This window comes from Balaenoptera ricei, chromosome 9 (assembly GCF_028023285.1).
Source record: "Balaenoptera ricei isolate mBalRic1 chromosome 9, mBalRic1.hap2, whole genome shotgun sequence".
NCBI lineage: Eukaryota > Metazoa > Chordata > Mammalia > Artiodactyla > Balaenopteridae > Balaenoptera > Balaenoptera ricei.
The window spans coordinates 16456885-16601063 of NC_082647.1; the positions used below are offsets into that span (position 1 = coordinate 16456885).

General features: G+C 39.0%; 1 protein-coding gene across 2 annotated transcripts; it reads left to right on the top strand.

Annotated features, from left to right (window-relative positions):
• Positions 1-7313: 7313 nt before the first annotated feature.
• Positions 7314-105410, top strand: PTN (pleiotrophin). 2 transcript variants are annotated; one of them, XM_059932635.1, is made up of 5 exons: positions 7314-7614; positions 79917-80032; positions 80934-81107; positions 83278-83439; positions 104666-105410. In XM_059932635.1, the coding sequence occupies exons 2-5, from the start codon at positions 79918-79920 to the stop codon at positions 104716-104718; spliced, it is 504 nt and encodes a 167-aa protein (XP_059788618.1). In that variant the 5' UTR covers positions 7314-7614; position 79917; the 3' UTR covers positions 104719-105410. The 2 variants fall into 2 exon arrangements, with proteins under 2 accessions (XP_059788618.1, XP_059788617.1); XM_059932634.1 differs by having other exon boundaries at positions 7315-7614; positions 104663-105410.
• The last annotated feature ends 38769 nt before the right edge of the window (positions 105411-144179 follow it).

A 144179-nucleotide genomic window follows, 5' to 3' on the forward strand; every position in this document is an offset into this window, starting at 1 on the left:
TTGCCTATTTGATAGACATTTTTCCAAAGAAGATATACAGATGGCCCAGAGGCACATGAAGAAATGCTCAACATCGCTAATTATCAGATAAATGCAAATGAAAACCACAATGAGATATCACCTCACACTTGTCAAAACGTATGTCATCAAAAAGTCTACAAATAACAAATGTTGGTGAGGATATGGAGAAAAGAGACCCCCAGTACACTGTTGGTGGGATTGTAAATTGGTGCAGCCACTGTGGAGAACAGTATGGAGGTTCCCAAAAAACTAAAAATAGAACTACTGTATGATCCAGCAATTCCACTGCTTGGTATATATCCAAAGAAAATGAAAACACTAATTTGAAAAGATACATGCACCCCAATTTTCACAGCAGCATTATTTACAAGATATGGAAGGGACCTAAGAGCCCATTAGCAGATGAATGGATAAAGAAGATGTGGCATACACACACACACACACACACACACACACACACACACAAACAATGGAAAACTACTCAGTCATAAAAAAGAATGAAGTTCTGCTCTTTGGAACAATGTAGGTGGACCTATACTTATTGAACTAATTAAGTCTCTAATTAATTGAACTAATTATTGTATCTATTAAGACAGAGAAAGACAAATACTTTATATTATCACATATGTGGAATCTAAAAAATAAAACAAAAGAACGTATATAACAAAACAGAAACAGACTCACAGATAATAGAGAACAAACTAGTGGTTACCAGTGGAGAGAGTGAGCGAGGGAGGGATGAGATAGGAGTATGGGATTAAGAGATACAAATTACTATGTATAAAATAAATAAGCAACAAGGACATATTGTACAGCATGGGGAAATTTAGCTATTATTTTATAATAACTTTAAAAGGAGTATAATCTTTAAAAATACTGAATCAGTATGTTGTACACCTGAAAATAATATAATATCGTAAATCAACTATACTTCAAGGAAAAAAGTTTTTTAATTAAAAATATTTTTAAAATGTTTTGCCTATTTGAGATCCTTTGCACTGCCATAGGAATTCTGGTATCGCTTTGTCAATTTCTATAAAAAAGCCTCTTGGGATTGGGTTTGGATGACATTTAATCTATAAATAAGTATGGAGAGAATTTCATCCTAACAATTTAAAATTTTCAAATCAATGAACATAATGAATCTCTCCCATTTCTTTAGGTGTTCTATAACTTTTATCAGAAATGTTTGTTGTTTTGCAGTGTATAAGCCTTTGACATGTTTTGTTAAATTTATCCCACAAAGCAGTTCATGCTTTTGATATGTATTTTTTAATATTTCATTTTCCAATTGTTCATTGCTAGAATATAGACATAAAATTGACTTTTATAATTTGTATCCAGCTAAAGACACTTTTTAGTTCTAGAAGCTTTTCTGTGCATTCCTGACAATTTTCTATGTACATACTCATGTCATATGAGAACAAAGGCAGTTGTACTTCTTCCTTTTCATTATTTTTCTTTTATTTTCTGGCTTTATTTTACTGACTAATGTCTCCAATATAATATCGAATAAAAGTGGTAAGAATGGTCATTCCTGCCTTGTTCCTAATCTTAGATGGAAAGCATTCACTTTCACTATTAAGTATCACATTAGCTGGAGGCTTTCTGCAGATATGTCTTATCAGAACAACGATATTCATTTATACTCTTAAGTTGCTGAGAATTGTTATCATGAATGGGTGTTGAATTTTTTCAAATGCTTTTCCTGTATATTTAATGTGTTCCTTTTGTTTCTCTAGTTAATCTGTTAAAATGGTGAATTCTATTGTTTGATTTTCACATGTAAAACCAAACTTGCATTCCAGGGATAATCATCCAATTTATGTACAGTATTATATTTTTTTCTACATTACTAGTATTGATTTGATGATATTCGTTAAGGACTTCTGCAGCCATGCTCATGATGGATATTGGTCTGTAGATTTTATTTTCTTGTAACGTGTGATCAAGCTCCTTTATGTGTTTCAGGCTTGATTTTCTGGATGAGTGTGGGGGAGGTCACTGCCCAAGTCCTTCTCCTCAGCTTTGCCAGTTTAGAACCTTGATTTTTAGCAGTTCCTGACAAGAAAGACAAGATTGAGGGGCTTGAGTCAAGCTACTTAGATTCATAAGAGACTGAGTGATAAAGTGCACATTTATAAAATTTCAGGGAGAAATTCTAGCAGGCATTGTGGGTTGCTTCCCAAATCCTTTCCACCTTTTCCTTTTGTTGGCAGAGTCTATGGCTGTGTGACTAGGGGTCTATTCTCCACTGGGGTTTGGGCTTTATTTTAAGCCACATATGCCTGAAGCTCCCTGACCCCATATTGAAGAGACTTGGTTCACAAATTGGAGATGAGTCAAAAGAGTCAAAAGATGGAAAGACCTGGGTCCTTGAAGACTTTAAAACACTGTCTACCAACCTGTGTTGTTTGTGCGATAAATTCCTGAATTACTTAAGCCCTTCTTAGTTGAGTTTTCTGTTTTCTTATCAAAAAACAGCAAAATCATTTAAAAAATTACCTGAAATTGAAGTAAGTTTTGTAATATAGTTGCAGGGAACAAAAAATAAAAGGTTTTTTAAAAAATTACCTTTCAACTATTCCAGAGAGAGGATGAGAAATGTATTAAAGGGACTTCTGTCAAACTGAGGGCATGATGAATTGTCCTTTTGCATTCTAGCCATATTGAAGAACTCAGGGTGGTAATCAAGAATCTAAACATCCTGCCAAGCAGGCAATCCAGGAGACATGCTGGCCAATTTTTCAGCAGGTTCCTTCACATTTTTTAACTTCATGTTGATCACACTTCTCCTTGTACTTGTCACTGCAGAATCAGCGGCCTCATTTTCAAAACACCCTTAGGACACGTTATAATGTCTATGACTTCAAATCATCTTGCATATAGTTATATTTTAGCCTGGTAACACCCATGCACTGGGCTCATTAATTACCCCTGGAGAGGCTGGGAACTGACACGAGCAAACCAAGGTGACTGCTGACAGGCGCTTTTGGGGGCAGAGAAAGTATGAAAGGGTAAGTTTGGGGTTGGTTATTCTTCACGAGAAACAGGGACACGCGGAAGAAGTCTGGACAGTGGATTACTGCTGTAGCCTCCTAACTGGGATCTCTGCTTCCACCTTTGCCCTCATGTGGTCCATTCAACACAGCAGAGAGACCCTGTTGGACCAGAGTCCCGTTCTGCGCCTCTTCACGGCTTCCCACCTCATTCAGAATAAAAGTGGAATTCCTGTGTCCTTGCGGTGGACACAGGTCTTGCATGATCTGGCTTGTTACTTTCCTCACCTCCATGCACTACGTTCCTGCCCCAGTGACCTCCTCACTGGTCCTCTGTCACATCCGGCAAAGTCAGATCTTTGAATTTGCTGATCTTTGTCTGGAGGTCCTTCTCCCCAGTATTTGCTTAGTCAGCTCCCTCACCTCTTTTAAGTCTTCACTCACATTTCGCCCCTGAAAGTTTTTCCTCCCCCAAATTGATGATTTCATCTTCCTTCACAGTCTTTTTTTCCATGGCACTTATCACATCCTTAAAAAAATTTAATTCCTTAATTAATTTCATTTGCCTGTTTATTTATATAAACAAAAATGTAAGCTGTATGAGAGTAGGGATTTTCATCTGTTTTTGTCCATGGCTCTATTCACTCAAAAACTTAAGTGCTCAGAGAATGTCAGCTAAATAAATGAAATGACTTGAAATCTTAGATCAACAGACCCATGACTGTGACACAGGAAGATGTTGAAGTTGCACATTTTAGAGTGCATTAGAAAACATCTTCTTCTTAAACTTCGGTGTACGTGCTGGGCTAATATCAATCTCATAGACTTCTATTTCTTAAAAAGAAACTCTCGGGCTTCCCTGGTGGCGCAGTGGTTGAGAATCCGCCTGCCAAGGCAGGGGACACAGGTTCGATCCCTGGTCCGGGAAGATCCCACATGCCGTGGAGCGGCTAAGCCCGTGCGCCACAACTACTGAGCCTGTGCTCTCTAGAGCCCATGAGCCACAACTACTGAGCCCACGTGCTGCAACTACTGAAGCCTGCGTGCCCAGAGCCCGTGCTCCACAACGAGAGAAGCCACCGCAATGAGAAGCCCGCACACCGCAATGAACAATAGCCCCCGCTCACCGCAACTAGAGAAAGCCCGCGCCCAGCAACAAAGACCCAACACAGCCAAAAATAAATAAACAAAATAAATAAATTAAAAAAAAAAAAGGAAACTCTCTTTAATCTTCCTTTATATTTTTAAAATACAGTGGTTAAAAATGGTAATTATGGCCCCTTCCAGCCATTATCATCTCTCATTAAGAGCCTGGGAAGCATGGTGGTGATGATCGTAGAACAATGTGAGTGTACATAATGCCAGAGAGCTGTACACTTGAAAATCATTGTATATTTTACCACAATAAAAAAGTAAAAATAAATAAAATTTTTTTAAATTAAAAAAATGCAATGGTTAATAATGTTTGTCAGGGTTTCTCAAGGTCAGCTCTATTAACATTTCAGGCCAAATAATTCTCTGCTGTGGGAGCTGTCTGGTGCATTGTAGGATGTTTAGCGGCATCCCTGGCCTCTACTCACTACATACCAGTAACAACCCCTCCCCTAAGCTGTGACAACCAAAAACGTCTCCAGTCATTGCCAAATGTTCACTTGAAGGCAAAATTGCTCCTGGTTGAGAACCACTCATGTAAATAATTTTCATATGTTCCTATTTGAATAAAGGGTTATATTTTTGATATAACACATGTAATGGAGTGGAAATCGTGGGGATCTCATGCTTATTTTATCAACCCTATAGATAAGCACCATAATAACTGGTAGCAACATGTTACATTTGTAGATGTTAAGATAATATTTAAGAAGGTAGAGAAAATGGATAACTCCTTGTTTAATGGCCTGGAAATTTCACCCCTATGTAGTGAGAGTGAATATGGAGAATTCTCTTTCAGTAAAGGGTCTGGGAAAAATAATAATAAAAAGTGATAATGTCCATTCCTCCACAATTTATACAGGTAAAATCAGATTAAAACAAACATTGCTGTATTTCATTGGGTAAATGGGATCACAAAAGGGAAACAGGCAACAGGAAGTCTGTGTGTAGAAAGAAGATAGTTCCTTAGTCATTTATTTCATTTGAGGATGGTGTGTGGCAGGTGTATGGAGAGTTTGGTTATGGGGATAGACTAGAGGTGTGTAAGTGAATGTCTGATGCCTCTGCTTTTGAAGAAATGGATGGATTGATTGACTGATTCAAAGCACTGCTTGTAGAGACAGCTCTTTGTCCCCACCCAGCTCCACCATGGTACACTTGTCTACATAGCTGTCAGAGTTCCTAAGTCCCTAAGAACTACTTCCCACAAAACAATGCTTCTTATTTTGGGGTTTAGGTTGAGTTCAAAGTACATGTAAATTTTAAGAGTTATATAAGGCACTTAGGCCATCATCAAAAAATCTACAAACAATAAATGCTGGAGAAGGTGTGGAGAAAAGGGAACGCTCCTACACTGTTGGTGGGAATGTAAATTGGTGCAGCCACTATGGAGAACAGTATGGAGGTTCCTCAAAAAACTAAAAATAGAACCACTGTATGACCCTGCAATCCCACTCCTGGGCAAATGCCCAGAGAAAACCATAATCCAAAAAGATACATGCACCCCAGTGTTCATTGCAGCACTATTTACAATAGCCAGGACATGGAAGCAACCTAAATGTCCATCAAAAGGGGAATGGATAAAGAAGATGTGGTACGTATATACAATGGAATATTACTTGGCAATAAAAAGGAACGAAATAGTGCCATTTGCAGAGACGTGGATAGACTTAGAGACTGTCATACAGAGTGAAGTAAGTCAGGAAGAGGAAAACAAATATGGTATACTATCGCTTATATGTGGAATATAGAAAAACGGTACAGGTGAACTTATTTGCAAAGCAGAAATAGAGACACAGATGTAGAGAACAAACTTATGGAAACCAAGCAGGGAGGGGGGTGGAGTGAATTGGGAGATGGGGATTGACATACATACACTACTATGTATAAAATAGATAACTAATGAGAACCTACTGTATAGCACAGGGAACTCCGCTCAATGCTCTGTGGTGACCTAAATGGGAAGGAAATCTAAAAAAGAGGGGGGTTTTATATATATATATATAAAACTAATTCACTTTGCTGTGCAGCAGAAACTAACACAACATTGTAAAGCAATTATACTCCAATAAAAATTAATAAAAAAGTTATATAAGGCACTTAATAGATATTTATCAAACTGAATTAAAAGGATGTTACCTCAGAACTATAGGAAATGGAAGTATATTTTGCAACCACATTTGGGGTGGGCGCCATCAAATGATAAGCTGAAAGGAAGTAAAAGGAGCAAGACGAAGAGCAGGAAAAAACGCATGAGCGGAGGAGAACCTCAAAATTTCCTTTCTGAGAATGTTTGGGTAAATTTGTTTTATACTTAATCATTTTTGCGCAATACTTTCATCTAGATCACAGATACTCATCTATGTGTTACTTAAACAATCCTAGGTATATTACCTTAGCTTCTTTCCTCATTCGAAGAAAAATGTAATTCCAGAAAGACACAGCTGTGTCTGTCTTCCTGTAATTCCAGGAAGCCCAGCCTCTGAGTTTTACAAACCTCGAGGAGTTCGAGCTACGTTCTTTAATCCCCTAAATTCTTGGGTGTCAAAGGCATGTCACTAAATAGGTCACTAAATGCACCAAGGAAGCTAGAAAAGGAAAGAGCCCCCTAAAGGAAAGTGGCATTTAATTGGGAACTTTCAGACATCTGTCACTCTGTGACAGGAGCAAAAAAGTCCTTTGCACACATGGTGACGCGCAGGTGGGATGGGACTGACAGCTAAAGTGACTGAAGCTGTGCGGGGGGAGGGCGATAGGCGTGGGGACAAATGAGAGCTGGTCTTGAAGACTGCTTTTCCACCCTGAATATCATTTAAAAAGAATCTCCGGGGGCCCAAACTGTAGTTTAAGATGCCATGAGTTGTCCATTTAAGATGCGCTACTTGATAAACTGGCGTACGCACCCACCTAAAGAAGAGGTCATGCACAAAGTTTGGGAAAGAGATACTGCATCTGTCTCTGCTAAAAACGAAACAGTGCTTCATCCTCTGGCCTCTGGGTTCAAATCCGCGTGCTGGCGCGGGTGGGAAGATACTGCCCCTGGAGGACCCTGCTTTTAATAAGTTTCCCAATCAGCTCTCGAGGGAAAGGCGCGCTCCCCCCTCGCCCGGCCCTCGTATTCTCCCTGCCAGCTCCTCTCCTCCCTCCCACTCTCCATTTCCCTTCCGTCCCCTCCCCGACAGGGCGTGCTCCACTCCGAGGCAGGATCTGTCTGGTCCCCCGCCTTCCAGTCCGAAAATCCCGCCAAGGGAGCCGCAGAGCAGAGGAAAAGCCAAAGTGGGGAGAGGGGAAGAAAGAGACCAGCGAGTCACCGTGCGTGCCGGAGGCAGGGAGCAGGCGCGGCCGCGAGCAGCAGTGCCTCGGGTACCTGGACTCCGGGCAGAAAACCTCGCCGCGACCAACAAAGGCAGCCTGAGCGCACGCGGCACGTTCGCAACTCCGAGTAAGTGGAAGGGAAGGCGCGGTTCCCCCGAGGGGTCTCCGATCGACTTCCCCTTCATCCTCCGCCACTTTTCTGGGTGCCCGCGGATGATCGTGGTAGGAGTGGGAGAGAGGCTGCTGGTGTCTTTGCTGGTGCGGCTGCTTTCAAAACTGATTTGCTCCAGAGGCATATTTTGGGGGCGTCTGGTCAGGATGGTCAGGGTGCCCATAGATGGGTGGAAGGAAAGAAGCTTTTGTGATGTTTTGTGCGCATTTGGACCGTGTTCCTGCTTCCAGCGGAATGGAGAACATGCAGGGGCTTTGGCTCTTTGTAAAACCTGAGTTAGTAGGTGTGTCTGCGGCTGGGTGGAGAAGAGAGAGAAAGTCAGGCAGCCTGAGCAAGCGGGGTTCATTTTCCCATCCTTCCCCTGCTTCCCGGATTGCCCCAGGGCTTGCCAGCTGATGCGTCTTCGCTGGCGTTTCTAGGTTTCTAGGTACCAAGCGGGGGCTTGTGCCTCCCAGTGCCAGCTGACCTTGCGGGTCCCGCGCAGAGCATCCGGCCACTCCTTGTCCTGCCTGCCAGCCCAGGAATGGTTCTAGAAATGGTTACGTCCAAAGTTTAAAAGACACACCTTGAATCCCATTTCTCATTTGAATAATTTTAAGAACTGCCCTGTACAGAGACACTTGAACTTTTCATTTCACCCACATAAAGCTAGGGTATATTAATTACCAATCTGCTAGATTCTTAGTTTCTGAGTTGATGTTTCTAATAAGTTAAAATATTTTAAAAGAGAGGAATGTATTCAACCCCTTCCCTTCTCTACTTAACACACAGAACATAAAACTTGCTCTCTCTTCAACACACACACACAGACACACAAACACCTTTTTCTTTAACACAACACGCAGGAACACCAGAACACACGCTGAGTTTATTTACACTCCTGTTAACTCACCCCTACCTCTGTTAACAGCTGCTCTACAAGTCTGGGGGATACATTGAAAAAGTAGGAGTGGCATGTGGGGAGGGGGGGGTGAGGTGACGGTTGGGAAGAATGAACAATTCGAGAGAAATCAAAGTTCCAGTCTTTTGGCATCTTTTGTTTTCATCTGGAGGGTTATTTAGGCATTTTGCTTTAACAACTTGAGAAAGGTGACCTACGGGTGTGTGTTGGAGGGAAGGGCCTGGGAGGAGATCCAGGAACTATCAAGAGGAGCTTTCGAACTAATAACGAAGCAATTTCACAATCTCAGGCAAATGTGGAGTTGACGAAACAGCAAAGCCCTTTTTATCCCCGTGATCATCTGGGGATGAACTGATATTTGAAATATTGAAAGGTAATGGGAGTGAAACAAAAGAGGTGTCTCCCAGCGTAGAAAATAAAGCTTCTATTTTCCATCTTCATTATGTTCCTTTTTAAGTAAATTATGCATTCTAAAGACCAAATCATTAAAAAAAAATTTATAGTCCAGTTAAATTCAAAGGAAATTAGAGTGGATATTTTCTTTTTTCTCCCTTTGGGACATGTGTTATTTCAAAGTGGCAATATTTGTACTTTCTCATTTAAATTAGAGGATGGGCTTTTAAAAAATTATGTTGTGAAAAAAACCTCTAATACCATTATTTTGTGCTTTAAGAAACTTTGGTGCTTTTGATTCTCTAATTGTACTTTAAATCTGTAGAAGTTGATCTTTCATCTCCTCCTGTTCCCAGGCCTCTTTTAGGACATTTTTTTTTTATCATTTAAGGAAAGGTCTCTATAAGGAACACCCACCTGAAGCCATACTTAACGCATTAGGTGCTGTGTTCCAGATGTTTGCTTGTCGGTACAAATGTATTATATTTTCAAAGCTAGAGTGTGAGAGAAAAGAAACTACAGTTAATATGTGACTTTTTATTATCTGACTTTTCAATGGGGTATTATATAGAATGAGAATGATAACATATATTTAAAATATTTATAATACAATATATTATGTTTATAATACATAACTTTGTGGTCTCCTAGACCTCTTTTCATGGTATTGGGTATAATAAATTTACTGATTTTTTGAAAATTTCCATGTACCTATTTAGTCTTCACATATAGCAATATGTGGCAGAACCCACATTTTTTAATGAACATTTTTGATGTTTTTACTCTAGAAAAGCTAGTTGGCCTGGTTTGAATTTTCACAGAACCTGATCATTGGAAATAACTTGAGAGAAATAAGGTCCCCAAATAATTTAATCACTTTTATCAATAAAATCAATCTTAGATATTAAGTATTTTGGGTTTAAATATTTTTTTCCTTTTGAAGTTACTCTTGCTTTCTTATTTAAATGACATTCTCATGTGAATTCTGATCATATTCTTATTTGCCATGTGGTATTTTATTACTATTCAAAATTTTCTCAGGAGACTGAGTTTGGGTGGCTTGTTCGAAATGGTGTATGAGTTAATGGTGGATTGAGGGCCAGTAGTTAGAATTCAGATTATATATTCCAGTTCTCCCAACACTTACACTTTTTAATATGGGACATAGTGAATAGGATGGCTGACCTTGACTTCCCTCCTAAAAGTAATGCCTAAACCGAGACAACCCGGGGTGATCAGGGAGCAAGCTGGTTTACACCTGAGTGCAGGTCAGTCCCGTTTAAAGAGATGCTCATCTTTAAGCATCAGGTGAGTCAGGCCTCCCAACAGCCCTTGTTTGAATGCTGAGTGGAGCTTCTCTAAGGGTGGCGAATGTTGTCTCTTTTGGCTGCAGTTCTAATGAATAATCAGAGAACTTTTGTTTCCTTTTGACACAAAACCATGTCATTGCCCTGGGGTAAAATAATATTCAGATATGGAGCTTCTCTTTACAAGCTGGGCCAGCTTTTTTCCTTCCAGAGTCAATTGGCTTGAGTGGAATTTGGACCACAGCCGCACTTTGGAAAGTTCTCCATTCTTGATGTTTATGGCCCATTCAATTTTCCATCCACTGGGTCATTTTTCCATGCACTTCTTGCCAGTCTTGTATGTGGCATAGTTTTCCACATGGCATAGGTGTCATACGATCTTTCTAGATTGTCAAATATAACAAGCCTTTTGTTCCTCCTTATTTTAGTATTTGGTAAATGACAAGTTAAGATTTCTGTGGTTTAGAAGGATAACTATAATGTAACGTTATCAGAGGGCATTATAATTATGGTAATATTGCAGATTTGATTATGTAGATCACATTCACCACAAATCCCTATTTCTTCAAAGTAAGCAGGGAATACAGTGAATAGTTCATGCTTAAGATATTTTGAGAAATCATTTAATTTTTTCTACTGGGCTTTATTTTGGAGCCATTTCTTCGTAGTAGGTTTAGATAAAGTGACATTTCAAATAAAGACATCATAATGAGTTTCCTAAAAGCAGAGTTCTTAGATTCTGAAACTTCATAGTTAGTGAAAAAAATCTATTGTTACATATTAATCTTGAATGAAGTAAGTCATAGTAACTGACACTTGGGCTCTTAATTCTAAGAATTGTGCCTAATAAAAACTGAAACATCATTGTAAGGCACAAATTGCATTCTGTTCCTCTCACCTCTTATTCCCACTTCTTCCACTTTTTATACTGAGATATGAGATGACTGTCCTTCGATGAAATCACAGACATGGAGGGAACAATAGCAAGTCCTCTACCTTCAGCTGTGGAATTTGGGTGAAACAGAATGAACCTGAGATTAACGGCGCCAAGGGAGGGTTTTCCCAGGCAAATCCTCCCTCTAGGTGGCGCTCTAATTCTCCCCTCCACCCACCCTTCCGGCGACTTCAGTTCCTCCTTTCCCAGCAGCGCCAAAACTGGAAAAGCACATCGTTTACCTCTTGGAATTACTCACTTTTACCACCAGCTCCACCCCACCCAGACCATGCACCCCTAGAAGGCAGGGCCTCTCTCATTCCTCTCCAGGACCCTAGAATATCTAGAGTGAGACCATTGAAATGCCCAATAAATATCTGATGAATGAGTGAAAAAATAAGTAAATGACTCTGAATACCATTTTCTCTGCTCTTCCTCATGTTCCAATGACCTTGACTGCCTTCTCTACTCAATCCCTCTATACATCACCTGGTACCAATTTCCTGTTTAAACCCAAGCACCCCATTCTCAACCTTGAACCTCTAGAAGAAGGCTCTCCTGTCTTTTCCTCTACCTCCTTTATTGCAAACATCATATAGGTCTGCCAGTTCTCTGGAGTGTCTTCCTAATCATATTTCACCTTGTTCATTTTAAGCCTCTCGACCTTGCATGGTCTCTGACTCACCTCCATAATGGAGAAGGAAACCCTACCTCTTCTTTAACAAACTGTGTTCTTCAAAGCCTTAAGACCGAACACTTGGGACATTATTTTCATCATAACTTCATTGTGGCTATAGGCCTTTGCTTTTCAGAACTAATAACATTTATTTTCTCATCATATTTTCATAACAATTCTACTTACGTAGGCTGAACAGGATTTTTTTTTAATTGATAAGGATACAAATTTAAAGAGGTTAAGATGACCCCATTATTTAATACAAGAATCTTGACGATCTTAAAAGATCTTAAAATTCCTAGTTTGGATATTTTTTTCTCCTCTATAATATAATGCCATATCTTCCTCTGACTAATTAATTTTCTTTCTCAGTTGCCTCTCATGTCAAACCTAAACTCCAGTGTATGTGCAGTAAGTGGCCAAATCACCCAGCGTAGTGGTTTCCTTTCTTCGGTGTTTATCAGAATAACTGGAGTCATGTCTTAGCATCCAGATGCCTGGAGCCCATCCCCAGAGATTCTGATTTGAGAGGTGGAGTCAAGGAAGATGGACATGTGACAGGGCACCTGGATGCAGGTGATGTATTAGAAACATTAGCTGTAATGCTCCAATATTTGAGCTCTGAGTTTAAAGAAATCAAGGTAACCACAGCTACGCTTCTTACTAGCTGTGTGACCATTAGCAAATATTGTAGTCTTTCTTGCTTCAATTTCCTTATTCCTAAGATGACAGCACTAATACCTCCTAGGATTGACATGAATATTAACCTAGAAAATGAGTGTGAAGGACAGAACCCAGAGTCTGACTGCTACGGAGTATATGATGAGGATAATGGAAATGCTGATTGTGGGGATGCAGACCTGCCCCCACCATGAAAGTCCACCCTTGCTTTCCCTCCCCCACTGCTTTATTTCTCATGTCCAGCTGGCATGAGAAAACAAACAGAAACCTAGGTGAGACTTTCTTCTTCTTGAAATGCTTCTGCCCTCTATAGTCTCAGACTGTTTTCTCTAAATGCAGATCCAAAACCCCTTCTGAAAACAAACACACGGAACATGTGATCGTGCTCCAGGCCCCAGGGAATTTGACATGTAAGGTCCCCACATCAGACTGTTGACCTTGGCCTTTCCTATAGCGTCTAGGAGAGCATTTTGCATACAGGGCACTCCCAAGCCAAGGTGCAGCCATCTCATTGCTGATGTTGGTGACACCCATAGCCACGTGCTCTGGCCCTGCTGCCATCATGGAGCCCTCAGCTCAGAGGAAAGAGTTCAGGTTTGGATTCAGGAGCCTGCATTTATCTCATCGCAGTTCTGCCTGATGCTGAGTACGTCCCTGTATCTCCTGGAACCTCAGGGTTTTCATCTGTAAGATGGTGATGATGTTGATGATGATGGTGATGATAGACGCTTTGCCTACCTCATGGGCTGGTGGTAAAGGTAAATCGTAACAATGCACTGTTTATAAACTGTAAACTGCTACACTAAACATAAGCTACTGTTAATAAAATCAGTGGGGCCAGTTCTGCCTGTCTCTTTCCCCAGTTCTGCTGCTTGTCATTATCATTTTCTCAGCACCCCTAGAGATTGCCTAAGATGCTGAAAGGTAAGTTTGACCAGTTGAAGTGAGTAGGAGGAAAGATGTGTGACAGGTGTGAAGAAAAGGAAGTCGGAGTCAGAGTGAAAAAAAAGTGAGTAGACAATTCTAAAAAAGATTAAACTAAAATGGTTATGAACTGTTTTACTAAATATTATGTTATAGGGCTTCCTAAGAGTTGTAAAGGATGCATACCAAAAATTTCAATCGGTTATTCTCACTAAATTTAGGTTTTTACAATTGATTAGCAACACTTTGTTTATACTAAAGCTGTGCTTCTCACACTTCAATGTGCATATCAGTCACCTAGAGATCTTGCTAAAATGCGATTCTGATTCAGTAGGTCTCTGGTGGACTCTCAGGGTCTGCCTTTCTAACAAGCTCCCTGGAGATAGCAGCTGCTGGCCTGGGGACCTCACTTTGAGTGACCAGTCACTAATGTTCAGTTCTATAAATTGGGAGAGCAGGCGAGAAATCAGAACTGTCTAATCATGACATGCATAGCTTGAAACACACAACGAAGGTCATTGACAATAACACTTCCTACTATGTGCAAAAGCTGATCACTCCTGTAGCTTCATGTGCAAGTCATATTTACACTGTTGGATTATTTATAAAAGAAATTTGCAGTCACCATCCAAATTGCTATTGACTTGACTGAGCCCCTTAAGAATACAAGGCCCGGGCTTCCCTGGTGGCGCAGTGGTTGAGAATCTGCCTGCCAATGCAGGAGACACGGGTTCGAGCCCTGGTCTGGGAAGATCCCACATGCCGTGGAGCAACTAGGCCCGTGAGCCACAACTACTGAGCCTGCGCATCTGGAGCCTGTGCTCCGCAACAAGAGAGGCCGCGATAGTGAGAGGCCCGTGCACCGTGATGAAGAGTGGCCCCCGCTCGCCGCAACTAGAGAAAGCCCTCACACAGAAACGAAGACCCAACACAGCCAAAAATAAATAAATTAAAAAAAAAAAAAAGAATACAAGGCCCTTTGCCAGGTGTGATCTCAGGCCTCTTACCGGTGTTTCTTCTGGAGCCTTCCCCTGCGAGGGTGTAAGTGAGCCAAACACTGCCGTCGTAATAGTGTTTAGGAAACTTCATTCTTACGATGAGAAGGATGGAATGTAATACGCTTTCTGAATGCTAGAGTATTCTCTTATTTAAGGTTTGAACATCTGTTTTTCCCTTGGATGTGCCCTTCCACACCATAAGGGAAGTAGAGCAGGGACCATCCATCTGTGTGGCTTCCTGGGAGACGCTGGGCTGCCTGAGGAAGGAGCCAAGGACTCTTGCCTCAGAGTCCAGATTCGATCAATAAGGAACATATCTCAGTGACAATCTTAGGTAACAGAGAAAGTCTTCACTCAGGATAAAACAAATGGAGACCATGTAAAACTTTAAAATAATGTTTTCATAATGGCCTTCCTTATTTGCTAATAATATGGCCTGTTCTAAACCTGCCCATGGGATTATTGCTCCCCATAGCAGAGAATCATCGCTCAAGTTGTAACACCTAGTGGCCTTCATTTCTGAGCATTAGAACATCCGAAGGCTTCCACTGGGCATCTTCCAGTTGGCCAGATGGGGTGTCCACGTTAAGTCAGAAGTTGGAACTTTGGCTTAAAAAAATATCCTGCAGCTTTGGAGAATCTTATGCAAGGGCCAATTTAGTTCTTCAAAAAATATTTTCTATAAAATAATGTTGCCTTCTGGGTACAGTATATTTCTTTAGATATGGTCCATGATGATCAAATGAGGAAGCCTGAAGCTGCTATAGGAAAGAAAGCAAGGAGTTTATTACGTTATTTTAACTGGTGGAGGTACTTAAGTTTTGAAACAATAATATAAAGCCTTTCTTCTCATCCTCTTTTCTTGATTACAATATATAGTTAACTGTTCAATTCAATGCCTCTGGCAAAATGCAGAATCTTACATACAGCTCAATTCATTTCAAACTTGTGAAAAGTTTGATTAATTTTAATGATGTGAAAAACAATAAGGGTTTTTTCATTATTATGTTTGTTATTAGGAAAACACAAATATATACCTGGAGAAACACATTATTTTTTCTCATTCTAGAAAAATGTCCATGCTACAAGATATTAAAATTTTTAAAGTTATGAAGAAGGAAAAAAAATGACTTATAATCCTGCTCAAAATGGACACCACTATTAACACTCTGATACACTTTTATAGTTTTTCTGATTTAACCTTTGAAAATAGTTGTACAAATAATTGTGTGTCCTGCTTTTTAGATCAACATAGTAATCGATGTATGCTATATGTTTATAGCTTTCCACACATTAACATGTGCATTTGTTTCTACTAAGTGGGCCAATTAAGATGGAAATTCAATTTATTTAGCTTGACATGGGTAAATTTGAATCATAAAAAAAGCTTAGTAAATTAATCTGATGGACTCTCATTAAAAAATTGGAAATAGAAAAATGCAAACAAACAAACATAATCCCATGAAGCAAACAAAAAATCTTTCTCCCAGCAAAGGATGTGCTGTTTAGATGCAACAGATAATCTTGTGGACCTTAGTGTGTACAAATTAAAGGTCAAGCTGAGTAAACATTATCTTCCATTCTTAACCTTGAGGACCCTTCCAGATACATATCCAGGGGTAAAAGTCTCCCCAGGGAAGCCACAGCTGCCTGATCCCACCCAGGTCCAATCTCACCCCCTTAGCAGGTCCCAGAAGCCTGGGGAACTTCTGAGCTGCTCTGGGCTAAGAAGAGAGGGCCTAATGCACTGCACGTGGGTAAACTTGCAGGGGCAGCAAACCTCTTTGATGCACGTCACTCCAGGGCTTGACACCCTTTGGGGAATTATTTATTTGCTCTATTATTATTTGGAATGAATAGTGTACAGATTGGCTGTAGTTTAAAGTGAGTCAGATCAAATTTGGGTTTGTCAACCGCACTCTTGTTTGTAGAGGAGGGGTGGAAAGCTTTTATTGTCTATGCCAGTATTGGGATTCCCACCAACTTGAGCCTGAAATGATTTCTAGCCTTTTAAAACAGTGGTTTGAGTCTGATGGTTAGGGATCACAGAGTTTGCCCTCTGATATATGATATCTGGGGATTTGAAGATGTACTTCAAGGCTGTCATAAATGAATTTGGTTTGGAGAAACAGATCAAAAGCAATTTAGCAGGAATAAGTGGGTAGAGGTGGATTTCTACCAACTTCTCTCTAACTAGATCCACATTTCCTAAAAGCAAGCTTAACTGTGGGTTTCCAACATCTCATCCAGTGATGTTCTCTTGCAAGAGGTTAAAATGAGAGCAGTTAACTTCAAAGGCAGCAGAACCAAGAAGACAAAAGAAATAGAAGTGGACTTGAACTGAGACCTTAGGGAAAACATCCAAAAATCTGATAGACAGAAGCCAAGCATGAGCTTGGGGAGAGGAGCTTCAGACCTCACAGAAAACTCTACTAGATAGCGCTGAGGTTTCCTCCACTCCAGATGAACTGCTCGGCAACTCTCTTTGGGCCCTTTTGGCCCATCTGGCTCCGGTGGGGTTCGTTAGGAGATTTCTCTCCAGTGGATTTGTCTTGTTTGCTTTCTAAATCTCCTAAACTCTACATGCCTCTTAGTATAAAAATGCCATGAGGTCATTCCAGGACAGGGACCAGCCTGTCCCCTCCTTGTTCCTCTCAGAGGAAGTATTTGAAGGCAAAACAGAATCAGTTGTTCTAGTGAAGAGTTGCTGCCTCAAATAGGACTTGAGCAATCTTGGATTCAGGGCCATGACTTAGACAGCCTGGTCACTGGAGTCAACTCATCCATAAAGTTTACACTCTCCACCCCATTGTTTCCATTCATATCTCCCCCACTCTTGCGGGGGCATCATGAAAGGAGACCAAGGAAAAGACCCAGAGGCTCCCTTTCATGGGCACAACAGGATCCCTCCAGGCCCAGGGCTTAGCTACACACACACTAGTTAGCTTCCTGGGTTAGTTTTCTACCCTGACTTCCATTTGCCACCTCTAATGTGTAACGTTAAATATCTTGTTGAAGTCAGAAAAAAAGTTTAGACTTTGGCATTTCTATTAAAAATTGTTTAATTTTATTTTGAAGAACAAATATTATTTCCTTGCCTCCTTCCCATCTCAAATTGACCCCTTTCCTTGTCTAACTTCCAAGTCCATACCAAGGTATAGCCAGATTTATCATCATCTATTGGAACTTGAGCAACTATTGAAAATAAGTACAGAACAGAGGAAGGTGTGACCACTCTTCTTAAGGTGATTTTAATGTTTCTTTGGTGAGGAAGATCAGCCTAAGTATTAGGAGCTGTTTTCCTCAAAAGGGAATAGATTTCACTACTCATCTAATGTGACATGGGATTGCTTATCTCTATTCTTGGTGGAATTTAAGCAAAATCACACGTTGTCCCTTGAGAATGTTCAAATATTTGTATCTACTATGACTCCTAATGCTGCAGTGAGATTGGAGTTCCTGTGGGGAGGCCAGGAACCTCTGAATTGGAAGAGGTGAGAAATGTGACAGTTGAGTGCAGGACAGTTAGTAAGGCTTTAAGGAGCAAGTAAAAAAATTCTCTCCCAGAAGGTGGAAATGGAGAAATTATGGGACTGTGGCTTATCTGATAAATTTGACTTTTACTGAAATGAGGATGTGGACATACCCAATGAGGAGCGCCATGTGCAATTGAGAGACATTTAAGGTACATCCTAGAAAGGATAAGACATGGAAATATTGACTGGTGTTTCCTGAAGTAAATCTGCAGATCTTATAATAGATTCCTCAAGATAGCATCTAACTGATTTTATTTCCATTTGTAGGTCTCCATATGAAGATGCTTCAATTATTAAATCATTTTGGATTGTCTACCCTTTGTATTTAAAGGAAGTCACTATATTAATTCTGAGTTTCAGTGGTCCTGCATCTTCTCACTGAACCTCTCTGTTCTATACCGTACTGCTAGACAGTTGTTTCTAGTTCTTTCACGTTACCACTACCCAAATAACAAATGGCACATAGTAGGTACTCAGTTCATGTTTATCATTGCATAGAATTAAGATAACCTTTCACCTAGTTCCTACTCAATTTCCCCTCTCTCCTGCAATCTCCACCAACCCTGGCAAGATTTAACGTTAACTGGCTGCCCTAACCAAAAACTGTGATGTGAGCAATCGTTTTCTTTGGCATCTCTAGCTTTTCTGCTCCGTCTTTCATACTCAGGGATGTTTCCATTATCAATGTGCAGGAGTCCCAGCTCCTGCTGTTGTATGAAGACATCTTGTATCCATGCTTCATGCTGGCCATGGGCATCCCTAGTGTCCCTTGATGTGCTCTGGGGACACATGGCAGTAGGTCAAAGTTCAGAAGCTGCCAGTGCCTCTGAGGCTCTGTTCCTAGGAACTGCCAGGGCCAGGGAGGAGCCGTCATCCTCTACCACTAGCTACTTCTGGAAGCTGAAGACCTTGCTTTCTTTTCTTAGCATTTCCCTCCTTTTTCCTTTCTGAGCACAATTCCCCAACATCACTAACAATAGCAACCGAGTCTCTGAATGGTTAAGTAACTTGTCCAAGGTCACGAGGTAGTAAGAGGCAGAACTGAGATTGTAGATCAAATATATCTAACCACAAACTCCTAAACATCACACTCTTCCACTTCCACCCCACTGTTCTATGACAAGGGCCCAGTGAGTATCTGAAGATATTCTGGTCCAATCCCTTCCTTCTCCCTCTTTCCTGTGTCCAGGAATATGCTCTCATGCTATGTATTTTATTTCTACCTCACTATGATCTAGGGAATACACTCTCTTGGACAAAGAATCCTGTTATCAGACCAGACCTTTTTGACTGCATATTGTTTTATTCTCCATTGCTTTCTCAAGCATCGGTTTGCCTGGCCTCGTGGTTCCACTGGCTCGTGCTGAGGAAGGGGAGCGGGAGAGTGAAGACAGGAGGATGTCTGGGCAATGCTCTGTCTGTTCCTCCAGGCTGCTATCACCTGACCAAATTGTTTGTTGGATTGCTGTGTTCCAGCCCCAGGGGAGGCCACAATGCCGTGTTTGTTTGTGTATGAGAGTCTCTGGCTTTGATTAGCAGCTAGCTTCAGTGCAGCTGAACATACAATAGGGACCAAAGGATGGGAAAAAAATCCTGCTACAGTTTCCCATTGGAAAGCATTCACTGTCAAGCTTGGATATCCAACAGTGGGGCACAGATGGATAGAGGCTGGGAAAGGTTAGGTGACGGATTCTCCATGCCCTGCAGCCTGTTGTGTGTGATGAAGTTGCTCCTTTACGTGAAGTATTGAGCCTTTATCCCTCTAGATGCCATTTACGGTTAAGGTTTGAGACTGATATTGATGTGGTTTGACGAGGGGCAAAGCCTGGAAGGCTGAAAAGCATGAAGGAGCCCTACGATGACAAGGGCAAGGGTAAAAACAGTGAAAAAGACGCACCTATCTTAAAGGGCTAGTCACACAGTTAAAAAAAATGTCATTACTTTGGCTGCATGGAAGAGGTAAAAATAACATAATTCTATCAATGAAGGAGGAAAGTAGCAAGTTTTTATATCATAACATAGGCAAAGTTAGTGATTTCATAACGTAGAAACACTGATAATAGATAATTTATTTCTTCTCATTAAATTAAATATGATATCTAGGGTAAGCACCCCCATCTGCTGAATAATAAGATGTCTGCCTAAAGGAAAGACTCCTCATACATCCTTAGAGGAGTGCGTAAGTTATCAAGAATTTTTCATCAATAGACTATTTGTCTGGAACACTGTGCATGTTACAAAAAGCCACCATCCATTATCCTAGCTTGTAGGTACCTTATTTCGTCCTCATAAGGGGGACAAAGCAGGCTTATAGTTAGAAAACCATACAATGATTAAATGGTAAACGAGTGGTTATCAAATTGTCTAGAAGAAGAAGGTATTCCAATCTGGAGTGGAAAAGGGAGGCTGCATGAAGGGGGTAGGGTTTTCAAAGACAGAGTGGTATTGTCTATGGCAAGAAGGCACAGGGAAGGCATTGTAGGTGAGGGATGGAGAAAGAGGAACACCAAAGAGATGATAAAAAGCAAGATACTGGGGGACAGAGAGCAGAAGGGCCTGATTTGTGCAGACAGTGAGTGGCCAAGGAATGAAAGTTAAGATTAGAAAAAAGTTTTGGGTAACAATAGCAAGACCCTTGAAGGGCAAGCTGACCTGCTCGGATTCTATCCTGATAGACAGTAAGGCATCACCGAAGGTTCTCCACAAGCAAGGAAGGAAAAAAAAAACTTTGCTAGAGTATAAGAAAGATTATTTTCAGAGAAGTAACAGATTAGAGGTAGAGAGAATCCGTTAGGTTTTAAAAAGTAATCCTCTGTGTACCACCCCTCCCCCCAAGCCCTTGATCTTTTCAAATTCTGGAAATCCTGTTCACGCTTCAGCGCTTTGCTTAAATACCATCTCCTCCATGAAAATTGTCTTCATTCCTGTAGTTAAAAATGAATACTTATTCCTTATTCTGTTTCACAACTTTCTATGATTTTTCTTTCATAGTTTTTATCCATTCATTCATTCATTCATTCAAAAATATGCAATGAGCACAGTCTACTGGGCTCTATGTTAAGTACTAGGAATGCAGAGATGAATACAACACAGTCTCTGTCTTTAAAGCTCACAGTCTATTTGGGGGCCAGGCACATCAACAGCAAATGGATGCAATATCAGTGCAATGATCTAGATAGGCACTTTTGAAAGCCCATAAGAGAGACACCTAATTCAGCTGGGGGTGGATTCAGGGCAGGCTTCCAGGAGGAAGTGTCTCCTGACTTGTGTTTAAAGAGTGAATAAGATAAGGGAGAAAGTGGGAGTTCTCGGTAGAGACAATAGTGTGAATCCTGACTTCATTCTTATCATATAGCAGTTATTTTAAATGACTGTCTCTCCCCTACTTAACTAGCCCAATGCTTTGCATGATACCAAATGTCTGAAAGAATGAATAAATGAATGGATGGATGGATTTCTGATGGCTTGACATAAGTAGGTACTTAGGAGGAATTCTTTCTGGAGACACTATGAAGGAAAATAAAAGCTATCTGACATTAGGATGGAAGTCTAGATATTAGGATGGAAGGTAGGAGCATGAAGTCGTAGTGAAAAATGAGATGTTGATCAATTTGAAAGAATTCCGGTGCCACTGATGGAAGAAATCTAGAGAAAGAGCTGATATGGGGGGAAGAGGGGAGTGTTCTGTGCTTGAAGGAATTGTGGAGAGTGGATTATCCTCGGAACGGAGTGTGAGCCGGACTCAGGCTTCTCAGGTCTCTGACCTTCATGGGCACCCTCAACGTCTAGGAGACCTTTTCATGAGAAGGAGCCTCAGGCATGTGGTGGACGGTGGTGACCAGGGTCCCATCTAACTCAAATCCCCGAGCTCAGTACTATACCTTCCTCCTCAAGAGATCTTGCGACATACTTTTGCTAGAATGAGGCAAGACCGTGTTAAGAGTTTTATTTTCTGGGGAATATATGTTATTACTTTGCTCCTTATTTTAAGGTTTCCTTGGATGCATCAGCTTTCAGGAAAACTCTGTAATGAGGTCTAGGCATTTCACATGCACATGGAATGGTTTGAAGCCACATCTTCCAAAAGAGATCAGTTGGCCTGTGGGTTGGTTTCTGTACTTTGAGTTTACATTTTAGATGTGGGCTGATCACCACACTGAGATGCCCGCACTTCCCTTGAAACTGCTGATTTTGATTTGCTCAAAGGAATGATCTTCTGCCAGCCGTGTACAGACTCATTACTTCTGCAGCCAGTGGAAAAAGTAGTTACTCATGAAACTCAACACCAGAGTGACCGTGGAAGCCAGATTGTTACGGCTCAATGAATATTGATTAAAATATGTGGAGAAAAACAAGTGATGGGCCCTCAAAGGGAGAAAGTGTCTTATGTTCAACAGTCTGTGGGGAAGGCAGACTCTTTCTCCCTTTCTGATATTTTCTTTCTCCAGTTCCAGGATCCTCCTTCATAGTGAGGGCAGAGTCGAGGTAAATGGATCACTTTCATTTTCCTTCCTTAAAAATTATTCTTTCAGCTTTGCTAAAAGAAAAGAAAGCTCAGGAAGTCAAAATTGTCTGGTTTCCAATCCCCAGTTCACTGGAGAGTCAGAAGAGGCAGGAAATGTCTTGGGGACAGAGATTAGACAAGATGTTTTCTAAGAAAACCATTGAGCCTAGGATATATTTTTTATTGTTCCAGATTAGGATTTAGTCTCCAAGTCCTGTTCCAGGTAATTTTGGGCCTTTGAAGGTGAAGTCTTGTGATTTTACGGAGGTTTTACCTCTTCTGGTTCCTTTGACCAATAAGTAAGCTTCTGCCAGGATGAGCCTATTGTAATACAATTAAGAATCTTTTTTCTGCAGATTCCCCACTTGATATTAAAAAAAATCATATCCTGTTGAGGCTTCTCTATAATGAAGCTAACAAGTAACACCCATGTAATATTTTTCCCTCACTAATTGCCTTCATATATTTTATCTCACTTAATCCTCAGAACAATTGTATGAGATCAGCTTTAATAATTTTACCCCTACACAGATGAGGAAAAGGAAGCTTCGAGAATGGAGGAGGCTTGGCCAAGGTTTCTCCAAGAAGGTGCCTCATCCACCTCATAGGAGAGTTTGGGGAGTGTTCATAGTCTGTAAAAGTATTTTGTAAAAATAATTCAAAAAAAAGTTGGCATTCTGTTCTCTCCTGTGTATAGATTCTGTGCTTTAAAACATTGGCTTACACAATTCTAAAGCAGTTGTTTAAAGAACAGTTCACATGCATTTGGATCTCATGGGGTTGCACCCTCCACCTCTGAAATCAGAACCTTAATTAATCAGAGTATTAATTTTTAACCAGGCCATTTCATATACAGCAAAGTTTGAGAAACTCTTTGTGTGTGTTTGTGTGTGTGTCATAGTTTCACCTTATAGCTATTGAGAATAGGGTCTCTTATGGTGCTAGCTATCTTCCAGAAAGTATTGGTTATAGATTCTAGGTTTTAGACCAGACTCTAAGTCTGGTTAATTTTGTATTTGAATTAAATAATTTGAATTTTGCAGGCTTCCACTTCCTTAATTGTAAAACTAGAAGCCTAAAATAAAAGATCTCTAAGATACCCAAGGCACTTTGATTTAGCTTCTGTGCTCTTGCCAGATTTTGGTCTCCCGATTCTTTTCTTTCTCCTCATGGTTCCGAATGTGCTTAAGTCAGTGGTTCCTGATCTGCAGCATCACTTTCACCTGGGAACTCATTAGAAAGGCAGATTCCCAGGTACCACTCCAAACCTATTAAATCAGAAACTCTGAGGGCAGGGTCAGCAATCTGTGTTTTAATAATCCATTTAGGTGATTCTAACACATGATGAAGTTTGAAAACCACTGATTTATGCATTTCTGATCCTGGCTAATACATGCAAATATGTAGCAGTACAATTACAACATCTTGTTTTCTTTGACCTATGCAATAACCAAAAATCTACAGCTGTCTATTTCTCAGCGAAAGGCACTAAGGAAAGTATGATCCCTCTGTTTTTAATACATGACTTCTGAGGGTAAAAACCCGATTTTGCACGTTTCTAAAGTAGCTTCTCCCATACATAGAGATAGAGGTCATATGAAAGTTTGGGAGAGAAATGGTACTTTCAATTACAGGCAGTTTTTGCTTTGCATGGTTCCAATGTGCATGAATTTTTGTTACTACAGTTTAGTTAATTAGCACCTCTTCCCCAGCAGCATGGTTCAAATTTGAGTATATTAACTATAAATAATTGCATAAAGTACAAATTAAACTGCTAGCTCCTCAGTCCACAAATCACTCCATAATTAGCAGATTTGCTTTCTAATCAGTGACCAGTCACATCACTTCCTTCTTCCTTTGCCCATCATTGGTCCCTCTGCATCTGTTATTCATTTTATGCACAGACAGTGAAGCATGGAGTATTGTTGCCTCCTTGTCTCCCAGTATAAACCCAATGACATTTTTCAAAAACAGACAATTTAAAGAAGAAATTGGCCAACAGAAATGCATGTGCAGGCAAGAAATGAGAGGTGATTTAACACTGGAAGTGAAATTCAAATGAAACATAAATGGAGTTAGGGAAGAAATATCTGTAGGTGGGAACGTTGACACTGCTGCCAGTTGAGAGGCTCTGCATTACGCAGCCTAAGACACTTGGTGGAGCCACGCTTGTCTGTATAAATGAGGAAGACAGACAAAGCAAAGAGGATGAAGATGTCCCAAAGGGACTGATGCTGGCAAGAAACTCACTTTAATGGAGTTCTCAAGTATATTTTAAGATGTTGAAAGCATGAAGAATAAAACGTCGGAGGCCAATCCAGACCTAGAAAGGCATATGACAATTGGCCAAGGCATAGAAAAGATGCTCACTCTGTATTGTAATTTACACAGTGAGAAAAAGAAAGCAAGCTGTTCAAAGTAGTCTTGATCAGTATTTTACCAAAAAAACGAAACACTTTAAATCTGAACATTTCTAATGTTGTAAGTTACCGTATACTAAATAAGTATGCGCTTTGCTATATTTCTTTATTTCCCTATATTTTTACCTCTGATAGTAAGATTTTTTAATGATTTGGCAAAAGATTTTTGAAGTTCAAGGAACAATCATAACTATTCCCAATGATTATTAAGGTTGCTTTCCATGGTTTCACTTTACGTGACCATTTTTATTGTCTCACGCTTCTGTGTAAAGCAGTGACTGCCTGTATATATCTGTCTATACGTCACTTCTGAGAAATAACTATATGAGATTATATATTTTGTATTTTTAAAATAGAGTATAGATGAAAACATCTACCCATTTATTCACTCATCAAATATTTATAGGATGCCCACATACTATACTATACGGCAACACAAGGGTGAAAATGTAGAGGGTACATGCTTTGATTCTTGATGAATGAAGAACCAAATAAGTAGACACAATTTCAGTTAGTGGTAAGTTATGAGGAAAATAAAACAGGGTAGTTAGATGGAGAATGATTGTGTTTGTCAAGGGAAGGAGGGATGGTTTAGGGAGGAGAGTATCAGGAAAGGCCTACTGAGTTTCCACCAAATTCTTTTCTGTCCCTGGGCAGGGATAAAAACAACTGTTAAGGGCTTCCCTGGTGGCGCAGTGGTTGAGAATCTGCCTGCCAATGCAGGGGACACGGGTTCGAGCCCTGGTCTGGGAGGATCCCACATGCCGCGGAGCAACTAAGCCCGTGAGCCACAATTGCTGAGCCTGGGCGTCTGGAGCCTGTGCTCCGCAACAAGAGAGGCCACGATAGTGAGAGGCCTGCGCACAGCGATGAAGAGTGGCCCCCGCTTGCCACAACTAGAGAAAGCCCTCGCACAGAAACGAAGACCCAACACAGCCATAAATAAATTTAAAAAAAAAAAAAAAAAAAAAAAAACACAACTGTTAAAATGTTATCTCATACAATTTCAATGACTAAGTCTAAGCTTCTTATTCTGTAGCTTGAAGTACAATATATTTATGAAAATTAAATAGTTATTAATGTTAAACATACTGTTTTACTTAGTCACGTATGGTCTGTTTTAAATAAAACAAATAAAAACTCTAATAATAAATTTATGAATAGAACCTTAACTCAAGACTTAAGCATTAAACAATATTTTATGTTTACTGATTACATGTATTTAAATCTGGGATCACATGTTTGAATTCCAAAGGCTGTGGCTGTATCTCAACTGAGAAATGAATATTAAATAGGGTTTAGACAAGGAGAGGGAACCATATGCTAATGTTCATTTAAAAAGTTGCTCAAGCTTTAGTAAATATCTAGCAAAAATAATATTGCTATAGAGAAATTATAAATCCACATGTAAAACATTTTTTATCATCTATCATCTAAGAACTTGGCATCAGTGATAAGCACTGTTAATGACAAGAGAAATATTGCCATTATTGCCATATGAATTTTGTAGTTAGCACATGGGCATATACAAAGACATTGGGTTATCTTTTTAGGTGGTGAAATATGAAACTGTGAATATATATGTATATTCATTTCTTTCTTATTCATAATATATGAATAGGAATAAAATATATATGTGTATATATACATGTATATGTGTATATATATGTGTGTATATATATATACAGGGAGAGGGAGAGAGAGAGAGAATAGTTTAAAAACTATTTTAAAGCCAAACAACTTCAAACCATATTTGGTTTAAAGGATTATCTTCTTGCAAAGCAAACATTTCTTTGATTCTTAGTCAAGCTGTGAGCAGGTAGAAGGCTGCCCGAAGCCAGTTTGATAAGTGGTACTAACCTTAGAGTTCGGAGGGGCAGAGAGTGGTGGACGTGGGGCTTCTGTGCTAGTTTTGCTGCGCATAATTCAGCACCGCCTGGAGCATGAAAACAATATTGGCAACAGCAGGGGAGGCCTGCCAGCTGTTGGGTCATTTCCTTAACCGTCCATTAGCTTGGATGCTCTGAATGGGACACCTGTGGACACAAAGCACATTGTTGAATGCTCATTGCAGAGCCACCGCACATACAGTCCACCTCAGAGCTGACTTTGAGTCTGCAGGAAATCAAGCCAGAAGTTCTAACACAGAGGGTTCCCCTGATCCCAGCTTGCTCTGCGAGATGAATCACCATCACACCCAGACCTCTAAAGAGGAATAACAAGGTCTCCTGTGGGGTAGGTTGACAATGAGCTGCAGGACCCGAGAGGCCAGAGTGCTGGTTCGTGTAAGGCTACTGCTGTTAGGAATGAAATTCAATTGACAAGCTAATGTCAGAAAATCAAGAGAAAATGGATGATGCAAACTTGGGGAAAAACCCACGATGTTATAAAAGTTCACTTACTTTTCTCTACTCAGTGTCCAGTGTCATATTTTTTTTCTACAGTACTCCTGATTCCTGTTTTAGCTCTCTTTCTCCTATCTAAACACTTTCCAGAAGTTTTTTCCCTTTTTAAAAAAATCTCTCCCAGCCATAGCTTTAAGTTGTATACGGAGTAAAAGTGTTCATAATCTTATAATGAATATATATTTATTAATGCAAGGGCAAGGTATTAAACTCTAAGAGGAAAACAGCAGAATAGAATAGCTAGAAAATACAGTTTGCATTTTAAATTGGACACTAAAATGTTCTGCTTTAAAAAGAGATTTTAGACCCCACGTGTGGCTTTTATTTTTTCTATCAGGTGAGGGAGGATTGAGTGTGAGCATGGGGGAAAAGGGCTGTGTGTGAGTGTGTGGGTGAATTATGATGAAAGGTGAATAGGAAAAGAAATAATAAGACTATTTTATTCACCCATGGCATAAAATAATAATAATTAATAATAATAATAAAAACAAAATTGAGGATGCCCAGTGGTTGTCATTTAGATACGAATGCATGAGTTTGTATTTTCCAAGCGCATATCGAGCATATGTATATATGTGTGCAAGGGCATTTCAGAGCTAGAAGAAGGGAGGGATTTGTTTTCTGCCTTTTAGAATGTCATGGGAACTCGTCCATGCGGATTCTTAATCAGTGGACTATGTATCCGGGGGGGTATCAAAGAGGGCAGTAGTATTGAGTATGGATTGAAACAGTGACCTAGGCCATCTTAACATTCCCTCTGACCCTTTGATGTCACTTAAACCCTAACCTCAATGTAGAAAAATATAGAGTCAGTGAGTCCTAGCAAAGCTGTGAGAGGCTGGAGACCACGCAGCAGGTGCTGCCCACATCAGCAAGATAACCCAGGCCTTGCGCCCAGCCTCCGAGGCCTGAGATCTCGGCAGTTTGTCCTTCTCCTCTTCTGGGCAGGTTTGAATACCCTTTGCGGATGCCCAGAAACAGTCTGAGATCTCAGATTCTGATAAAATGGAAAACAAAACCGTACAGGGGAGAAATCCTGAGTTTTCAGTGATTACAGAGGAAGCTGAACAGCCAAAAAAGGACATGGGCTCTGTGAGGAGAGCGGCTGTCTCAGTGAAATGACAGAGATGTTTGCTTTCAGTCCCTGGGAGTGCTTTGCTTCAATGTCAAGTTTTAAGGAAATACTCAAAAAAGAACTCTCAGGTTATGGGTATTCAGGTCATGCCCTCTAGAGACTTAAGCTTCCTGAGAGGAAATAGAAGGGAGAAAAAGCTAACCTTTGCAATAGCTAACGTTTTTTGAGCTGGGATCTCTGATAAATCCTTTATGTAAATAACTTCAATTAATTCTTACAATAATTCTGTAAACAATGGAAACTAATGAATCCCATTTTACAGATGAGAACACTGAGGCTGAGAGTTGTTAAGTAAATTGTTAAGTTGTTAAGTAAAGCACAAGGTCTTTGGGTTAGTAGGCGAGATCTGAAAGCTAGTGTGTGTGTTACTCCAGAACTCACATAGCTTAAATATTAGTGGGGTGGATGGATATATAGAGAAATAGATAGGCGGGTAGATAGATAGGGGGATTAGAAGCTTCTCCCTTTAGTAAGGTAAAAGGGAAAGACAATGACACTAGTCACTAAAATGCCAGAGAACAAAGAAACTTGGGTGCTGATGGAGGGGAAGTTAATTCTATGTATTGAGGGCTATGCTTACTGCTTTCAAATACCTTATTTCACTTGAAGGGTTATTATCCCATTTTGCAAATGAGGAAACCGAGGTCTTAGGAAGGTTAAGTAGATTTCTGAAAGTCATCAGCCAAGTGATTAGCAAAGGCTGGATTTGAACTCTGGTTGTCTGACTCCAAAATCCATGCCGTTTATAAACTCACAGTGAATGAAATGAACGCCCTGAAAGATAAGGGAGAGGAAGCACTCCACTCAGAGATGTCTGTGGGCGCTGCTCACTCACGTGTTCACTCAATCGTAGCACACACGTTTGTGAGTCAGGCCTCTGAAACGGAACACAAGGTTAAATGACACTTAGAGCTTACCATTTGTTGTCTAAAAATTATGTATGATGAGCCCAAAATATAAAATATATGTAACACAGAATATATGTTATATTAAAATACATGTAACATAAAATATATGTAACATAAAATACAAGTATAAAATATATTTTTATAACAAAAAACATAAAAATATATGTAAAATATATAAAAGTTAATAGTTAATGTGGAGCCACATGTGATAAAATGCTGTATGAAAGAACCAAATGTAAAATAGATAGCTAGTGGGAAGCAGCCGCATAGCACAGGGAGATCAGCTCAGTGCTTTGTGACCACCTAGAGGGGTGGGATAGGGAGGGTGGGAGGGAGAGGCAAGAGGGAGGAGATATGGGGATATATGTATACGTATAGCTGATTCACTTGGTTATACAGCAGAAGCTAACAACATTGTAAAGCAATTATACTCCAATAAAGATGTTTAAAAAAAAAAGAACTCATTTCTATGCTTTAAAGCCTCTGGAATTGCTGGAATTACTATCATGGGAAATGTGAGGTGCTGAAATTCTTGGTCCATTTCAAACCTTCATCTCCAGTGAGCTCTCTGCACTAGACTGCTTCTTGTGAAGAAAGGCTCAAGTCCATTTTATCCAGGAAATCTTCTTTAAACCTTCTGGCCAAGCTCAACATCCACTCCTTGAGCTACTAGGGTACTTACTCATGTCAGCCCTTATTCGCAGGTCCTATGCCACTCAGTGTGTGTTGATGCATCTTCTTTCTGCAAAGACAGGAAGGGACTCTGTCTATCTTTTTAAATATAGCACAGTACCCTGCAAGCCATCACTGCTTACATATTGAGTGTTCTACATATAATTATTGTACTGTATTTAGTTAAGGTATTCTCTCAGTAAGGCACTATAAAATCCAGAGACAGAAAGAAAAGACACACATGGTTATCTGTTACTGCATTTGTTGGTGTGGGACAGGAACAGTTTGAAGTTTCTGGTGGATGGAAAGGAAGTCAGTGAAGTTTCAAGGCTACAGGATTTCCCAAAGTTGAGACTCCTGCGTATGTGGTCAGGAGTTTTGGGCCACCGGGATCGCCACATTGGGGACCTGTGGGATTCCTCTCATACTCTTTACCCACATTTTCACACCCACTGCTCTGTTAGAAAGTTTAAAGAAGAAAGTATGATGCTGGAGGTACTTCGACGTTTATAAAATTCTTGCTATTCAAACATATATGATATTCTCCATAACCACATGGGAAGAAATCTAAAAATCACATTCTGATCCCTGAGCTGAGGATACCAGAGGCCAGGATGGTGAAAGCACTTCAGATCCGAAGGCCAGAACCAGGAGGAGAGCACCCGGAGCCTGCATCCACATTCCCAGCTCTCTGCTCTCTCCCCACTCACCCAGGGCTTCTTTTCATCAAGCCTGACATCCTAAGTGATGGATTCGCTAAAATAGTCTCAGAAAAGCTCTAGGGGACTGATGTGATTTCTGATTAAGATTGCTATGCATGTGTGGAAATAAGAAAGAGAGAGAGGGAGACAGAGAGAGAGAGACCACCAACCTGAGAGGAACCCCATGTCCAACAGAGAGGCGGGCTTGGTGACAGACAAAGCAGTTAATTGTGAGCAGTTCCACTAAGGGGCCTGGGAAACTTGTGCCCAGAGGGGCGGCTGTGACCCATTTGGCACACAGGCAGGGCTGGCCTTGCATATTCCAACATCCTCCATGGCCACACACCTGGGTTACCTCATGAGTGCAGCCGTGTTCTTAGAGATTTACGATGTTTACCAAATCTGGCAGCTGGCTAATTTGTAGGAAAGGTGATGCTTTGGGAACCCACTCTGAGACCCCATGCCCTCCCATAGGGCTTTAGTCCCCCTGCTTACCGTTCTTGATGAATTGCCAGCCAGTTTCTACAGCAAAGTGCTTTCCACTCTCTTTTGGGCCCTCTTGATCCTTTGGTATCTGCCATTGGTCATTTTGGAAATCAGCTCCCTCCTCTTTGGAAGACGTGAGACCTCTCTTATTAACGTGAGGTGAACTTGGCCTGTCGTTATAAAGTTTTCTCCCATGCGGTCACTTGACATATGTAGTTATGGAAAGTGCCTCACTCTGAATTTCTCAGGAACGTGACTTGTTTGTCCTCCCAAGGGATTTTCTTATGTTATTTGAGTTCCCTCCTTCCTACGAAGGGCCCTCCGGGTGGAAATTCCAGGCGTGGAAATGAAGGCAGAGGGTAAGCTCCTTGCTCCCAGGGTGCACAGCGAGTGAGTGGGGAGACTGAGATGTGAGCCCAGGCAGTCTGAATTCAGCGCCTTGACAATTTTAATTTCTGCCAAGTCTCCAGTGATATGATGCTGCTGGTCAGAGACTGCAGTTTAAGAACAAGGTACGTTAGACATGAAGAATCTCAGAATCAGGTACCTTTAGAATAAGAAGGATCTTGAGAGATTAGCCTATTGAGAGGTTTACTGACTGTATTCAGTAGAGCCTTAGGGTCCTGAAGAGGTACCTCAGGGTGGGTGCAGTGGGCAAGGGGAGGTCCCCCGGTTGGGTACCAAATATAATCAGAGCAGCTTATTTTTATATGTTTTGTATATTAGAGTTTTATACATGGTTTTATTTGATAAGAGGTTTTTGCTACTCAAAACAAAAGTGGAACTAAACTACCAATCTAGTCCAATATTTTCTTTTCAATATGCAAATGCAGAAACGAAGGCAGAGACTTACTTAAGATCACAGAACGGCATAACTAGGTCTTTCTGGTACGTCATGCTACCTCTCACACTATACAGTTGAGCTGCACATTTGTGCCAGACTCTTGTCTCTCAGCTCCAAACCTACCCTTCTACGGTCTACCCTGTGGTGCTGGAGTCACGATCCTGCAGACAGATTTCTGTTTTGCTAGTTGGCTCCAGGTTAGGCTGTCAGTAATGAGTATTAGAGGGAAATTCAGAGTAACTCAGGGGTTTAAGTGTCTGGGTTTTGTCTGAGTCCAGCTAGATCTCTCCTTTTCAAATATCAGGAACTCTACTTCCCAATGTCCTGACTTGAACATTAGAGACCTGGTGAAGTTGTGACTTCAACATAGTTTGTAATTCTGTAACACACACCATTAAATGTTGCGTTTGATTTTCAGAGATGTCAGCCCAGAGGTTACAAGAGATAAGAGATTCTTTTAGGGCTGCCACATAACTTCTCTTTTGTGATTTGTGATTGATAAGAATTTAGACTTGAGCTTGCCACTTCTTCCTCTAATCGCTGCAGAGCACTCAGAAGAATCCAGCCCACACCGCGGTCCTCACAGTTACCATGGCTGCCGCAGTGGTCAAGAACATCAGCCATCCGGGCTCTCAAGGCACTTTCTTCAGTAGGCACTTTATCACAATCAACCACAGGTGTTCATTTGATTAACTGTGATGCCATTGCATTGCATAATTATTAGCATCCTATTTTCCACTGGCATGTTGCCCATCACTGTGTTCAAACCTAAGGACACAACCAAACCAATTCCTAAATACCATCTATGAGGCTCTGATTCCCGGTTTCATACCTGTCAATTTCTGTATCAGTCAGGACCAGCCATGAGAAAAACCACACTGATTATTTCAACAGAGAGAATGAATATAAATATTGGTTAACTATATATAAAGTTATTAAATAGGTAACTGTAAATAAAACACTAAGGAATCATGAAGTATCCCAAAGCAGCATATAGAAGGATGGGTTTGGACCTAAGAGAACATAAAAATAGGTATAATGTATGCTGCACATTCATGTATATATAATTTTCCTTGACTTCTAAGCCTATCAAATCTCCTGAGACTGAGTCTGTATTCTCATAGCACTTTTTACTTACTTCTACAATGCCATCTTTGCATTGTGCTACTAATATCTCTATACATGTGTGTCTTCTGTTCACAGTAGATTCCTCAATGGTGACTCTCATCTCTGCTATATGCCCTAAAACATGGAACAGAGTAGGTCAATAAATATAGAAGAGAATAAAAAGTCATGATAATGCTGAACATGCTTTAATTAATACAGTACTCAGAGTAGAACCTATTCTAGAGAGTGGGCCTGTCTTGGGATTCTATCTCTAGGGTATCATGTAGCCTTCTGAAAATTTTGGCTCTGTTGTATAGCTTAATGCTCTGCTTAAATGACTCCAAAATAGATACTTTCTTCTGCCTTCCTAATGTGATTTCTCAGCAGCTCAATTAAAGAGGCTGAATAAGAAACCTACGTCTCTGCCAGTCCAGTAAGACTGTGCATGACGAGCATCCAATGCTAAGAAGAGGTTATGTTCCAAGAGGATATGAGTTCTTGTTGGGTTCCTAAGTGGATTAAATGAATCTTCTCAATCCAAACAAATAGGATATCTGAGGTACACTAGATTTCAATCTTTTTGGAGATAGATAGAGGCAAGATTTATACTTGCCTTGCAAATTTTCAGAATAGTTCTTGCGTGTGAATTGAAATAAAAAATCTTAGTGAGAGTTTATTTCATCCTTTGACAGTTATGGAAGGGTTGGCTGAGAGCAGAATTTGACAAGGGAAAGAGTGAGTTTAGGTCAATTTTTTTTTTTTTTTTTTTAGTTGCAAACAACAAAATCCCATCTGGGTAGTTTAAGCAGTGAGAGATTGATTAAGGGGTAGAGATAGTGCCCACAATTATTGAGAGAGCGGAAGAAATAGATTCTAGGTTGAACTCCTGGGAATGACTCTTAAAAACACACTGCAGAGCTGGGTCACGATAGGAGTTGCTGCCTTTGCTATAATCAAAAAACTAAGATTCAGGAAGCTGCTACTCAGGAATCACACCATTTCTGTCACAAACAGGAAGGAAGGGAATCAGGATTTCTGGCTAAACCACTAGGCAAATAACAGAGCTACTGTCTCCAGAATCAAGTTGTCCTGCCATAATCCTCACCCACAAACCAGATACCACACCCTTTACCTTTGTCCCCTCATGACTTAATTCCCAAAGTCTCTTATGAGTGCATTGGACTGGCAATTCCCTAAACCACTTGCAAAACAGCTCTAAGGTGGGCTGGGAAATATAATTTTCTTTTAAAAAAAATTGTTTGGTTTCGTTACTCTTTCTGCTTTTTGCTTTTCATTTTCTGCTTCTTGGAAGAGGGTTGGGGTGGGTGTGGAACAAGACAACACGTGATGTGGACTGGGAGATAGACAAGTCAGGTGACTCTTGAAGAAGTCTGTTTGGAGACCTAAGTGGGGAGTGAGGGTGACCAGGAGGATTATTGGCTTCTGCAGGATGAGTGAGGGATGGGGAACCAAAAGGGGGAAAAAGAGAGAGTGTGACTAAAATACCTGAGGTAAAATACCTAGAAGCATTCTGTAACAATATCATAGTACAAATAACATGTACCATAGTATAAAATTATTTCAGCGTTTTTATTATGCTCAGTCTTTGATTTTTCATTTGATTCTCAGAACAATCTTGTGAGGTAGGTAAAAAGTAAGTGAATTAGTTTTAATATCAACTAATTCCTTTACTCCATAATTTATGTTTTACACATTTGTTTTACAGTAAGTTAGAGTATGACTCTACTCAAAATTCAATATTTTAAAATTTTTATTAAAAAACAAATAGAATTTTCTAGCTCTCTTTTTACCTTACGTTTTTGTCTGCCCTTGGACCAGATTTTAAAAATCTCCCCTGTTAACAGCTTCTGTTTTTCATTAAATATGAGGGAGGGATGGGGAAGTAGATAAAAAAATAAATTAAATAGCAACAATCTTTCAGAAGGTAGGTATTTACACTGAATTTGAAAGCTGAGATAAAGAGTATGTCTCAGAAACTGTAGAGATTGCAGCTAAGCCTCAGGCAAAGAAAGCAAACGGGCAGAACGAACCACCCAGACAAGATGTCAAGCCAGGCAAAGTGTATCCTCAAGCATCTTCCATTTCTCACTTCAGTAGGCATCACACTGTCTGGTTTCCTGTCCCATTTACCCTTCTCTCTTTCATTGGTAGAAAAGCAAGTAAAACTGTCCTAAGAAATGTACACTGCAGAGACTCCTCAAAGAGAAATGGATGGATTCATTTGTCTGCCTCATTGCTGCACACCCTAATTTATATTCATTTTTCACTGTAGAATGATTAAAACTGTATAATTTTAAAATTGGCTTTGAAAACTACTGGCACCAAAATAGACAATAATTAATATCCTGTCCTTCAAACCGGAAAACATCACACTTCTCCCATGTTGCCAATGTCTGGTAGTTTTAATAGATTTCTTAGAGCTTCAGAATTGCCACCTGTCTCTTAAAATCAGGTCTATCTACCTTTGTATGACACGGCTAATGGATGGCATAAACCCATATCCTCGGGCATCCCAATCACCCAGTTCACAGAGAAATTGTATCCAACTTACCCTCTTTGCTTTCAGATCCATTTCAGTGTCTATTTTAGATCCCATCCTCTTTATCTTTCAGTCCCAACTTCATTGGGCCGTTTGAATTAACAGAAAAAGTCATCCTCTCAGGTTTACAGGTAACAATTTCCACTTGAGCCTGTTAGGTGGCAAAATATCAATCTCAGACAATTCAGGGTAATCCAGTAAATTTAGAGTTAGCCAGTTGATTCAAACCTTCTTGTTCTTCCCTAATCCCTATAGTTCCTAGAATAGTGTCTAAGTTCCATGGAACTTGGAGAATGTCCTAGAGAGAGATGGCGAGATGGAGTTTGGGTCAGGAGCATCTTATCCTTGGTCATTCTGTTTTCTGCAAAGATTTTAATCCTCTCTTATCTTAGGATATAAACTGTGATCATGACCAGATCACCCCAGTGAAGTCCCTTTTGTGATATCGTCAACAAAAATGTGCCTTACCAAGCTCTGAACCCCAAACTCATCAGCAGTTTGGCATAACCTACCATGAAAAGGAAATAAGGCAGATGGTTAATCCTTCCAGTGGTTTCAATAGGTTTTGGTCAATTGATTTGAGAATCTGATCACCACTGGTAAGATGTATGACTGTGCATAAGAATGCATGTATTTCTATGAAGTAATGATGTGAAATAGAAGAATTAGTTCTGTGCCGATTTTTTTTTCCTACTGGTAAATCCAGTTTCCCTATATCCCTTCTTCATTTGAGTTGCTAGACAAAACCATAACGCAACCCTCAAGAGAGAACGCATATAGTAGATGATAGGAAAAGAGAACAAAATTTATGACTTTTGAATAGTAATCAATTTTGGGGCCTCCAAAGCCATGTGGGACTCAGGGGATAAAGGTTATAATGATAAACAATGAATTGGTTCAGTAAGAGATGGTTTTTCCTCCGCCTGGACTAAAGATTTTACAGGCTATAAGAAAAGCAAGTCAGAGGGAGTAGGATTGCTAAGATCTAAGTATGTCCTCAGTAGGGATTTTGTAACTCTTCCCTTTGGGGAAAAGAGGACAGAAAACATAATCCTAGATAGTTTAGAGGTTCCATGAACAGGTGAAGCTCTTTCTCACTTATGAAGAACAGAGTATATCTTACATATATACATATATTAAGTATATATACATTTTATATTGTGTTTGTTTGCATTCAAATAAGAGAAACTTTTAGTAGAATCAGGATGTGACATGATAGAAAGACCATTGGCTTAGGTATCCTAAAATATGGGTCCTGGTTTCAGCTCCACCACAGTCATATTATGATTACATGATTTTGAGCAAGACATTTCATCTCATCTCTCTTAGCCTCTTACCTCTGAAAACTAAAAGGAGAAAGACCAGATGGCCTCAATAATCTGTTCCATCTCTGCATAACTATGATTTTGACAATTTATGCCTGTATGTTTAGTCTGAGTTCTTAATCAGGCAAGAGTGAATTTTAATGCATTGGTCTGGTCAGAAATAAAAATTATAAAAAATGGATTGTTTGAAAAGAAAAATCAGTATGAGTAAGTCAGCTCTCCATCCAGTTAGAAGCATTCTTTAAAATATTTAAGTGGCCTTTCCATTCATACATTTATGTAATGATTTATTCTAACAGACATATATTGAGTAATTTCCAGGTACCAGGTTTGGGAATCCTGGTACCTTTCCTGTCCTGCCCTAAAAAGGAACTTACATTGTCAGGAATTAAATAGCTCTCAGATGCTGTACTTCAGTGGATCCAGCAGGATGCAATATCAGTGAGTTGGGACAGGAAAAGGAATGAACTTTCATGGAAGCCAAGACTAACCATAGGGAAATGTCAACATCCACCAAAGCCCAAACTTTAACTCTTATGTTCAAAGTAACTGACATGTCCACCATTGATAGCTGGTGAATTTTAGCTGTTCCTCTGAGTATTGACTACTTGTGACATGTGCGACATCATAGACCAAATGGTGCTAGTGTACATCAATCCAGTTATTTTCGTATGAGGAGTCTGAAGCCTTGAAAAGTGAAGTGATTGTCCAAGATTGCGTGTTCGCAAGTGGTAAAGCCAGAACTAAACGTCTAGATCCCTGTTTCTCACTGCTATGATTTTTCCCACCTTATTTAGCTCTGCTACTTGAACAATGGCTTTTTATCATGGCATCCTAACACAAATGTGATCTTCCTAAAACAAAAGTCAGCTATTATTTTGAGGATGAATTTAGATATCTGAACATCTCAGGAGTTGTCACATTTAGCGACGCAAAGTAAAGTACATACTAGCAAGGAGGTAAATAAATTCAGAGTACATTTCCAAATCTGCTGGAAGATGAAAACTCAGCTATTTTTGTTATCCTTGGTCCAGATTTTTCTGTTTCTATAAAAAATTTGTGAGTTAAGCTGTATAACCATTGGTTTTGGCATTTTTTCAAAGGGTTTCTTTTATTTTGCAGAAGACCTCATTTATTCCTAGCTCTCCCTGCTCCCAGGGGGTTGGAAACTCAGCCAGGGCATCTGATTTATATAATTAGCCTTTCGTGAGTATGGATGGCCTCTCACTCCAGCATGAAGTGAGGTGAATTTGAGGAAAAACACTCTTCCTTTATCCTCCTCCTTTACCCTCCCTCCCATTCTAGTTCTCATTTGTAACCCGAATTACCAGGGAAAGCAACGATTCTACAATCCATTTTGAGCTCACCCCATCAGAGCTTTCAGCCAGAAAGACTTAGCAGCCATCAATTTCATAATAATGAGTGTATAATGATGGTCCCCTTGGTATTGCTCTCACCCAAATCCCCATTTAGAGATGGTGACTGGGAGGACAAAGGCTAGTGTTTCAGGAAGGGCAGATTTAGGGTAGATCAGCCATGGAAATCAGCATTGGCTCACATGTCCAGGACCTAATGAGAATCTGGCAGAGGCCCAAAAGGAGCTGAATCCACTCTGCCTCTGCATTCTAGTCCCCATTTCAGGGCTTTTCATGAGAAGCTATAGAATTGTAAAGGAGGAGGTAAGGAAGCCATGCAGGGAGGGGGTCTTCACAAGAGTATTAGCTGCAGGTTAGTCTCTGTCCTGCTTAGAACACTGACAATAGAGCCTCTGATTGTTTCTTCTATGAGGGATTCTTCCACACTCATCTCTAGTCTTATTTTGTGTGAGATGCTCAAGGGCCTTGCCCTTGACAGTGGTAAGTATGTATGTTTGAAGTTCACAAGATTTCCACTCGATGATTTGAGCTCGTGTGAATTTGCCAGTGTTACTATCGGCCTCATCTTTATTTTTCCCCAATCACAATACATCACCTCCTTCAAGCGTATTCTTATGCTCAAAACCTAAGTGCTAGAAAATGTAGATGGTCAGAAAAGTATCATTGACAGATGGAAAAACTAGGGAACATGCAACAGTTATTTAGGACTAATGCCAAATTTTCTGGGAAAATGGTTTTAGATGTCTATTTGAAAGTAGCTGGAATATGTCAGCAAGTAGGGGACTTTGCTTCCTGCAAATACAATTCTTATCAAGCTACAGGGGTGCAGGTGATGTCCCATTGGTGGGAGAGAAATGGATCACAAGGTGGCAGAAACATTTTCTTGCCCTAACTTTTTTTTATCTGGATGCATGTGGCGTTGCCTTGGATTCACATAAAATGAAAACTTTTTACTTTGGAGTGCTAATCTCAGAGATGGCACTCATGGAAAAAACCAAACAGGTGTTCAGATAGATGATTAATAAATTATTAAATGTTTACATCTTGTGAGGGAGGAGGAAATATGGCGAATGCTGCAGAATCATTGAACTCTATCTAGTTTTGATCTGAATTTAATGCTGATTTTTCTTCACACCTAACATTCTTAGATTGAGAGGAAATACTCTTTGTTTTCTGGCCTCAGTGCTGTTACCATGTTGGTTGACTGTGAGGCCATTGGCCAGTCGGAGTTGAGCCACTTTCTTAGGTTGCAGTTTGATCTTGGGGACGTCAGATTGCTCAGCCAAGATAGTTGAAATAAAAATTGACTCTATGTGTAACAAATAATATATCTGCTGTCACTTGCTTTCTGACACATAAAAACATTTCCTCTGGATGAGTGTAGATTTTAGGGTCTCAGTTCTCAACTCTGTGAGCAGGTGTCCCAGCTGCTGTATCTCCCGGCTCCCAACGGTGCCATCAAGATGTTTAAAGAAAGAACAATCCCAGAGGCTCAGGGCTTCTCCCTTTGGTTCTCCTTTAGCTGCATTCTTATTTTAAGAAGGTGTGACACAAGTAAAAGGCGTTCATTTTTTTATTCTAATAAATTTATTTATTTATTTATTTTTGGCTGTGTCGGGTCTTCGTTGCTGTGCGTGGGCTTTTCTCTAGTTGTGGCGAGTAGGGGTTACTCTTTGTTGCAGTGCACGGGCTTCTCACTGTGGTGGCTTCTCTTGTTGCAGAGCATGGGCTCTAGGCGCACAGGCTTCAGTAGTTGTGGTGCGTGGGCTCAGTAGTTGTGGCTCGCGGGCTCTAGAGCGCAGGCTCAGTAGTTGTGGTGCATGGGCTTAGTTGTTGGCGGCATGTGGAATCTTCCTGGACCAGGGCTCGAACCCGTGTCCCCTGCATTGGCAGGCGGATTCTTAACCACTGCGCCACCAGAGAAGGCCCTAGGCATTCATTTTTGAAACAGTTGGCCCCTTACAGATAACTCGATTTGGGAAATGTGCAATGCTTCTTTTCAGCCCCTGGGTTTTTATTTTCGTGAACTCACAACTTTGTCCTCCATACCAGCTCCTTACTCCTCTCCTTTTCTTTCCTGGCAGTCCTCCTCTTTTGCCCTCTCTGCTTCTTAGCTTGCTTTTCAGCCAGTAGGGCTTTCTTCTTCATCTCCTGCTTATTGATGAATGACTTTCATTCATCTTTCTCTTTCTCTTTTTGGGGGGGGCAGCAAAGGGGAGTGGGGTGGTCTATGAATAGCTATAGGCTCTGCCTGCTCCCATTTTTCCACTTGACTACTCAGTTCCATGGAGACAGAAAATGGAGGGGAGCAGCAGGGTAGGAGGCACCAGGGTCGGAGGTCAAGAGTGGCCACCTTTTGAATTAAAGCTTCTGATTTCCACTGGGGATAACATATTGTCGCCCAAAGTAACTGTTCAAGTACTTGACTGTCAGAAGGCTCCAAGCAAAGGGAGAGAGGAGAAAAAAGGGGGGAAAGATCAGAGAGAAGGGGAGGAATGCAAACCCTGGGGTCAGTTAACATGATTTGCAGTGTTTTTTGAGATCGTGTTTCGTGACTCCATTCAAGAGCCATTATGCTTTGTATTCTCTGTATGTTCTCAAGGGGTGGACCTGGAATATATTGTGCAGCCTGTATACAGATTACAGCCTTCCTACCTTGTAGACAACTTTATTTAAAACTATTTAACTAGGTGGCAAACTATTGTGCAACATCAAAGCTTTTTTGGTGGGAGAGGGGTAATGCTACATGTTAAATTTATTCTTACTTCCTAGAGACTTGGCAAGACTTTGCATTCAACAGGCCCTTTGTTGGCCCTATTGGGCATTACATATGCCCTTAAGTTTATCTGTTTTAGTTTCTTAATGATTGCCTCCTGGGTAAACTGCAAGAAATTCTATAGATGTAGATCAGTGAGTGATATTTGCTTGGTTTTTCACTCATATGTGCTGTTTTAACATCCCCAAATATAATTGTGATGAGGAATGGATTAACAACAGGATGAGATTGTAATTTTCCCACTGAATTTTTAAGGGCTCAGTCTCCATTCTATTCATTTCATCTTTATGCCCATAGCACTAACCTCAGCAGTATTCAGTAACTGTGTATGGAAAGAATGAATGTTAAACAAGGGGAATTTAAGAATTTTCTGTCATCTTAAGTACTTTTTACATGCTAGGCTATTACTTGGTTTGTATCAAATGATCCTAATACAAATTGGGAGTCAGCCTAAGAGAAGTTTTCATGCGATTAGGTTTTACTTTTGTCTGGGCAAAGGTTTTCATTCTAATAATACAATAATAATCAGATGGAATCCTCAAAATATAACCATTCAACCTGAGTCTACGATAAAATAAAAGGATGTCCATAGCACAGTCATTTTAAAGTCTGGCAACTCATCAGAATCACTTGGGAAACTTTAAAATTCTTCCTGGGCTTCATAACTGATGATTCTGGTGTGCGACTTGTTTCATAAACTACTATCATAGTGCAGGGAAAGTAAAGAAGGAATAAATTGTGCAAATAAACTCTTCAATCTGAAGCACTTAGTAGAATTCAGAGCCATATACAACAAAATTCCATTATAAAAAAAACAAAAAAATACAAAGAGAGTGTTATGAAAAAGCTATTTCCATGTCTCATGCAGCTGGCCCATAGAAACAGTGCCTTATTGATATGATTACAATAAATACTATACAATGAATAAACATGAACATCAAGTGCTTTCTCTCTGAAGCCATATAAGTAATAGCTATTGTTTCATGAAGGAACTAAATTGCATACAGTTTACATTGAGAGTGGGGAGAGCAGAGCAGAACTGATATACTTTTTGAGTTATTTTGAGATATTTATGCAACTGTGCCCTACCATTAAATACCACATGCTATATACTCCAACCACCTCTCAAGAAAATAAAATGAGATAATTCAAATGGAAATGGCTTAAAATTATAAAAGCACCAAGTAAGTGTAAGCTGGAGTCCACTATTACATTCTGCCTAACAAAATTTCATGTCAATGACAGCAACCACAATATTGAATACCTTGTGAAATTCCTTATCAAAAATGTTAACCTGGAGATCATACCCAGAAGTGATTTGAGGAAGAGTGCACTGATGGTCCATATAACTTCTTGTGATATTTGGCGTTGTTGCTGGTAAATTCAACTTCCTTCATCCATTTTTGATTTCCATTCTTCTTTGCTTTATCTAGTCTATTCTGAATTTTTTTTTCACTGAATTTCACCTGATAGCCAGAACTGTCTATTTTCATTTTAAAAGCAACCAAATTCTTCTTTTTCCCATTAGTTAAATATTGTGTTACAATACCAACAACATTTGAGCCGTTCGGTTACTAAGGGCCAGCAGACATGGTATGTGGACTCTGCTTTGTTTCTTACTAGCTGTGTCAAACTTCTTCATGGCATTTAGCTTCTCTGAGGACTAGTTTTCACCTCTGGAGGATGGGGATAATACAGATTGGCCCGCTTGCTTCACAAAATGGTTGGGATCAAATAAGAAAATCTGCACAATATTCTAAGTAAATCATAAATTACTGAATAAATATAAGGACCTTTTAGGCTTTACTTTCTTTATTATATTGACTTCTCTTAAAAAAATTTTTTTTTTGGCTGCACTGCACAGCATGTGGGATCTTAGTTCCCTGACCAGGGATGGAACCCGTGCCCCCTGCAGTGGAAGGGCGGCGTCTTAACCGCCGGACCACCAGGGAAGTCCCTGTATTGACTTCTCTTAAATCTCTGTATAATTTTTATTTTACACAAAAATAATTTTTATAATATTTACTTCTAAAAAGAATGCCTTTAAGATGTGTTATTTGAAAACCCAAGAAATAACAAAAATAAGAAATTACTAGAACTTTTAAGGGACATATATTAACGTTGTGATTCTTATCCTGGATTTTTGACGATCAAGAGTAAAGCATTCTGGGTTACCTCTACTCTGTTAGGTCTTGATCTTCAAATGCTAAGATATATTTTTAAATTACAATATAAAGTAAAAAACATGTAGCGTTCAAAGAAAAAGAAAATAGTTTTCATTTTTGCCTGTTTTAATCTGAGTTCCCAGAATTCTGCTTATTCTGCACCTGTCAGGGAGCTCATTGGTACTTTTCCATGAGAATCCAAAATTTAAATTTCTGTTACACATGGTGTTCTGCACTGAGTAGGCGTGTTATACATTTCTGTTGACTTTATATACATAAGCCTCAGCCATTCTGGCCTCCTTCAGAGAAACTCGGGACCCTTCTATTTATTACTTATCTGAATTGACCAAGAGGCTCACTCTTCCTCCCTCTTTTTAAACATGCAGTCCAATCGTTACGTGAGCTGGTTCACTTCCAGTACTGTGACAACCCTCACTGCTCTCTTTCCTGGTGGATTTGTGGGCATTTATAGTGAAGGTCCTGTAAACAGCCTGCCGCATCTCCCGTCTTCAGTGTTCTTTATACCACCCATGGGTTCCTCACTATAACTTAGGGCTCTCCCCTTCCTGCTTTCTTTACCATGTCAGTCTTTAACTGCAGGAGTGCTTTACTTTCACATGTCAACTCTATTTCCCAAATTGCCGGGGTTCATTTCTCTCTCTGACGCATTTTGCAAATCTTTAGGATATTGTTTAGGAAACTCTAGTTATATAAGGGTGTTGATTGCAGAAGCCACGTTTTTAGCATATACAGTACAAGATTTTTTACATTTTTTCTCTCTAGAACCTCAGCCTGTCTCCTTTGCAAATATCCAAAACATCCTTGAAGAGCCTATTTGCACAATATTAAAAATAGGGAACAAGTGAGAATTCAGTTTGAGGTACAGGTGGAAGGATTAAATTATAAAAGGGCTAATCCCTAACAGCATGGCAGGAATAGGTTAGACAAACTTTGTACTATATTCAGAGTAGGATTTTGGAAATGGAACCTTTAGCTGGGCCAAGTAGTAGTGCTCAGGAATTGCAGTTATGATCCCTTGGGGTTGAACTGATGAATTCAGGAAAAAATGAAAGCCCCGTGAAGATAATCTGAGACACAGGGAAGATCTGCCTTCACGCTCTTACTGCAGCGCCCTTCTCCAAAGCCCCTTAGTCCTTCTGTATTAGTCAGGAGACCCACTGTGGTGAGCAGGCCTGCCAGGCCCTAGTGTCTCCTTGTCTCTGCCATCAGAGCATCTAATGCTGATGCCTGCTCACCCCTTCCAGGGTCCACCAGGCTTTACTGTCTCTGAAACACCTTCCCTAACTTACCCCAGCTCCCGAGAAGAGTGAGATCCTTGCTTGTCTGTTTCCATAATGCTCTGATATCGTCTCTATCACTGCTGGCTTATTTGTCAGTTTCTTCTATCAGGTTGTGGTCTCCTTGAGGGCAGGTACCATGCTGTGTTTTGCTCTCAGTCTCTGTTCTCTAGCACCATAGCCGATACCTACGAAATGCTTAATAAATATTAATGAAAATAAATGCATGAAGACATAAGGGAAAAATTGTTGAGCACATTTAAAATAGCTGATGCATTTTTATGTTTCTCAAATTATCCTGCTGGGATCAACCACCTCTGCCTTAGGTCCTATGGCCACCCTGATAGTCACAAAGTTCTAAGTCAAATGGGATAAAAGATATAAAAGTGTTTAAATAGTGAATGTTGATGCAATACTAATGTTCTATCTATCTACCTATCTATCTATCTATCTATCTATCTATCTATCTATCTTCTATCTATCTATCTAATCTATCTATCTATCTATCTATCTATCTATCATCTATCAAGAAAGAAAGAGGATTCAAATTTTAAAGAGAGAAGAGCTGACATTGCTACCTTGGAGGAGGATAGTCATCTCACTGAAGGCCTTTGGTCCGCACTTGGCCTCCACTACAAGGTTTAGGGTTATAGAGCATGGGTGCTCCATGAAAGGATTAACCCTGATGAAAGGGATTTTTGAGGCTTTGGCTCCTATGGTAGAATTTGGGGCTTCTCTGGCCTTTTAAGTAAAGAGTACCTTTTACTTGGGGGTCCCCATGATTTTAGGGTCAGGACAGGGTCTCTGGCAAAAGAGTCAGAAGTTTAGTTCTTTAGGGCTGATTCTCAAGCAGAGAAGTTAAACTTAGAAGGGTTGTGTTTCTTGATATCTATCCCTCTCACAAGGGCAGAAACAGGGATGAGGAGTTAGGGCAGATTCCCTGTCCGAGGTCAAAGGTGGTACATTTGATGGGAGTGTGTCTTTCATACCAGAGCATGATTTTTAGTTACATTAATGTCTGCCTCCTCTTTGGAGATGGCTGCCCACCATATCTGGTGGTCTTGTCGGGATGCTTCTTTTTGTCATGCATGGTGCTATTCTGTGTCCCTCAGAGGCCTCTCCAAGGTGCAGGCCAAGATGCACTTCGCACTGGCCGGTAGGGCACCTCCTAGTTCGCACCCCAGCTCTTTTCCTTATGACTTGATCTTTTTAAAACTCAGTATTCTCATTTGTACAGTGGGGTTAACAGCGATGGCTAGTGGGCTTATAGTCAAGAGTAATTGAGATAAGAGCATACAAAGCATTTAGTATTGTGCCCAGAACCAAAAAAGAAAAAGAAAAACAACAACAATAACAATAAATAACAGTTAGTGTTAACTATTATAGGTAGAAGCAGTCCATTCTAGGCACTGGGGTGCCTGAATAAAGTGACCCCCAGGGGCTATCAAAGGTTGGACGTGAGGCTAGACATATTGCCTGTGAATAGTATTCTGGCTGTGAATGCCCCCGTCAAGTAGCATGGACCCATAGAAGAGGCATATAGGAAGGCTCAGTGCAACTTTGTATTAAATGCCAAGGGGCAGTGAACATTCTCTTTGCTCTTAGTACTTCATAAGACACCCCCTAGGGTTCTCCAATTGTTTCCCATTAGTCACAGGCTCACCAAGTCTCACCTGGAACTGATCCCACAATGAATCTGGAAAAGAGCAAGAGCTCTATCTTGCCAGTGGCTCGGGGCTATTAACCAGGCCTGAAGCTGTGCCATTTCTCTAAATCCCTGGAGGTATTACAGATCTTGCTTCATTTCTTTGCTCACAAGCTAAGTTCTGGATAAGAAACCAAAACAGAGTTAGCTCTTTTGAAATTCCTGGCAGTGAACCCTAACCCCTGCAGAGAGGTGGTGCCCATGAGCAAAGTGGGTTGAAAGAGCTGGATGCTTCCTGCTATGTTGGGCAGGAAGGCAGGAAATAGTCCTGATTTACAATAATTATGGGCAACAGGGCCAGGAATAAGGCAGGGATTCTATGAAAACAAGCTGTTCTCAACACGGTATGCTGAGCCACCAAGAATGTGCACAGAACCTTGACTGGGTCTCCCTGTGTCTCAGTGGCCAGCCACCCAGTGGCCATGTATTTATTAACATGAATTATAATAAGAGGTTGATAGCTCTTTAATTAGCAATATTTTTATGTTAAAACCTACAGAAGGAGCAGAAAATTTGAAAAAAAAATTCACATTAAAGAATCTACCATATTAAATGACTAGGACACTTTTCTCTGTCTCATGTCTACTCAGACTCAGAAAGCTTTTGGATGGTTCAGATCAATATCTGGCTAAGTCAGGAAAAAGAAAATCTAAAGCATATTTACTCAGCTAATGAATACAGAGTTTGGTATTAGTTCAATCAAAATTTAATCAAAATTTGGATTAACACAAATCTCAGGATTTTCAAAAACTCAAGATTAGAAACAATAATGTTTTTATACCTAAGAATTTTTTTTTGTACTTTTCAGGTTGCCCATGGGCCTATTTCTTGTTCATTCTTGCTCCTTAATCCTTGATTTAGGTATTTCATGTTGAACGTCTGTAGAATAGCTGCTTGTAACAGTTCTTTGCGGCCTGCAGTGTAAGCTACCTGTCATGTGGACAATGGGAAATAGATTCAGAGCAAACCTGTGACAGGATAAGTGAGATGGACCAGAAACATAGACAGTCCCCATCCCAGCCCACCACAGGAAAGCTTCTAGTCACCCAGTATCCTTTTGATCTAACTTATCAGCTCTTTGGGATATGTTCTATTCGTCCCTTCAATTCCCCTCTCCAGTATTTTCTATTCTGCTCCGAATACCAGCAGGCTGAACTTTCTAGGAAACATCAGCAGATTCCTTTGCCGTCTGGCTTTTGGTTGGCTTTGCTCAGTGAAGGCACAGTCGGGAGATCAGAGAGGAGGAAAAAAGGGGTCTCGGCTGTTTCCTGAGTTTGCAGAGGTTGGTCCTCTTCGGCTGTGGTCTCCTACAGTTTGAGCTTTCTTGAGGTTCTGACAATGATTCCTTCCACTTTCCACCTCAGACGGAAAGGGGGCGGCACCTTCTTGTTGCCCACCTCAGGAGGTTTCAACGCCTCCCCTTGGTTTCACTTAACTCCTCTCACATCATTGTAAATAACGCAGTCATTAAACTCTCCTCAGTGAATGCATGTGAGTGTGCCGTCTGCTTTCTGTGAGGCCCCTCTCTGTGCCACTACATGAAACCTCCATTCCATTCAGATGGGTTTACTCACTGTATCTTAAACATCCTCTGTGGCTTTTCCACCTCCATGTGGGTGAAGTCCCACGCCCCTTCATACCACAAAATCAAACTTAAGCCAAACTTAACCATGCTCACCTGACTAGCTGCTCCTGAGGAAAGTGGTGGTACAGATTCTTTCGGAAAAAAAGATCATGTATTATTTTACCACAATGCCTTATTAAAAAAAATATTATTCGACACTATTATCTAGCCCTGTCTTACGGAAGCTTCTTTGGGCAAAGTTCATTTCCTTCACTTCTATACATTTCCCCATGATGTCAGCCTCTTTGTCATGCACACTGGAAGATGCATTTACTGGTTAAAATTAGCTCTGACTTGGGATACTTTTTGAATTGTTTGTGCAGTCAGGTAAGCATGAAAGAGCTCTATATCCACACTGTGACAAGCTTCCCAGACTACAGCAAGCACAACCAAACTAGGACTTCTGAGGCCATCGGATCTGCCTTGATTTTCAGGGCCTGATGGAGACCAGGAATGTTGGGACCAGCTCACATACCTAGAAAAATAATCGTGTCTCTGTGTCTCACTGGGGTGCAATTATGGGCTAAGTGGTGTGGTGCCTGGTGTTGCTGAGCCAGAAGTTGTACAAAGTGCCCTCTGTTTCAACAAGCTTCAACTTAGGCAGTGTGAAATCAGAAACCTCCCGGGCACCTTTTGCTACTGCAGAAATACTCAAATGATGGGCTACAATATACATAGGGTGAGTTTGCTGGTGCTGTTTTGAATCAGTAGCATGTATAAGAAAATGTTCATTGGAAAAACAAGTAATATCAAAGTGATCTCTTGGCATCAGGCAATTGATAGAGATGTGAGCTCCAAAACCAAATTGCCCCTACCTTTCTATAATACATGCCTCCACTAGGAGTCCCTACTCCTGTAACTCACCTCTTCCTTTGCCAATTTTACTATTTAAACATTTGTGTTTTAATATTTCTATTTGAATTTTTGCTGGGTTTGGAATTTCCCCAGAATTAGGGTATTTTAATCTTCTACATCTCAAAAGTTTTATTGATTGCTTATGGAAGTATTTTATTATGATCATTATTATAAATGATGAGAATGACAATATGGCTTACAGTTTATCAGGTGGCTTCATATGCATATATTTATCTCACTTAGTATAATTCTAACTGAACTAGAGAGAACAGATTTTTTTTAAAAAAATATCTTTATTGGAGTATAATTGCTTTATAGTGGTGTATCAGTTTCTGCTTTATAACAAAGTGAATCAGCTCTACGTATACATAAATCCCCATATCTCCTCCCTCTTGCATCTTCCTCCCACCCTCCCTATCCCACCCCTTTAGGTGGTCACAAAGCACCAAGCTGATCTCCCTGTGCTATGTGGCTGTTTCCCACTAGCTATCTATTTTATGTTTGGAAGTGTATATATATCCATGCCGCTCTCTCACTTTGTTCCAGTTTACCCTTCCCCCTCCCTGTGTCCTCAAGTCCATTCTCTACGTCTGCATCTTTATCCTGTCCTGCCCCTAGGTTCTTCAAAACCATTATTATTATTATTTTTTAGATTCCATATATATGTGTTAGCATAAAGTATTTCTTTTTCTCTTTCTGACTTACTTCACTCTGTATGACAGACTCTAGGTCCATCCACCTCACTACAAATAACTCAATTTTGTTTCTTTTTATGGCTGAGTAATATTCCATTGTATGTATGTGCCACATCTTCTTTATCCATTCATCTGTCAATGGACACTTAGCTTGCTTCCATGTCCTGGCTATTGTAAATAGAGCTGCAATAAACATTGTGGTACATGACTCTTTTTGAATTATGGTTTTCTCAGGGTATATGCCCAGTAGTGGGATTGCTGGGTCATATGGTAGTTCTATTTTTAGTTTTTTAAGGAACCTCCATACTGTTCTCCATAGTGGCTATATCCATTTACATTCCCACCAACAGTGCAAGAGGGTTCCCTTTTCTCCACACCCTCTCCAGCATTTATTGTTTGTAGATTTTTTGATGATGGCCATTCTGACTGGTGTGAGGTGATACCTCATTGTAGTTTTGATTTGCATTTCTCTAATGATTAGTGATGTTGAGAATCCTTTCATGTGTTTGTTGGCAATCTGTATATCTTCTTTGGAGAAATGTCTATTTAGGTCTTCTGCCCATTTTTGGATTGGGGTGTTTTTTTTTTGATATTGAGCTGCATGTGCTGCTTGTAAATTCTGGAGATTAATCCTTTGTCAGTTGCTTCATTTGCAAATATTTTCTCCCATTCTGAGGGTTGTCTTTTCGTCTTGTTTATGGTTTCCTTTGCTGTGCAAAAGCTTTTAAGTTTCATTAGGTTCCATTTGTTTATTTTTGTTTTTATTTCCATTTCTCTAGGAGGTGGGTCAAAAGGATCTTGCTGTGATTTATGTCATAGAATGTTCTGCCTATGTTTTCCTCTAAGAGTTTGATAGCGTCTGGCCTTACATTTAGGTCCTTAATCCATTTTGAGTTTATTTTTGTGTATGGTGTTAGGGAGTGTTCTAATTTCATTCTTTTACATGTAGCTGTCCAGTTTTCCCAGCACCACTTATTGAAGAGGCTGTCTTTTCTCCATTGTATACTCTTGCCTCCTTTATCAAAATAAGGTGACCATATGTGCGTGGGTTTATCGCTGGGCTTCCTATCCTGTTCTATTGATCTCTATTTCTGTTTTTGTGCCAGTACCATAGTGTCTTGATTACTGTAGCTTTGTAGTATAGTCTGAAGTCTGGGAGCCTGATTCCTCCAGCTCCGTTTTTCTTTCTCAAGATTGCTTTGGCTATTTGGGGTCTTTTATGTTTCCATATAAATTGTGAAATTTTTTGCTCTAGTTCTGTGAAAAATGCCATTGGTAGTTTGATAGGGATTGCATTGAATCTGTAGATTGCTTTGGGTAGTATAGTCATTTTCACAATTTTGATTCTTCCAATCCAAGAACATGGTATATCTCTCCATCTGTTTGTATCATCTTTAATTTCTTTCATCAGTGTCTTATAATTTTCTGCATACAGGTCTTTTGTCTCCTTAGGTAGGTTTATTCCTAGGTATTTTATTCTTTTTGTTGCAGTGGTAAATGGGAGTGTTTCCTTAATTTCTCTTTCAGAGTTTTCATCATTAATGTATAGGAATGCAAGAGATTTCTGTGCATTACTTTTGTATCTTGCTACTTTACCAAATTCATTGATTAGCTCTAATAGTTTTCTGGTAGCATCTTTTGGATTCTCTATGTATAGTATCATGTCATCTGCAAACAGTGACAGTTTTACTTCTTCTTTTCCAATTTGGCTTCCTTTTATTTCTTTTTCTTCTCTGATTGCTGTGGCTAAAACTTCCAAAACTATGTTGAGTAATAGTGTTGAGAGTGGGCAACCTTGTTTTGTTCCTGATCTTAAAGTAAATGGTTTCAGTTTTTCACCATTGAGAACGATGTTGGCTGTGGGTTTGTCATATATGGCCTTTGTTATGTTGAGGTAACTTCTCTCTATGCCTACTTTCTGGAGGGTTTTTATCATAAATAGGTGTTGAATTTTGTCAAAAGCTTTTTCTTCATCTATTGAGATGATCATATGGTTTTGATCCTTCAGTTTGTTAATATGGTGTATCACATTGATTGATTTGCATATATTGAAGAATCCTTGCATTCCTGGGATAAACCCCACTTGATCATGGTGTATGATCCTTTTAATGTGCTGTTGGATTCTGTTTGCTAGTGTTTTGTTGAGGATTTTTGTATCTATGTTCATCAGTGATACTGGCCTGTAGTTTTCTTTCTTTGTGACCAAATCTTTGTCTGGTTTTGGTATCAGGGTGATTGTGGCCTCGTAGAATGAGTTTGGGAATGTTCCTCCCTCTGCTATATTTTGGAAGAGTTTGAGAAGGATAGGTGTTAGCTCTTCTCTAAATGTTTGATAGAATTCACCTGTGAAGCCATCTGGGTCTGGGCTTTTGTTTGTTGAAAGATTTTTAATCACAGTCTCAATTTCAGTGCTTGTGATTGGTCTGTTTATATTTTCTATTTCTTCCTGGTTCAGTCACGGAAGGTTGTGCTTTTCTAAGTATTTGCTGAGAACAGATTATTTTTAAATTTATACCTAAAGAGATGGAGATTCTGCAAGGTCTCATGATTTGTTCTTGATTTTTCATTAAGTGAATAAGAACTCTGAGACCAGCAGAAATAAGGTTTTCTGATTAACAGTTACTGCCTTCCCATTGAATCACGCTGCCTAGACATTTGAATGGTGTCCACTAATCACTCAAGGTACAAGTGATCCTCAAACAGAAAAGAAAAGAGGGAGAAGCTGAGGCAGCTTATTAGTGCCCTAGTTTGGTTCAAGTTCCTCCATCAGCTGTTCCACAGGTTTCTGCAGGGCATCTGGTGTGGTTATTTGCACTGGTGGAATGGAAAACAGCAGTACAGAGAAGTGCTGGCCAATACAAATAATATGAGAGCCAATATGTAATCTTAATTTTTCTTGTAACCACATTAAAAAGTTAAGAGAAACAGGTGAAATTAATTTTAATAATACATTTTATTAAACCTATATACAAAATATTACCATTTTACCATATACTCAATATAAAATATGAATGAGATACTTTTTATTCATTTTTTCATACTGTTTTTGAAATTCAGTGTGTATTTTACACTTACAGCCCATTGTAATTCAGACTAGTCACATTTCAAACATTCATCTGGGATGAGTGGCTATTTTATTGAACAGTGAGGCTCTAGAGCAATGAGAAATGGCACCTTTGCCAGGTGGCAGTTGAGATGTTCCCCTAGCACATATCCTTGTCCTTGACATTGCAGCAGGACTACAGTCGTGTCTGTTTTGAGAATATCAGAAGTATAGTCAGAGTATTCATGCAAAAGGCCAACCAATAAAGGAAGACAATTTTAAATAACATCTACTAGACTTTAAGCTCCATGAGGGCCAGGACTGAGCTTGTCTTATTCATTGCTCTATTTTTAATGACTAGTCCACTTGCCCAACTCTTGAATAAATGAATTACAGATAGAATGAATGAGAAAACTATATTTGAGATATTTTTACATTCCTTTTTGTTCATACTAAGTCTTCAAAGTCTGGTGTATATTATACATTTATTGCACATCTCAATTCAGACCACTCACATTTCATGTGCTCAGTAGTTGTGCATGGCTAGTGGCTACTGTGTTAGACAGGATAGGTATAGATTGTTGGGATATACCACTGACTCAGTCACCAACATCAATCACCAGATGTATGACCTACAGAAAGTTAATTTATTTCTGTTTTTTGTTTACCAAACTCTCTGGAAGCATGAGTTCCAATTTAAAATTATGAATTGCCTTATAATAGAGGAAACAATAGCCAAGATATATAACATTCACATCTAATCCTACACCTACTTGACCAAAACAATTACTATTACCTTCGTTAGCAATCCAAGCAGTTTGGCTAATGGAAATGGGATACATTTTTATTTGCCTCCTCACCGTCCCCAAGATGTACAAATACTACAAGAACACATAACTAGAAACACTGAGGAGAAGTTAAAGACACAATAGATAATGGGCTTTTCAGTAACTGCAGCTTGGCCTGTTTTCTGGCAACTGGGGCAGATGGCAGAGAAACTTACCAACCGGCCAAACTCTCTTGGTGGGGCACGAGATGTCCTGGTGGGGAGCGAGTGATCCTCATTTGGCTTCTGACTAGATACTTGACTGCCAAGCAAAGCAGCCAGAGATTAAATTAAAAAAAAAAGAACATAAATGTTCAGGACCAAGACTGTTGCACATAATTCAACGTAATGCAAAATTGTGCCCTGCACAGGGGTGCCCGTCCCAGGGGGAGAGTGAGTAGTAAAATGCACACCCAGTGTGCCCTGCTGGGGGCTTGCGTTCAGCTTCAGGGAGAGAAGCATTGTTAAATTTTGTACCAGGACACTTCATTGGCCATCAGCAGCCCACTTTAGGACTTAAGCAGCCATGGTCAGCACTCAAACTATGGCTGGAAGGAAGAACTCCCTTTGGCTAAGGTATAAAAAAGTAACAACAACAACAACAATAAAAAAAAAAATCAGTTTGCAGCTAAATCCTAAAATGTGGAAGACTTTACATACCCGAAATTGGACTAAATCTGAGTATTATTTCTTTCTAGTAAATAAAATAAAAGGAAACAAAAAGCAACCAAACTGAGAACACACGTAAGAACAGACTTGAGGTACACTTGCAATGCTCTGTGAACTCTTTTTCTTTGGGTGGTATGCCAAAACTTCTCTTTTCCTTAAGTATTTTAAAGCACATCCTAGACATTTTACTATTTCATCTGAAATGCCAAGATTAAAGCTCTTTAAAAATTATACCCACAATACCGTTATCACATCTAATAAAAATAACATTTAAGATTCACTGTTTTCCCTTTCTTAACATGATCTCTATTTCCATAATAAATCATTCAGTCAAAAAAGTAAGGTCAGGACATCAGTTGCCACTGATGGTGTTGTGCATTGTAGAATGATGCAAAGCTCCACTTCCCAAGATAACCTATTTCTATCTTCCCTCAGCACCCCACACAACTAATTCCACCCTTAATTACTAGCATTTCTAGTATGCTGGCCCATAAACTTTATCGATTGTATGATGCATGGCTTGTAAAGGTACTTAGGGCTGCTGGCATTTTGCTTTTTCCCCAGTAAGTAGTTATACTGCTTGGGAGATGAAAGAATGCCTGTCCCATATCAGCACAAACCAGTTTCAATTACTTATTTCTAGTCCCATGAGGCCGAAAGTAGGAGCTGGTTCCTCGCCATCTATTTATGGATTCTTCTTTTTCTCTCTTACCTTTTGACTTGGGTGTGAAGCAAAAACGGCCTAAACAAACTCTGTTTTTGAGCTCCTCACGAGACCCAGTTTATGTTAACCCATTTATAGAACCAGGAATAGCTCCAGAAAAGAAAAGTTCCCCAGAGGGTGACATGTGGAAGAGTTAGTCTGAGGCAAGTGGGCTGCAGGATGGGGCTTTGCTACTTGCATATTTTTGCCTAACATTTAGGTATGAATCTTCATTTTTGGGAATTGGCAAAAAGGGAAAAAACAAACTGTGGCACATCTACTTGGTAGGAATTATGCAGCCATTAAAAATAGAAGTTAAGACATAACAAAGAACTATTAAAAAAAGCCTTATGACTTGTTAAATTTTGAGAATAACAACCAAAATTGTGAGTATCATAAGTGACTATATAAAAATAAATATGAAGGTGAGGAAACTATTAAAGGTAATTAAAAATTAAAACAAGTTTGCTAGGGTGTTAGGACTAAGGATTAAGTTTTTTTCGTTTTAATTGTCAAAATATTGTTTTATTCCACATTTTGATTATTTATTTTTCCCTTTTTGAAGATGACCCTGCCAAAAGTTACCCACTTGACCCTACATGGAATATTTTCCAGTGGTGGCAGTGGAAAACTACAAAATTCATGTGCCTTTTCTTTGGTTCAGAGCCAGCCAAAGATCCAAGGGTCCTCATGCTTTATTAGAATCCTAGTTTTATTCCTTAGACACAAAGGGACACAGGGAGTGAATGACATTAGGTCTCTAGAGGAGGAAGGCAAAGGACGTAATCCCAATAAGAGTGGGCGGTTGAAACCCTGGCCAAGTTACACCTACTTTTCAAGTTTGTCAAAAGAACTCACAGTCATTTTTATCCACTGCCTTTGTCTGGAAATTTATAGGTTTCAGCAACTCTGATTGGAAGCTCCATTTAAAAAGAGTCTGACATTTTCACAGCCCATGAAAGAGAAAGTGAAGGAAGAAAATTCCCTTCAACTTACTTTAGTTGGAGCCTTGAAGAAGGGTCAGAGCCTGTTTCTTTGCTCAGAGTACCTGGCCAGGTTTAGGATGCTATTGGAAGCGTTAATTGGCACTTGCGACTTAAGCCCAAACTGGTGGTCAGGAACAGTCAGGGATTTGTAGGCATTGGTCATGAAACTATAGATGCCGAGCCTGTGAAGTACAGGTGCGTGCCCAGCTACACTAATGGGAACGAGGTGTAATCTCTTAAAGATGAGAGCCTCGCTCCATATTTAATTCTCAACCTTCATATAGACTCTTTGGATATTTAATAGTAACTACGTTGCTTTGATATGACTAGGCTGAGAGTGTGGATCAAATTATTTTGTAAAATGAAAATGACTTTAGTGTATTTTTTGGGTGTCAAAAATACACTATAATATACAGTATTTATAAGGACTGCAGAAAATTTAGAAAGCATTAAAAGCAAATTAAAATGTGTTACATTCCACAGGACCTCAGTGAAAAATTTGGTATATTATATGTGTGTGTGTGTATATGTACTTTTTTTTTATTAAATGGGATTGTATAAATGGAATCAGCCACGTCTCAGGTAAATAAATATATATTACAACTTTTCATGTGCATAACGATAGATCACATTTGAATGGCTACATAGAATTCCATTTTATAGATGTAGTTAATGAATCCATATTGAGTATTGACAATTTTCCATTATCATACATGTTATTTTGCAGCTTAGTTCAAGCTTTTACAAAATCAGTTTGCATGTTTTTAAAGTGTTTTTAAAAACATAAAAATAAATGTTTTAAAGGCTCACATTGTGTGAAGAGTAGGAAAATTTGATGTGGGAAGCAAAGCAATTATTTCAAATATAAAATTATTATTCTTTTACTTCTTGAAATAGGAAGAGTTGGAGAGGGGGACATAACTCCGTTGTTTTGCCAAAATATTTTAAGTCAGCCCAGAGAAAACAAGTGGTTTTGAAAGAAATCAGAAGACTTTGTCACCTTTTGGCGACCCCTTTGCACCCCCAAATTTTTGTGATTAATCTTCAGTTGGTAACTTACCTTTTCTCCATATTCAGTTCTTGTACTGTAAGAAAGGATACTAATAATTACCATTTGTATACTCCACTGGGCTAGGCTCAAATGATATAATGAATGTGGAAGTACATTGAACTCTAAAGCAGTATTTACTTGTTATTACTATTATTACTATTATTTATAAGTCCACATGATTAGAGGACCAGAGGAATTTGAAGATCCTGCAACTTACTTATGAGTTTGTAGAAAATTGATTAGACTATTAATAGATAAGCTCATTTTCAAGCTAACTGACGTATCCATTGAAGTCCTAATCAAAGGTTAGCACTTGTTTTATGAAAGTGTTTAGCCCCTTGTTTTTGTTTTCTGTTGCCATGTAACAAAGTACTGTAAACTTAAAACAACACCTATTTACTGGCTCCCAGTCCTGTAGGTTAGAAGTTTGGGCATGGTGGTTGGGTTCTCTGCTCAGGGTCTTGAGACTGAAATCAAGGGTTGGCTGGGCTGTGTTTCTTTCTGGGGGATTCGAGGAAGAATTTGCTTCCACGCTCAATCAGGTTATTAGTCATTTTCAGTTCCTCGTAGCTGTAGGACTGAAGGTCCTGTTTCCTTGCTGGCTCTCAGCTGGAGGCCACTGGCTTCCTAGAGGCCATCCACTCTCCTTGCCACGTGACCCGTCCATCTCAAAGCCAGCAAGAGTATGTTCCTTGTGCCAAATCCCTCTCACACGTCCCCTGTCTCTGACTGCATGACCCTAATTTAGTGGCCTCAGGTGATTAGGTCAGGCCCACTCAGATAATCTCCCTATGTTGAGGTCACTGATTTGGGATCTAACTGCATCTGTGAAATCCCTTTACAGCAACACTTAGTGTTTGCTTGAGTAATTAGGAGAAGGTATGTTACAGCAGGGCCCGGGAATCTTGGGGACATCTTAGAATTCTGCTTGCCATACCCCCGAAAGCCGAGGTTCTTCTTTTCCAATGATTCAGAGGACTGCTCTTTCTGTAAAAACAGACCCTCCAGTGTGGAAGTCATTAGTAGATCCGAGTTCTATTGATAGAAAGCTAGGAGATCCCATTTCATTACTGAAGTTCTAATTTCACAGTGACAGTCATGTTAACCTACTCTTATCAGTCCTACGAGAACAGGTTTAGAAATCTGATATACAAAGTTCATATTTCTACCAAGACCTATATGAATTGGGCAAGATGCTTAACCTCTTTGATTCTGTTTTTTCTACCTGTAAAATGGTGATGATACTACCTGTTTTGCAAGATCGTTGTGACTATTAAATAAGAATATGTGTATACAAAGCTTTAGTATAGCACCTGCATTTAAGTGCAAAACAAATAGTCATCTCAACTTGTTTCAGTGGGGAGGAAAGCAAAAGAAAGTGCAGATTTATATTATTTTCTTTTCTTTTAAATTAAATCCACCATTCAGCAGAAGGGCTGATTCTGCTGTTTTTGTGCTGTTACTGAAAATGATATCCTTTAATACTATCAGTATTAATGAATATATTGTATGCATTTTTGGGCTTCCCTGGTGGCACAGTGGTTAAGAATCCGCCTGCCAACACAGGGGACACAGGTTCAAGCCCTGGTCTGGGAAGACCCCACGTGCCACGGAGCAACTAAGCCCGTGCACCACAGCTACTGAACCTGCACTCTAGAGACTGTGAGCCACAACTATTGAGGCCGCGTGCCACAAGTACTGAAGCCTGTGTGCCTAGAGCTGGTGCTCCACAACAAGAGAGGCCACCGTAATGAGAAGCCCATGCAACGCAACGAAGAGTAGCCCCCGCTCGCTGAAACTAGAGAGAGCCCACATGCAGCAATGAAGACCCAAATGCAGCCAAAAATAGATAAATAAAATAAATAAATTTATACGCATTTTTAGTTTTCTTGAGAGACGATAGGTCTAAATTTTCCAAACTGCAAATGAAAATTCTGTTTTCCTCAAATAAATGTTTCTTTCCGTCTCTATGCAAATATTTATTCCTGATTTTTAGGTCACCACACCAAATTAAATGTACTGATTTTCATTGGAGGCCCCTAGAATGTGGTCAAATATCCTCTAAAGTATAAAAAATAATCACAAATCATACTTAACATGTAAGTGAACTGGGAAGTGAGGAGCAACACTGAGGATGAAGCCAGGCAGAGCTTCTGATTTACTCCCATATTTCTAGGAAATATCTCACCAGGAAGATAGGGCTATAAAACCAAGTCATAACTTTGATGCTTCATAAAACTCCTGAAAGCCAGTATATCCAAATACATAGTTTACTTTTCTGGGCAAATTTTTCTCCCATTAGAGCAATAGATTTCTTACCTGGTTAAAGAGTTTGCATATTAAACAACAGTTCACTTATCAAGATTCACTTTATACCTTTACTTCACTAAACCTTTATATTATGAACTTTACTCAGTCCTAGTCAATTCCTTGCCTTGAAAGATTCGACTTCAACTACTTGAGACCAGATCCCCCAAATCTATAAATATCCTCCCGAATCTACTCCTTCTGAGACAGTGAGATGTGGTCAAGGTTATAGCTTCCTTACTGTGGTAGGTTTAGTAAAATTAGCTTTGCTTAGTTAATAGATTTTTCTGGTTGGTCTTCTGTGGGGAGAGTCCACAGTTGATAATAATTATCATATGCACCTTATATAATTTGGAAAAATGTATTAAAGAGAAGAAATCATCTAGTAAATAGGTCTCCCTGGCTCCAGAGTGGACCACATTGTAAGCGTTTTGAGAAGCACATACAGCATAAGGCTTTTAATTCCGTGGGACGCTTTGTCATACTGAGCAAAGGAGCTACATTTACATCTTCATGAAAACCTTCAAGTTTTAGTTTACTTTCTTTATGGATAAGGGTCATATGTTACATTTATTTATTTATTTACTTACTTACTTACTTATTTATTTATGTATGTATGTCCACAGAGTCTGGTACATAACAACACTAAATAAATTCTAGTTGATGGATTAGGAGCTGAAGGATCAATTTAAGGTCACTCCTCTTTCCAAAATTCTCTGCAAAAAGGTACATTTTGTTTGTACTTAGATCACATCCTAAGCAGAAAGGAACTCCATGTCGACCCCAAAATAGCTGACAAGCTTTACATTTGGTAATTCATAAATTCCTTTTTATAAGTCCTCTGGAAATAGCAGTTATTTAAAAGAAGCACTGCAAGTAGAGATTAACAGTGAATTCATTCACAAATTGTGACTGTGGAATGTCAAGGGAGGAGAGAGAAAAACTTTACTAGCAGAACAGCAGCTATTATACCATATGGGGGACAAGTCTTGTTTATTCAGTATGCTCCTTTGTAAACATACGACTAGAATGAGATTTCAAGCTATGAGATGAGATAGCTGATGATTTCCTGGCATAAAACATGGAAGAGACATATTATATAGTAAATCGAATAATTAATTAGGATTCAAATCAAGCTAACTTCTTATCTGGCTTCACTACTAACTAGCTGTGTGGTTTGAGGTAAGTTATGCAATCTATTAAATCTTCAATTTCATAGTCTATTAACTGCAGATTAACATTGCCTGCCATTGTTTATCCCACAGTGGTTTTGCGGAATTGAACAAGATAGAATCATACCATTTTGGGGTTGAAAAGTAGTTAATAGTTATTTAGTCTAATTAGTGATTTAAAATGAAAAGTGCTTTAAAGGAAAAAATTTAATACCATATATATAGTATTTTAAACATATCAGACCTTTCAATTTTTAACTCATTCTGAAAATACTCCTTCAAATTTGTTTATGTGTCTGTTTTCTGAAGAGAGTTGTCTTATCTCTACATTTGCATCACTTGACCTGGTGCCCGGTGTGTTGTACACATTCACACCATCAATTTGTTCAGTCTAAGTGAATGATTGAGTGGAAAACAACATCTTAACCTTTAAGGAGTAGACTGGTCTCAGTTTCTCCTGATTCACTTTCTTTTGTGTTCATTTGGTTTACATGTCCATAAATTGGAGTTAATGTCCTCACTCTACAGCTCTGATGTGTTACGATAATTGAGGTGAAAATAAGAATCGCTGGAAGCTAGTAACTTAAGTTGTTATGGAGGTTTTCTAAAAGTGTGATGAGACTGAGGCTGTCAGCCTCCCATAGGAAGCAACTACCTATGAATAGTGGAGTTTAGAGTGTTTTTTAGAGAGCTGAGCATTTATGCCTTTATGTACCAGTTCTTTCAGCTCATTAGCTTTGTAGATGTAGCCTTGTAAAGCTACTGTGCATACTTTTCTATGTTGTTGATAACGTATAAGAAACATCGGTGTACATTGATGATATTAGCTGTCTTGCAGATATCAATACTGTGACATCTGGGTGCTCCAATCAGGGAAAACTGAGTTGTTGGAGGTTATTTGACTCTATACTAAATGACTCATATATGCATATGAGTTTTTAAAAATAATTTTCCCATATTTTCCTTTATCTTTATGCTGATACTGATATACTTGGTGATAGCATTTATTTTCTTCCTTCTAATTTACTACGGACCTGAAAACCAAATAGCCAAACCTGTAGAATTATATATGAAATTCAAAAGATAATGATCAATATCCTAAGGGTATCAACCATGTGATACTGTTTCATTGGGTTTGGCTGGTCAGTCTTTTAAACATTATTCATTTATTCTTTCAGTAAATATTTGCTGAGTACCTAGGTAGTTACTAAGTATGGAGATTGAAAGATGTATAGAACACAGTTTTATAGATATATAAAATTTCTGGATTTATTTGCTAGTAGAACAAGATATTATTTTATGGTTTAAAAGAAATAATATGATCTAGGTTAGCAACTACTTTAAATCTAGTTAAAATTTTCAGCTTCAAGGTAATAATCTCTAACCTATTTGAGTGTTGTTCCCTGCTGTCATCGTCATGTTAGACATATTATAATCAGAGTTAATTTTGTATCCTATTGTCTATGTAAGAGTTGCCAGGAATTCACCTCATTTACCTCTGAGAAAAATTCAATGAAATTTACGGTGGAGAGATTCCAGCTCATATAAAGAAGAATTTTCTCTTTGAGCTTCTTAAAAATAGAATGTACTGATTGCTCATTAGCTTCGTTTTTCTACCCATATTTACCACTTGTATATATTAAGCTTGTGGTCCAATAAACACTTCACTGTATCCTGTGAAGCACTGTGAAGCAAGTTATTGCTGTTTGCTTAAGTTATTGATTTAAATACATTCAAATGCAGGACTTTCCAGTTATCATTATTAATTTTTAATTCATTTATTTCAAGTCAACATTGTAGTCCATTAAGAATAGAATTAATCTTGAACTTATCATCAGTGTGATTTGATAGTTCCCCCAGTTTTAAGTGGCCTGCACATTAACTACAATCCTTTTCATGTTTTCATTCCAAGTATTTGCACAGATTTTTACAGAACAGAGTTAAAGAGAGAATCTTCTGTGAATTTCTTGTGGGCATCTCGTTGACTTCCTCTATTATTTTCCTCTTTTCTATTTGTCAGTTTCTATTCTGATCCTGATTACTTCCTACCTGTATTTAATTTGTAAATTTATTTATTTTATTTTTGGCTGCGTTGGGTCTTCGTTGCTGTGCGCAGGCTTTCTCTAGTTGCGGCGAGCGGTGGCTACTCTTCGTTGCAGTGTGCGGGCTTCTCATTGAGGTGGCTTCTCTTGTTGCGGAGCACGGGCTCTAGGTACGTGGGCTTCAATAGTTGTGGCACGCGGGCTTCAGTAGTTGTGGCTCACAGGCTCTAGAGCTCAGGCTCAGCAGTGCCGTGCACAGGTCTAGTTGCTCAGCTACATGTGGGATCGTCCTGGACCAGGGATCAAACCCATGTCCCCTGCATTGGCAGGCGGATTCTTAACCACTGTGCCACCAGGGAAGTCCCTACCTGTATTTAATTTGGATTTGAATTTTTTCCTAGATTTTTGAGATGGAAGATTAAATTACTGATTTTAGATTTTTTTCCCTTTCAATATAAGCACTCTCTGGTGGAATGGGTAGTTATCTCACAGTGTACCCACCTCACAGAGTTATTGCCTGACTGGAACTTCGCTGTCTTACTCAAGAGGTATGTTTTCAGAATGTGTCAAAATTTCCTGAAACCCAGATACTCTATGGCCCTAAGATCACTATTACTAGCCACCTTCTCACACAACTAAATAAGTTTTATTTGGCATGAAGGAACCATTTTGATCTTTGTCACTCTTTTATAAATTTCAATGGTAGTTTTAGCCCTCAAGCTAATTATTTCTAGAAAGGATGGAGTTCAGTAAGTGGAACATTTGATGCTTCCAAAAAGAGGAAAAAAAAATCCACAACCTCCTTTTTTGACATGGAAACCATGCAGAAGGACTTCACAGGATCTCTGAAGGAACAAGAAGCAATTGATTCTCACGAACCATCATGAGATGTGATACTCATGTCCACATTCCTTTACCAACAGTGCATTCAGTGAATCATTAGATGAAAGAAGAATGAGTGGAAGGAACTATGTGTATGAGAGAAGAGGATGTGGAAACGAGGTGAAAATAACCATGTAAGCAGAAACAGAAAGTGGGCTTTTAGAGGACAAGGCGAGTGAGCAGAATCACAACGCCTGATTTTAATGTTTCTAGTTTCCAATGTTACATCTCTTTCAGCATGTTTTTTAGTAGCAGACTTTTCACCGTTGATAAAATATGATGAAGAATGCAAAGAATGAGGCAGACAGAATGAATGGGGGTGAGGTATCCCTACCAAACTACAAGGTCACTTGATGTTTTAAACTAACCTGATGTAATGTTCTGGTTTTGGAAGATGTCACTAGGTCCCTAATGAAGTGAGTTTGCTAGGCTTCTAACAAGATTTTCCTCTTTCCCAAAGCAACACTCTGCATAATCAATTAAGCCTTTCCTTGATTTCTTTTCTTGTTTTTTTTTTTTTTCCGTGCTTCTTTATTTTTTTAGTCAATGAGCTCAGCTCTAAATGAAAGCTGGAGTTGTATGAACTGAATTGGCTGGAAATAGTAGCTGAAAGGCGTGCAAATCAAAGCTGGCAAGTTTCAGCTCTTCCGTTCTTGAAGCAGAGGCTAACTTCAATCCAAATGGCTTCCTGGGCAATTGTTTCATTATTCTAGCGCTTTGTTCCTAGTATGGAACCAGGCATTAATAACCCAGCCTTTGCAAGCTAAACCAAGAAAACATACATCACATCTTTACCTTCAGGTGTCTTAGTACCCATCTGGACACTTCCTAGCAGTGTGGGAACTGTGTAGGAAGGGATTTAAAATCACTCATGGGTTGTGGGTGGGTGTGTACAGAGGGTAACCTTCAGGCTCTTTGATCTTTCCTGTTCCATCCTAACCTAGCATAGGCCCTAAACTACAGACAGAGGAGAAAACTAGGAACTCTGAAGTCAGGCAGCTCCATCCACTTTGGTACCTATACTAAGGACAAGGATTTCTAATATCTTTGCAGGAGTTATGTATCTATATCTACATCTATCTATTTCCGTACACACACATTTTGGGGGGTAAAATTATTTGTAATTTTGCTTTTAGAAATTATTTGCCTTCAAGTCATTCATTTTTAGACTGTCACTAAGTATATTCAAGGATTCCTGCAAAGTGAGAAAATGTAATCTAGAGTTTTTACATAATTCACATTTTTACAAGGATGTATAGCTCCTCAAAAAAGTAGTGATAGCTCTCTCCTCTACTGCACAAATGGCATTGTGATGGGCAGAGAATTAAATACGGATGTGGTTCTTGTATTCTCTCTCCACATCAGCTTCTAGAAAGTATAAAACCAAATGTTGGTAAATTATTAGTAAGTATAAAAGAGTACATCATGGGCATTTTGTATTTTAACCTCTCTATTCAACTTTGTGGTTAAGAGCACAGATCTAATTCGGTTTTAACTAGTCTAGGTTCAAATTCTATTTTTTTTTTTAATTGAAATATAGTTGACTTACAAACTCTGCTTCTAACACTTTGTGATCTTGGGCAAGTTACCTAGATTCTTTAACTTATGTTTTACTCACCTGTAAAACTGAAATAATATTGACTCTTTTCTAATGTTGTTGAGAGGATAAAAGATGAAACTTTTAGCACAGAGCAAAGCCTTTAATCCATGATGGCTATTGTCTTTCCCTACTCTTATTTTCCCTTTGCCTTTTTCTTTACTTTTATTTTTTCATCTTTCTAGAATGTATATATTTTAAAAGCTACCTTAAAATTATTGGAAGAAAATGGACCATAAATAATTTAAATAAGTAATCAAATAGTAAGCAAATATTTAAATTTTTTATTCCTAAAGAAATTATGGTTTAGAAGAAGTGTTTTCAAATTTTCAATATCCCCTGGGGATCTTGACCTTGTTAGAATGAGTATTTTAGCTCAGGAGGTCTGGGGTGGGACTTGACAGTCTGCATTTCTAGCAAGCTCCCAGGTGCTGCTGATGCTGCTGTCCTTCGAGGAGTGCTTTGTGGAGCAAGGGGTTCGGAAGAGCGGCTTAGAGCTTCAGAAAAACTCAAAGTATCCAGTGCCTAGCACACTTTGAATCGCAACAAAGAGCAGTGAGATGGTGCCTTATTTCTCTTATGCCTTTATGAATAAAAGATTCCTTTCTTTAATCCAAATTACCTGAAAGAGTCCCATGGGATTCTACTTCTGACACAAGTCATTGTCTTTGCCGTCCTTTTGAGTCATAGCAGTTCCCTGAGCAGGCACTTGGTCCCTTGACTCTTGGACAGAGTCTTTTCCATTACACTGCGGCAGTTCTCAGGGCCTTTCATTATGTCACATTGAATATTTATTAGGCTCTTCTAACATAATAACTCGGCTGAGTCACACAGATACCCACTGGCCAAGAAACAGTCTCTAAACTAATGTTAACTTAATGATTGTTTCAGAAGCAGCTATGTACTTTTTTTTAACTTCACAATTTTGCTAAACTATACCACAATGTTACCAGTGATTTCTTATTGCTAATTCCCATAGGCACCTATCTCTAGAATTTGACCCTGTTCATCATTTCTTACTTCTCGAAACTTCCTGTTTGCTTGGTTTCCGTGATTCAACTTCCTTTGCTTGCCTCTTACTGCTCTGTTGCTACCCCCGATTCACTTATGTAAGAATTAGAATTCTCACGTCTTGTGTACGTCTTCAGTTCTTACTCTGTGTCTTCTTACTCTGTGGTCTCTTAGATCGATAACTACTATCTCTTTCAACTCAGATATCCTATTGGTACCTCAAACTCAGTGTGTCCAAACAGATCTTTGCTACCTTTCCTTACTTAACCTTAGTCATTTAACATCTTTAAGCTTTTTTCTTTTTTTTTTACTAATCTGAAAAGTCAGGCTAGTGAAAGAACCTAAATAATCAGATGTCTGAGAATTAATATATTAATAGATACTATATTAACTATATTATATATAAATATCTATTATACATATTCTGAGATTTAATACATGTCGGTTGCTGAGAATACTGTCCTTAGGATAGATCTGAGTGTGTATTACTTATGAATCTGTTTAAAATCATATTGTCTTTGTTGGCACCTACCTCCACATTGAAGATTAGAATCTGGGAGATGTCCTAGATTTCTCCTTCCATATTACATTCAATTAATGTGATAAGTCCAATAAATTTTATCTCTTAAATAACATTTTTTGGTCTTCTCTCTATCCCCTTTCCAGTGTCACAGTGTAAGTCTTCTCAGTGTCTCACCTGGATTATGTCAACTGCCCTTGTCTAAGCCTCCCTGAGTCTAGGCTCACATCCTCCATTCACTCTGCTTACCGATTACTGAGTGCTCTCTCAGATTCACAGCTGGTCATGGTCCTCCTTCTCTCAAAATTCTTCATAGCTCCGTATTTCCTAAAGTAAAACATCATTACATTTCTCACATGACCCTTATATATGACAAGCAAGAAACATCAAGATTAGTCTCTTCCATCTCTTAGTTTCTTTTCTATTTCTCAACTTTTCTCACTGATGCTTGAGCAATTTAAAACTAATCATTGATTCCTGGAATATATCACAGTTTCTCAAACCTGCAGTCCTTTGCCTGCATGTTCTTCTTTCTCTAAACTAATCTGTTATTTGAGATTAAACTCAAAATTAGTCTCCTCTGGAAGCTTTCCTTAAAGACTCTGAACATACTTAGGTAACTTTTTTATGCCCGTTAAAAAGAAGAAGAAGAACAAAACTATTAGAGCAATTTTCTAATTTTAGTGCATCATTATTTTATCAGGAAATAGTGTTGGATTTGATTCAGGTTTTTTATGGCATCTGTTGAAATAATCCCATGATTTTTCTCCATTATTCTGGTAATTCTGCTAATGCAATGAAATACATTGGCATTCAGCTGTTAAAACAGCCTTGCATCCTGGAATAAACACCACTAGTTATGATTTATTAGCTTTTTAAAATATTTACTGGATTTGATTTACTAATATTTTTTAAAGATTTTTATGTTTATGTTCATGAGGTGCGTTGGTCTATAGTTTCTTGTAATGTCCTTGTTAGGTTTTGGTATCATGTCAAGTTCATTCATACTGAATTTTTTTCTACTTATACCAATTAGAGTGGTTAAAACCTTAGATAATGATTCTGGATTAGTCTGTTTCTTTTTTCAGTTCTGTCAGTGAGTAATTCATGTCTTTTGAAATTTTATTATATATAAATCCATTTGGTATTATGCCTTCTAGATTAATAGATACTTTTTCTAATTATGAAATGTCTCTCTTTATTTTGTTAATTCTTCCTGACTTGAAGTCTACATTGACTATTACTACTATAGCCATACTAGCTTTTTTTATGATGACTGGTTTTGTGGAATAACTTTTCCCATCCTTTAGCTTTTAACTTTAAATATATACATATATATATATTTATTTATTTATTTATTAAAATGTGTCTTTTGTAGATAGCATGCAGTTCAGTATTGCTTGTTTCTTTAGTTTGACAATCTGTGTTTTTTGATTAATACATTTCGTCTATTTGTATTTAATGCAATTATTCATATGTGTAGGTTTACACATACTTTCTTCCTGTCTCTTTTTATCCCATTTGTTCCTTCTTCCTTTGTCCCTCCTTTTCTGATTATTTTAGGTTAATCAAACCTTATTTTAAGTTTCCTACTTAAACTTTTCTACTCTTTTAAGTTGTAACTCTGAATTATTTCTTTTAATGGTTGCTCTAGGAATTGACATATGTATCTTTGACATATAACTTCCTATTCAAAATGAACATTACACCACTTTATGTAAAAAATCCTTAAAACAGTAAAATTCTTGCCTCCTTTATCAAATATAAGGTGACCATATGTGCGTGGGTTTATCTGTGGGCTTTCTATCCTGTTCCATTGATCTCTATTTCTGTTTTTGTGCCAGTACCATACTGTCTTGATTACTGTAGCTTTGTACTATAGTCTGAAGTCCAGGAGTCTGATTCCTCCAGCTACGTTTTTCTTTCTCAAGATTGCTTTGGCTATTCGGGGTCTTTTGTGTTTCCATACAAACTGTGAAATTTTTTGTTCTAGTTTGGTGAAAAATGCCATTGGTAGTTTGATAGGGATTGCATTGAATCTGCAGATTGCTTTGGGTAGTATAGTCATTTTCACAATGTTGATTCTTCCAATCCAAGAACATGGTATATCTCTCCATCTGTTTGTGTCATCTTTAATTTCTTTCATCAGTGTCATAGTTTTCTGCATACAGGTCTTTAGTCTCCTTAGGTAGGTTTATTCCTAGGTACTTTATTCATTTGTTGCAATGGTAAATGGGAGTGTTTCCTTAATTCCTCTTCAGATTTTTCATCATTAGTGTATAGGAATGCAAGAGATTTCTGTGCATTAATTTTGTATCCTGCTACTTTACAAAATTCATTGATTAGCTCTAGTAGTTTTCTGGTAGCATCTTTAGGATTCTCTATGTATAGTATCATGTCATCGGCAAATAGTAACAGCGTTACTTCTTTTCTGATTTGGATTCCTTTTATTTCTTTTTCTTCTCTGATTGCTGTGGCTAAAACTTCCAAAACTATGTTGAGTAATAGTGGTGAGAGTGTGCAACCTTGTCTTCTTTCTGATGATAGTGAAAATGGTTTCAATTTTTCACCATTGAGAACAGTGTTGGCTGTGGGTTTGTCATATATAGCCTTTATTATGTTGAGGTAAGTTCCCTCTATGCCTACTTTCTGGAGGGTTTTTATCATAAATGGGTGTTGAATTTTGTCAAAAGCTTTTTCTGCATCTGTTGAGATGATCATATGGTTTTTCTCCTTCAATTTGTTGATATGGTGTATCACATTGATTGATTTGCGTATATTGTAGAATCCTTGCATTCCTGGGATAAACCCCACTTGACCATGGTGTACGATCCTTTTAATGTGCTGCTGGATTCTGTTTGCTAGTATTTTGTTGAGGATTTTTTGCATCTATGTTTATCAGTGATATTGGCCTGTAGTTTTCTTTTTTTGTAACATCTTTGTCTGGTTTTGGTATCAGGGTGATGGTGGCTTTGTAGAATGAGTTTGGGAGTGTTCCTCCCTCTGCTATATTTTGGAAGAGTTTGAGAAGGATGGGTGTTTGCTCTTCTCTAACTGTTTGATAGAATTCACCTGTAAATCCATCTGGCCCTGGGCTTTTGTTTGTTGGAAGATTTTTAATCACAGTTTCAATTTCAATGCTTGTGGTTGGTCTATTTATATTTTCTGTTACTTCCTGGTTTAGTCTTGGAAGCTTGTGCTTTTCTAAGAATTTGTCCATTTTTTCCAGGTTGTCCATTTTAGTGGCATATAGTTGCTTGTAGTAATCTCTCATGATCGTTTGTATTTCTGCAGTGTCAGTTGTTACTTCTCCTTTTTCATTTCTAATTCTATTGATTTGAGTCTTCTCCCTTTTTTCCTTGATGAATCTAGCTAATGGTTTGTCAATTTTGTTTATCTTCTCAAAGAACCAGCTTTTAGTTTTATTGATCTTTGTTATTGTTTTCTTCACTTTTTTCTAATTAATTCTGATCTGATCTTTATGATTTCTTTCCTTATGCTAACTTTGGGGTCTTTTTGTTCTTCCTTCTGTAATTGCTTTAGGTGTAAGGTTAGGTTGCTTATTTGAGATGTTTCTTGTTTCTTGAGGTAGGATTTTATTGCTAAAAACTTCCGTCTTAGAACTGCTTTTGCTGCATCCCATAGGTTTTGGGTCATCGTGTTTTCATTGTCATTTGTTTCTAGGTATTTTTTGATTTCCTCTTCGATTTCTGCAGTGATCTCTTGGTTATTAAGTAGTGTATTGTTTAGCCTCCATGTGTTTGTATTTTTTACAGAGTTTTTCCTGTAATTGATATCTAGTCTCATAGCGTTGGGGTCGTAAATGATACTTGATACCATTTCAATTTTCTTATATTTACCAAGGCTTGATTTGTGACCCAAGATATGACCTATCCTGGAGAATGTTCCATGAGCACTTGAGAAGAAAGTGTATTCTGTTGTTTTTGGATGGAATGTCCTATAAATATCAATTAAGTCCATCTTGTTTAATGTATCATTGAAAGCTTGTGTTTCCTTATTTATTTTCATTTTGAATGATCTGTCCATTGGTGAAAGTGGGGTGTTAACGTCCCCTACTATGATTGTGTTACTGTTGATTTCCCCTTTTATGGCTGTTAGCATTTGCCTTATGTATTGATGTGCTCCTATACTGGGTACATAAATATTTACAATTGTTCTATCTTCTTCTTGGATTGATCCCTTGATCATTATGTAGTGTCCTTCTTTGTCTCTTGTAATAGTCTTTATTTAAAGTCTATTTTGTCTGATATGAGAATTGCTACTTCAGCTTTCTTTTGAATTCCATTTGCATGGAATATCTTTTTCCATCCCTTCACTTTCAGTCTGTATGTGTCCCTATGTCTGAAGCGGGTCTCTTGTAGACAGCATATATATGAGTCTTGCTTTTGTATCCATTCAGCTAGTCTATGTCTTTTGGTTGGAGCATTTACTCCATTTACATTTAAGGTAATTATCAATATGTATGTTCCTATTACCATTTTCTTAATTGTTTGGGTTTGTTATTGTAGGTCTTTTCCTTCTCTTGTGTTTCCTGCCAGAGAAGTTCTTTTAGTATTTGTTGTAAAGCTGGTTTGGTGGTGCTGAATTCTCTTAGCTTTTGCTTGTCTGTAAAGGTTTTAATTCTTCTTTGGAATCTGAATGAGATACTTGCTGGGTAGAGTAATCTTGGTTGTAGGTTTTTCCATTTCATCACTTTAAATATGTCCTGTCACTCCCTTCTGGCTTGCAGAGTTCCTGCTGAAAGATCAGCTGTTAACCTTATGGGTATTCCCTTGTATATTATTGGTTGTTTTTCCCTTGGTGCTTTTAATATCTTTTCTTTGTATTTATTTTTTGATTGTTTGACTAATATGTGTCTTGGCATGTTTCTCCTTGGATTTATCCTGTATGGGACTCTCTGTGCTTCCTGGACTTGATTCACTATTTCCTTTCCCATATTAGGGAAGTTTTCAACTATAATCTCTTCAAATATTTTCTCAGTCCCTTTCTTTTTCTCTTCTTCTTCTGGGATCCCTATAATTCGAATGTTGGTGTGTTTAATGTTGTTCCAGAGGTCTCTGAGACTGTCTTCAATTCTTTACATTCTTTTTTCTTTATTCTGCTCTGCAGTATTTATTTCCACTATTTTATCTTCCAGGTCAGTTATCTGTTCTTCTGCCTCAGTTATTCTGCTATTGATTCCTTCTAGAGAATTTTTAATTTCATTTATTGTTTTGTTCATCATTGTTTGTTTGCTCTGTAGTTCTTCTACGTCCTTGTTAAACGTTTCTTGAATTTTCTCCATTCTATTTCCAAGATTTTGGATCATCTTTACTATCATTACTCTGAATTCTTTTTCAGGTAGACTGCCTATTTCCTCTTCATTTGTTTGTTCTGGTGGGTTTTTACCTTGCTCCTTCATCTGCTGTGTGTTTCTCTGTCTTCTCATTTTGCTTAACTTACTGTGTTTGGGGTCTCCTTTTTGCAGGCTGCAGGTTCATAACTCCCATTTATTTTTGGCATCTGCCCCCAGTGGCCAAGTTTGGTTCAGTGAGTTGTGTAGGCTTCCTGGTGGAGGGGAGTAGTGCCTGTGTTCTGGTGGATGAGGTTGGATCTTGTCTTTCTGGTGGGCAGAACCACGTCTGGGTGTGTGTTTTGGGGTGTCTGTGAACTTAGTATGATTTTCAGCAGCCTCTCTGCTAATGGGTGGGGTTGTGTTCCTGTCTTGCTAGTTGTTTGGCATGGGGTGTCCAGCACTGTAGCTTGCTGGTCGTTGAGTGGAGCTGGGTCTTAGCATTGAGATGGAGATCTGTGGAAGAGCTTTTGCTGTTTGATATTATGTGGACGTGGGAGGTCTCTGGTGGACCAATGTGCTGAACTCCCCACTCCCATCTCAGAGGCACAGGCGTGACACCCAGCCAGAGCACCAAGACCCTGTCAGACACACGGTTCAGAAGAAAAGGGAGAAAAAAAGAAAGAAAGAAAAAAATAAAATAAGTAAAATAAAGTTATTAAAATAAAAATAATTATTAAAAATAAAAAAATTAAAAAGTAATAAAGAAAAAAGAAAAAAAGAAAGAAAGAAGAGAACAACCAAACCAAAAAGTAAATCCACCAATGATAACAAGTGCTAAAAACTATACTAAAAAAAAAAAAAAAAAAAAAAGGCACAGAAAGAACCCTAGGCCAAATGGTAAAAGCAAAGCTATACAGACAAAATCACACACAGAAGCATACAGATACACACTCACAAAAAGAGAAAAAGGAAAAGAATATATATATTGTTGCTCCCAAAGTGCACTGCCTCAATTTTGGGATGATTTGTTGTCTATTCAGGTGTTCCACAGATGCAGGTACATCAAGTTGATTGTGGAGATTGAATCCGCTGCTCCTGAGGCTGCTGGGAGAGATTTCCCTTTCTCTTCTTTGTTCGTACAGCTCCCGGGGTTCAGCTTTGGATTTGGACCCGCCTCTGCGTGTAGGTCGCCTGAGGGTGTCTGTTCTTTGCTCAGACAGGACGGGGTTAAAGGACCAGCTGCTTCGGGGGCTCTGGCTCCCTCAGGCCGGGGGAAAGGAAGGGTATGGATGCGGGGCGAGCCTGTGGCGGCAGAGCCCGGCGTGACGTTGCACCAGCCTGAGGCGCGCCGTGTGTTCTCCCAGGGAAGTTGTCCCTGGGTCACGGGACCCTGGCAGTGGCGGGCTGCACGGGCTCCCGGGAGGGGCGGTGTGGATGTGACCTGTGCTCGCACACAGGCTTCTCGGTGGCGGCAGCAGCAGCCCCAGCGTCTCATGCCCGTCTCTGGGGTCCGCGCTGATAGCCACGGCTCGCGCCCGTCTCTGGAGCTCATTTAGGCGGCGCTCTGAATCCCCTCTCCTCGCGCACCAGGAAACAAAGAGGCAAGAAAAAGTCTCTTGCCTTTTCGGCAGCTGCAGACCTTTTCCCGGACTCCCTCCCAGCTAGCCGTGTCGCACTAGCCCCTTCAGGCTGTGTTCACGCTGCCAACCCTTCAGGCTGTGTTCACGCCGCCAACCCCAGTCCTCTCCCTGCGATCCGACCGAAGCCCGAGCCTCAGCTCCCAGCCCCCGCCCGCCCCGGCGGGGGAGCAGACAAGCCTCTCGGGCTGGTGAGTGCTGCTCGGCACCGATCCTCCGTGCGGGAATCTCTCCGCTTTGCCCTCCGCACCCCTGTGGCTGCGCTCTCCTCCGCGGCTCCGAAGCTTCCCCCCTCCGCCACCCGCAGTCTCCGCCCGCGAAGGGGCTCCTAGTGTGTGGAAACCTTTCCTCCTTCACGGCTCCCTCCCACTGGTGCAGGTGCCGTCCTTATTCTTTTGTCCCTGTTATTTCTTTTTTCTTTTGCCCTACCCAGGTACGTGGGGAGTTTCTTGCCTTTTGGGAGGTCTGACGTCTTCTGCCAGCGTTCAGTGGGTGTTCTGTAGGAGCAGTTCCACGTGTAGGTGTATTTCTGATGTATTTGTGGGGAGGAAGTTGATCTCCGCGTCTTACTCCTTCGCCATCTTGAAGGTCTCCTCTCATTGTAATCTTTAAACAAACAACGAGCCTGCATGATGAAACTCTAAATTTTCTTACAGGAGGATACTGAGAGTAAAAGCGAGTGACTGCTTTGTCCACATCACAGATATCATAAGTGACGAAGCTTATATGGAAGAAATCTGGCTGACTCCAAAGGCCCTTCTCTTCCCACAGTATTAAAAATTTTGTTTTTAATGCCTTATGATTTTCTGACATATTTTCCTCATATTTGTAATCATACTTGTTATACTGTGTGTTTGATCTTTGATAAGAGGACATAATCATGTCCAACTTTACTGTAAAGTATGGAACAGTTAAAATACACACTTGTAAAATTCCCATTTTTGCTACCACAAGCAAGGCATTTTGCATACTCAAATATATTTCATATTTACATCACCTACTTGAGACATTTTCCCATTTCTACCTTTTGAAAAAAATACTGTTTTGTACCATGATATCCCCTACTGGGTAGATCTTGAGATTGGCCAGACCAGTGACTTTTAAATACATTTTTCTTTCTTGACAAATGAAAACTTACAAGGAAGCCACTAAGGAAAGTAGTTAAAGAGGACCTGCTCCAGCTGAAGCTGAGATAAGCGTGGGAGCTATGGGCACAGAGGGGTGGCTCTCAACACACATTTTCAGGATCCTTTAATGCCTGGCAGCAGCCTTTTACCTCTTCCTGGAAACACCGGTGCTCTAAAAATCACTGCTTTGGCCCAATTTTATTTTTCTAATGAAAATCAGAAGAGATTTTTAAATGTGTGTGTGTATGAACTTTTTGAGTCTTGGAGCTCATTCTTGGCTCCAATTATAGTACTTTGGTAATAAACACCCCAAAATGAACCAAAGTACATAGAACAGCCACAAAACTGATAAACAAAAATAAAAACAAAGCCAAAACGGTAACAAATGTACTATATTAACGATATCCGGATGAACTGTTGAGTATGGAGGTTGCCCCTTTGGTGGTAATTTAGGGTTTTAGTCACGTTTATACAACATGCAGGCTTTTCCTCCCTCCCTGACCTTCCCTTGCTTCACTTCTGCAGACCAGTTAATAACTCTGTCTATCTTCCTCCCTCACAGCTCCCAGGATTAACTCATTTCATCTTTCTCCTTTTGAGGTCCACCCACTGTTACTTGCTACTGTACACTCTATTCCAATCACATTCTGTCACTGAATGTATTATAAACATCATCTCCACATATTCACTTATTTGGTCCTTTCTGCCTGAATTTCCCTTCCTTCCCTCTTTTCTTTATTTAGAAGACTTCAACTATTAAAAAAAAAAAAAAGATAAAATATACCCAGCCCTCTACCTCACTCAACCTTGCTAAGCAAAATTATCACTTGAGCCTATGTACTGAGCTAGCACTATGTTTATAAACTTTTCATGATATTTACCATAGTGAATCATTTCTCTCCCTTTTCTCCCAGTTAGACAGAACTCTTTTAGGGGGAGGGCTGAATCATATTCTTTTATCATGTTCCCATGCCCAGCATACACCTGGCCCTTAGTAGGTGCTCTAAAAATCAGTGAATAGATGTCTAAAGAAAATGTCTTAAAATATCACATTTTTCCAGCAGGTGCCACCATGCCATGAAAATATTTCAGCCTGAAAGTTGCTTGTTTTTATTGAGTTACACAAAATTAAGCGAATGTCCTTCTTTATCCATCTAATTGATAATGCACTTAGTTAAAATCAAAGATGGAACACTGTTGAACTCATTTCTGGGGTGTGAGTAGAGTGTACCTGAGGTCATGCACACACGTGCTTGGGACACATTCTTTTCAAGCCTTAGTGTTTAAATAAGCTTAACAAGGTCAAAGTGAAGGTCTGATTTAGCAAAAGATTCCATTGTAAACATAATGGCTACTTATATGAGACTTTAGGAATCTAAGGCAATGACGAAACCATTTGAAAATAAATCAATATGAGGATTATGACTTGAAGAAGAGTTGGTGAAAATAAAGAAAAGTGACCTATAAAAAGGAAAAAAATTACTTTTTCACAGAAATTTAGGCAGGTAGATCACAAAATATCTAGAAAAGTCTGATGATGTGTAATACATGATGCAGAAGCATTGCAAATCATTCACTGACTATTCCTGTATGTATGAAACTGCTTTAGATTCTGGTTGTTTCCAGCCCAATTTCTTCAGTGAATTTTATATCCCATGGTATAGACAAAGGGCTGAGACATCATTTTAGCATGAATATTAATTCCTCTGTTTGATACCATGTTTTGGCAATAATTTTTGCTGGCAAAAATTTTACTGAGTGGCAACTAAGTGCTGGGGTCCTATCCTAGGTACTTGAAATAAAGAGGGCAGTAGAATAGTTTCACCACACAAGAGGCTTATGCAGTTGCAAAGTTAGATTTTTTTTTCATTTCATACATGTTAAATGACATCAACAGTTTCCCTAATTCTCAACATGGAGTCTCTTTACTTCAGCGAACTCCAAAGAAATACTGGGGATGAAGGTCCTTGAGTTTATTTTAACTTTTTAAGAAGTCAAAAGGCTGAACAAATTTGTATCCTTAGAAAGCTGAACAAATCTTTAGTTGGCATTAAATCATATCTCTGTCTTTTTTGTTTTTTAAAATTTTTATCTTTTGATTTTAGATGATCTTAGACAGCTTAAAGTCTCATGCTTGTTATGTCTTAATAAAAAGAAGTACTTCCTTTTAGTAAGTAATACGAGTGTAGGGGTGAATTAACTTTATTCAACAACTAATAATATATTTCTTGATATTCTGGGTTAGCTCTGTGTCTACATCTTGCATTTTCACAACAAATGTTTCTTGATATTCTGGGTTAGCTCTGTGTCTACATCTTGCATTTTCACAATAAACCTCTCAAGTTGTTGTTATAATCAAACCCACTTTGTAGATGTCAAAACAGTGGTTCAAATGGTTGTGATTTGCCCAAGAACATTCCAAAAATTATATGGTGGAGCTGAAGTTTAAGCCAAAGCTTCTGCCTTCAACTCCTATATTAGTCATTCCAAACAGATCACTAAGAGACAGATTCCAGCGTTCTTGTTTTATGTTTACACGAGATGTTAATCATCTTTAAAAATTCTAGATCCTATTAAAATGCTAAAGGAAAGGAGAGCTCTCTTTTCCTTCTCATCAGCGATTTCTCTATAGAAGTGACCAGGATTTAATAAATTAACACTTTTCCCCTGAGTTGGTTTCAGAAACCAACTTGGTTTCAGAAACTTTGAACTTCGTACTTATTAGTGATTGAGATAACTCAACAATAATTTCCAGACAACAGACATCTAGGGTAGTCTTCAACTTAACCATTAAACCCTATGAAATTAAATCTGTCAGAGCAAGTACAACACAAGATGGCAGTAGGAGGGGGTGAAAATAAGTAAATTATTCAAAAGAACTGAGCTGACTTAGCAAGGCTTATTCTGCCACTGTTTTATTTCCCTCCATGTGAAAAATAAGTCATGATCCTGACCACTTCCTTAAGGTCAATGCTCTTGCCTCTGTGCTCATCTAGCATCTGTTGGATAGCAGGTAGGATTAAACCATATACAGATGCTTTTGCCTTTGCTTGATGCTAAGGGCAAATAAACAATCAACTATGCAAATACCACAAGCAAGGGAAACTGTTATCTACACATGTTTAATTACTCAAGTTTTTACCACGGTACCAAGGCACCAGCATGCTACTTGGGCTTTTGGATAATTTGAGTCATCTCTTTTCTAAACTCCCTTACTCTCTTCTTTTAAATAACCATTTTTTCATTTGCTCTACCCAGAAAAATCTTAAGCTATCAAAATAGAAGCTTAAGCAGAATGGTAGGCAAAACAGGAGGGAAGGGAAAAGAGGTTGAGAAGATTCTCCAACTCACACCTATTGCTGATCACATACTTTACACATTTTCCCTGTACACATGGAATTGCATGCATTTTTCTTTAGAACATCTAAAAGCTGAAATTAACATTTTGCCCACTAATTAAGATTCCGAATTTTTCTGAATCAATAGGAGAAATAACATAGACTAGAGTGCACTTCCGTTCTACCAACTCTCCAACTCTCATCCCAATTCCTCTCTCCTTCCTTCCTCTCTGCTCCCACTATAGTTAAGATCACTTGTTTAATAGACCATTCTATGACTCAAAAGAAATTTTTGGTCAGCAAATTCTGGCCCATGTGGGATTTTTTTTTCTTGAAATTAAGTGAATTTAACTTGATTGAGAGAAAGCTTTTTGAAAATAATTATAAAAGTAAGAACTTAGCAATGTCAAACTAGAAATGCTGAGGTTAAAATAGCCAGCAATAGCACCTTTCTATTAATAACTCTGTGCGTGTGTGTTATTTATGGAAGAGTTCTTTCTGTTTCTGCCAAGTGGCCATGTTTCCTCAGTGACCTTTCTTTACCAAGCTCTGCAAGTATCTCTCCATTGCTTGGTCAGAAAGTTCTCTCAAGAGCTGTGCTTTCATGATGGAAATTTCTGAATTCTCATCTAATTCACAATCTAAATATTTCAGGTATTCGAAGGTAATTATGAAACATAAAGGTGTGTTCCAACTTGGAAAGAAATACGTTAAAATTTTAAAGTTCTGAATTTAAAAGTTAACTTACCCTTTAAGAAAGTTCAAATGAAAAGTTTCCGCCTCCAAAGTGGTTAGTCACTGAGAGTATGTTCTTGGACAGCCTTTGGAGATAACAACAGAAGACCTTCACCTTGGTTCACATTACACCTAATAATTGCAAATGATGCATGGCTAAGTGATATATGTATAGTAGTGTAGATGCACCAGGGTACTCAACTCTGAGAAGACTTGCCAACCAGTACATCCAGACTGGCTTCTCATATAGTTCATGTCCAATGAGAGTCATAGGAAAAGTCTCAGCATCAGTAGGAACTTTTCTGTCTGACCATCAGTGAAGTATAGTTATAAAAATTTAGCATTAAGAGGAAGAACAAAACACCTAATTTTAGATTTTAGAAAGTAATGGAGATGCTGAGTAGCTATTTAGGATGTAAGATTCGTTGAAAGGACCAAATGACCAAAACACTAACTTTAATTGATAGATGAAATATGCTTCATCCATACAAAGGAACCTAGAGTCATCAATTAAAAAAAACACTAATAAGGGGTAGCATTTCCAATGTCACAGAAAGGGGGAAAAATTCACGGACAAGGACATCATTTCATAGATGTGTTTGAATGAGGAAAAGCAAATTGCAGAATAGAGTGATCTCAATCCCTTATATGTGTGACGTTTTATTGTTTACATTCATGAGAATGTAAAATTATCTAAACAATCTATACAATCTATACTTCTGGAAGAAAAATTCTCAGAGTTAATGACCATACGTTATTACTGTCATTTTTATATGAAGTATAAAACACCATGAACATACCAGATAGAGATAAATGACTGCCAGGTGAGTTGCTGCAGCCAGTGACTTGGTGTAGCTTCAAGAAGTGGGCTGTCCTGGGGCTTGAACTGAGACTTCCCAAGTTTGCTTAGCAAGGCAATCATACTGACACTAGGCTGTCGCAAATGACTTCAAGTTCTAAGGGAGTCTTCATAATGTTATCCTGGGATTTTTATTCAAATTTCAAATTATGAGTAAGTGTAAACTCTTCATTCCATCCTAGAATTTAGAGGATTTTCAGCACATGTGAGTTTAGAAGTGTTTTTGCTATAGATCGAAGGTGTGCTAGCTCTTCTTCTGTTTTGGGCTTTACTCTTCAGTGGACCAATGAATAATAGAACTATGATGATAAGATAATCATGATCATGGAAACGATAAAAAAAATCTGAGATGTTGGTCATTATTGAGGCATCTGAAGATAACAGCAAACATATACTTGCACAGGTAATCCATTCATTGTGTCCATTCAGATTATCCACATGGGCTACAACACCATGGTTGTTTTTGGGAATTGTCAGGAGTTATAAGGATGACTATAGTTACTTAGGTTGACACCACCTTCTTCTGTTTCTCTGTTTATTCCTAGAATGCAGACTCAACAGTACCTGCAGCAGCGTCGAAAATTTGCAGCTGCCTTCCTGGCATTTATTTTCATTTTAGCAGCTGTAGATACTGCTGAAGCAGGAAAGAAAGAGAAACCAGGTAAGCAATATGGTTATGAACACAAAACTCTTCATTGATTAACATCCATCTAATCCAACTACCTGATTTTTGTCTTTTCTCCTTCCCTCCCTCCCTCCTTTTCTTTCTTCCTTTCTTCCCACCTTCCTTCCTTCCAAGTATTTAGAGGAACCTAAGTGACATCCCCTCTGATTCCACCCCCCACTCTAAGTCCTGAAGTATAGGTGGTGATCATTAACTATTGACTGAAATAATAATGATCATATTAACAGCTACAACATTCAGAAAATTGACCAGCAATCAAGTGTTTTACTTATGTTGACACTCTTCCTTAAAAAGAGTCCTGCAAGCAAGTTTTGTTTTATCTCATATTTACAAAGGAGGAAACTGAAGCTTAGAGAGGATAAAGCACCTTTTCTGTGTCACTCCCAATGTCATAAGGAGGTTGTGGAGCTGAGAGTCTATTACATCTGTGGTCCACCACATTTAATTTATGCTATTCCATCTATAAGACAGAGAAAGGAACATTGACATGCATTGAAATGGCTAATCTGACAACTGTTACCTCTCAAAGAATATTTTCTCATTTTTTAGGTTTAACTGACTTTGATCATCTTCTCTTTTTCAGAAATGTTTGCTTCTAAAAGGAGATGTCAGTAAATCACTTAGCACAGTCCCTGGCACATAGTAAGAGTTAAATGAATATTAGTTCTAGCTCCTTAGGTCTCTTTCTCCATTCTCTTGGTCATTGGTTGATTCAACCATTCAGCTAACACCTATCGGGTTCCTACTCTTTACTGGACACTGAAGATAGAGGTTAAAAGCACAACCATGCAATTATGGAGCTCAGGAATTAACTTGGTTATATCTAGGAGTTAAAGAGTTTTCTGGACATTGATTGTTTTTCCTTCCTCCCTTTCAGAAAAGAAAGTGAAGAAGTCCGACTGTGGAGAATGGCAGTGGAGTGTGTGTGTGCCCACCAGCGGGGACTGTGGGCTGGGCACACGGGAGGGCACCCGGACCGGAGCTGAGTGTAAACAAACCATGAAGACCCAGAGATGTAAGATCCCCTGCAACTGGAAAAAGCAATTTGGAGGTAAATCCCACCCCTTCTGTCCTATTGATTTAATCTTCCACCCTGAGATAATTCTGTCATTCTTGCATCAAGCATCTTTTGGAGGTTGACTCTGTTTATTATTTTAACAAGTTTATTTTATCAGATGCAAAATAACCAAGCATCTTGCCTAACCCCACGTCCCTCATTTTCAGTTCTACCAGAATTTGGGGCCAGACAGTTTTTGTGTCCTGGAGGGAGGGCTGTCCTGTGCATTGTAGGATATTTAACTGCATCTCTGACTTCTACCCACTAGTTTCTTGTGGCACTCCCCACCTCACCAAATGCAACAACTGAAAATATCTCCAGATGTTGCTGCATGTTTCCTTTCGGTGGGCATGTCAGAATAGTCCCTGACTGAGGCCACTATCTTACCAAAACGGACAGAAACTATGCCCTTGATCCCTCCTAGCAGTGTTCTCTTCCCTTCTTCTATTTCTAGATTCCTTTGATCTCCCCTTCCTCTTTTCTTACTTATTCTCCTCCTCCTCCAGATCTCTTTCTGTTACTTCCAGGCCCTCTCTCTCTTTTGTTCCCTCCCCACTCTCCACACTGTTTCATAGATTTACTTACCAGATCCAGCAGGGCTGCTATGAGCCACTTTTCACAGATTTTCTCTCACTGACTATTGCCAGTTTCATGCTGACCTCATCTCCTTATTTGAGAAGGAATCTTTCACACTTCCAACTTTAAACCCACCATTGAACACCCAAATTGCCTGTTTTTTCACATTCTAGATTCTTTGCCTTTCTCAGCTATAGTGGGACACAACGCCCCAAATATTCTCACTGGTTTACAGAAATGTGCTTTGGCCTATTGATCAATGGAGAAGGATAATGAATATACGCACTATATCTTTTTCATTCTCTATAACCTTTGGGGTTATAACATTTTATGAATGGAGGTAAATTCTATAAAGGCATGGTGAAATTCAGATACATTTGATCTTAAATTGTATATGGGTACCCTAAAGGACTACATGCAAAATGTCTTAAAAAGTGTGTCTTAAAGGTCTTATGCCTAGAATATATAAAGAGCTCTCAAAACTAACAATCCAGTTAGAAAGTGGGCAAAAGACATGAACAAACATTTTACTGAAGAGGATATCTAGGTGGCAAATAAACACCTGAAAAGATGTTCAACAGCTTTTCTCCATTAGGAAAATAAAAATGAAAACCAAAGAGACATCACTATATACTACACACCTATCAGAATGGCTAAAATTAGAAATAACATCAATTGCTAGCGAGGATGCAGAGAAACTAGATCACTCATACATTGGTGATGGGAAGACAGAATAGTAGAGCCACACTGGAAAAGAGTATGGCAGTTTTTCACAAAACTGAACTTGTGTTTACCATACAATGCAGTGGTTTCCCTCTTAGGCATTTATCCTAGAGAAATGGAAATTTATGATCTTATAAAAACCTATACATGAATGTATAAGCAGCTTTAGTGGTTACCAAAAGTTGGGAATGACCCAGATATCTTTCAACTGGTGAATGGTTAAACAAACTGGGGTACATCCATACCATGGAGGATTCCTCGACAATGAAAGGAACAGACTATTGATTAATACAACTTGGATGGACCTTCAGGAAATTTTGCTGAGCAAAACAAGCCAGTCTCAAAAGATTACATACTGTATGATTCCGTTTATATAACATTCGTAAAATGACACAATTACAGAGGTGGAGAACAGATTAGTAATTGCCAAGGGTTAAGGAGGTGGGAAAGGAAGACGGAAGCTAAGTTCTGACTGTAAAAGGATAACCCAAGGGACCCTTGTGTTAGAAGTTGTTTGAATACTAACGGTGGGGGTACTCCCTCTTACCTACACATGTGATAAAGTCGCAGAGGACTAAATGTGCACACGTACATATACACAAATCAGTGCAGGTGAAACTGGGGACACCTAAATAACGTCTACGGACTGTGTCCACGTCAATTTCCTGGTGGTGCTATTGGACTATAGCTATGCAGGATATCACCACTGAGGGAAACTGGGTGCAGGGTATATGGGATCTGTCTGTATTATTTCTTGCATGTGAACCTACAATTACCTCACTACAAAAAGTTAACAAAAGTGTCTATTTTCATGGCACTCCAAGAGGAACTCACAGATTTCTGTTTGGTCCTACCCTGCCTCTAGCGGAGTGCAAATACCAGTTCCAGGCCTGGGGAGAATGTGACCTGAACACGGCCTTGAAGACCAGAACTGGAAGCCTGAAGCGAGCCCTCCACAATGCCGACTGTCAGAAGACAGTCACCATCTCCAAGCCCTGTGGCAAACTGACTAAGCCCAAACCTCAAGGTAGGTTCCTGCCTTTGAACCATAATTTTAATCTGAGTGGATTGAGGGACTCAGGCAGGATCTTCAGATGTGCAAACTCAAATTTTCCAGAAGGAAATCTTGGGTGAATTACCTTTAGAAAGGGATTGAAAAAAGCTCATATACTGAGCATCACACAAGTACTTTTCAGCAGGCAGTTGATGAATTCAAATTGAAGTCCTCTGCGCAGCTGGGGGGACAGGAACAGTCTCCGTGCACAGATAAACAACTTAGCAAAACAGGCCAATTAAGACAGCTGCATGGTGACCATATATTTCAAGCCCTAAATCAGGACTACATCCTGACAAGTATGGACAAACTTAGAAAGATCAAGAGGCTGAAAATTAAAAATCAAGCCTCTCCTAGATTATCAACATATATAGTTTTCATGAAATCAGTTAAATTATTTTATATTTTTCCTTTTTCTACCACATAACTTGATAGGTTCTGTATTTCTAATATTTTTTTCAGAGCCTTTATATTTGTTTAGTTAGATTAGCTTACCAACTACATTTATCATGGAATTTCAGAATTACGTAGAGCTATCTTTCTATCCATTCCCAGAAAGTCAGACTCCGCTCTCATGCTGGAGAAAGTAAACCAAACCAAATATCATGGCCATGGTTTCATACAAATAGAATCCCAGCTGAGGGAAGACAAAGAGGTGTTAAACTCTTTCATTTCATTGTTGTATGGGCTGAGTTATTTCCCCCAAAATTCAAATGTTGAAGTCCTAACCCACAGCACCTCAGAATGTGACTGTATGTGGAGATAGAGCCTTTAAAGAGGAGATTAGAGTTAAATGAAGTCATATGGGTGGGCCTATTCCAATATGACTGGTATATAAGAAGAGGAGATTAGGACACAGATGGACACACGAGGAAGACCATGGGAAGACACAGGGAGAAGACAGCCATCTACAAGCCAATGAGCAAGGCCTCAGAAGAAATCAGCCCTGTTGACATCTCGATTTTGGACTTCTAGCCTCCAGAACTGTGAGAAAATAAATGTTATTATTTAAGCCACGTACTCTTTGGTTCGGTGTACGGCAGCCCTAGCAAATGAATAATACAGCGTGGGCCTCAGTGAGCTCTGCAGTAAAATATCTCCTTGGCCTTTGCTCAGTTTTGATTCTAAAATGGACCTGAAAATTCATACTGGCTAGATTAATTATAAGGAGAAACTCAGAAAAATGAACATGAAATCCATAATAAATGAATATAAGAATATCCCCAGAAACTGGGGAGGATTGGCTGACTTGCCGCTGATGGTCAGGAAGGACCCCTTTCACAGGCCCCACTCTTTTAGCCTCTGATGAGGTGGTCCATAGAGATGGTTACCTCCAACTTGAGGATGGCTAGAAGCAGGGTGGGCCTGCAGGTGCATGTCTAGGATTCAGGCTGCTCTTTCCAGAGCATGGAAGCCTCTGCCGGTTGTAGTGCGTATTTGGAAGGCATGACGTGGGGCTAGGGTCAGTGCACTGAGTTCGTGTGCCAACTGTACAAATGTCACTCATCTGGAGACAACTACACAGATCTAACGGAAATCAGTGGCTTTATCTATTCAGTGAGACAGTCCCCAAACTGGAAGAACTAACAGATACAGTTTTCAAAGTAATTGATTTTTAACCTACTCAGAGAACCAAAATCTTCAGCATAAATATAGAGTGGGAAAAGAAAAGGGATTGAAGACGTCTCTATGTTCCAGTCCAGTGGTTCTCAACATGGGCTGCACACACAATTTTCTATGGGAACTTATAAAAGTTCCAGTACCCTAGTATAACCCAGACCAACTAAATCAGCATCAGTCATTTTGAAAATTAAAATGTTCTTTAGGAGATTTCAGTATCAACTAAAATTGAGACTTACTGCTCTAGTGTGAAATTCATAGACACACACACACACACACACACACACAAGCACACATGCCATCCTTGTTCTCGCCTGTGGTGAGAGAAACTGCAGCTTAATGGATGGGGAGGAAAAAAATGGGATCGTGATTAAGTAGGTGGTGGATGATGGTGGGGCTGGGTGAATATGGAGAATGTTGAAAAGTCTGGAATATATCGGACAAAATGGGAACGTGATTAAAAAAGACTCCTCAGGATATCTGATAAATACATTAAGTGAGGCTCCTTTTTCATTGGACTGGTGAATAGTTCACCTTTTCACATTTCCCATTTAGTGATATGTAATGAAGGTTAAAAGTCTGATTCAGGCTTGAAAAATAGTGGAAAAAAAAATTTCAAGTGTGTAGACAGTCTGTAATTTTTTATGTCAAAAATTAAGGTAGATAATTAATTGAAAATGGAATTACCCTGAGGTCTGTATTTCACAACATTACCAGTTATGCCTTTCGTAGGTCATTAAAATGTAATCTTCTTTTTGTGCATAACATACCTTTGTTAAAACTAATCTTTTCCCTCTCAACAATGGAGAGTTCTATGAATCCTGTTTTGGCACCAGGAACTCTGCACAAAGAATAATCTTATCCTACGAGTTGAGCTAGGGAGACATGTCAGATAGAAGATTTTCTTAATGGGATTCACTCACACTTTCCATGACATATGTTTCCTGGTTTAAGTAAAATGTAACAAGTGGCATGTGTGGGTTTCATATATATTTATACCATTTTTCTCAAATAATCATGAATGGATATTACAGCTTTCCCTGTGTGAACTTCTGCACTTAAGATAGCTCCTTTATTTCTGATCAATGGAAAAACAAGTAATAAGATGGAATCTCTATTATGATTAGTATTGTTCTGTTTCTAATCTCACGCCTTGCTTTAAGTGTTTTACATATATTATCTCATAAAAATTCCATATATCCTTGCAAGTAAATAGTGGTATGAAGGAAACTGAGGAACCCTGGTGAATTTATTCAATATTTGCCCAGGGTTACATCTCTAATAAATGACAGAGTCCACATTTGGTTGACTCTAAATTCATGTTCTCTTTTATACCCTGCGGATTTCTTACTTAATCTCATATGACTATAAGGTAACCTGCATGAGTTTATTTTCCTTTGAAATAGGAGAACGTGAGGTTTGTAAAGCCCAATACTGATGTGCAGGATGACGCCCAAATGGAAGAAGACAATTTCTAGAACATTATTTCTAAAACTGTTATGAAAGACATCTCCCAGAACAGAAGTTTCAGGAGGATGGGGACCTGGTCTATTTTGTTCTCCACTGTATCCCTTTTGCTTAGAACATGGAGCAGCACATAGTTAAATGCTGAATAAATATTTGTAAAATAAATAAATGCTAAGAGAGGAGAAAAAGGTTTTGTACACTAGATCCACCAAAGACTGGTGGAAGCTGTAGTAAAGAAGTCATTTAAGCAAATTTTTCTCAAAGTTATACAATAATAAATTAGTTTCTTCCTTTATTCAGGAAAGAATAAGTCATCAATGCTCTCTCTTATTTTAGCTCAGGACACGAAAAAGACAGAGGGAGGTAGGGGACCCACTAATTTTGACTTGGGCACTGTCATAGGCACTCCTCATCATTTAATTTATTTTATTTTATTATTTTTTTTATTGGGATATAGTTGTTTTACAATATTGTGTTAGTTTCTACTGTACAGCGAAGTGGAGTTCTCTGTGCTATACAGCGGGTTCTCATTAGTTATCTATTTTATACGTCTTACTGCATATATGTCAATCCCAATCTCCCAATTCATCCCACCCCCCTTCCCCCCTTGGTGTCCATACATTTGTTCCTTACATCTGTGTCTCTATTTCTTCCTTGCAAACCAGTTCATCTGTACCATTTTTCTAGATTCCACATATATGCATTAATATACGATATTTGTTTTTCTCTTTCTGACTTACTTCACTCTGAAGGCCAGTCTCGAGGTCCATCCACGTCTCTACAAATGACCCAATTTCATTCCTTTTTACCTCATCATTTAATTTAACTTGAAGCTTAATTTAAGCTTCAAAGCAGCACTATGTAGTACATTTTATTTATCCTACTTTATATATAAGAAAACACAGGCTCAGAGAGGTTAAGCAACTTGCCCGAGGTTTCACAGCTTGTAAGTGTTGAAACCAGGATTCAAATTCAAAGTCAGACTGACTCAGAAGACCCACTGCCTTTTCAATCGCACCGTGCTGCCACTAGGTTTTACAAACTCATGAAACTCTGGTAGTATTAGATAAATCTCAATTCCTAGACTCATTACATGGTAGAGCTTCTGGGGACCTTGCCTGTGATTGATGGGACCCTCATGTAACAAATGAGGACAAAAAAAATCAGTGATTCATCCAAGTCCCCCTATTGTTTTTTTTTTTGTTTTGTTTTGTTTTGTTTTGTTTTTTTAATTTATTTATTTATTTTTGGCTGTGTTGGGTCTTCGTTTCTGTGCGAGGGCTTTCTCTAGTTGCGGTGAGCGGGGGCCACTCTTCATCGCGGTGCGCGGGCCTCTCACTATCGCGGCCTCTCTTGTTGGGGAGCACAGGCTCCAGACGCACAGGCTCAGTAGTTGTGGCTCACGGGCCCAGTTGCTCCGTGGCATGTGGGATCTTCCCAGACCAGGGCTCGAACCCGTGTCCCCTGCATTGGCAGGCAGATTCTCAACCACTGCGCCACCAGGGAAGCCCCCCCCCTATTGTTGAGTAGCAGAATCAGTTCCAGGCTTTGTTCTCTTTTGACATCATTATTCTGCCTTTTTAAACCCCGTCACCGACCTTACAGCTAGAATGTACCTTTTTTTCCCACACACATCATTATCCTTCTCATGAAACACATCATCAGGTTCTGGGATTTTTTTGTCTGTTTTTTTTGTTTGTTTTATAAGACTCTTTTGCTTGGTTACTGGCCTCTTGTTTTGGGAAACGGTAGTGGATCAATATGCAAACTGCATGATTTTCAGTGTGAAAAACATGCTCTTTAAATTTTAGAATGGAATATAAAGATGTTGGTAAGGCTGTGACAACCCAGCATGAAACTGAGGAAAGATGAGAAAACATCCCCCTTGTGGGAGAGTCGTTGTGACTTGATTATTAACAAGGCTAAAAGATCAAAAGACTTGCTTGGGGAGAGGAGAGAACGGACGCATGGACACAGGGGGAGAGGGGGAGGGTGGGATGAATTGGGAGATTAGTTTTGACATAAATACACTACCATGTGTAAAACAGATAGCTAGTGGGAATCTGCAGTATAGCACAGGGAGCTCAGCTCAGTGCTCTGTGATGACCTAGATGGACGGGATGTTGGGGGGGGAATGGGAGGGAGGTCCAAGAGGGAGGGGAGATATGTATACATATAGCTGATTCATTTCATTGTACAGCAGAAACTAACACAACATTGTAAAACAATTATATTCCAATTAAAATAAAATAAAGTACTGGAAAAAAAAAAAGACGTGCTTGGGGAGAGGAGGCGCTTAATATCTAGAATTGCCATCTAAACTTTGGGAAATTACTAAATTACTAAATATCCCACTTGCTTTGGTTAAAAATTGTCTTAAAATTCATTACACTCCATTCTAACAGCATTACCTTTTGAGGTAAAGAAGTGATCCTTCCTATGGCTGTGTCAATACTGTACAAACTCTATTCTCTAGCCTTGGTCCACAGTTTCAGTGATACCAGATATCAGGTTGGAAATCCTTATCTAAAGGTTCTCTTGTGTTGAAATCCCACTTAATCTGAAGAGAGATTTTAGTCATTCACTTCTAAATTATATACACAGAAGAAGGGAGACCATTGGTATTCTAATGTAGACATAAGAATTGAAAGATGCAAAATTGGAATGTAGCTTTCCTGGGGATGGGGACAGATTGCTCTAGGGAAGGTCATTGATTGACTGAAAGGTTATAACTGGAATTTGCTTAATTGCTGCCAGAATCTGGCAGGGAGAAATTGGTGAGCAATTGTGTGGGCACTTGAGTTTTTAATTTCTTAGGAAAAGAGATTGAGAGTATTAATTAAAATTTTTCATTAAGAAAATCCTGTATCTGTCAGAGTTTTTAGCCGCAGCAAGATCTATTCTAGCTAGTGAAGCAGAAAGGGGTTGATTGAAGAGTATTATATAGCTCACAGAATCTCTACAAGGGCCAGAGGATTTGACTTGGATCCATCAATATTGCAGAGAAGGCAAGAGATTCAAGAAAAATGTCTAATCACACCATACATGACTGATACAGCAGAGACCCTCTTGCTGAAATTACCCACTGCTCAGCACATATAATACTAAGAATTGGACACTGGAAACTTCACCTTCCCTGTACCCCTAAAACCAGACACTTCCACCTCTTTTCTTTCCAAAATGTCCAATATCTCCAAATTTGGCCTTATTTTCTACTTGTTCACTCCTCCCTCTAGGACTCATTTAAGAGTGCCTGCATGGTAGAAACTAGGTCACATATAAAATTCTGTTGCACGAGGGTCTGGGAAATGTCTGTAACTTTCCAAACTCTGCCTGTAAATGTGAGAAGAGAAGCTGAAAGGGATCTGAATTGCTCTTTAGTGAGTGATCCTTCAGGGAGTATGTGTTGGAGTATATCATCAGACCTACCCCTCTCTCCTGTCAGGCTAGAAGAGCATTGATGACATTTCTTGAAGAGAAAGCTGCCCGGAGTAATCATATTGGACCAGTTGAGTACCCAACTGTAGAGAAAGTTAGGTCTTTCCTTCTTGGAACCACCAGTCATTCTTTGTTGAGTCATTTCAGTCTTTGCAGTTTGAAAATAATGCACAGGAATAATTGAGCTGTGGCCAGTCTGGGCTGACAGCGCTATATCAAAGATCAGAGCAGAGAACCCTTCGGAGGGCAAATAACTGTTCTCCAAGCCACAAGTGTTTCTCAGTGGTCCCCTTGGAGGATGGACTCCCTGTAGAATTAGGAGACGGCCGAGCTGAATGGGACCTGCCAGGATGGGCCCTTCTGTGGGGAGGCTGTGGTCCTACAGGCAGCCCTGTCTGTGGGAGCAGGTGCAGCCCAGGGGAGCGGGCTGCTGGGAGCTATCACCAGAGTGCAGAGCCAAAGATGAGGCCAAGGTGGGGGCTTGTGTGGAAGGCACCTAGATGAACTGAGATTTTTCCTAGGTGCCACAAATGATATAGCCTAATGATCATCTTGGATCGTTCTAGAATCTTGAGTTATCATTGACCTGGAAATTATTAGTTGCTTTATAAACAAGATACATAAATATTGTGAAGTATTGTGAAACTCCTTTTGATACTGACAGGCCAGCTTGGCACATATCTGCTTCCAAGTTTGCGTGACAGAAGAGTATTCACAACTGGCTTCTGGGGTGGGCAGAGGGAGGAGCACACGGGTGGACGTCGGTGTCACGGGTGGTCCAGGCAGCGGTGTTAATCCCTCTTGCTGTCCTGTCCACCAATTCATGCTCTGCTGGCGCCAAGTGCTTGTTAAACTTCCTTGCTCTCGATAACCCTAATTCCTTTTATTTCTTCCCAGCTATTTCTAAAAGTTTTGCCATGTCGCTGCTCTCTCTTTTTGGATGACTTCCTAGCCCTCTCAGGTTTGGCAATTCATCTTGAAAGATCAAAAGGACAGCAGCCATTTAAGTGTGAGATTCAGCTGTGTGCAGGACACAGCATTTAGCAACTGATCATTAAATGGGAAAGGGGGTCAGTAAAGTGATATTCCCAGCATCCTCGATTCTCTCCCGCTAAGTAGATTCTTTTGTTAGTTCTTTTAAAGATAAAAGATGCTCCCCAACATTTCTTTCTATTTTCTGGGCTCTGACATCCCTTGGGAATGAGCATGCAACCCTCTGTGGATGAGCTTTGCTAGGCTGAGAGACTTTTAACTGTGTTGAGAGAGGTGAATGCACAGAATCCCACTGTAGGCCAGCCTGGAATGGGCTCCCTCCCCTCTGAGACCCCTGATGGGGTTGATGGCTGCTGCCCTTGCATTTGACCAGAAAGAGGCAGCCTGGGGCATCTTATGGGGATTTTGTTCTTTTTGATCAGAGGGAAACACTCTTATTCAGTTTGGCCTCAAGGTTTTCATTTCTTTTTTATTCTGCTTGTGGAAATCTTTGAATGTCTATTTTATTTCCCATCCATGATACTGTTCTTGAAGTGGGAAAATCTAATTCTGCAACTTTCTTATTAGAATATCTGTTTTGTCTTCTGTAAACTAAAGTCTTCAATGAATATCTCATAGCACTATTGTAAAGATGAAGTAATTTATGTAAAAATGCCTGATAAATGTGCAGTATTTTTCAGACTGTTTCCTTCCTTCCAAATGGATTTCTTGAGGTGGGCGTTTCCCTCAGCACATTTTCAGGCAAAAGAATTATGGTGATTACAACAATAGTAATTATAGTTAATATTTCATGAGAGCCTAGTAGGTTTTGATTATAGTTGGGTACATTGCTTATACATTGTGTCATTGAATATTCCCAAAAACTCTGTGAAATAGTTACTATGATCATCCCCAATTTTATGTATAAGGAAACTATGGCTTCGAGAAGTGGGATGCCTAGTGAAAGGTGATACAGCTAATAGGCAGAGGAGCCAGGATTTAAATACAAGGCAGCCTGACTCTAGATCTCCTGCATTATGTACAGCTCTTACCCCTGTATCTATTCAACATGGGCATCTCAGTTTCTTATCTAAGAAAGGTAATGAATTTCAGACCCACTTATTCTTCCTAAAATCCCTCTTTCATCATCACTTCCACCCGCAACAGAATCAGATCCTGGCTCGTCAGCAGGACGTGATCATCCAGTTTGGCTCTTGCCGGATCCTTGTTCCTGGCATTGCCTGTATACTCTGCCTCAGCCACATCGAACTCCCAGAGATGGCCGAACGGGCCGTGAACTCTTATATGTCCCTTTCTCTGCACCTGTGGTTGTAGAAACCTAGAACTTGTTCTCCTTCTTCTATACTTCATACATTTCATTCTGTAAAACCCAGCTCGTTCACTGAGCGAGTATTTATGGAGTGGGTTCTATAGGCTAGAGTTAGCACCAGGGATAAATCAATGACCTACATGGACCTATAGTGCAATAGGAAGAACAGGAGGGTAGATCCCCATGCACTGCTCAGAGTACAAAGGCTGTGAAAGCGAGCAGCGTGCTGTCCTTTGGCGTTGTTTCCAATCTATTCATGTATTTATAAGATCTATTAAGAGCCTACAGTGGTAAAGGTTGTATGTTAGGTGCTACTGATATTAAACAAGTTTCCTTCCCTCTTACTGCTATGTTCTAGTGGTGGTGGTGGGTAGATAATAGTGACCAAAATAAATAACTAGTAATTAAAATTAGAACTACATATTAGAGTAAGTGGTCTTAAAATCTAAAGAGCCAAGTGTCAGAGTGACCAAAAGGGAAGGGGGCTAAAGTAACTGGGGAAAGCTCCTTTGAGAGGTAACTTTTGAACTTGGACTTGAAGACATAGAGCAGCTAGCCATACTAATGTTCTAAATGAAACAAAGGGAAGTTCAAAGTCCTGAGGCCAAAAAGAGCTTGTTTTGTTCAAGGATTAGAAAAGCGATCAATATGAGAACTTGCCAGACTTCCCTTCCCTGCCTTTTCTCCAAGTGCCGGCTCCTCTGGTAAGACATTCATCCCTGCCTCTGCCGTGAGTGCATGTCTGCCTTGCCCCACCCTGAACCTCTTGAGGTCGGGAGCCACAACCCCTTCGCCTTTGCAAGTTACTGCATCTCATGTCCCTAGTCCCTGAGAGGAGCTCAACATATAGTACCGACTTGATGAATGAATGATGTGTCCAACTAAACTGTCCTGGTCTGGCTCACTAGAGCACATCATTCATTCATTGGCTGCCAAAAAACGTATAGAGAAATCACAGTTAAAGCACAGGACACTCACCTGGAAGAAGAGTCATCTGGGTGTTTTACTCCCATCCTTATTAAAGAATTTTTGTTTCTAATTGCTGGGACAGATGTGACGACTAGGAACTATAAATATTTGTAGAGTTTACTTCACGCTGTGTGTCTGCTTCCATCTCCCTTGGTAAATTCCGTGCTCAGAGGCTCATTAGCTGTGCACACACAAAACAGCTATATAATAACTAGTATCAAGGAAGGCTGCATAATAGAACAATGTTTGCACTAATTAGATACTGGGTTGAGAGACCTTCTTTTTATTTCCCCCTGAAGCTTCTGCATTTCTCCTTTCTAACCTCTGCTTTGTGTTTTAGGTTTTAGCTATTATCATCAGCATTTCTTGAGCATCACAAAAGTAGTTGCTATTTATTGAGTATTTACAACGTGACAGGCACTATACTAAGCCCTTAGCATGCACTGTCTCACTTGGTCCCCACCAAAGCCCCAAGGAGTTTGGTTCGCATTTTACAAACGAGGACACTAAGGTTGCAACTTGCACAAGGTCACTAGCCAGTGAGGGGTCAGGTTTGAACTTGAAGTCAGGACTGTCTGTGTCCAGAGTTCTTTTCTATTATACCAGTTCTTCCTAAACTGAGTGCTTCCTATGGGATCTCTTTGGGTATTGTAAAATAAATGAATAGTTTTGGTTTCTGTTTTAACGATAATTCTAAAACATTGGTATAAGCATGTTTGGGGTCATTTACGATTGAGTCATGTCAGATAATTTTTGACTCAAGCTTGTCTTTGTGTAATAATTGGATGGGAGCAAATGATAACTTTTAGTGCTGCAATTCTCAAGCTGGGGTCCTCTAAAGGGGTTGAGTTCCTCCAGAGTAAGACACAGCAGTGCAATGCACCCTGCTACACTCAGTGGCCTCCAAGGCTCGACCCAGGGCTGGATTCAGGGCTACCTTCTCTCCACTGTGAGATTCGTAGAGATGCTGATGCTTCCCCAGGATCCAGGGCACCGGTGTCCTGGTAACAAGTGCTGCGAGCAGAGATACTTTCACACTCTCCGTGACTCCAGCCAGCTTGGCCCTGATGCAAAGCCTTCAGGAGCCTACAGGGAAATCAAAGCGGGCTGGCTGTTGCTCAGCGCACAGTCAGGGAAGAGAAAAAAAGACTTTTTCAGGAGGAAAGAACAGTATTTGTAGAGAGCTCATCAGAAATCCAAAGAGCAAGAAGCAGGTAAACATTTTTCTGGTGTCCTCCTTCTGGGTCACACCGGGGGCAAGGCCCAGAGCTGTCTGCCGCAGGTTCACACATTCACAGCACTCGCTTTCGCAAGGCAAAAAAAATTTCAGGAATTATTTTCATTCTACAGAAAACAGGACAACTTTATTTTCAGGTCTTTGCCCAGATGCACAAGAGTAATAAATTAAGCTGCTGTGAAGGCTGCTGTCTAAAAAAATGTAGAGAAGTCGACAGGAATCTCCTCAGATCTAACCTTTGCTGCTGCTGTAGACAGAGCGTTGGGTGGATGGGGGTGGAAGGAATCAAGTAATGGGGAAACGTAGCTCACCTGCTGGAAATCTGGAGGACAAGGGTGGAGACGGGTGAGTGGATTAATGCAGAGAGCATTGTGAAACCATTAATGAGCATGAAGTCCTAGAGTATGCAGTGCCAAAGTCACATATTCAAACGATGTTATTTAAAATGTGGGGAACAGACTTTTTAAAAAAACAAGAATAAACACGTATATTTTGCATCTCTGCAACTAATGAGGGTGATCTGAAGGATATACAAAAATGAAAACTAGTGTGAAGTCTAGTTCACTGCTGTATTAGTTTGCTAGCACTGCTGTAACAAAGTACCATAAACAACAGAAATTAATTTTTTCACATTTCTGGAGGCTAGAAGTCTGAGATCAAGGTTTCAGGAGGGTTGATTCCTTCTGAATGCCATGAGGGAAGGGTCTATTCCAGCCTCTTTTCTTGGCTCATAGATGCCTGTCCTCTCCCTGTGCCTTCACATCGTTTTCCCTCTGGGCATGTCTGTGTCCAAATTTCCTCTTCTTATAAGGACACCAGTCATATTGGATTAGGGCCCACCCCAGTGACCTCATTTTAACTGAATTACCTCTGTAAAGACCCTGTCTCCAAATATGTTCACACTCTGAGGTATTGGGGTTAGGAATTCAACATGAATTTTTGAGGGGGACATAATTCAGCCCATAACAACTGATTCATATATATATATATATATATATATATATATATATATATATATATATATATATATATATATATAAAATATATACATATATATATAATATATATATATAAAACAACTGATTCTTATATATATGTGTATATACATATATATATACACACACCAAAAAATTTCATTTGAGAGTGAATAAAAAATGATTTATTGAGCTGTACTTACTGAGCTTTTAAATATTCTAGAGTTCAAGCTTTTCCCCTTTTTCATAAATCATAATTTGAATTTCCAGTAACACCAGTCATATAATATTAAACATCAGATATGGTAATAGAAAAATAATGATGTGCTAAGTGGGAATTACTTATTGTTTATAATGATACACTTCATTTCTGACTTGGGCTACAATATAAATTTTAATATTTTATAATAAGGTAAATTTTCTACCTATGCCTTCATTATTGCAGAAACAAGCTTTTAAACATTTAAATATCATATTAGAAATAAGTGTTCTTCTTTTCTGCTTTTGATGTAGAAGAAGGCAGTTAATCTGTGTGTGGGGAAGTCACTGTCTAGAAGTGTAAGGTGTTGAGAGTGGCCTAGGACTGAAGAAGGGGCAGATGCTTTGTTGAACAGAAGAAACCTAGACGTTCATTCCCCCATCTAAGGCTGTGTGTGTGTGTGTGTGTGTGTGTGTGTGTGTGTGTGTGTGAGAGAGAGAGAGAGACAGAGAGAGAGAGGGGGAGAGAGAGAGACACGTGGATTTAATTATATCACTCTATTCTAGCTTCTAGAGTTCTGCAAAGTAGCTGGGAGACGTGGGACGGAGTTAGGGCCGGCAGTATCGCCAAGCATGACAGAATAGAGTGACTGCCAAACCAAACACATACATACCCCGAGTCTCTAACACAGGTATCAGATTTGCATGCTATTGCACTCTCAAATATACGGGCATAATCATAACCTACATTCTCAAAGCTACCTATGTAAAATCACACATTCTTTGAAGAGTTTCACTTGCTTTAGCTATATTTGCCTCTCTTCAATGTTATTTAGCACTTAAAAACCTTTTTTTTTTTGGCCAAAGCTGAAAAAGACAAAATTTAGCAGCTGAAAGTGAATGCAAACACACACACACATGTGCGCGCGCACACACACACACACACATGCACAGAGCCTTTTTTTTTCTTTCTGTAACTATCTACAAGTGAGAAAGCCCTGGATTAAAGGATGTACAGATGAAGCAACTCTGATTCCTTTCTTCACTGATCTTCTCTCTTGTGAATTCAGAGGAAAAATCCACCAACATTTTCAGTTGTTTTTACATTTTCAAACACATGAATAGGTGTAGCTGATACATAAGGACAATGTGAATGTGCTGAGCTAAAAAGAGGGGTTTGACTTGGTGACTCTCTACCTGGTACACACATGCACATAGGTCAGATCAGGGAGTGACCCCATCACACTCATGTCTACTGTATAAAGGAAGCACATCCTAGAGAAGATTCCTTTCTAGATGGGTTGGAGAAGCCAATAGTTATCTCAACGTTTTCCTCAAAGAAGAGGAAACGGAGAGACAAGAGGGAAAAGAGGCTGAAAAGAGGAGTCTCTGGGTGAAGGGAGAAGGGCTTCATCTACTGATCCAGTGAGAGTTGCTTTGGAAAATAACTGACATGCTTAGGGACTTTTACTAAGCTTGCTTTGGGTGGTTGACGAAATAATTTCCTCACCTCCACTAAACCTTCCGTTAGGTCCACATTACTCACCGCTGCTCTCATGGCTGAACTTGCTATTTGGAGGCTGTGCGGTTAAGTGCCGAGTCACCTCTCAAAGTAAATGGGGGCAGAACAGAGGTTCCTCAGAGGGTCCAGACATATTTTGTTTGTGTCTAGACACAGATGTATACTATTTTTTATGCACATCTACTTGATGTCAGAAAGCAAACATGTGTAGAAGGGCAGATAATTGGGAGGAAGTTGTAGGTATTGTTATGAAATAGAATTGATGAGCAAAAAGGAAGGCGGACAGTGAGGGAAGGAACAGCTATCACACGTGGGCAGCACTGAGTAGCAGCCGCATGCGGGTGGTTATGTATGTATCGAGGTAGGCATGTATTCCATACATAATCCTAGAAGTAAATGCATCGAGTCCCTAAAAGAGGAAGTGAAGCGAGTGACATTACAAAATAAGAAATCGAAGAGGAAACAACAAATCATTACACAGATGTTGGACCGAACCATATCTGAGAATAATATCTTAAGAACAAAAATCTAACAGATTATACTTTTGATTTTTAAATATGTAGAAATTTCTTCCTGTATTGTGCCACTTAATATCGGGAAGTTGAATGAATGGCGCCATGCCGGGAAGCCAAGCCAACTAGTACCTGGATCCCTGGTGGATCACTGAGCTGTACATTTACAATTCAGCAAGCCTTGTTATCAGTTCTGAGACACAGCTGGCATGGTGCAAGGAATTAGATATTTCCAGGTGACTAGGCAGCTAATTCTTGAATACAGGTGAGTTCCTTTAAATAGGTTCATGAAGCATTAAAAGGGTGTTGGTGGTATCCAGATTTTGGACTTATTTACATTGCGATGTTACTGTTTGTCAGTAATCTGATCCTTTTCCTTCACTCAGTTTTCATGATTTATTGAATGAGTCTCCACAGGTTAGCTTTAGGGCTTTCTATGGCACGCCTCCCTCTGTCCCTGTCTGCTGGTAATCTTGACCTCTGAATCTTCAGTGTCCATTTCTGAGTGTTCATAGCTTCCTCATATAGGAATTCTACCTCTTAGAAGGTACAAATCTCTTTTTCCTAGTCTAATCAATAGTTCCTCCCATCAATTTAATGACCCAAAGCCATTTTATTTGAATCAGTGGCAAAGAGAGTTTGATCAGTTAAAATTCAAGTGCCTCTCAAATCATTTCATCTCTTAATTTTCTTTTTATGTTTTCTGTCTACCCCTTAGGTCATGTCAAAGAAAGAAATCAAACCAAGACATTTTGCTCAGAAAATGATATTAGCTTATGCCAGAATTTTCAACACTTCTGCTTCATAGAATAACATTTCCTCTCAAGGTTTTCAAAAAATCTTTAAACTGATGTCTTTCAATGCTCAGTCACAACCTTATTTCTTCCATATTTCCCTAATATTGGATATGGGAGTGGGTGTTTACTTGTACCATCCACATGGCAATCCTATTTCTCAAAGGGCCTGTGAATAGATGGAAAAGAGATGATGCATCCTGTTTGATTATTTGCCTTTTGAGAACAAGTTTGCTGTGATAGACTCATATAGGTTACTGATAAAAATTTAAATTGGTACTTCCTTTCAAGAAAGAAATATGCCAGTATATACCTAGAGCTTTAAAAATATTCTGTCCTTTGATCAAGTAGATCCTCTTCTAATAATTTATACTAGGGCAGAATTTTAACATAAAATGATTTGTCTGTAAAAATACACATTGCATCATTACTCATAATAACAGAAAGTGGGAACACGCCAACTGAGCAGCAAAAGAAGAAAGGTTGCAAAAAATAAGGGTGGGCATGTCATAAAGGAATACTACTTGGTCATGTTTCAAAGTATATGCAGTGGCATGAAAACGAATACGATAGAACTTTTAGTATAATATACTTTATCAACTGTCAATATGTTCCTAGTTTAAAGTATATATTACATATATTTATAGACAGGAAACATAAATAGAACCTGTTGCTAAAAGAGTTATCTCTATATTGTGAAACCATGGGTAATTTCTTTATCATATGTTTCTTTATTTTCTATATAAGCTGGTATTACTTTTAAAACTGAAAAGCTAACTAATATTTTTTAAGAAGAATGAAATAACTCAGAGAAGAGAAACTCTCTCCCCCCTCAGGCCAAATCTACTATAGACATACTTTTCTCCCTACTAATTAATTCTCTTTTACATCACATGCATCTGTGGTGTACCAAGAGAAATAAAGAGTGAAGCCATAAAAATAGGTGCTGTGATCTTTAATATAAATATACACTTTCAGAGTACTTTACAATTTTGAAAGACTCTCACATAAAGCAATCTTGAGAACAGTACTTGTAATGTAAGCTCTGTGAGAGCAGAATTTTGTCTTGTTTGCTATTATAGCCCAGCATCTAGAAGAGCACCAGATATGTAATCGATATAGAGTAAATATTTGCTATATGAATTTTTTTGTTTAGTAGTAGTAAAATGGGACCTTAGAGGTCATAATCTCATATGATATTCACGATGGCCCTATGAGGAGGATATACCAGGTTTTATTATCCTCAGTTTACAGAAACAGATGCAGAATGATTGATTTGCCCAAGATCACAGAGCTGGTAAATGGAAGACATCAGTTTGAACCAATCCTCTAGGTGAAGACTTGGTTCTCAGTACATTCTTAACAGGACTTGTATCCTCATTGCCTGACTAAACAAATGGCCGTCGTGCCACTTATTTCTTCAGAGTCCATCAAGATTTTGTTTTCTATTCAGATTTTAAAGTATATATATGAGCTCAGAATTTATTCTAGCATAGCTCATATTATTCTTATTCTTCTCACTGCCTCTATTCTTTACGATCAGTAGTTGCTATGCATTGCAAGAATTTTCATGGCTAGATTTTGAGTTTTCTACATAGAATATGGTAAAGATGGCACTCCAGGTGCTGTGATTCATAGCAATATGAAGATCCCGAATTGTTTAGCGTATTCCTTTTTAGGAAAGTCTTAGTGCTTTCTGAACACTTTCAAATATATCTCAAACAAAAAATCCTGCTTCTATTCAAATAATACAAAGTCTTACATATATACCATGAGAGAGAGATAAGCACTTACCTCCATCAACTCAAAAACTGGCCAAAGAAAGGATGAAAGTTTGGAAACCCAGGAAGTTAAAGCACACCAAGGGCACCACTGTGAGTTTCCAGTGCAGCAATGTCTCGGTAGTGATCATTCAAGGGAACAGAACAAGCCCTTCGCTCTCACATTTTGACAATGGCTTATTTCCTGTTTGCACCCGTTTCTGCTTCACAACTTCAGTCCAGGTGGGGAAGAGTGATAGTAGCCTGGGATGTTATTTGATGTATGGTGTGTGTGTACTTCTTTCCCTTGACTTGGCTCTTTTCAGTGTGAATTAAGGTGCCCTACTATTTCAAGTCAGGACAATGATCACATGGGCTCTTAAAACCTTTGAGAGTAGCCACTGTATGACTTTATTACAAAGCACTTAGTTTTACCCAGTTAGACCCCTGCTCTAGGCCAATTTGTGACCCTCATGCTTAGAGGAAAGGTTTCTTTCACCATAACCTTGAAAGACTACTAAAATCGGACACTACTTTTACCCACAGAGTTAATTCAGGACTATAAAGACAAGAAAAATGTTGAGAAGCTTGGATAAATTTCATGTATATATGTTTGTAAATTATTCTTCATAAAAAATTCTTCAAAGAATATTTAAAGAAGAACTTTAAATATTTCACTGAAATATTACAAGACTCTGATTGAATATATAGTTTTTTACTTTCCTCGAGAAATACTACTTTTCTATGTACTAATGAGTTGACTCTTTTTACTTCCCCTTCAAGTGTTTATTTCTTCACTCTGCATGCAACAAATATTTTTTTGCGTTTCATGTACCAGACTTATCATGTACCAGGCACTGAAGACACAGACGCAAAAGGCAAACACAATCTCTACCCTCGTAGGAAGGGGAAAATGCATGTTAAATAATTCAATACAATATTACTAGCAATGAGAGGCACAATGGAAGTGTCTAACCATGGGTGAAATATGCTTAGCTTGGGAGTTTGGGAAGGGCTTCCTTGAAGAAGTGAAACTGAAGATCTTAAGGATGAGTTGATGTTGGCCAAGCAAAGTTAGGATAGTAGGAATAAAAACACTCGGGTAAAAAGAACATAATATGTAAAGACTGAGGTGGAAATAACCAAGGAAAATTCAGGGAACCTCCATAAGGAAAATGGTAAGCCAATGAGGCATGTGTTCTTGCCGTGCTGCAGGTTTATTTAGTTCACTGAAGATTTACTAGTCAGCTATAATGCACTAGGTACCATGCTGTGGACTAGGGGTTTAACAGTAGTAGAGATTCTGCCCTCTCACAGCTTATACTTTGGTGACAACTACAGTACTAGAGATAAGTGCTCTGCTGGGGAAATAAAGGTAATAGGCTTCTAACTCAGATCAAGAGCTTAACAAACTAGAAGTGGTGTCAAAAGTGGTTCCTGAAGGACGGGAGGCATTAACAAGATGGAGGTGGTCATGGAAGTGTGGAGTTGATGGAATAAAGAGTGGGTTTGAAGGCCAAAGACTGAGAGAGAAAAAGGAATGTTGTGCTTGGGGGAATTGAAATAAGCGCAAGTGTAGAGATTCAAGTAAAGGGAGGTGATCTGAACAATGGGCAACATATAAGCACAAAATAAGACCAATGGGCATTTACTACAGATGTGATGATTAATAGATGCGGTGCTGTGCTGTGCAAAGAGGTCCAAGAGTCAGGAAACGGCCCCTCATCTGATTCTACTGCTGGATCATTGTAGACCTTGAGGAATCACTGACACTCTTTTGGCTTCTCTTTCTGCACCAATTACATAGAGGAGTTGGATTAAGTTCTTTCTTGATCATAGATTCCATGATACTATTTAAAAACCCTCATGTAGACAGGGTAAAGCTTGAGAGGATGTTCACAAGTTTTTGAGACCACAGAGACAAGTAGTGACAAAGCTCATTTTGTTTGTCAGTAAAATGTATGTAAAAGTCACAATGTGAGAAATCAAATTGACCTTATGCAAATACAAACTCTTCCTTCTTTCCACTACCTTTTACTGAGACGCCTCATTTTTCTATTTATATTGAACCCAGAGTGGACTTAAGGTGTGTAGTGTGTCAAAGGAATGCCATGATGACTTGTCAGTTGCATCAAAAAAATAAATTGATTGATATTATGCAGATTATATGGCAATTGGTTGATTTCTTGGTATTTAGCAAGTTGTTAATTGATGAATATAAAATAAATGTCAGGCTCAGGTAACAGAGAGAGGATGTGCTCTTGCCTTTACCAAGGAGAACTGAGGAGAGATTCCCATTCCCAAAGTGTTCCCTGAAATGAACAACCTACATTAGTCAGATCAAATAGTGTTCAATATTCAGAATAACTTTAAGTGTTATGAAATAAAAATTTACAAACACCTGATTGGTATGGGATCCATTTACTTACATATGAAATAGGGACATGCTAGCCAAAATATGCAAATTATTGCCCCAAACATCCACTCTGCTGGAGAGCTAAAGGATTATAAATTACTGAGGCTTCCCCAGTAAGGGATTTGGAGAAAATCAGACAAGGGAAATCAGAGTTATATTTCAGTTGTCATCTTAGATTATTCCCTGAGGATACCATTTTAATATACAGCTGTTACTTCAAATGTCAACCAAAGACTGGGAATTATTAAATGTTCAGGCATTATTTGTCCAGCAATCGAACAGAAAATCTTCTTTGACCTTAGAGGTATCTTTAAACTTGGAAGTTCTGGTCAACTCACCTTTAATAGGTTAAAAAAAGGGAGACTTTTATAATGACAAGTAAAAATAGAAAGAATAAAAAATTGTTACTTCAGTATGGAGAGGGGAAAATTTGAGGATACACATGAACAAAATGAATGCTTGTGAGCAGCAATTTAGCAAAATTTTAGCAACTCCTGACCTAATTGTGTATGTTGCACCCTTGAAGCTTGAGTAAGGGAAGTTTAGGACAATTACTTTGTACAGAAATACTACTTCATCTAATATATAATGGTCTTTGGAACTTATCTGAAGAGCTGGTAAGAATGGAAAAAGTTCAAGCTCTATTTAAGTATAAGCTGGGTTTTGTACACCATTTCTGGTTGGTGTCATGTTCCCTCCCATCATAAGCCTTATGACCCTCTTGGACACATGCCCTATGATCTGATGAACAAAGCCCTAATCCCTACTGGCCATCGTTTGCGTCCTGATATTCCTCTGTTGCTTAGCACATTCAATAACCTGCTCAGTGCACATGTCTTGGTGATGACAAAGAGTATTAATCTTACAGATAAATTACCTCTTGTTCTTAGTCTATTATCACACTAATGATGACTGCTTACCTTTATTGGCACATGTCATTGTGCCATGTTCTGTCCTCAGTGGGTTTTATACAACTCATTGAATTTGGATATGAACCCTACGAAGTGGTACTATTCATATGCCCGTTCACAAGTGAGGAATCTGAGACACAGATACAAAAATTAACTTTCTCAGAGTCTTATAGTAACTAGTGATGGAGCCAGAATTTAAACTCCAGCAGTCTGGCTCCAGCCCCAAATCCATACATTTCTGCCACTATTGTGGACCAAATGGGGGAAGTATTTTAGCAACATTTAGCAATATCCTTTTACTTGCTAGCCTGGTGATGCTGACCATTCTTATCTTTGGAGCCAAAACTGACACGTCCTATTCTATACTGCATTCTCCTATGCTTAGGAAAAGGGAGATGGCAGATGATTGAATGGAAAAGGATAAAGTCTTTTGATTTAAATCCTCATAGTTTTACTCACCTGGTTTAGCCCAGGTTGGTACATTCCACTTGCTTCATCTAAGGCTAGGAGTCTCTGTAGAGTCAAAGCTCCATGTTTGGTAGGTTCAAAGGTGGTCCTTCGTATATGAATAGCTGGCTAAATGTATAAACAGAGGGCAAATCAGGAGTGGAAGCACTTTGAAAATGTTTGTCAGTAAAGAGTGTTTATCAACTCTCCATGGAAAGGGAATGTGGGAAGTGAGGGGCTAAGAAAGCATTTATAGCTCTCCATTGAGCAGTGACCTGGCTTATTCTCTCAGAGATGCTGGCTGTGTTTGTATTTTCTAAGTAGGAACCCCAGACAGTATGTTGTTTATCAAATGGGGGCAACCAGTAAGATAACAGGCATTTATATGTGTTCACACAGGGAGGTAAGCTGTATTACTCCTGCCTATTCTCATAGGCATTCTCCTGGCAAAAGCACAAAAGCAGACACACACACACACACACACACACACACACACACACACACACACACGTACTTTTTCTATGTATCTAATCATTTCATTCCTGGCCATTTATAAGACAAGTGGCTCCCCCCCTCATAGCTTGCTAATGCAATGCTTTTTCTTCTTTTTCTTTTATTTTTAATCACAGCAGAATCTAAGAAGAAGAAAAAGGAAGGCAAGAAACAGGAGAAGATGCTGGACTAAAAGACGCCACCTTCCGTGGACCATGAAGAGGACATCAGCAAACAGGATCAGTTAACTATTGCATTTATATCTACCATAGGCTTTTTATTCAAAAATTATCTATAGCTTAAGTACACAATAGGCAGAAACAAAAAGAAAAGAAAAATTTTGTAGTAGCATCTTTTTAAATGTATACCATAGTACAACTAGGGGCTTATAATAAAGGACTGTAATCCTATTTAGAAAGTTGACTTATAGTACATGATAAGTGATAGAAAACTGAGGTAAGTTTTTTGAAGTTATGTGATATTTTACATTTAAAATCTTTTTTTACATTTTTTTTCTTTTGGCAGCAATTTAAATGTTATGACCATGTAAACTACTTCTCTTGTTAGGTAATTTTTTCACCTAGACTTTTTTTCCCAATTGAGAAAAATGTCTACTAAACAAAGCAGCAATAAAATATGATCATCCTATTTGAGGAAAATATCTTTCTTTCTGCCAATGGATTTTAAAAACATTTTAGTCAGCAAAATGAGGGGAGCGGGGTCAGAGCATGTCCTAGTTCAATGTTGACTTGTTTAAAAAGAAAAGCATTAAAACATGAAATTATTTTGCTTTGGCAGAAATATTTGTTTTCTTGATGAAATTATTTTTCCATCTGAGGAAAAAAAAAAGACTAGGAAAATAAATCAAGGTGATGCTGAAAAAAAGATGCTTTTGTGTGCAATAATTTGATATTGTAACCCTTCTCCCTTTGTCACCTACACTCACCCATCTGACCTGTTAGCAGTGAGAATTGATCATACAAGCTAATTAAATCACTATTGGGCACAAATGTTATATAGATGTAGCTGTAGATGTAGCTCTATAACTATATCTATGTTCTAACTTTCTATCAGTATATAGTAGGTTAGACTGGTGCTACTGAATTAAACAAAAGTTCCAAAGTAGCCTAGTGTTTGGAAGAACAGAAAAATGCTCTTCTTCTATTGAATAAGTTTGGGCTTGCATAGTCCAAATCAGTAACACCAGGCAAAATGGTAGCCTGTACTTGGTTTCTATAAGCCAATAATTCTTACTCTATTATCTACTATATAAGTGCCATGGACTATCTGTACAACTAACTCTTATCTACTGAGCTCTGAACACAGTTTTTAAGTAAATATTATAAGTCTATATTTCTATTATTCAGAGAAATAACCTCTCAGAAGTCAGCTGGGATTAGCCTCAAAGTATTTCTCTTGAAAAAGCCGCCTCTAATTTTAAAACAATAAGACTCAATAAACAAACACTTATCTACCAAGATAACTCTAAGTCCACTTTCAGAAATGATGGTTTCAATACCTTGGGCTAACCATAAAATAATTACAAACTGGTCTAATGATGCAGCCAAAGTGTCTTCAAAGCTGTAGTATTTTTACCATCTGGTCGAAGACTCCACTTGAGCTAGGCATGTTGGAAGGGTCCATATCTCCCCAGTAAGTCAAAGCCAACTGCCAGTGGGGAGCAGAAAAAGGGACGGGCTTCTGGGCACATACATGGAACAATTTATAGACTGGTGCTTAATAAAAGCAGAGTACCTTGTAAAGTGCAAATGCAGACACATTAATCGTGAATGCAGTTCTTTTACAAGTGAACCTTAATAGGAGAAAAGTACTCATGGGGATGGATGGAGGAGATGAAAGGAAGGCATTATCTTGACTGGGATTTTTTTGACAGCAAAGACCCTATAAGGATAGGGATGGTGGAAAAGCCTACAACATATTTTGTTAGCCTCTCACCTAATATTGCTCCTCCATCATCATTCAGCCAAAATAGCAGCCCATGAATCAGTAATGAGATAAGGTGAACTAGAACAAAACCCCCAAAAGGAAAAAATGGTCCTGTAAATAACCGTGGCATTCCCCCTTTTCTCAGGACATGGCAGGAAGCCAGGGGTTCTCTGCTGTGTGGAGGATGATCTCTAACACATCATATAATAACTCCCCGATTCTCTGTGAAAGCAAGGCTTGGAATGCTAATCTCCACTGCATAGGGTATGAAATTAAACTTAAATTCTCAAGAATTATTCTACCCCAGCCCCAGCTTCAGACATCTTGCTAAATCTCACTGAAGTCTTGAAAACATAAATACAAAGGATAGACTCCAAAAATCACTGACTCTCACAAATAGGAAAAAAAGGACCATCTTCAGTATTTCACAGAGTGGTCCACCAACTCTCTCCGCCCAATCGATCTGAGTTTTATGAACTTATTTACCCTAGTGTTCTTTAAGCCTGGAGGAAGGAAAAGGAAATGGAAACAAATCGGCTGTGTTTCCTTAAACAACCTTAGACTGAAGACAAGGTTTCCTTCCAATCATCAAGAACAATCCTTCAGTTACCAGACATGTCCTTATTCAATTCAGTGACTGCAGCCTCCACACCTGGACTCGGGTAGACTTTCTGATTTATCCTGATTGTATGAATCCTATCACACTATATTCCTAAAATGACATCATAATGTCTTGTTAACTTGGTAGGAGCAGAACTTCAAATAGAATTTAACGAATGCTCTGAATAGTTATCAAGTTCTACTAAACTGTGTGAGCATAAAAAGAACAAAACTAAACTAAATAATTTCATTTGTGGGTCCTTGACCATAAGAAGCCTTATTTGAGGAAAGAAAAGTTACAGTCCTTTCCCCATTGAGAAAACAGATATTTCTTTAGGAATAAGAGATACATACTTCCTTCCATAATATGTAGTACTTAGTTCCATATTTCTGAAAGTCTTAAGTTGTTTCACAACTTCTTTAAATGAAAAACAAAGGTAAATATGCCTTAGGATTCACTGGATGAGGCAATACAAAATACTGTCTTTCACAAATTGAATTATTTTAAAATAGTTCCCAAACATAAAAATTCAAATTTTATCAACCTTTAGTCATGGGATTTTCTAATGGAGTGAAGCAAAGGGCTTTCTTCCCATTAATCTTCTCCCAAAAATAATAAGGCAGATCTGCATCCTTGGATGTGGAATATCAAAGCATTCAATCTCTCTCTCTCTCTCTCTTTTTTTTTTTCTGGCTTGCTTTTAATTTAATTAGTTGAAACCCTTAAGCTTTTAAAAGTGGAATCAATCAGAAAGCGAGAGCCCAGAGAATAATGTCCCAACCCCTCTCACGTAAATTCAAATGTTAGATTCTCCTCTGGAGTAAAACAGTCTCTTCACTGTCTACAAGTTTATTTCTGAGTTACAAAAATTTTCTCCATGTTTTTCCCTATCTTACTGTGTTTTTCTCCTGTATTCCCCTATTCAATCTGGGCTGCCAGAGGACACCTTTTCCCTTGTATCTGGAAATTTAAGCAGCAGACAGTAACTGCTCCAGGTTTGTCAAATAGATGCATTTTCAAACTACTTTTCAAAGAAGATACAGAGTCTTGGAATATATTTATACAAGGGGTAAGGTGCATAATGTTATTCTGAGCATTGAACAAGTAATACCTACCTTAAACTTATGTGGACTCTTAATTCCCCTAGAAATAAAAGATATGGAACATTTTAATCAGAGAAAAACATATCATGATCTTAGAAATCTACTCCCTCCTGCACGCTTTCTCGTCTTCCCAATCTTTCAATTTTCCAAATAAGGCACCAAAAGTAAAGTAAATGTTCAGCCCTGTTTGGGTCACAAGTAAAATCATGTAATTCAAGAATATTTCAACACAAAGGAATGCAAACTGACATGTGTTTCTTTTTTGAATTTAAAAAGAGAAATAAAGAACAATTAGCTTTCAATGTCTGATTTCTGTAATGTAATTTTTTAAAAGGACCAAACCTTAACCAGCAGAACATTTTTTGATATATTTATGTATATATCCATTACAACTACTATATTAAGTTATTCATGGGGTTGGCTAAGGAGTTTATATATCTAGGTTATTGCCACATATTTTCTTTTGTTCTTTGGAAATGTGCATGGAAGCCATACAATTTACATTAGAGAATGACAACATGGAAAATCCTGACATCATATCCCTAAACTCCTGGGAATGGAGGGATGCCTTACAGTGTATACAGATACAGTGATTGAGTCAATGTACTCAACTTGCTCTTAGTGGAGATACAAATGTTACATAAAAATACACTAATCACATAGAATCATTTTTCCCTCTGTCTTGTGATTGTCAGATCCATCAAATATAGGAGAAAGAAATCTTCAAGTATCTCAGTTTCTGAGATTCTTGGAGAATTACATGAATACCTCAGTTATTATAAATGACCAACAGATTGAGATGTTTGCAATAGATGATATAAATTTTAGACTTCTAAGTCCAAACTTGTATGCTTTTAAGGTAGTCATAGCTGATAATTAAACTTCTTACCAATTTATTTAGAGATATGCCAACCTGCTATCTCTTGGCAAGGAGGAAGGGAGAGTTATTACTGATCTATTCTGGGATGTGGTCAGGAGGAAAGTGGGCAAGTTGTATATAACTGCTCTGATCAAGAATTTCTGGAATCTCTGAATTCCTTCCCTCTGTGTTAAGCTAAACAATATCTGGCCATCTAATGTAGTTTTCTATTGGCAGCATCTGGTCTAGGTTTGCATTAATTAAGTTAGGCAACTTAACCAGTGCTGGAAAATTGAATTCAGACTTTCTAGTGAATGCATCCTTATCAAGAAATTTGACCATATCCAAAGTGGTATTCCATTCTCCTAGGAAGTGCATCTCTAAAGTCTGTCTGAACAAATGTTAATTCTCTGACAATTATATTGATCAGTAGCGATTAATTCCTAAAAATCTCTTTGAATACATTTTCCCTTCCAAATTCTGATTATCTATTTCATCCCATAGGCTCTGTCTAGTTTAAATTCATTAACTAATTTATGCTTCCTTGCATTCGAAATGTTTATAAAGAGCTCAGCACAGTTATAGGTGCCAGGGATGCAGCAAAGAACAAAATGGGCCCCACCCCCCCAACCCCTGTTTTCATGGAATTTACACTCTTGCTGGGGACACAGGCAATGAACACTGTGAATAATGTTTTGGTTACATATCGCATAACAAACCAGCCAGTGCCTTAAAACAACAATGATTTTATTACCTCCTGACTCTCCTGGTGGGCTGACTGGACTCATCTGGACTGTGCTTTTGTTCCCTGTGATGTTCGCTTGAAGGGCTGGGACGTCCACCATGGCTCTCTCACATGTCTGACTTTTTAGTGGAAATAGCTGGAGAACCGGACTCAAGTGGGACACTGGAGGGCTGAGCCTCTCAGTTTCTCCCTGTAGTCCAAGGACTCACTCTTTCCACACAGCATTGTCTCTTTCTACAGAGTCTGCCCAGCAGAATAACCAGCCTTTTCACAGGGCAGCACAGAGCTCTCCAAAGTACAAAGTTGGAAGCTGCCACGCCCTGTTAAGGCTTAAGCCTGGAACTGGCTTAGCACCGTTTCTGCCACATTCTCTTGGTTCAGATGAGTCACAGAGCCGCCCCAGATTCTAGCGGAGGGGGCACTACCCGAGGGACTGAATCCCAAGAGGCAGGGTTCACTGGGGGCCATGTCTGGGGACAAAGCACACAAAAAAGTAAAATATATAGTAGATGTGGGGTAAGTGCAAGAGAGAAAAATAAAATACCAAAGGGCAACAGAATATTGGGCAAGTGCTGCAATTTCGAATACAGTGGTCAGAGGAAGCCTCCAAGAGAAGGTGACATTCAAGCCAGCAAAAGTGTGAAGGAGGTGAGGGAGCAAGTCAGGCAGCTATTGTCATCGGGAGGGAGGGAGCTACAGGCAGAGATAGCAGCAAGGGCAGTGAGTGCAAAGCCCTGAGATGGGAGCTCCCTGCACATCCGAGGCAGAGCAGGGATGCTGTGAATGAAGTAAGCAAAGGATAAAGGAGTAAGAGATCAGGAGGGTAAGGGGAGACGAGGTCAGCACCAAGGAGCTTTGGTGCCAGAGGAATCATTTTATTTCTCCCGCGGGAGACACGGCTTCCTCAATCACTGGGCGGGGCGGGATGGGGGAGAGGGGGCAGGGGGCGGGGGCGGGGAGGGGGAAGGGGGGGCAGACCCGGAATGTTGGCAAGCCCTTTGGTGGCTCAGATTTCTTCAGGATCAAAGGTTTACTAATATAACTGGTGAACAGCTCATATCCCATTTTTTCCCTCAAGATTTATGCAAGATACGTGGCAACATTCTCAATTGCCCTGATCTAACGCAACAAGCTGGATGATCCATCTCTGAGTTTGGTTTTCATCAATCTCAGTCCCATGACAACTAGTAAAAAGAGATGCTTGGGGCATGGTGACAAGAAGACTCTGGATTTTAGTCCATGCCTCAAAGTGCAAATTTTAACATTTGAGCTCACAATTCCCTCAGTTTCATTTATCCAGGTCTATTGCAAAAGCCAACAGTTCCTAGAAGTTTCACCCACAGTGTTCCAGGCAGCCCAGTGAATGACCTTATTTCCTAGCTCTCCACTATATGTCATGAACTTTTAATTTCCCATCTTAGAATTTTAATGTCAGCCCCATTGCTTTTTATGACATTTTAGCTTGATAATTAATTCCACATACAGCAATCATCTCTGGGGGCTGTGTGTGTGGAATCATCTCTATTCCACACCTAAAAATCTCCCCTATGCTTTTGTGCTCATTTCTGCATCATTTAGTGTTCTTTGGTTACAAGCAATAGAAACTACTATTCTTAAACTGAAGTGTGTGTGTGTGTGTGCAAGGGAATTTCCTGAAAGGATACTGAGTAGCTCAAAGAATTGAGTGGAAGAATTTAGGGAAGGATAGAGGATCAGAGGAACATTAATATAAAGACACAAATACCCGACAATTCCTCATAGGCCTCAGTTCCAGTCATTTTTGGTCCCTCTCTGTCCCTGCATTCTTGGGACACACTTCCTGGGAAGGAAACTCTGGGTGGCCTGACTTGGGCCATGTGGCACTCCTCTTGTCAGAAGTCCATTGTCTTCTGATTGGTAGCCCACCAGAATCACATGGAAATGAAGTAGAGAAAGTCTTCAAAGAAGGGCACACTTGTCAGAAATAAAAAGGAAATATTTAAAATGAAGCATTCAAATAATAAATATTTTAATCATTTATTTTAATGATGTTTAACATTAAAAATAAAAAATACTAGGAAATAAGCATTGACATGGGTTGGAACCATATTGCACAGAAATTTGAATGCAAAGAAAAGGGTCTTGTTAGGTGACAAAGTGTTGTTGGTATTTTTTAGTAGAAGACTGAAGTGAGAAACGGTGTCTACACTTGAAGAATTTTAGTGTGTCGCCTGGAAGTGGTTTATAAGATAAATTTGAGTAGTGAAGCACTTAAGATGGGGAGACAATTTAGGAAGTTGTTGGAATTTTCCAACTGAGAAATAATGAATGCCATTTGGATCTGTCATACATTTTGCCTCTGGCAACCCAGTCATTTTTTCTCTGGATTATTTCTTTTTCTCTTCTATCACTGTTGCCTTATTATTTTCTTTGTGATCCAAGGAGATCTGACTTAATAACACATTCCGCTTCATGCTTTGGGAGCCTAATGCCACACAGAGTAGATATCTCAGAGAGTAAAGCCGATTTAGAGAGCTGACCAGTTGTCATAAACTTCCTGGTTCTCTGCCTTCAAAGCCCTCCATTTCTATTAGCATAAATCAGGTCACCTTGACCAGCAGACTTAGTCCCAATATAGGCTTTGTGAACCCTCCTCTCCTTAGTTATTTAAGTTGATCTGATTCAATAATAAGAAATCCGTCGTCAAGCCAGTCTTGCTTTCCTGTGCTCAACTTGTGTCCAGGTGTAAGAAACTTCCACTTTATTACCCTTTTCTACCATGTCCTTAATTAAATTCCTTGTAGTCAACCCAGTATTCTTACCCTTATAAGACTGGGCTCTGTTTTCCTCTCTCAATCCCCTGCCCTAACCACACCACCACCATCCCAGGTATAGTCCTTTTCTGAATCTCTTCCACATCCTGACAGACTCATCTGATGCAAATCAAATTTCCAGGCCAGGGTATATATTCGTATTTTGATTGATCTTAGAGTACTTGTTGCCATGTTCCCCGGGCTACATTTCAGCAAACATTTCCCTTTTTTCTGGACTTCTCTGATGCTAGCCTCTGGCCAACCTGTGGCCTACATCTCTGTCTTCTGGATGCTGAGTGGAGGATTCTGTCTGCTGGGTTGGACTTTCCTCCTACCAGCTGCAACTTTGTCTCCTCCCCCATCACCTTCTTTTCCTTTCCTTCCTTTCAGCAGCTCCCATTCATGTGTGGGGAGCTCTGTTTTTATATTTAAGCCCTTCTGAATCTCCCTACCTGCTTGAAGTTATCCCCTTCATCTCCAGGTATATGCTGAAATAGGGAATTCATTTAAATGGAAGAGAAATGGGCAAAAGAGAGAGTAAAGAAAACAATATGAAAGGGTGACGTAAAAATTCTTTATCTTACCCACACATACACTAATAGGGACTGTCCTAGATATCAATTACATAAGAATTCTAGAGAGAGCTAATAGATGGAATTGTTTACCTGGAGACTGCTGGAGAACTAATTTGATAGAGAAAGGGGTGAGGAACGCTAAAACCAAAATACTAATTCTAATGTAAGGGTTCTTAATGTTTTTTGTTCCATGAGCTCCTTTGGCAGTCTGGAGAAGCCTATGGATCCCTTCACAGAATAGTGTTTTTAAATGCATAATATAAATTATATTGGATTATAAATCATTCCAATTATATTGAAATGCAGTTGTCACTATACTAACAAAAATTTTTGATGCAGAAATATTTGTGTTTCACTAGCCATTAAATAAGAAGATCGAGAGTTTAGTCTAATAACTACTGAAGACAGTGGTAATATACATGATATTTGTAGCTACCTGTGACAACTGTAATATGAGACTGTGATTCCTATTCATGACAAAGTCAGAAATCCTGCTTATACTCTTGTGGTTTGTTGCCCATATTTGCAATGGAAGAAAATGTTAAATTTTAGTTTGGTTAGAGACGAGTGAAAATAAACATGATTTGTTTTCCTATTTAAGTCCTGAACCCCCACATTTACTTCAGGCACTGGTGAGCCCGCGTGCCACAACTACTGAAGCCCAAGCACCTAGAGCCCGTGCTCCGCAGCAAGAGAAGCCACCACAATGAGAAGCCCACGCACCGGAACGAAGAGTAGCCCCTGCTCGCCGCAACTAGAGAAAGCCGGCGTGCAGCAACGAAGACCCAACACAACCAAAAAATAAATAAATTAAGAAAGAAAAAAACTCATTAAAAAAAAAAGAACATTATTCCAATGGAAATCATGGTCACAGGCAAGAAAAGAGTGTTGTATTGTGATCCTTAGTGGCCCCATTCACTATTTTATCCGGCTGGGAACTGCCTGTCCTCCTAAACACTAGGCTGCCCTTCCTGTCAAGCCCCAAACACACCGCTTTTCTTTCCTCTTTGTTCCCGTTATTTCCCCCATTGGGAATGCTAGCTCTCCTTGCACAGCGTCACCACAGTCTCCTCCCCCAATTCTTACCTAGCTTCCTGTTTACTCATTGTTCTTGAACTCATTGATTTATTCTTTAATTCAACCAACAGTTTTTAAGTGCGACAAAAAAGGTATGTTACATCTCTGTCCAGATTAGATTTCTATGTGATAAGGTTAGTTTAGGCTGAAAAAATAGACATTAAGTTAATTCCATGTCAAAGTGATTATTCCAGCCTGAGATGCTATTATTTTTCTTATTATAAATTAATTCTAGGATGGGAAAATTGTTTATTATATGGGTCTCTCACTTTTTATACTCTGTCTTTTGTTTAGTTTTGGTAATAAATGTGTAGTTCTTAAAAGGAAGTCACATTATTTCCAAGAGTCATAAAGATGTTTTTTCTAACATGTGCCTTAAACTCAGCTTCTTCAATGGACTCTTCAGAGTTCTGCCATGAACTCTGCTTTATAATTCCTAATTATGTTTCTCTTTTCAGGATTGTTTTTCATTTACCATATTTCAAATTCTAATCAATTATGTAAAATTATTTTTGCTGATTATCAGTAGTTGGAGTCTACTTAGAGGAAGTCTCCAAGAACTTGAAAATATATTTTAAAAACAAATGGATTACCTTCTGAAAGTGAATCTAAGAAATCAATGTTTACTAGGTCACATGCAAAGAAAACTTAAAAACTATGGCTATTAGATCAAGGAATTGAGTGGTGCAAGATTGACGTCACAGAGTTATCAAAAAAGGATGTGTCAATCAGAATTAGGAGTCTGGAGGTGGTGGGGAGAGGTAAGAAAGGATGGTCAGCATAGGGAAAGGGGTGTTGCGGTAGCCCATGTTGCAGTGCCATTATGAGCATGCTCAGAAGAGGGAGAAACTTATGCCAAGACACCCTATCATATCCAAAACAATTGCCTTGACAGAACTGATCTCAGTGAGCAAATATCTGTGCCCCATTTATGTCTACACGTAGGAAGAAAATCAACGCCATGTCAAAATGAGTATTGCAGCCTAAGACAGAGGTATTTTCATCACTATAAATTAATACATGGAGATTATGATTTTATATTTCAGCTCTATAACATGGTTAATGGGAGTCTCCTCTGCCATGTGTGTCCAATGTTGGTATGCTGATAATTCAATCTTTGAGTCAGTTGGGGTCAGTCCTTGAACCATAAAATACTACTCAATGTAATGCTGCCCTGTGGGATAATTTCTAGTGTGCAGCTTGCCTTTTCCAAGTGATACTTCCGTTTCATGTAACTGTTTTTGAAATTTCTACTGTTGATATGTCATTAAAATTGCCAGAGTAGAAAGTGTTCTATATTAAATTATTTAAAATAATTATACTTCTCAGTAATAAAATACAATATTACAATAGTAATATGTACTTATTTACTCCGGTATCTATTGGGATGAATAGAATTAAACCCAAGTTAGGAAACACATCAAAATTAAATTACCAGGAAATCACGTTCCCAACCAGTGGACTGCAAAACAAACTTAATAACCTTCTGAAAGAAGTCTCTTCTCACATTTTACGAGAGTGGAGAAAAGAGAGACTTCAAGATGACACAGGGCTTCCCTGGTGGCGCAGTGGTTAAGAATCTGCCTGCCAATGCAGGGAACACGGGTTCGAGCCCTGGTCTGGGAAGATCCCACATGCCGCGGAGCAACTAAGCCCGTGAGCCACAATTACTGAGCCTGCGCGTCTGGAGCCTGTGCTCCACAACGGGAGAGGCCACGACAGTGAGAGGCCCGCGCACCGCGATGAAGAGTGGCCTCCGCTCGCCGCAACTGGAGAAAGCCCTCGCACAGAAACGAAGACCCAACACAGCCAAAAATAAATATAAATAAATTAATTAATTAAAAAAAATTGCTATTATAAAAAAAAAAGATGATACAGAGAGAAGAGAGTTCTTATATATCAAGAAAAATCTTCAAGACTGGAACGACTCTTCTTACAGAATTTATATAAGCTGCATAAAGGCTCATAGAAAATGTGTGTGTAGACTGTGTCATTATCAAAGTGTCTGGCCATGTTCTTGCTAGCTAAAAAGCCAATTTGAGAAGAAAAATTTAATAGGACAGAGATGAATAACATGCAGCAAAGGGAGATTTATTTTCTTTCTGTCATCCTGTTACATGATGAGCTCATTTTTAATGATACTCCAATATACACTAAGCACAGTATTATTAAGGCATAAAATATTTTGGCAATGTGGAAAATATATGAGAGGTGTGGTCTATCACTATCTTGATTAATTGGATAGAATCCACAACAAAGTGAGTTTGCCCTCTGGGTTTTCCAGCAAAATCTTTCACAGTTTTCCTATCCAGGAACTCAACTGTCCTGTCTTAAATGTATTTATTTAAGTTATTGTTTTTTTTTAAATAAATACTCAAACATGTTGCCAAATGAATGTGCATGTGCATACACTGCGCCCTTCCCCCACACACCCTGCATTTGGCTGCCTCAGAGAACAAAGCAGGACCCGTGTTGCTGTATTAGTCAGCTTGGGCTGCTATGACAAAGACTGAGTGGCTTAGACAACACTTATTTCTTACAGTTCTGCAGGTTGGGATCAAAGATCAAGGTGCCAGGGGATTTAGTGTCTGGTGAGGGTACTTTTCCTGGTTTGCAGATGGCCATCTTCTTGCTATATCCTCACATGGCAGGGAGGGAGAAAGAGAGAGAGAGACTAGATTCTCTTCTTATCAGGACACGAATTCCATCATCATGGGGGCTCCACTCTCATGAGCTCATCTGAACCTAATTACCTCCCAAAGGCCTAATTACCCCCTAATTCCACTGGAGGTTAGGCTTCCAACATACATTTCAGGGGGACACAAACATGCAGTCTGTAACAGCTGCTGTAGATTAATCTCTGCCTAGTGGTAAGTACATACTTGATAGCTTTTGTGTTACCTCAAAGCATCACAGAGCAATCCTGATCAGACACCCGGTCCTTCATACATACTCAACACTGAGAAAAATCTCAAGGACATCTCTGATGAGTTTGAAATCAATACTCATGTAGTTATATGAAAGAAGTTATAGAAATAATGAATTATTCTACTAATAGCTTTAATTAGATATGAAAAAAAACCCCAAAGATTTATCAGGACATAGGGAAATCTCAGTAGATTTGGACCTCACCAAGACGACAGCTGGAAAATGTTCCTCTACTAGCAGTTTCGAAAACCTCAAAAGCAGCAGGTCATGGAACTCTGCTGTTCCACAATGAATGTGAAGTCATATATAGTCTGACTATATACAGTCTCTTCTATTTAACCTAATATCTTCCATGTTGCTCACTATTCTGTTTACGTTGCTCACGATCACATCAGCAGGACCTCCAAAAGGTCTATAGCACCCAAGAGATTACTGAGCTTACCGGGTCAGCATGCAGCCCCAAATCATAACCTGGGGACATGATTTATCCGCTGATTAAAGAGCTATTCCACCAGGGTGGGGTTTTGCTATTCACTGATATATCTCTGCTGCAACTGCTTTTTAATTTCAATGGCAGGTTGTTCTGGACTCTGTGAAACCATGACTAGGAGAGGTACTTCTAACCTGAGGTAGCCAGCTATGAAACCCTCTGTTCCATGGTCCTGGTTCAGTTAAACCCTCCGTTCCATTTGGTAATCACAGTGATTTCAGTCAGTCCTCTGTTTCACAAACCTAGAGCTTTCTAATTAAACAAACTAAGTAAAATTTGAGAAGGCTGTCTGTTTATATCAGTTCTAGGGAAACCACAATCCACAGTCTAGCTAATACCAAAGATTTCTGCCAGTGAGACCATTCCTATTACAGATTTGGGCTCTGCCTCTCATTTCAGTATTCATACATTTCTTGTCTTTGGTAATTTAGTGCCACCACGTGGCCCATGACACCCGGGAATTCCATCATCATCATTAAAATCAGGCAAGTCAATCTGATAGCAGCAATTCCCACCACCAAAATTGGCCTAAGAGAATAGCCACCGTGAGATGTCGGAGTTCCTTTCACTAACGTATTTTGCACACCTCTTGTGAAGTAAGTATCCTCTGGGTTTTCTAGGGGATGTATTTAGGGAGTGGGTGAGCAAGTCTTACACCACTCTAGCATTCCAGTCTTCCTAAACCTTTGGATACCTTTGTTGGAAGGTCTAGCAAGTACCTCATCTTCCTTTTATGCAGATCACTTTTGGGTCCAGGTTTTAGTCAACCAAGCAAGCAAACTGTTAGGGCCCCTCCAGCCACCTTTGCCAATATTTTGAGTACAGAATTGTGTCTTAATTCACCAATATTAATGTCTAGGCCCATTCCTTACACTCCTCATCAAATACCTTAGGACGCATTCCTATGCATGTTTCCAAGATTTCTATTGATATAAGTTGGCAAATTTTTGCAATTCTTTGTGTGCATATTACACCTCCTCAAATGTTATACTTTGTACTTTACACTCTGGGGACTGTTATTACTTGAGTATGTTTATAGGACTAGAAACAATGAGAAGTGGTGAGGGCAGTTCCTAAGGAGAATCAGTAGTTCCCTAAACTTATAAAATTATGAAATTATTCTGAAATTATATCAGAGAAGCCCATTACGTAGTCTTCAGGCAAGAGGAGACTAACTCCCCAGACAGGACATAAAGAGCTGCTTTTATGAGTCAAGGATACTTGGCAGAAAATAGAAAAAGGTCCCCAGCTTTATCAGAATCTGCCCATATGTCCCCATTCCAATTTTTTAAAGGGTAAATAATAAAATTATTCTGGTTCTAACTAGAATCTTGGACTGGACATTTTCTTTCCCCAAATTCTCCAACTAAAAAACAACCAACCAACCACCCACCTCATTATAGTTATTTTTTTCTAACATGTTCTGTGGTAGCAACTGCTTGACCTACCAAATTTGTGCCTCTTTTTAGGCAGGCACTTTGTTACAGATGTCTACAGGTGATAATTTAAGGAACTATTGTGCTATCATGGACTATCAATGTCTCTCTGAGCAGAATATCAACAGCAACATAGTAACAAGTACAGATAATACAGAATCAATTCAGAGAACCCCTCCTTAAGATTCTGTTCCTCTAGAACCACTTCCATCACCAATTTCTGAAGTCACGTTTTTCTCAGAGAAGCCACTCTTATAAGTGACATAGAACAAGAGATTTATTATAAATATTAGGCCCTTCCCAACTGTGGGATCTGTGGACAAATCTATGCAAACTCTTGCCTAAGCTGGATTGTGCTTGAAGTCTTTATGAAGCCAGAGAGCAGAGAAAGCTGTAACTTGTGGAAATAAACCAGAATCCAGAAAGACAAACGGGAACCAGAGTCTGTTTCTGACCTACCTGGTTGATGCTGAAGGCCTGCAGGGAAGCTGGTATCTTTTATAGTGAAGTTGCATATGTACCTAGGCCAGGACTTGAGAAACCAAACGAAAAGACCTGATGGGAGTTGGAGGGGCTGGGTTAGATGCTGCCCCATGCCAACAACTGAGTTAGCAGACGAGTGACTACACACATGGGTGCCACATCACCTCAAGTTCTATACCCACCATCAGAGCATAAGAATGGCTGCTTCTTCTTTTCCACCTTCTAAATTTGCACCCATTTCTCCTGTGACCAAGTACAATCTAGAAATTCAAGAATTTTTTATTAAACAACTCTTGAATAGAAGGATAAAGATGTTACTAATTAAATTTTTTGGAAAAATAATGGTAATGAAAATCAGATAATGAACATATCAGAATATATGGAGTACTTTTAAAGCAATACTCAAAGCAAAATGCATAGAAAATTATAGCAATAAAAGTAAAAAATTAAAAATAAATTATTTACTGCCATTTTCAAACTTTTCCAGGACTAACAAATGATGTTACTTGATTAAATTGATTGGTCCCATAAAAGGAACAGTGTATCAGTCATTGTTTGTTTATTTGTTTCTAATAACGTTTATAAATTAATTTTAAAAATCAAGGACACGTACCCATGAGGGAAAAGGAGAGCAAAAAGTCTCTTTTGTTCTGAAAATGTATTGATTGAGATTTCACAGTTAGACTACATTAATGTTATTGTTTGTATAATTATAATAAATAAATACATAAATAAAAAGCATGGAAAAATATATATGATTTAAATCATTGATATAAGAAAGTAGAAAATACAATAAAATAAACCAAAAGAAAGCACAAAGAAGGAAAAATTGAAGATAAAAAATGAGTAGAGAACAGAAAAACTTTAAATCAAATTAATAAATCAAAATCCTAGAAGGCGGAAAAGAACATAGACAAATCACTAGCAAGTAATCAAACTTAAAAATGGAGAAAGCAAAAATTTACAAAATAAGAAATGACAAAGGAGAGAAAATCCACTTCCATGATGGCTGAATAAGCTTGTACGGCACCAGTCCTTCATCAGGCAACAACTATAAGGCCTTGTCAAAGCATAAAGTATAATTATTTGAAAGCACTTGACAGGGAGTGTAAGCACAGAGATTTGGGAGGGGAGCCAACTCTTGAAGGAAGGGAAAGGCAGAGGGTAAGTTTCCCATTTATTATGGTTTTCAGCCTTAGGTCACGTCACAGTCTTCACCGTGCAGAATGGCAAAATCTCTGCTAGGAAACCTACATTCATTTTCATCTAGTGAGTTCAGAGAAACCACAGACAATGGATAATGAGGGAGGAGTTTTAGAGAGGAGAGAACCAGAGAGAGGGAATCCCAAGCTTTGTGGAAATCTCTGCCCAAATCTCTGGCTGACACTTAGGTCATATATATATCAGGCAGACTCAAAGCAGCCCACCAAAAAAAATCAAAGAATTATATTGCACTGTCAGATGCCACCCAAGGGTTGTCAGTTAAAGTTAGTTGGCTGCTAAAGTTAAAAACAAAACAAAGCAAGAAAAAACAAATCACCTCACTGGGAGACTATAACAGAATCCAGTCAAAAAGTGGCTGTGAAACTAGTAAATCGTCAAATATACACCAACTACCCAACTCAATTCTTCAGGCTGTTTCCAATTAATGCATTTTACTTTTTTAGAGACTTTAGCTTCCTCCTAAGAAAGCATATGTAGCTCAAGCAAAGCTCTGTTTACTTCAAAATGTAGGAAAGTTGTATTTAAGTAATGGAGGGAAGGGCTGACGGCTCTCCAATCTAAAGTACGTCTAATGTATGCAATTTTATAATCACTTTCAGGATAACAGAATAGTCAGCAGAAATTCTGTATAATTTTGATAGTTGTAAATCAACCTCAGACTTTAGGGTCAACTGGCTGGTTTTCCAGTTATGCCCATGTTCTGACTATACAACTGAATATGCCCTAATTTGAAATACCAGAACTACTCTGGAGTGTCACTGACAGTGGGAACCCTCAGTCCACTCCTGTTCAACCCATGCTCTCTCTGCAGCTCTCCAATCGTCACGTCTCTTTCACATCTGGTTTTTCAGACAGTACAGTATTCTCCTATATGGAGGTCACGCCTTCCTTATAGGTAAAGGAATTGGAGAGGAGGGAAAAAGAAAGGAAACGAATAGAGGAGAGTAAAACAATCAATCCATATGTATTGAATCAATATATCTGTAGAAGGGATCAAAAATCAATTAGAAAATTGTTACCACATAATTCTGATAATCAATTCTGACCCAGAAGCTCTTCTTTGGAACTGCTCTTCTTTGGAACTGCTCTATGCCATAGCCATATGGAGGCCTCCAACACTTACTGAGAATTCAGATTCTGGGGTCAATCTGACAACTGTGCTGAAGTCAGAGATTTCCTGAGGAATATAAGAACTCTCAGTGCTTGGTAAACATCACCCACCTCCTTCTAGACGAGCTCAGTCCAATATAAATACAATGCGGCCACAAATGCAAGTAATGTATAATTTTAAATTTTCTAGTAGCCACATTTAAAAAAGCAACAAGTAACAAGTGAAATTAATTTTATTAATATACTCTATTTAACTCTATACCCCCAATTATGATCATTTTCATATAAAATAAGTATAAATAATTTTTGTTATCTTTTTTCATATTAAATCTTTGAAATCTTGTGTGTGTGATATTTTCTGCAGACCTCAATTCTGACTGTAGCATTACTTAAGTTTTTATTATGCATCTTCATCCTCCATCCTCAAATTTGAATTTTATGCTAGAAAAATATTCCAAAGAAAAATGAAAATCAAAACCAAAGCACAGTAGTGTCCATAAGAAGCATTTGAAAGTGTTCAGCTACTCCAGCTACTCTCCTGCAAGTGTCATACAGCTCGCAATCCCTGACCATAGGTGTGGAGTCCAAGCTGAAAACCTCCGCCTTTTGACAGGGGCTTGGCAAGTTGACAGCTGCTTTATTTAGGGAGCTAGAAACTGAGGCCAATAAACTTCTAGCACATAGAGAGACCTGAAGTCCGGTTTGCGGAGACAAGGCCACCATCATGTGGAACCTGACGGAACTGCAGTGATATTCACGTCCCCATTGCAGTGGGGAGACTCAAATGACCAAGACATCAGTGCATCCCACCTGCTCAACGTACCTAAGAAATGTCCGAGAAACCTGGAGAAGATCCAGAGAAGGTTCGGTGAAGACCAGTTACTATTTCAAAAGAAATAAAAGACAGACTGAAGTAACTAGGTATGTGATAAGGATCAATGAAATCATGAAACATAAAATGGAGCCTTAGACAAACCTATGCCGGCTGAAACCAGGGTTCACATGGCAAAGTTTGAGGTATAATACTGGGTCAAGTTCTTATATCTTCTATAAGAGGAGATATAGATTTTAAATAAAATAAGGGCTGTGAGATGATGAGTAATTCTTTTTGAAGAGTATTCATGCCAGTATAGTCACTCATCAGGAAGACTGAAATGACAAGACATTTTCTTCCAATTGGCAAATTGCTTTGACAATATTAAGGAACTTAGCCTATTTATAATATGATTCTATACATAGTCTATCTTCTAGTTTCAAAACACTGTAACGTTGTATATATATTATAAGAGAGTTTCAAAATATTCAAATACATAAGATGTAGGCTCATGTAATTGTGAAGTTAATGAAATGACCAGGATGTGTGTTGAAGAAAATGGGAGGCAACTGTGTTATATACAAAAACTTGGTACTGCAAATAATATCATCTTGTGTTTGCACCATTACCTTCCACTGAAAGATACATGTTTTCTTTCCTCAGGAAGAACTCCCAAGCATATAGATATTTGCTCCCTGGAAAATTCCAGGACATACTATTAACCTTATGCTTTCTGAGCCGGTAGAAAAGACTATGTGATTACCAGGAGCCAATACGGACTCACTTAGTGTATGTCAGAACAAATTAGTCTGTTTTGGTAGGGTTGACCTGTAGGGTATAATGGCCTTTACATGGCATTTAAACAAAGCTACTCTTATATCCTGGTTAATAATATAATGAAATATATCTGCATTATTGTCCTGCAAACCACTGAGCAATTTCTCCAGAGACGTTTAGTTTTTTCTCTATTTAGGGGCATTGCTAATGGAATATTGATAAATGTTTATCTTGTCCTTTTAATATTTTAGCAATGACATGAGTAAATGCTTAGAAAATATGGTTACCAAATGTGCAGATGCCATCATGTTTGGAGGCTGGCTAATATGATAGATGTCAGAATCAAGTTTTAAAATGATTATGGCAGGTCTAGTCCAAAACGTTGAAATTTAACAAAGATAAATGATCTTGTATTTTAGTTAAAACAGTAAATTTTACAACTGGATAGGGAAGACCTTTCTTTGGAATAATTTGTATAAAAATGATCTAGAAGTTTTGTTTACTAAAAAATAAATATAGATTTGGTAAGACCCACACAAATTTATTTTACTGAAATGGAACTGTCGGGCCCAAATCAAATTTGGTAACAGTCCTACCACACTCTGTCCTAGTCAGATAATATCTGACACATTGTGCTTATTTTTGTGCTGCATTTTGAGAGAGATACAGACAAAGTAAATGGTATATGGAAAAGATTTTGAGATGGTAAGTGCTGCAGAAGCCACTTAAAAAGGTTCATTTTAAAGAACTGTAGTTATTTTCAGTACGGCAGAGTGGTTAAGCTCATAGATTATGGAGTCAAAGAGAACTGAGTTCAAGTCCCATAGTAGCCATTAACCCTGGCATTCTGACTTTGGATAAGTTATCTAGTTTATTTGAGTCTCTGTATATGTAAATTGTTTATGATAGTAATGAAAAAGAATAGATGCTGCAGAAGTTAGATTTTAAAGGGGGGATACACAGAAGAAGACATATTCCACCTAGCTTTGTAAGGTGAAATCCATAGAAGAAAGAGAATTTTGATTTAATATATTCTAATAATCTAAATATGTTCATTAAATGACCAATTACATTACCCAATAATTTAAATTACCCAAATTGCCTTTACAAGCAATGAGCTCTTTGTTCTTGAAGCTATTCCAAAAATTCCAAATTACCAGCTCTCAGGGGACGCCTGCTGTCAGTTGGAGGTTTGACTATATGTATGACCACTAATTCTCATCTATATAACCATGCCATTTACTCTTTCAACAAGCAGTTATTATTGCCAGGCACTGCACAACCAACAGACAGGCAGGTAGCCTGCCTCTGAGTCTCTGAGTCTAATGGAAAACAGACACACATGCTCAAACAATCACATTACAATGGGGTTAAGGGGCAAGCGTGGAGAAGTAAAGTACAACAAAGGGGGGGGGGAACCTAAGATCAACATATTCACCTGCCTGGTAAGATTTCTTTAGTCCCATTGCCCATCTGTGTTCTTATTTGAAATGCCACCCTTTAGAATGAAAACACCAGAATAACTTAAAATTTTTTACTGAGCTGCAACAAAATCCTATTCTGACTTTCTATATATTTCTTTCTGCCCTAAACCTTCCTGGACTCCCCTCTGGAAGTTTTTTCATCTCATCTTTCTAGGGAAGTAGAGGAGACAACACAGTATGCTTCTTCCCATCTTGTTTTCCTCCTCTCACAGACTTTATGGTTTTTTGTTTTTTTATTTTTTTGTTTTTTTTTTTTTAAATAGACCAAATCTCACCATTCGCTGAGGAGTGGGGAATAATCATTACAGACTTGTGACTGCGGTCCCAAATCATTTCTACTGACAACCATTTCTTCCAATTATTAAAATAGCCTCCATTTTGACTGGACCAGAGTGTCCTACAATTGTTTTGGTTCTTTGGAAAAACACAACATCTACGTTCTCTGACTTTATTCCCATGCTGTATGGACATCTGGCCCTATCCTTTCCCTCAGACTGCCGCCTACCTTGGCTTTCAGTAATGTGGGCAGCACAAAGTCATCCTATTTTGAAAAGAATAGAGGAAAAATATCTGTTTCTAGGGTTTGAGCATCCTGCATCAAATTTGAAGGAAGAGAAGCACAACCGGTTGGAGAGCCAAATGGGATCACTGTGGACTTAAAACACAGCTTTTACCTAAGTCATATCACATCCCAAATCATTGTAGCCTTGTTTTTCCACTTCCTCCTCTGACTGCTGAATCCATTCCACATTCAGTGCACAAATTGATTAGGTAATGAAGATGTATAGTCAATCACAGGCCTGGCAGAAAGATAAGGAAGGCATCCTAGCCAGAGGCATCTGATCCCTGAAAAGAGAGGATGTGCTGAGGTTGGTGGGCTGGCCAGAGAGAAACAGTTCTCTTGAGAATGAGACATTTCAGGACGTTTTTCTCCTCAGGCATGTCATGTTTGAATCCTTGAAGTTTTGCAGGAGTTACTTAGCAGAAATTTAATTTCTAAGTGTTTTGTTTTTGTTGTTGTTGTTTTCAAATCTTGCTTTAATTTCTCATTTTATCTACTTATCAAAGCTTATATGATAATTCCTGCTTTTTGAAATTTACTGAGTTTTTTTTTTTTTGGAGGAAAAGTGTATGATCAGTCTTTGTCAACATACCAAGAACTCTTAAAAGAGACTGTACTTTAATTTTCAGTATATAATATGACTAAAGGGAATGAATAGTGAGAAGAGATATTGGATAAATCAAACCATGGTTAAAACAAAAACTACGGCCACTTTTCAATAATTCTATAGGCACATTAACCAGGATAAAACCAGCATAAACCTGGGGTGGCCATCCTGTAGCCCTTTCACTTCCTGAATTCTGTTTTGTTTTGTCTTTCTTTCCTAATAGATTTTCTGTTAAATTACCTGGGTTTTCTAGATACACAATTTTACCATCTTCAAACAGCTACTGAGTTTGTTTTCTGGTTTTTGACCTCATTCTTGCAGAAGATAGTCTAAGTACAGGCAGATTTTTGTTCTTTTGAACATAACCAGCTTTTCTATTTTTAACATTTTGGTTTTAGTTGTTGTTTTTCTTAATACTGAATACCTATAGATATTTCTTTTTTGCCCTTGTAATAGCAAGGAAAAAGTTGTGTGGATTTCAGTGTGGAGTTATTTTCATTGAATTCTCTGGCACATGATGGATCCAATTCTAACTTCATGCTCATGTTTTTCTTTTTTTTTAAATTAATTAATTAATTTATTTTTTATTTATTTTATTCTATTTTTTTTAAACATCTTTATTGGAGTATAATTGCTTTACAATGGTGTGTTAGTTTCTACTTTATTTTTTTAATGCATTCTATTTATTTATTTATTTTTTTATTTTTAATATCTTTATTGGAGTATAATTGCTTTACAATGGTGTGTTAGTTTCTGCTTTATAACAAAGTGAATCAGTTATACATATACATATGTTCCCATATCTCTTCCCTCTTGCGTCTCCCTCCCTCCCAACCTCCCTATCCCACCCCTCTAGGTGGTCACAAACCACCAAGCTGATCTCCCTGTGCCATGCGGCTGCTTCCCACTAGCTATCTATTTTACGTTTGGTAGTATATATATGTCCATGCCACTCTCTCACTTTGTCACAGCTTAACCTTCACCCTCCCCATATCCTCAAGTCCATTCTCTAGTAGGTCTGTGTCTTTATTCCCGTCTTGCCACTAGGTTCTTCATGACCTTTTTTTTTTTCTCTTCTTAGATTCCATATATATGTGTTAGCATACGGTATTTGTTTTTCTCTTTCTGACTTACTTCACTCTGTATGACAGACTCTAGGTCCATCCACCTCACTACAAATATCTCAATTTCATTTCTTTTTATGGCTGAGTAATATTCCATTGTATATATGTGCCACATCTTCTTTATCCATTCATCTGATGATGGACACTTTGGTTGCTTCCATGTCCTGGCTATTGTAAATAGAGCTGCAATGAACATTTTGGTACATGACTCTTTATGAATTATGGTTTTCTCAAGGTATATGCCCAGTAGTGGGATTGCTGGTTCGTATGGTAGTTCTATTGTTAGTTTTTTAAGGAACCTCCATACTGTTCTCCATAGTGGCTGTATCAATTTACATTCCCACCAACAGTGCAAGAGTGTTCCCTTTCCTCCACACCCTCTCCAGCATTTATTGTTTGCAGATTTCTTGATGATGGCCATTCTGACCCATGTGAGGTGATATCTCATTGTAGTTTTGATTTGCATTTCTCTAATGATCAGTGATGTTGAGCATCCTTTCATGCGTTTGTTGGCAATCTGTATACCTTCATTGGTGAAATGTCTGTTCAGATCTTCTGCCCATTTTTGGATTGGGTTGTTTGTTTTTTTAATATTGAGCTGCATGAGCTGTTTATATATTTTGGAGATTAATCCTTTGTCTGTTGATTCGTTTGCAAATATTTTCTCCCATTCTGAGGGTTGTCTTTTCATCTCGTTTATGGTTACCTTTGCTGTGCAAAAGCTTTTAAGTTTCATTAGGTACCATTTGTTTATTTTTGTTTTTATTTCCATTTCTATAGGACATGGTCAAAAAGCATGTTGCTGTGATTTATGTCATAGAGTGTTCTGCCTATGTTTTCCTCTAAGAGTTTTATAGTGCCTGGCCTTACATTTAGGTCTTTAATCCACTTTGAGTTTACTTATGTGTATGGTGTTAGGGAGTGTTCTAATCTCATTCTTTTACATGTAGCTGTCCAGTATTCCCAGCACCACTTATTGAAGAGGCTGTCTTTTCTCCATTGTATACTTTTGTCTACTTTATCAAAGATAAGGTGACCACATATGCGTGGGTTTATCTCTGGGTTTTCTATCCTGTTCTATTGATCTATATTTCTGTTTTTGTGCCAGTACCATACTGTCTTGATTACTGTAGCTTTGTAGTATAGTCTGAAGTCAGGGAGCCTGATTCCTCCAGCTCCATTCTTCTTTCTCAAGACAGCTTTGGCTATTCACGGTCTTTTGTGTTTCCATACAAATTGTGAAATTTTTTGTTCTAGTTCTGTGAAAAAAGCCATTGGTGGTTTGATAGGGATTGCATTGAATTTGATAGGGATTGCATTGAAATTGCTTTGGGTAGTATAGTCATTTTCATGTTGATTCTTCCAATCCAAGAACATGGTATACCTCTCCATCTGTTTGTATCATCTTTAATTTCTTTCATCAGTGTCTTATAGTTTTCTGCATACAGGTCTTTCGTCTCCTTAGGTAGGTTTATTCCTAGGTATTTTATTGTTTTTGTTGCAATGGTAAATGGAAGTATTTCCTTAATTTCTCTTTCAGATTTTTCATTATTAGTATATAGGAATGCAAGAGATTTCTGTGTATTAATTTTGTATCCTGCTACTTTACCAGATTCATTGATTAGCTCTAGTAGTTTTCTAGTAGCATCTTTAGGATTCTCTATGTATAGTATCATGTCATCTGCAAACAGTGACAGTTTTACTTCTTTTCCGATTTGGATTCCTTTTATTTCTTTTTCTTCTCTGATTGCCGTGGCTAAAACTTCCAAAACTATGTTGAATAATAGTGGTGAGGGGGAGCAGCCTTGCCTTGTTCTTGATCTTAGTTGAAATGGTCTCAGTTTTTCACCATTGACAACGATGTTGGCTGTGGGTTTGTCATATATGGCCTTTATTATGTTGAGGTAAGTTCCCTCTATGCCTACTTTCTGGAGGGTTTTTATCATAAATGGGTGTTGAATTTTGTCAAAAGCTTTTTCTGCATCTATTGAGATGATCATATGGTTTTGATCCTTCAATTTGTTGATATGGTATATCACATTGATTGATTTGCGTATATTGTAGAATCCTTGCATTCCTGGGATAAACCCCACTTGATCATGGTGTATGATCCTTTTAATGTGCTGCTGGATTCTGTTTCTTAGTATTTTGTTGAGGATTTTTGCATCTATGTTCATCAGTGATATTGGCCTGTAGTTTTCTTTTTTTGTGACATCTTTGTCTGGTTTTGGTATCAGGGTGATGGTGGCCTTGTAGAATGAGTTTGGGAGTGTTCCTCCCTCTGCTATATTTTGGAACAGTTTGAGAAGGATAGGTGTTAGCTCTTCTCTAAATGTTTGACAGAATTCAACTGTGAATCCATCTGGTCCTGGACTTTTGTTTGTTGGAAGATTTTTAATCACAGTTTCAATTTCAGTGCTTGTGATTGGTCTGTTTATATTTGCTATTTCTTCTGGGTTCAGTCTCAGAAGGTTGTGCTTTCCTAAGAATTTGTCCATTTCTTCCACGTTTTCCATTTTATTGGCATATAGTTGTTTGTACTAATCTCTCATGATCCTTTGCATTTCTGCAGTGTCAGTTGTTACTTCTCCTTTTTCATTTCTATTTCTGTTGATTTCAGACTTTTCCCTTTTTTTTCTTGTTGAGTCTGGCTAATGGTTTATCAATTTTGTTTATCTTCTCAAAGAACCAGCTTTTAGTTTTATTGATCTTTGCTATTGTTTCCTTCATTTCTTTTTCATTTATTTCTGACCTGATCATTATGATTTCGTTCCTTCTGCTAATTTTGGGGGTTTTTAAATTCTTCTTTCTGGAATGGCTTTAGGTGTAAGGTTAGGTTGTTTATTTGCGATTTTTCTTGTTTCTTGAGGTAGGATTATATTGCTATAAACTTCCCTCTTAGACCTGCTTTTGCTGAATCCCATAGGTTTTGGGTAGTCGTGTTTTCACTGTCATTTGTTTCTAGGTATTTTTGGATTTCCTCTTTGATTTCTGCAGTGATCCCTTGGTTATGTAGTAGCACATTGTTTAGCCTCCAGGTGTTTGTATTTCTTACAGATTGTTTCCTGTAATTGATATCTAGTCTCATAGCGTTGTGGTCAGAAAAGATACTTGATATGATTTCAATTTTCTTAAATTTACCAAGGCTTGATTTGTGACACAAGATATGATCTATCCTGGAGAATGTTCCATGAGCACTTGAGAAGAAAGTGTATTCTGTTGTTTTTGGATGCAATATCCTATAAATATCAGTGAAGTCCATCTTGTTTAATGTATCATTTAAAGCTTGTGTTTCTTTGTTTCTTTTCATTTTGGTTGATCTGTCCATTGGTGAAAGTGGGTTGTTAAAGTCCTCTACTATGATTGTATTACTGTTGATTTTCCTTTTTGTGGATGTTAGCATTTGCCTTAAGTATTGAGGTGTTCTTATGTAGGGTGCATAAATATTTACAATTGTTATATCTTCTTTTTGGATTGATCCCTTGATCATTATTTAGTGTCCTTCTTTGTCTCTTGTAATAGTCTTTATTTTAAAGTCTATTTTGTCTGAAATGAGAATTGCTACTTCAGCTTTCTTTTGATTTCCATTTGCAAGGAATATCTTTTTCCATCCCCTCACTTTCAGTCTGTATGTGTCCCTAGGTCTGAAGTGGGTCTCTTGTAGACAGCATATATATGGGTGTTGTTTTTGTATCCATTCAGCGAGCCTGTTTCTTTTGGTTGGAGCATTTGATCCATTCACGTTTCAGGTAATTATTGATATGTATGTTCCTATTACCATAGGTTTGTTATTGTAGGTCTTTTCCTTCTCTTGTGTTTCCTGCCTAGAGAAGTTCCTTTAGCATTTGTTGTAAAGCTGGTTTGGTGATGCTGAATTCTCTTTGCTTTTGCTTGTCTGTATAGGTTTTAATTTCTCCATCAAGTCTGAATGAGATCCTTGCTGGGTAGAATAATCTTGGTTGTAGGTTTTTCCCTTTCATCACTTTAAATATGTCCTGCCACGCCCTTCTGGCTTGCAGAGTTTTTGCTGAAAGATCAGCTGTTAACCTTATGCGGATTCCCTTGTATGTTATTTGTTGTTTTTCCTTTGCTGCTCTTAATATTTTTTCTTTGTATTTAATTTTTGATAGTTTGATTAATATGTGTCTTGGCGTGTTTCTCCTTGGATTTATCCTGTATGGGACTCTCTGTGCTTCCTGGACTTGATTGACTATTTCCTTTCCCGTATTAGGGAAGTTTTCAACTATAATCTCTTCAAATATTATCTCAGTCCCTTTTTTTTCTCTTCTTCTTCTGGGACCCCTATAATTCGAATGTTGGTGTGTTTAATGTTGTCCCAGAGGTCTCTGAGACAGTACTCAATTCTTTTCATTCTTTTTTCTTTATTCTGCTCAGCGGTAGTTATTTCCACTATTTTATCTGCCTGGTCACTTATCCGTTCTTCTGCCTCAGTTATTCTGCTATTGATTCCTTCTAGAGAATTTTTAGTTTCATTTATTGTGTTGTTCATTATTGTTTCTTTGCTCTTTAGTTCTTCTAGGTCCTTGTTAAATGTTTCTTGTATTTTCTCCATTCTATTTCCAAGATTTTGGATCATCTTTACTATAATTACTCGGAATTCTTTTTCAGGTAGACTGCCTATTTCCTCTTCATTTGTTTGGTCTAGTGGGTTTTTATCTTGCTCCTTCATCTGCTGCGTATTTCTCTGTCTTCTCATGTTGCTTAACTTACTGTGTTTGGGGTCTCCTTTTCACAGGCTGCAGGTTCATAGTTCCTGTTGTTTTTGGTTTCTGCCCCCAGTGGCTAAGGTTGGTTCAGTGGGTTGTGTAGGCTTCCTGGTGGAAGGGACTGTTGCCTGTGTTCTGGTGGATGAGGCTGGCTCTTGTCTTTCTGGTGGGCAGGACCACATCCGGTGGTGTGTTTTGGGGTGTCTGTGAACTTAGTATGATTTTAGGCATCCTCTCTGCTAATGGGTGGGGTTGTGTTCCTGTCTTGCTAGTTGTTTGGCATGAGGTGTCCAGCACTGGAGCTTGCTTGTCATTGAGTGGAGCTGGGTCTTAGCATTGAGATGGAGATCTCTGGGAGAGCTCTCGCCGATTGATATTACGTTGGGCCAAGAGGTCTCTGGTGGTCCAATGTCCTGAACTCGGCTGTCCCACCTCAGTGGCTCATGCTTGACACCAGCCGGAGCACCAAGACCCTGTCAGCCACACAGCCAAGTATGTGGGCAGTTTCTTGCATTTTGGGAAGTCTGAGGTCTTCTGCCAGCATTCAGTAGGTGTTCTGTAGGAGTTGTCGCACATGTAGTTTTGTTTTTGATGTATTCGTGGGGAGGAAGGTGATCTCCAAGTCTTACTCCTCCGCCATCTTGAAGGTCCTCCTGTTATTGTTCTAGATCTAATTATTCTGTTGCTCATTCAGGAACAACTGTTACTCTTAGTTTGTATCTTCATTATTTCTTCTCATTATCTATTGTAGTCTTCATTGTTTTTTATCTTATCCTTTCTTTCTGCCTTATGGAAAACTTCTCAGGTTTGCCTGGTATATCACCGATTCAATTTTCTACAGTGCCAGTTCTGCTCATTATTGCTGCGAAAGAAGATTGATACTCTTCTCTTAGGTTGTATTTTTAGTTTCCATGTAATTATTTATTATCCCACCCATCTCTAATACATTATACCTTGTTTTGTCTTTGAACTAGCTTATGCTCTTTTTCTGTGTTTTTGTTGTTGTTTTGGTTTGTTTTTTCTCTGTACCCTCTAGGTTTAGTGTCCTTGCCCCAAATTGATCAAGTACAAAGTATGCTATCTCTGGAACATTCCAATGTCAGGGCTGCTCCTTACATTCTTGATGGTCGCCAAAAATATGTTGTCCACCTTCCCTTGACATCCTGCTTAATTGTTTTCCAGAAATTGTGTCCACTAGCTGAAAGATAGATCTTGGTGGGATAAGGTGGGAACAGCTTTCTAGCAGCATAAGGGCCAAGCCCTCATGTAATAAGGAAATTTCTGATTAACTTTCACAGGGATAAACAAGGTGGCAGAGTTTAGTCAGGAAGTCTTGTATTCTTTCTAGTAATTTAGCGTAGTTTGTCACAAATTATATTTTTCATTAACTACAAAAACAGTGGGAAAAATTTTCCATTTCAGTTTTATTGTGCTGTGAACTTGTATACTGTTCTTGTGATCTCATAGACATATTGGTGGAAATGAACAATCACTGTTCACAGGGAAGGATCCTAGTTTTATGGGACCTGGAACTTTTGCAATCTTAAGAATCAATTAACACTTTCTTTTTCCAATAATACATTTTTAATATTGTAATGGCTGGGTGTTTGTGTTTCGCCAGATTTCACATGTTGACATCCTAACCTCCATTGTGGTAGTATTTGGAGTGGGCCGTTTGGGAGGTGATTAGGTCTAGAGGGTGGAGCCCTCCTGAATGGGATTAGTGCCCTTATAAAAGAGACCCCAGAGAGCTCTCTTGTCCCTTCCACCATTGGAGCACACAGCACAGAGGGCCCTCACCAAGAGCAGAATCTATTGGTGCCTCAGTCTTGGATTTTCCACCTTCAGAACCATGAGAAATGAATGTTATTTAAGCCACCCAGTCTATTCTATTTTTGTTATAACATCCTGAATTAACTAAGATAATTACCAATTAGGCATAAAAATGAATAATTATTTAGAAAGGGAAAGGAAACCGCAACATATTAAAAATTAACAAGCTGACAAATATTGGTTTAATGATTATGCTTTTCCATTGTAGAAGCTGATGTCAGTCTTCTGCTTCTCAGCTTTTGATGCTTCTGGTTAAGTAAATCATGCCACACCCATGATAGCTGCTCATTTATCTTGCAGCCAGAAACATCATAGACAAATATTTGTATGTCTACCATATTATAAGATTTGCACTCACTAGGGTAGAGGGTAAACATTATTGTGCAAGCATACTTTCCCCTTTGCACTGAGCAAAGGACCATATGTAGCAATAGAATTGTTTTGCAATAGAATAATAGAATCATAAAATTTTAGAGTGAGTATGGTTATACAAAATGGCATATGACTGCCTCACTACGGTTTTTTATTTCAGTTTAAGTGAAAGATCAGAACATTACATACTGGCATCAAAGGGGGAAATAGATTGCAAAATACCATTTAGTATCACTATTAGGCTGCTAGAAAGATATCAAATAATCTAAATATACATTTATTCCTATAAGATGAATGCCTCTATTTATTTATTTCTATTTATTTTTGAAGGTCATTTTAATATATACTTATGCATTAACATGAGAACTTTAGACTATTTCAAACTATGACTTTTCTTGATTTAAATTTAAAAATGAATACGGACCTTACAGGAATAGTATATCCTATTTACCATCAAAGTGCCTAAGGGTGTCATTTCTTTTAATTTTAATTAATAGAATTGAATATCAAATTTTCAAACTGACACTTATGAATTAAAGACAGTTGTTTTATAAAAGCACCAAAATGTTTCTGATTCTGCAGAAGAACTGGTGATTCTTACAACTTTCCCTGAGGAATAATGCTTTTTCCAAGTAAAACTTGACAGGCAAGCAAATTAAAATAAAAATAATTGTAATAAAAGAGAAGCAAACCCAGAGTCTTGATTTTGGCTTTGTTTCTGCATATTACTCCATATTTACACTTGCTCTCATTTACTTTCTATAAAATAAGTGAAAAAAAATCTAGTATGCAGAGAGAGGGAAAAACAGAAAAAGTAGCATTTAGGAATCCCACACTAAAAGGAAATTCAACCTCATCTTTGTTTCTATCCATTAAAGAAATTCCTTCTTGGGGAGGAGAGAAGATGGCGGAAGAGTAAGACGCGGAGATCACCTTCCTTCCCACAGATACAGTAGAAATACATCTACACGTGGAACTGCTCCTATAGAACACCCACTGAACGCTGGCAGAAAACGTCAGACCTCCCAAAAGGCAAGAAACTCCCCCCGTACTTGGGTAGGGCAAAAGAAAAAAGAAATAACAGAGACAAAAGAATAGGGACGGCACCTGCACCAGTGGGAGGGAGCTGTGAAGGAGGAAAGATTTCCACGCACTAGGAGCCCCTTCGCGGGCAGAGACTGCGGGTGGCAGAGGGGGGAAGCTTCGGAGCCACGGAGGAGAGCGCAGCCACAGGGGTGCGGAGGGCAAAGCGGAGAGATTCCCGCACTTCCCGCACGGAGGCTCGGCGCTGACCAGCACTCACCAGCCCGAGAGGCTTGTCTGCTCAGCCGCCGGGGCGGGCGGGGCTGGGAGCTGAGGCTCGGGCTTCGGTCGGATCGCAGGGAGAGGACTGGGGTTGGCGGCGTGAACACAGCCTGAAGGGGTTAGTGCACCACAGCTAGCCGGGAGGGAGTCCGGGAAAAAGTCTGCAGCTGCCGAAGAGGCAAGAGACTTTTTCTTCCCTGTTTCCTGGTGCGCGAGGAGAGGGGATTCAGAGCGCCGCCTAAACGAACTTCAGAGACGGGCGCGAGCCGCAGCTAACAGCGCGGATCCCATAGCAACAGGGGCGCAGAGGGAAAAACGGAGAGACTCCCGCACAGAGGCTCGGCGCCGAACAGCGCTCACCAGCCCGAGAGGCTTGTCTGCTCCCCCGCCGGGGCGGGCGGGGCTGGGAGCGGAGGCTCGGGCTTCGGTCGGATCGCAGGGAGAGGACTGGGGTTGGCGGCAGGGAGAGGACTGGGGTTGGCGGCGTGAACACAGCCTGAAGGGGTTGGCGCACCACAGCTGGCTGGGAGGGAGACCGGGAAAAAGTCTGCAGCTGCCGAAGAGGCAAGAGACTTTTTCTTGCCTCTTTGTTTCGCGGCGCGCAAGGAGAGGGGATTCAGAGCGCCGCCTAAACGAACTCCAGAAACTGGCGCGAGCCGCGGCGATCAGCGCGGACCCCAGAGACGGGCGTGAGACGCTGGGGCTGCTGCTGCCGCCTCCAAGAAGCCTGTGTGCGAGCACAGGTCACTCTCCACACCGCCCCTCCCGGGACCCCGTGCAGCCCGCCACTGCCAGGGTCCCGTGATCCAGGGACAACATCCCCCGGGAGAACGCACTGCGCGCCTCAGGCTGCTGCAACGTCACGCCGGCCTCTGACGCCGCAGGCTCGCCCCGCCTCCTCTGTACCCCTCCCTCCCCGCGGCTTGGGTGAGCCAGAGTCCCCGAAGCAGCTGCTCCTTTAACCCCGTCCTGTCTGGGCGGGGAACAGACGCCCTCAGGCGACCTACACGCAGAGGCGGGTCCAAATCCAAAGCTGATCCCCAGGAGCTGTGCGAACAGAGAAGAGGAGGGGAAATCTGTCCCAGCAGCCTCAGAAGAAGCGGATTAAAACTCCACAAACAACTTGATGTGCCTGCATCTGTTGAATACCTGAATAGACAACGAATCATCCCAAATTCAGGAGGTGGACTTTGGGAGCAGGATATATTAATTTTTCCCCTTTTCCTTTTTTTTTGTGAGTGTATATGTATATGCTTCTGGGGGAGATTTTGTCTGTATAGCTTTGCTTTACAATAGCTTTATTTTACTTCACTATATTATAGCTTCTTTCTTTCTTTCCTTTCTTTCTTTCTTTCTTTCCTTCCTTCCTTCCTTCCTTCCTTCCTCCTTCCTTCCTTCCTTCCTTCCTTCCTTCCTTTCTTTCTTTCTATTTTTTCTCCCTCTTACTCTGAGCCGTGTGGACGAAAGGCTCTTGGTGCTTCAGCCAGGCATCAGGGCCGTACCTCGGAGGTGGGAGAGCCAACTTCAGGACACTGGTCCACAAGAGACCTCCCAGCTCCACGTAATACCAAACGGCAAAAATCTCTCAGAGATCTCCATCTCAACATCAAGACCCAGCATCACTCAATGACCAGCAAGCTACAGTGCTGAACACCCTATGCCAAACAACTAGCAAGACAGGAACACAGCCTCATCCATTAGCAGAGAGCCTGCCTAAAATCATAATAAGGCCACAGACACCCCAAAATACACCACCAGACGTGGACGTGCCCACCAGAAAGACAAGATCCAGCCTCATCCACCAGAGCTCAGGCACTAGTTCCCTCCACCAGGAAGCCTACACAACCCACTGAACCAACCTTAGCCACTGGGGACAGATACCAAAAACAACGGGAACTACAAACCTGCAACCTGTGATAAGGAGACCCCAAACACAGTAAGATAAGCAAAATGAGACGACAGAAAAACACACAGCAGATGAAGGAGCAGGGTCAAAACACACTAGACTTAACAAATGAAGAGGAAATAGGTAGTCTACCTGAAAAAGAATTCAGAATAATGATAGTAAGGATGATCCAAAATCTTGGAAATAGAATAGACAAAATGCAAGAAGCATTTAACAAGGACGTAGAAGAACTAAAGAGGAATCAAGCAATGATGAAAAACACAATAAATGAAATTAAAAATACTCTAGATGGGATCAATAGCAGAATAACTGAGGCAGAAGAAAGGATAAGTGACCCGGAAGATAAAATGGTGGAAATAACTACTGCAGAGCAGGATAAAGAAAAAAGAATGAAAATAACTGAGGACAGTCTCAGAGACCTCTGGGACAGCATTAAACGCACCAACATTCGAATTATAGGGGTCCCAGAAGAAGAAGAGAAAAAGAAAGGGACTGAGAAAATATTTGAAGAGATTATAGTTGAAAACTTCCCTAATATGGGAAAGGAAATAGTTAATCAAGTCCTGGAAGCACAGAGAGTCCCATACAGGATAAACCCAAGGAGAAACACACCAAGACACATATTAATCAAACTGTCAAAAATTAAATATAAGGAAAACATATTAAAGGCAGCAAGGGAAAAAAAACAAATAACACACAAGGGAATCCCCATAAGGTTAACATCTGATCTTTCAGCAGAAACTCTGCAAGCCAGAAGGGAGTGGCAAGATATACTTAAAGTCATGAAGGAGAAGAACCTACAACCAAGATTACTCTACCCAGCAAGGATCTCATTCAAATGTGATGGAGAAATTAAAACCTTTACAGACAAGCAAAAGCTGAGAGAGTTCAGCACTACCAAACCAGCTTTACAACAAATGCTAAAGGAACTTCTCTAGGCAAGAAACACAAGAGAAGGAAAACACCTACAATAACAAACCCAAAACATTTAAGAAAATGGGAATAGGAACATACATATCGATAATTACCTTGAATGTAAATGGATTAAATGCTCCCACCAAAAGACACAGGCTGGCTGAATGGATACAAAAACAAGACCCATATATATGCTGTCTACAAGAGACCCACTTCAGACCTAGAGACACATACAGACTGAAAGTGAAGGGATGGAAAAAGATATTCCATGCAAATGGAAATCAAAAGAAAGCTGGAGTAGCAATTCTCATATCAGACAAAATAGACTTTAAAATAAAGACTATTACAAGAGACAAAGAAGGACACTATATAATGATCAAGGGATCGATCCAAGAGGAAGGTATAACAATTGTAAATATTTATGCACCCAACATAGGAGCACCTCAATACATAAGGCAAGTACTAACAGCCATAAAAGGGGAAATCGACAGCAACACAATCATAGTAGGGGACTTTAACACCCCACTTTCACCAATGGACAGATCATCCAAAATGAAAATAAATAAGGAAACACAAGCTTTAAATGATACATTAAACAAGATGGACTTAATTGATATTTATAGGACATTCCACCCAAAAACAACAGAATACACATTTTTCTCAAGTGCTCATGGAACATTCTCCAGGATAGATCATATCTTGGGTCACAAATCAAACCTTGGTAAATTTAAGAAAATTGAAATCGTATCAAGTATCTTTTCCGACCACAACGCTATGAGACTAGATATCAATTACAGGAAAAGATCTGTAAAAAATACAAACACATGGAGGCTACACAATACATTACTTAATAATGAAGTGATTACTGAAGAAATCAAAGGGGAAATCAAAAAATACCTAGAAATAAATGACAATGGAGATACGACGACCCAAAACCTATGGGACGCAGCAAAAGCAGTGCTAAGAGGGAAGTTTATAGCAATACAAGCCTACCTCAAGAAACAGGAAACATCTCGAATAAACAACCTAACCTTGCACCTAAAGCAATTAGAGAAAGAAGAACAAAAAAAACCCAAAGCCAGCAGAAGGAAAGAAATTATAAAGATCAGGTCAGAAATAAATGAAAAAGAAATGAAGGAAACAATAGCAAAAATCAATGAAACTAAAAGCTGGTTCTTTGAGAAGATAAACAAAATTGATAAACCATTAGCCAGACTCATCAAGAGAAAAAGGGAGAAGACTCAGATCAATAGAATTAGAAATGAAAAAGGAGAAATAACCACTGACACTGCAGAAATACAAACGATCATGAGAGATTACTACAAGCAACTCTATGCCAATAAAATGGACAACCTGGAAGAAATGGACAGATTCTTAGAAATGCACAAACTGCCGAGACTGAACCAGGAAGAAATAGAAAATATGAACAGACCAATCACAAGCACTGAAATTGAAACTGTGATTAAAAACCTTCCAACAAACAAAAGCCCAGGACCAGATGGCTTCACAGGTGAATTCTATCAAACATTTAGAGAAGAGCTAACACCTATCCTTCTCAAACTCTTCCAAAATATTGCAGAGGGAGGAACACTCCCAAAGTCATTCTACGAGGCCACCATCACCCTGATACCAAAACCAGACAAAGATGTCACAAAGAAAGAAAACTACAGGCCAATATCACTGATGAACATAGATGCAAAAATCCTCAACAAAATACTAGCAAACAGAATCCAACAGCACATTAAAAGGATCATACACCATGATCAAGTGGGGTTTATCCCAGGAATGCAAGGATTCTTCAATATACGCAAATCAATCAATGTGATACACCATATTAACAAATTGAAGGAGAAAAACCATATGATCATCTCAATAGATGCAGAGAAAGCTTTCGACAAAATTCAACACCCATTTATGATAAAAGCCCTGCAGAAAGTAGGCATAGAGGGAACTTTCCTCAACATAATAAAGGCCATATATGACAAACCCACAGCCAACATTGTCCTCAATGGTGAAAAACTGAAACCATTTCCACTAAGATCAGGAACAAGACAAGGTTGCCCACTCTCACCACTATTATTCAACATAGTTTTGGAAGTGTTAGCCACAGCAATCAGAGAAGACAAAGAAATAAAAGGAATCCAAATCGGAAAAGAAGAAGTAAAGCTGTCACTATTTGCAGATGACATGATACTATACATAGAGAATCCTAAAGAGGCTACCAGAAAACTCCTAGAGCTAATCAATGAATTTGGTAAAGTAGCAGGATACAAAATTAATGCACAGAAATCGCTTGCATTTCTATACACTAATGACGAAAAATCTGAAAGGGAAATTAAGAAAACACTCCCGTTTACCATTGCAACAAAAAGAATAAGATATCTAGGAATAAACCTACCTAAGGAGACAAAAGACCTGTATGCAGAAAATTATAAGACACTGATGAAAGAAATTAAAGATGATACAAATAGATGGAGAGATATACCATGTTCCTGGATTGGAAGAATCAACATTGTGAAAATGACTCTACTACCCAAAGCAATCTACAGATTCAATGCAATCCCTATCAAACTACCACTGGCATTTTTCACAGAACTAGAACAAAAAATTTCACAATTTGTATGGAAACACAAAAGACCCCGAATAGCCAAAGCAATCTTGAGAACGAAAAATGGAGCTGGGGGAATCAGGCTCCCTGACTTCAGACTATACTACAAAGCTTCAGTAATCAAGACAGTTTGGTACTGGCACAAAAACAGAAATATAGATCAATGGAACAGGATAGAAAGCCCAGAGATAAACCCACACACATATGGTCACCTTATCTTTGATAAAGGAGGCAAGCATATACAGTGGAGAAAAGACAGCCTCTTCAATAAGTGGTGCTGGGAAAATTGGACAGGTACATGTAAAAGTATGAAATTAGAACACTCCCTGACACCATGCACAAAAATAAACTCCAAATGGATTAAAGACCTAAGTGTAAGGCCAGACACTATCAAACTCTTAGAGGAAAACATAGGCAGAACACTCTATGACATACATCACAGCAAGATTCTTTTTGACCCAGCTCCCAGAGAAATGGAAATAAGAACACAAATAAACAAATATGACCTAATGAAACTTAAAAGCTTTTGCACAGCAAAGGAAACCATAAACAAGACCAAAAGACAACCCTTAGAATGGGAGAAAATATTTGCAAATGAAGCAACTGACAAAGGATTAATCTCCAAGATTTACAAGCAGCTCATGCAGCTCAATAACAAAAAAACGAACAACCCAATCCAAAAATGGGCAGAAGACCTAAATAGACATTTCTCCAAAGAAGATATACAGATGGCCTACAGACACATGAAAGAATGCTCAACATCATTAATCATTAGAGAAATGCAAATCAAAACTACAATGAGATATCATCTCACACCGGTCAGAATGGCCATCATCAAAAAATCTAGAAACAATAAATGCTGGAGAGGGTGTGGAGGAAAGGGAACACTCTTGCACTGTTGGTGGGAATGTAAATTGATACAGCCACTATGGAGAACAGTATGGAGGTTCCTTAAAAAACTACAAATAGAACTACCATACGACCCAGCAATTCCACTACTGGGCATATACCCTGAGAAAACCATAGGTCAAAAAGTGTCATGTACCACAATGTTCATTGCAGCTCTATTTACAATAGCCAGGACATGGAAGCAACCTAAATGTCCATCGACAGACGAATGGATAAAGAAGATGTGGTACATATATACAATGGAATATTACTCAGCCATAAAAAGAAATGAAATGGAGGTATTTGTAATGAGGTGGATGGAGTTAGAGTCTGTCATACAGAGTGAAGTAAGTCAGAAAGAGAAAAACAAATACAGTATGCTAACACATATATACGGAATCTAAGGAAAAAAAAAAAAAAAGGCCATGAAGAACCTAGTGGCAAGACGGGAATAAAGACACAGACCTACTAGAGAATGGACTTGAGGATATGGGGAGGGGGTGGGGTGAGATGTGACAGGGTAAGAGAGTGTCATGGACATATATACACTACCAAATGTAAAATAGATAGCTAATGGGAAGCAGCCGCATAGCCCAGGGAGATCAGCTCGGTGCTTTGTGACCACCTAGAGGGGTGGGATGGGGAGGGTGGGAGGGAGGGAGATGCAAGAGGGAAGAGAAATGGGAACATATTGTATATGTATAACTGATTCACTTTGTTATAAAGCAGAAGCTAACACACTATTGTAAGGCAATTATACTTCAATAAAGATGTTTAAAAAAAAAAAAAAAAAAAAAAAAAAAAAAAAAAAAGAAATTCCTTCTTGTCACCATTTTCAAAGCACTGACATTAAGTTCAGGACAAAGGGACGTGGCAGTTGAGACAGATCTGAAAAAACTTTTTGTTGTTTCACTATCCCTTTCCATTAAGGTTACTGCCATTCTCAACTATTTGTAGCAAAATGGCAGAAGCCAGTGATACTTCAAAGCAACTTTAGTTGATCTAGTAGCAGTTGGTATTTAGTAATAAATTGACTAAGACTGGCCTATGAACTGGCCAAAGATTAAATAAAGTGCCAATAAAATGACCAGATTGTTTCTTGATGAAATTCTTGGTAACTTTGGTTCTTGAACCATTATCTAACTATCTATCTATCTATTGTATATCTCTTTATTAAATTTTAGTAATAAGACTAACATTTATTGAATTTTATGAGCCTTTGTATATTTTTATAGAATATAGATTTTTGATATTGATACTGAATACATTTTAACCTGTAAAGTTTACTTTAATATCTAATGAGCACAAAGCAACTTGGTTAATATTATTTTCTTGTATATGATTTTATTTACCAGATATCTACATGTTCATGACTTTTTCTTCTCAAATAAAAACAGCTTCATTTTAAAATTATAATACATGTTTGTTATAAAAGTTCAAACTATAAAAATATAAAAAAATAAAATAAAATGTGTCTGAAGTCCAAGAACCAGTTATTTTTCTTTCATGTTCTAATTGGACATGATTTTTAAAAATTTTTTAACGTTCATCACATTTATTTATTTATTTATTTATTTAATTCAGGTAACATTGATTTGTAACATTATATAAGTTGCATGTGTACAAATTATATTTCTGCTTCTGTATGCTCTACAGTGTGCTTACTACCAAAAATTTAGTTTTAATCCACCACCGTATAGTTGGTCCCCTTTACCCATTTTCCCCTCCCTCTCAACCCTCAGCCTCTAGTAACCACTACTCTGTTCTCTGTATCTACCGTTTGTTTTAGTTTGGTTTGTTCATTTGCTTTGGTTTTGTTTGCTTGTTTGTTTATTAGTTTTTTATATTCCACATATGAGTGAAATCATACAGTGTTTGTCTCTTTCTGTCTGACTTATTTCACTTAGCATAATATCTTCAAGGTCCATCCATGTTGTTGCAAATGGCTAGATTCCATCTTTTTACGACTGAGTATTATTCCATTGAGATATATATGTATATATACCACTTCTTTATTCATTCATTCCTTGATGGAGACTTAGGTGGTTTCCATATCTTGGCTACTGTAAATAATGCTGCGATAAATATAGGGGTGCGTGTGTTTTTGAAATAGTGTTTTTTGTAGTCTTTGGATAAATACCCAGAAATGAGATAGCTGGATCATATGGTAGTTCTATTCTTAAATTTTTGAGGAATCTCCATACTCTTTTCCATAGTGGCTGCAGCAATTTACATTCTCACCAAAAGTGTGAGAGGGTTCCCTTTTCTCCATGTCCTTTCCAATACTTGTTATTTTTTTGTCTTTTTGATAGTAGCCATTTCAACAGGTGTGAGGTGAGGTCTAATTGTGGTTTTGATTTGC

Coding starts and splice junctions, on each gene's coding strand:
- PTN (XM_059932634.1), top strand. CDS start 79,918: ATGCAGACTCAACAGTACCTGCAGCAGCGTCGAAAATTTGCAGCTGCC. Junction 80,033..80,933: donor AGGAAAGAAAGAGAAACCAG/GTAAGCAATATG, acceptor CCTCCCTTTCAG/AAAAGAAAGTGAAGAAGTCC. Junction 81,108..83,277: donor CTGGAAAAAGCAATTTGGAG/GTAAATCCCACC, acceptor CCCTGCCTCTAG/CGGAGTGCAAATACCAGTTC.